The 144179-nt window shown below is 39.2% G+C and overlaps 5 protein-coding genes across 9 annotated transcripts in view; 2 read left to right on the forward strand and 3 right to left on the reverse strand.

The window, feature by feature from the left end:
* La (La autoantigen-like) overlaps positions 1-19880 on the reverse strand; it is a 28876-nt gene extending 8996 nt beyond the window's left edge. The window contains exons 1-3 of the mRNA XM_067089048.1: positions 19696-19880; positions 14614-14767; positions 13209-13334 (exon numbers count right to left, since the gene is read on the reverse strand). Coding sequence (XP_066945149.1) covers positions 13209-13334; positions 14614-14754 — 267 coding nt within the window. The 5' untranslated portion in view covers positions 14755-14767; positions 19696-19880. The remainder of the gene's footprint in view (positions 1-13208; positions 13335-14613; positions 14768-19695) is intronic.
* Positions 19881-27495: 7615 nt separating this feature from the next.
* ND-ASHI (NADH:ubiquinone oxidoreductase subunit ASHI) lies at positions 27496-42153 on the reverse strand. The gene is made up of 4 exons (XM_067089062.1): positions 41994-42153; positions 29410-29630; positions 29127-29285; positions 27496-27661 (listed from the first exon to the last, which is right to left on the reverse strand). Exons 1-4 carry the CDS (start codon positions 42082-42084, stop codon positions 27602-27604), a joined length of 531 nt encoding a protein of 176 aa, XP_066945163.1. The 5' UTR covers positions 42085-42153; the 3' UTR covers positions 27496-27601.
* Positions 42154-52374: 10221 nt separating this feature from the next.
* LOC136829914 (coiled-coil domain-containing protein 102A-like) lies at positions 52375-93511 on the reverse strand. 5 transcript variants are annotated; one of them, XM_067089066.1, is made up of 10 exons: positions 93397-93452; positions 89549-89695; positions 88450-88560; positions 87413-87610; positions 81146-82023; positions 72133-72336; positions 70180-70411; positions 68698-68894; positions 53225-53303; positions 52375-52684 (listed from the first exon to the last, which is right to left on the reverse strand). In XM_067089066.1, exons 1-9 carry the CDS (start codon positions 93397-93399, stop codon positions 53270-53272), a joined length of 2004 nt encoding a protein of 667 aa, XP_066945167.1. In that variant the 5' UTR covers positions 93400-93452; the 3' UTR covers positions 52375-52684; positions 53225-53269. The 5 variants fall into 5 exon arrangements, with proteins under 5 accessions (XP_066945167.1, XP_066945164.1, XP_066945169.1 ...); XM_067089063.1 differs by lacking the exon at positions 53225-53303 and having other exon boundaries at positions 93397-93511; XM_067089068.1 differs by lacking the exon at positions 72133-72336 and having other exon boundaries at positions 93397-93443.
* Positions 93512-97765: 4254 nt separating this feature from the next.
* Positions 97766-114431, forward strand: LOC136829915 (uncharacterized). The gene is made up of 9 exons (XM_067089069.1): positions 97766-98062; positions 102517-102680; positions 105634-105721; positions 107984-108182; positions 109361-109620; positions 110229-110363; positions 111021-111245; positions 112157-112265; positions 114031-114431. The coding sequence occupies exons 1-9, from the start codon at positions 97802-97804 to the stop codon at positions 114192-114194; spliced, it is 1605 nt and encodes a 534-aa protein (XP_066945170.1). The 5' UTR covers positions 97766-97801; the 3' UTR covers positions 114195-114431.
* A 2388-nt stretch (positions 114432-116819) lies between these two features.
* On the forward strand, positions 116820-130064 carry LOC136829916 (serine protease 1-like). The gene is made up of 7 exons (XM_067089072.1): positions 116820-117036; positions 120147-120252; positions 123497-123708; positions 124198-124332; positions 126926-127153; positions 127803-127911; positions 129824-130064. Exons 1-7 carry the CDS (start codon positions 116902-116904, stop codon positions 129985-129987), a joined length of 1089 nt encoding a protein of 362 aa, XP_066945173.1. The 5' UTR covers positions 116820-116901; the 3' UTR covers positions 129988-130064.
* The last annotated feature ends 14115 nt before the right edge of the window (positions 130065-144179 follow it).

A 144179-nucleotide genomic window follows, 5' to 3' on the forward strand; every position in this document is an offset into this window, starting at 1 on the left:
ACTCATAAAATTATGTTAATTTTACCAATTTATGCATGTTTTTTCTCATACTTTATTTTACTTCATTTTGTAAAATTATAATTACAGCTCACACAATATCATAACAGATAAGAACTAACATCAGTAACAAATTCCGAGTATATTTGTTGTAAAATATTTACGAGATTTACTGAGATGGGGACATGCAGTAACTTTTTGTGAGGTATACTTTTTTTTTAATATTTCTTTCCAAAATTACCATTATAGCTGACATACTACCGGAAAAGATAAGAACTATAACCAACAGCAATCCCTGGGTATATTTATGAGCAAATAAATAAAAAGATGCCCTGGAGCTCCAGGGAGGCAGTACTCTCTCCCCTCTGAAATCTCAAGGCATACTGACCGATGTCGCTCCCATGCTGGGCTATATAGTTGCCATAGGTCACTTATGGACCATTAAAGAGCCATGAACATCTTTCCTGCTAAATTCATCCAAACCGAATGGGCACGTAATATTAATACTCATGTGAGTCATCCTGTTCATCACCCAAACCTGTTACAGATGCTCACATGAGGATTCCCATCCATTACGGGTTAAGCCAAATTAAATGACCTTTGTGGGTTACAAGCACGATATCTAAACAAGTTAGGTAGCACACAATCCATACAAAGCACCAGGACATTACTACTTGCACAGAAACTGGCTGTAAAAGGCTCATACAATACTTAAGAAACAATTTCCTTCCACCAAGGGTCCACAATCTGTCTATGAGGTTCCATTACATTCATAAATATAAGATGCCTTATTCCATGGTACTGTCCAGAGTAGCAATGCCCAATGCAATGATATCTTGTGAATGTTTAAAAGACTATGCCGTTGCCACTGTTTGCGCCTTGGCGCACTTACTTGATGTATTGAAATTGGAACGCCCCTCATGGAAGACAACAATAAACATCAGCAAGCTTGAACAATGTCTACCTAAATCTCCATATATTACTTGGTGTCAGGTGTCAAGAACCTGCAGGAGAAGGCCTCTACAACTGATGTCTATGGAGGTAGAGAGCTTTTTTCCCTAAACTGAAGCTCAAATTGGCTTGTTTATGCCGACACTGTTGCCAGAATTGCTGCTGCTGTTGGACAAGGCTATGTAGCCTGGCCAAGCCTGAACCACTTGCTTAACCAGATGACTTCCCAAGAAGGATGACTTCCAGGGCCACTGGATTTATCTGGCAATAAAGCTGTCACCTGGAGGAGGTACCTGGAAGATTTCCAGCTTTATCTGGGAAGCTCAGAGAAAGAAGAAAAACAAACAAGACAGTGAAAATCACTCTCCTTTTGAACTGTGGAGGCAGGAGCTTAGTGGACATTTTTAATACATTATCCTTCGAGAGAGAATGAGGATGAGAAGAAACGTTATAATACTGTGGTTGAGAAGATAGGCACTTAGTATTTTGAGCCTAAGCAGCACATTACTTATAAAAGGTATATGTTTTTTACTAGAGTTCAGAAAGTAGATGAAAATATTGATGAGTATGTTACTGACTCAAAAGATTAAAGCTAAAAATTGCAGTTTTGGAGATCTGGAATAACTCGAGCAGCTTCATGGTAGGCTACTAAGACAAGGTGATGTATCACTGGATCAAGTTCTTGAGATATGTACGTCTCGTGAAGCAAGTGAAAGGCAACTGAAAGATCTAAATAGTATTACTAAGGGTAATGATATGTCAATTAATGTTATACATTCTAGGCCTGAGTATAAAAAAGGTAATTCTGTTTTAGGTGAATGTAAGTATTGTGGTTATAAACAAGTATTTGGAAAAAGTAATTGTCCAGCAGCTAATAAGCATTGTGCTATGTGTGGATCTCAAGGACATTTTAGAAAGAGGTGTCCAAATAAGCACAAAGGTGAGCAAATAAGATGTGCTCAGCATAGGCCATGCAGTTGTGGCAAAAATCCAGACTTCAGATGAGGATCAAGAAAAGTTAGCTGGCCACCTTCAGATTATGAAAATTAAGAAACCCGGATGTAGCCCTGACGAAGGAAGAGAAGTGTTTCTAGTGATGATGTGATCTTTAAGAGTTAAAAGGTAAAACTAAAATTTCAAATGGATACTGGAGCAGAAGTATTGCCAAAGAACAACCTTGATAAATTAAAGGTTAAGCCAGAATTAAGGCCTACTCAAAAGTATTTGGTTGCCTTTACTGGAATTAGAATAAAGCCCATTGGAGAGTGTTCTGTTTTAAAGGAGAAATACCAATTAATTTTTTTTATAGTGGATGCAAATTTTTGCCCAACATTGAGTAAGAATGTTTGTAAATTACTGGGTGTTATTAGGTTTTGGAATGAGATAAAGCAGGATTGTTCCCTAACACATATGCCTAAGCTTAATAGTGAAGGTGAACCTCTGGTATTGAATTATCCTGATGTGTTTGAGGGCCTGGGTTGCCTTGATGGTGAGATTAGGTTTGAAATTGGTAAGACTAAGTCCTGTAGCTCATCATCCCTGTAAGATACCAGTTGCTTTAAGAGAACACCATGCAAAAAAAAAAATGGAGTGATAGTTAGAGAAACAAGACCCACTGAGTGGGTCAATAGCATTGTAGTCATGGAAAAAGGTACTAAACTGGGGATTTGCTTAGATCCACAAGACCTTAACAAAGCACTAAAAAGACAGCACTATCCACTGCCTACTATAGAGGAAGTATCCACAAGATTGTCAGGTTCTAAGGTATAGCTTTTAGTCTTAGATGCAACTAAGGGATTCTGGTGGTTGAAATTACATACCTGTTGGTATCAGCCCTGCCTCTGAAATCTATCTAAGGAAAATGCATGAGATTTTTTATGATACTGAAGGGGTTGAAATTGCGATGGATGATATTCTTGTACATGGTCTTTTGAAATCTGTGCATGAGGCTAGATTAGAATGGGTGTTGCAGAGGTGTAAAGAGAAGACACTCAAACTGAATCCTAAAATGATTAAGCTTAAGACTCAAAAGGTCAAGTATATTGGTCATGTTCTAACAGAAAAAGGTCTGCAGCCAGACCCTAAGAAAGTAGAGGCCATTGTTAATTTTCCTTCCCCAGTTACAGCGCTTCTTGGGGATGGTAAACTACTTAGGTAAAGTTAGATGAACCTCTCTGTAGACTGCTTGAATGGAATGTTGAAATCAAATGGGACTTTACACAAGACTTTTTCAGGGACTTAAAAGATTTGATTATCCGAGTACCATTGTTGAAGTTTTATGATGTAAATAAACCTGTAGTACCGTCTGTTGATGGATCTAGTTTTGCTGTTGGTGCATGTTTATTTCAGGATGGACAACCTGTAGCTTCTGCTGCTAAGTCTATGTCAAAGTCAGATAAGATAAACTATGCACAAATGGAGTAAGAGTTATTGGCCATCTTTTTTGGTTTTGAAAGTTCATTCATATTTGTATGGCAGAGATAACATTACTGTAGAAACTGATCATAAGCCTTTAGAGGCCATATTTGAGAAGCCTCTCTCTTCTGCCCCCTTGGGGCTTCAGACATTGCTCTAAAGACTACAAAAGTATGATTTTAATATTAAGTATATAGGAGGCAGTGAAATGCATAGCAGATGCCTTCAGTAGAATAAAATGGTCTGAGGAATATCCTGGTAAAGGAAAAGAAGTCTGCATTAACATTTTTGTAGCAGGTAGTTTGGTGCATGATAGCTTACAGGAACTTGAAGAAATGAGTGAGAAGGACTTTGTTTTACAATTAATTATAGTTTACTAGGAGGGTTGGCTCCAACATTAAACAGATGCCCCATGGACATACAGTAGCGCATTGAGATAATGGACTGTGGTATATCGTACTTCCAGATATATCGGTGCGAAATGGAAATATCAATTTGAGGGTTTTCACCTCCGGATTGAGCCTAAACTAATTTCATTCATTTTTACTTAATATTTTACTCAATTATTTTCTATGTTTGTTGTACAGCTAGGTGAAATTTGTTACTGTCACTGTTTCTTTATTAATTTACATTGCTTTCAACTCTAAAAATTAGGCTTAAGCTTTTACTGTCCTGCAGTTTATATTACTAAAATAAGTTTTTCATCTTACTTTATGGGGACTCTTTGTTTATATAAATATACACTTGTATATACTTCATAGCAAAAAAGAAAACAGAACATTATTATGAGAGAAAACAACTATGCTTATGTATACAGGGGTAACTTGATTAGTTGTCACACTTCGGTAAGACATTTATTCAATTTGTATCATACTGTATACATATTTTGGTGTATATACTTAAGAGTAGCAGATGTAGGAGGGTAATGTAAGATGACTTTGGGTGTTTTGGGATGATGGTTTGGGGTGTATTTTTGTTTGAAATACTGTAATATTAAAATGTTTTAGTATGATAATTTATGGTATATTTTTGTTCGAACTATTAAACTATGCAGTGAACTGTTAAAATAGGCAGTTATGAGCATTCTATAGTAGTTTAAGGGGTCCTGGGTATAAATATACTTTATACCAAAAACACGCATTCACGTATATACACAACGATATATCGGAGTTTCTTTTATAGTGGTGTCGGCTCGGACCCTTTAATCCGCTATCTCAGTGAGCTACTGTACAAGCATTTTGGTCATTTAGAAATGAAATTAGTATTAAAGACAACTTGGTATTTAAAATGGAAAGTTATAATTCCTAGGGATTAACCAGTTTCTACACTAACCTAAGATATCTTGTGATCAATGTTCTAAAAATTTTGGGCTTACCAAGAGTGTTCTCGTAAAAGAGTTAAATGCTAATATAGGACTAATACGAGATGCCTCGTGATCTACAATGTTGTTTTAAGGCTTCTCTGAGATATCTCGTGCTATATCATATGTTTGGCATTGGTACTTACTGCTGGAAGTCATGAGTTATTGAGAATTACTTTTTTGTTTTTTTTTTACGCTGACTATGTCATTAGTTATCCTGGTCGTTTGTTTTTGCTTCTTTTCGCTGTTTTTAGGTAAGTTTGGTTGTTTTATTTGACATTTTAGACAAAATTACTAAAACTAAGCACAAGATATCTCGTGATAGACCACAATAGGTATACTTTGTAAAAGATAACTCACTAATGACCATAAAAAGGTCTCAAATTGAGTTTCTAAAAATCACAATTTTACATAAAATAATCAAAATTTCATATTGAAATTAAATAGTATAGTGTCTAAACAACTTATACTTTCAATTAAATAAATAAAATAACTAGAGTCTTTTTGACATTATTAAAAAATAGGTCCTTTAAGGGGTTAAGAGCAAAAGTGTTGAAAGAGTTACACAAGTCACATCAAGGTTTGGGAAAACCACTAAGTTAGCCAGAGATCTTGTGTTTTGGCCTGGTATGAGACCTCATATCAAGGATATGACTGCTTCCCGTGAAACATGTGATGCTTTTCAAAGGCAACAGACTAAAGAGCCACTCACTCCTCATGAAATTCCTGAATTACCTTGGACTGAGCTGGGTGCTGATCTGTTTGAGTGGAATGGCAAATCATACCTTATACTTGTTAATTATTAAAGGAAATACTTTGAGTTTAACTTACTGGAAAACACTGTGTAAAACAGTGATTGCATATTGTAAATATCAGTTTGCTGGCCATGGCACACCTATGATAATCCATAGTGATAATGGGCCCCAGTTTATAACCAGGAAGTTCAAAGAATTTTGCAAATCTCAGAACGAAGTATTCAGACAGAAAAAATTAATTAACAAGGCAAGTAAAGATGGCAGTGACCCTTACCTTAGTGTGTTGCACTCCAGAAATACACCAGTAATAGGGAATGATAGTCCTGCTCAATTACTCTTTGGGAGAACAAGTACAACACTCCCAACTGTTCCAAAACTCTTAACCTGTGAAGCTCAAGATCCAGTACGAGTTTCAGAAATGCTAAAGAATAATCAGGAGGTGCAAAAGAATCACCATGATAAGAATGCAAGGATTCTTCTTGAGTTAGAGGAAGGAAGTTTAGTTAGAATGCAGGATACAAATAATAAAAGGGAGTGGAAAAAGTAAAAACCCCTGAGAGAATGGAACCTCTAGCTGAAGGTAATTTGCTTGTTGATGATATTAATGTGTCTGAAGAAGGTGCACTTAATGAGCAAGAAACATGTTCTGAATTAAGGGTCTCCGTATCTCAGGATATTGCACCTACTGTTAAAGTACACAGAGATCAGAACATCGAGGGCAGAGTTGTAAGGAGACCTGAAAGACTGGATCTGTAGAGATTAATGGTGTACTGTACTGTACAGACTTGAGTTCGTTAGTACAGAGTTTCAATACAGTATAATGTACTGTAAAGAACAGTTTATTTGTAAGAGTTGTACTGAATGGAATTATGAATGTTAGAATATGATTTTAATACAGTATACTAAACTGTAAAGAACTGACTGTATTTGTCCGATCTGTCCTGAATGGAGTTACAGTACAGTACAGTAGAACCCCGGTCCTTGACCGTAACAGAACTCAACATAATCGGATTTTGATGCAAAATTTCGAGTAGATTTTGCTTTGGAGCTCAAATAAAAACCGGAATCCGGCGTTGTTCCCAGGCGTCGTTTAAAGCTCACTCAGCTGTATTTCAGTGTTTTGGTCCATTTCCTTAGTTTTTGTGGCTCTGTGTACTGTATTTTGATAAAAACATGGGTCCCAAGAAAGTCATTGCAGACAAGCAAAAAAGGAAAATGGTAAAAACCACAATTGAACTTAAAAAGATTATTGAAAAGTATGAAAGAGGCATTCCTGTGACTGATTCAGAGTCCCAGTTTAAGCTACTGAGATCCACCAAAATACACTGTTAAAACAAAGAGGCAATAAAAAGTGCTAGTGTTGCTAAGAGGGTTAAGCATTTGACAAAACAGAGGCCTCCATTAATAGATGAAATAGAAAAATTGTTGTTAGTAAGGATAAACGAAAAACAGATTACTGGTGATAGTGTTCTGGAGGCAGTACCTTACAGTGATTTTGTAGGGAAAAAATGTGTGATTCTTTGCATGAAATACAATAAGGTATACAATCCCAAGATTTTGTTGTCAGTCGTGTGTAAACAGGAAACGGAAATAGATTAACATTCCTCGAGAGATTAGAGACTCTCTCTCTCTCTCTCTCTCTCTCTCTCTCTCTCTCTCTCTCTCTCTCTCTCTCTCTCTCTCTCTCTCTCTCTCTCTCTCTCTCTCTCTCTCTCTCTCTCTCTCTCTCTCTCTCTCTCTCTCTCTCTCTCTCTCTCTCTCTCTCTCTCTCTCTCTCTCTCTCTCTCTCTCTCTCTCTCTCTCTCTCTCTCTCTCTCTCTCTCTCTCTCTCTCTCTCTCAGGAAAAAATACCGCTAATTTAAATCTCTAACCAACAGATATTAGTACATATGCACAAACTGTGTGAACCAACAATTTTGCACTCACAGTAATGAGAGGGAATTCACTCTATTCTTCATGCAATCAGTAAAACACATATACTATTACAAACTACGTTGTATTTAAAAAACAGCCACTTGTGTCATCGACAGCTTTACATGTGTAAAACATTCTTTCTCAGAATACAGCTAAAACCTAATTGCCTGGCTTGTTGCCATGGTGAGCTGTTAGCCAATGACAGCCCTCTACTTCTGTTCTATTTATAGACATTTTGATCACAAATTGTGCATACAGCACTAAGTTTGAACGTTGCCATGATAGTGATTATTTGACTGCTGATATAAAAAATTACTCAAAAATTTGCTTTATATAATCATTTTTTCGTGAAAACAAGAATTTAACAATTTTTAACTTTACAAGTGGTATGAAAAATTCCATATATTCTGTCATAATGATGTGTCATCACTTGCGAATCCTCTTCCTGGACTATCCTCAGATTTACAACTGCAAAATGATGATGTTAAGTGACAATAAAGAATGAGCCTCTCCAAGATCAATATGATGAAATGTATTTTATAGTCTTACCATTCGTTAAAATTTACAAGCTGCATTACACTTATTTTGATCATGTATATATATTTTTAAGTTTTACAGAATGTTTTTGTTGAAAAAATATATTATTGAACATATGGTTTTAATTGCCCCACTATTTTATTATTGATGAGCTTAATTATCTCACATTCATTTAATAGTATATTAATATAAATAATAATGATAATGAATAAATAACAATTATGAAAAAACATGAAAAGAAAAATATGTTTTTAATGCAGTAAAGATGTTTGACTTGCTCCTGACCCCACAGTTCCAAAATCCTAACAATTCCAAAAACAGAAACACCTCTGGCCCCGAGGATTTTGAATAAAGGATTGTGTACCTTATTGTGAGGGTAATATACATACAGTATTCCAATAGACTCTGTTGAAATTTACCATAAATACGCAAACATCGTTTATGTTACTGCGACAGGCTACTGGGGCAGCGTAATGGTGTTTACATCCACTCATGGCAAATGGCTGAAAGGCAAACTGCTGACGTATCTAAACAATTTTTCCCAAGTTGGTGATAAGACATAATTCAGCTTTTTTTCAATATTTTATTAATTTACTTGTAATAATTAGGCTTGTTTTTGAATGTTTTATTATTTGCAACTTTAGTTACTACCCAGTGTAATACAGTACCTAGCGTAGCCTAGGCTATGGCGCTCTGTCTCCCATCGGTAGCCTAATGCGGCTGCATTGGATGTACAGCAGTTTTTTATACAGTATACATTTAAAAATAAAAAAATATGTCTAATACAGTATGTTATTTAGCTCTGAACTGCTTTAATTGTAAGTTGTGTAATGTTTAGTATAAAAAGGCAAGGTTAGGGTAATAACTGGGTCAAGAACACATTAATCCATTTTCACATTTCTTGTGGAAAAAATCAATTTGGATCTCGACTAAATCACATCTCGACGTTTCTTCTGGAACGGATTAGCATTGAGGTCTGGGTTTTACTGTATATGATTTATTTCATGAAGTGGTATGTTGTTTGATATTTAACTTTCAAAAGAAAAAGGGAATGTAACAATATCTTGTGAATGTTTAAAAAACTGATGTTGCCACTGTTTTGTCCCTTGGTGCACTTACTTGATGTATTATAATTGGAACGCCCTCATGGAGATAACAATAAACACCGGCCAGCTTGAACCATGTCTACCTAAACCTCCATATATTACACCCAACACCCTGGTAGTGCTACTTACTATCACTACAGAGGCATTCATTTACAATTTTTACTTTCTCAGATACATCAGGTAGAGATGGAAATCAATGGATATCTCTTTGAAAGATGTCTCAAAATATGCCAAAACTAAAAATATTTAGGCTACCTACAAGAGAATGAGAGGGAAAATCTTTCTGTGCTGCAATGTGAGACCTTCAAATATTCAAAATTATTTCATGCACTCATAAAACCTTATTTCATTTGAAAGGCAAAGAACCACCTTTCAAAGGCTTCTTTATCATCATTTACTTTCGTGTATAAGACAACCTTTAGATAAGACAAGGTAAAAAAATTATGACCAATTTTCATGAATTTATCTCATATCTGCAGTATAAGACGACTGCTAAATTGCAAAACCATATGTGTATAGGCTAGTTTTTGCAACAACAGTTATCTTAGGAAATACTGGTTATGTAAAGATGATGTTATAACAAATGCTGTTTTACTTACTGTATCCTTAGAAATTCAAAATACTGTACTGTATATACTCGTGTGTCATGCAACTTTTCAAGATCTCATTTTGAAGTTAATTTTAAGGGGGTCACATCATACACGAAATATAAAATTAGCCTATGTAATATTCACATATCGCATTACAAAATACAAACATAGTGAATATGCATCTTTTCCATGGATCTTTTAACAAGTTATGCCTTACTCCACTGTATCCAGTAATACTGTATGTATTTGCATATTACTATTTGCATTATAAAATACAAACATAGCAATCATGTGCCATTTGCATTGTTTAGGTTTTCATGAACTTGGACGATACCTTCTGGGAATTTCTGTTTCAGCACCAATTCAATTTCCATTTAAGATTACCATGGGGAAAGTTTCGTCCCATTTGCCTTATACTTTAAAACAGTAAAATGTGTTCTTTCATGCCCAGTGGTTTTGATTAAAATACTTTTCTCTCCAATATTATTTACAGTTGAGTTTGATGGCATACTGAAGTTTAGGAGTTTCATCCATGTTGCCAATGCACAATAATTTATTGTCATTAATGCTTGAACATTTGCTCAGCTTCAGCTACAACTTGCACCTTAAATTTGGCAGTATATTTCCTTGCGATCTTTTCTCCATAGCAAATAAGGGTATACAGTAATACCCCGAACTCGTACAATTTTGAGTTGCGCGAATTCACAGACACGTGAACTTTTCATTGAAACCTAACTAATTGTCATAAAGAAGTTTTTCCAGACACGTGAACATTTGAGAATACTGAGAAACCCTGCAAAATTGTTTATGTTTAATTTTTTATGTAATTTATAAGTTTTCAAGCTTTTATTTGTAAATTAAATAACATTAAATAATAAAAGTAATAATCTCTCTCTCTCTCTCTTTTACTGAGATGAGAGAATTTTTATGGTACATGTATATGTTTATTTGTTTTGTATGATAAATATATTTTTTACCTAATAATAAGTACTAATTTTCAAAATTCATAAGATTAAATAATAATAATAATAATAATAATAATGTAACTGTAATTACAAAATTCGCATGTGATATTAAACAAATATCTTTCCCTCATCTTGTGTAAGAAGCTCAAAGGCAAAAAGCTGTCAGATGGGGGGAAGAGTTGCTGATTAGGGGGTCAAAGGTTTCTCATGTAATTCTCTCTCTCTCTCTCTGTCCGTAATAATTCATAAAAAATTTCTCTCTCTCAAGTAAGGTCAACTGTTATATATCTCTCTCTCTCTCTCTCTCTCTCTCTCTCTCTCTCTCTCTCTCTCTCTCTCTCTCTCTCGTTAAGTAGTTAGCGCAACCTGACGTATTACTGTTTCTCTATATGTCTTTAACTGTACAGTAGACAATTTTAAATTGATCTAATTTTACCTGTACCGTCTACAAACTGTAAATGCACCGTTCTAAAACATAGAGACATAGAGCATTTCAGAACAAAGAAAAAGAGACAGAATAAAGAAGTTTTTAAAAATGAGGTTGAGAAGACCTCTAAGAATAGATCGGTGGAATGGTGAGACAGATAAATAGGATACTAATCTTCATATTCTCGTCAACCATTTATTTATTAAGGTAATATATTAGCTAACTTTTAAATGAAATTACAGTAACTTTAATTTTATTTAAAAGTTAGTTTAATAGTGAATATCCATCGTTTGATATCTAACGTAACAACAACTCTCTCTCTCTCTCTCATGTTATTCTCTGTCTCTGTAATAGTTCATAAATATTTTAACTTGATATTTCAAATAGGACAATATCTCTCTCTCTTTCTCTCTCGTGTTATTGTGTGTGTCTCTGTAATGACTGATAAATAATTTCACTCTCTTAAGTAAGGACAACCCTTCTCTCTCTCTCTCTCTCTCTCTCATACATTTATACAACTTATTATTTCTCTGTACTGTATGTCTTTACCTGTACAGTAGATAGTTTCAATTGATCTAATTTTACCTGTACCATCTACAAAGTGTAAATGTGCTAGTGTGGCAAATATGTTCTAAAACATAGAGACATAATAACTAAGAGTTGTATTAGTCAAAATAAAAAACACTGTTCGTGCCAAAGCATTTCAGAAGAGAGAGAAAGAGACGTAGAATAAAGAAGTTATTAAAAAAAGGCTGAGAAGACTTCTAAAAATTGATCGGTTGGAAGTGGAGAGACAGAAAGTCTCTTCCAACTCTCTATTTTTATGTCAACCATTTACTTCTTTTTCTAAGGGTAATGTATTAAGCTGACTTTTAAATGAAATTACAGTAACTTAAAACTCATTTAAAAGTTAGCTTAATAATTTGGGAGCATGATTAGGGTCATATTTAGTGTTTAACCTTTAAAAAGCATTTATTAGCAGTTTTAAAGACCATGCCAAACTTATGCAAGGGGTTCTGGAACCTAACCTCGTGTAAGTTCGGGGGATGACTGTAATGTAAAATATATATCAGTCCCATTCTATTTAACGTCATTTGTAACATAACAACAGGAATTGTTTACTATTGTACAATGGTTGAAATGCAAGCAAAACAGCTGTTGTTATCCGATTCGATTGTTATTAGCCATGGCCTAGACCGTGTTCATGGCAAAACAGTTGTTTCTTGTCTGGTTGTTTATGGCTGTACTCATTTACTCAACGAGTATAATTATTCACTTTTACTTTCTCAACATACCTAACTAGAAGATGGATAAAGAGATGGAGTAAAAGAGGTTAGTCCGTACTAATCTGGTCTCTCAAAAATGGAACTTGCATGTTACAAGAGATACAAGATAAAATAATTTTTTATGGGAGAAAATTTGGGGGTCGCACGATGCGCAAGATTGAGCGTTAACGAGTATATACAGTAAACGAAATATCAAAGTCGATTCTATGCCATGTTTTTCAACACGTCACCTAAAAGAAAAACATTGTTTTGTTTACGTTTCATCACAAGCAACCCCAAACAACAATACGATAAATTATGTTTATTATTGTTCGTATGACTGAATTGTTCTAAACAGTTACCAACAGCCTGACTTTTTATTGAAAAGTGAATATTATGTTATCTTAAATATTATTACTACCGTAATTACACTACGTTACCAAAAGATACATTTTGTTTACATTTTGTCAGCTGGCCTCGCATAGATCGAAGTTGATTTCATTGATATGGAATTATTCCTCAAATGGGCTATTTACAGTATTATGAAGATATGCCAATAATATATAAGGTAAATATGGTTTTATTATTATCAGTTTATTTCATAATGTGAATTTTTTCATGTAACGTCTGTGGTTATTGCACCAAGGCTAGCCTACCAATTATCAATTAAAATTCAAGGTTTGATTTTTAGAATGGTAGTATAAAACAACCCCCAGTTTTTTGGGGTGAATTTTATGATTTCAAGGTTGTCTTATAAGCGGAAATATATGGTAAATATATTGCAGAAAAACATAGCAGTAAACTAAATCTATTAACATAAAACCTAAACAATATTAGACCATGATTCTAAGCCAACTCTGTTAAGTTAATGAATTTAGTGCCACAATAAAGGTAAAATTAAAACTTTATAAAAGCATTTCACTTACTTCTATGATATTATTCTTTGACTTCTTGAGAGCACCTGAGATGACAGCAGAATCTGTTGAGAGCGCTGCAAGGCGCTTGAATTTTGTCATGGTTTCTAGAGCAATCCACCCATCATCTTTCTTAATCTGTAAAAAATACAATAAAAAGATGCAAACAAACAAAATCTCGCACAACAATTTTTTTTTTTTTTTATCTTACTCACTCTTTCCCTCATCCAATTTGTAAGCTCAATAAATTATAAAGCACACAGGACATTAATCCACCACGCACAGCATCGATAATGCAGCGTCTTCCAGCTCATCTGAGGAACATAACAGGGTGAGCGTAGATGTGTTTAAGAATAAGCTCGACAAATTCTTGCATCCCAGACCATAAGACTTTTCATGCATTTCCACTGTTGCACACTGAGGGACCTGGGGCAACCCGAGCTTTCTGTAAGGTCTGGGGCGACCATATTTCTTTTCATGCATTTACCATTTTTCATCCATCACACACCTTGAATTAAATATGTACTGCAACTGAAGTAAGTCACTGATGATGACTTTGAAAAAGTCTGAGAGATCACTTGACATAGGGAATAAAGGAAGAAATTGTGGTCTATATAGGATCTAAAAACTGGGTGAAATGTTTGGCAAAGCATGGGTTAAATGGAAGCATAGTATCTGGGTCAAAACATTCAGTCATAAAAAGCTCCTCATTGCTGTAATGAAAAACTAAGAACAGATCAAGAGTTAGTGGTTGACATGGGACCAGTCTTAACACATTTTACATGTGAGTAAAGGGAAAAACAATGAGAAAAAATTAAGACACGAGATAAAAGTTGCAATGCCAAGCTATCCACAAGCTTCTGAAAGACTTGCGAAGAATAGGAGCCAAGCCATATACCTACAGGATACTTAAGGATGTGAGAATCATACAGAATTTAAAGTAGATAATACTGGAAGCCTACAAAATAGACTAAAATGGTCTGAGCAAGGGGCACTTTTCACACGCACACCATCAAAACCAGTTTCCTTGTGGCCACATGCACTCAAGATTTCTAGTAGGCTTTTGCCAATAAAAATGCCCCTATAATGTTATCAAGCTCAAATCATAATGCATTTTGGCCTAAAGAAATAAGTGGGATAGTTTGGACAACTATTTGTGCAAAACCATATCTCACCATTGCTGCTGCAACTGTAATTATAACCTCACTTCTAAAGTATAATGTACCTCTTTTATAAGTTTGTAGTGTTCCTTTTGCAGTGTACTACAGACAATATTTCCAGTTTTTCCATTTCATTCATTACTCACTTAAACCCAACCTGTTAACTCACATGATGCAACTCTGTTTTCATTCTCAAAAGCTTGCACCTCTTTCACCTAACATACTGTTATACTAAGCAATTACAATCCAACCCTTACCTCTTCCTGCAAAAACTTGTCCCTGGGCAAATTGTAATCACCAAAATAATATTCAACCTGACGGATAATCTTCTCATCTACATCCTGGGATTGGTTTGCGGCAGCAGTCTGGCCATTGGCTGTAACTTCTCCTTCAGTCATCTTGGTAAAATATCTGGGGAAGTCACGATAGCTCATTAATATTCTTACTGACGATTACAAAAAAAAGTTGGCAATAAAAACTATAATTTAACAGTAAATTATAGCAAAGACCAGCCTTTTCCCACTGGTACCAGCCATGCCCACTTCCTTGGTATGTTTTTTTTTTTATTTGACCAACTCTCAAATCATTTGTTGGACATGAGGAGAAACTATTTCTTACTTCAAGATCCATTCTCAATATTGGAGTTTGCTTGGTTACTAAGTTTCCTCAAGTACTTAACATGAAAACCATGCTAAAATCTATCAAAGTTTACAGTGACTTGGATATTTACAGGGTAATGTCTTTATCCATTTATACTTTTCTAGTGTCTTGTATGTTTCAACAGTCATGCAAGTATGACTCCTGGTCAGATGTGTTTTGTCCCAGTGTACTGGAAGGAAGGCGAGTATATCTAGATTGATTCTTTCAAGTTTCACTTACTAAGTGGGGTTTTGGAATTCAGGCACTGCTTCGGAAACCCAGTTTGAATTTTGTGTTTTAGTCGGTGGGGGAAACTACATAACAGCAAAATACAAGGATGTATGCTAATCACCCCACATTTTTGCAAGGTCTGAATCTGATTACAGTATGGTTTACTGGAAGTTTTTAAAGCCCCCTCCCCCACACATCCTAGGTTATATTAGGGTGCACCCATATTAACTGTAATTTATGTCCCAGGTTAAGGAAAGGACAAGTGCCCTAGGTTAAGTTAGGCTACAAACATCCTTGTATTTCATCTGTTTCAGAGTAAAATTATTAGACATTAACCTACTGGATTCCACACTTTGCAAATAAGCCAATTTTGTGGGTTGCAAGAAAACACTACAAACGGTCTGCACCAATAAAAACAGCGAAATATACATAAAAAAGATGACAAGTTGGAAAAATATATGGTTCATGAATTTGAGTAGAAACTTAATATTGTAAGACAGGCATAATAAATTAGATACAAATTAAAGGTCAACTTAAACCTCAAACTTAATCTAAGGGTATTGCCTAATTCAAATTATTCAGGTCCAGATACTCTGTTACAATATCACAATTTTTGAAAGTAAATTGTATTTTTCCTAACTATACAAACCTGAGGTCCTTTACATTAGGAATTACTTATGGTGAAGCTGGACATAGCCGTTAAACTCTTAAACAAGGTGGTTAGGCAGTAACTACCACCAGGTAGGCAGGAATACCCGCCTGCCTGATGTAAACATTCCAGTTTGACTTTCGGTCCAGGTTCAGATTGAGGGGTAGCATGAGGTAAGGACCTCAGGTTTGTATACTTAAGAAAAATACAATTTACTTTCAAAAACTGTGATTTGTTCCAACACGATATACAAACCACCAGTCCTTTACAGTAGGAAGACTCACTGGTTGGAGGGAGGAATCTGAGTGAGTCTCTTGAACTGACTGGAGTTCCGTGCCTTTGACATATTGATCGGAGTGTAGGAACTGCAAGATCAAATGTCAGATACTGGACCTTTTCACGAGTGAGGAAACGTAACTCAAATGAAATAGGCTGGAAGAATCTTAGAGTTGGAGGCAGTAAGGAAACCCCAAGATAGGGTTTCCCTTATTGCCAGCCTCTCCTTCCTCCCCTTGCTACAGTCGGAATGATCCCAACGTGGAACTATGCCATTCCAACCTGGTACAGTTGTTGATCCCGTAGCAACACTGAATGAATGTCGAGACTCCTTCATGCAAGATATCCCCTGAGATATCCAGCCAACTACTGCTGTCCCTGCGATGCTCACTGTCAAACTGAAAGAAAAAGCAAAGATGATTAGGTGGGAGACTCCTCTCGCTACAAGGGGAACTACCCTACGCAGCGACGAGCGAAGAGGGCGAAGGAGAGAGATCTCTACTGAAGGAGAGATAAGGAAGAACCTACAAGGAGAGAGAAGGAGGGGAGGCCATCAAGGACATGGTGGAAGCGGAACTTACCGACAATGACCACAACCTCCCCCCCAACTCTCTACAGCGCAGGCAGCAAAAACAACACGCAGCACAAGTAGAAAGGAAATAGTCATGCCCTTGTACGTGGAGAAAAGGGACACCAAGAAGGGGAGCAAACTCTTACGTCTCGATCAATGTAAGGGAGCGAAAATATTACGTCCCAATCTAATATCTCCAAACGTACAGGGGAACGCCTTCAGTATCTAAATAAAGGGCTACTGGAAGAAAAGCATTACCACTCGGTTATGCTCCCCTACATACGCCCTTGGCCGTCAAACCCAAGACACAGACGCAGGGGAACAATGGCTTATGCAAGGCTATCACAAATCATGGGTTTGTATTAATAAATATCAAACACACGCAATATATACACACAAATACAGAAAGATCCCACAGGGATAATAAAGAGCGTAAAGACAGTCAGGCAAAGAGATCCGAAAACATGTCTGCAACGCATGACGGCCGAAAGCAGCCTGGAATGTATACACCTGGGCAGGCGGTTATTCCCGCCTACTTGACGGAAGTTACAGCCTAACAACCTTGTTCAAGAGTTAAACGGCCATGTCCAGCTTTGCCGTAAGTAATTCCTAATGTAATGGACCAATGGTTTGTATATCATGTCGGAACAAATAATTTTTCTGTGGCTGTCCATCTACAGCAAACGCCAAGGTCTAACAAGAGGTAGGTCCGAAGATAAAATATCACTAATTAATAGCATAAACTACGAATTGAAGTAACTTATTCATACCTATATTAAGGCAGCCAACTTTAGCCTAGGCCTAAGTTACTGTTGGCTATTCAAGGTTCAGGCCGCTTTCATTAGCTTTAGACCTAATTACAGGCCAGCTGTTTGGCAAGAAATGACATTTTCAATACTGAATCAAGATTACACTGTTTTAATGGCCAGCTAGGATATGATTCCATACTACTAGTGGATATAGAGTAGCCAGTACACTACTGGATGACAGTAGTAGGATGAGCCGGCCTACTTGTCATTTAGGCAACAGGCTATGCTGACTAGAGACAGGAGTAGTCAGTAATCCTGCTTCCTAGAAAAAACCTTCCATAGAATAAAAGTCACTCTGCATGATCTAAACCACCCAATCCTGGTAGTGTAGGCCAGTTCATGTGCTCGATGTTCCAGAGATACTTGGGGGGGGGGGTGTCCAGGGCTGGTGAAACCCACCCAGCCAGGTCTGGGTATAGCACCTTAAGTGAGGTTAGGAAGGTAATTTCTGGTTAGGTCAGGATACCGCATGGGTAGTGTGGACCACTGAGGGACACGCCCATAACTCATTAACGACAACTAAATGAAATATTGCATAGAATAAATGTTGCTCAGCGTGCCAGATTCTACCCAAAAAGTAACTCACTTGACCAATTTGCTTGATTTTCCCAAACGACAATTTTTTCAGCGGAGAGTAACTTTTTCTAAAGACCAAGTTGACGTGAACGGTGTCACGCGGCACTGCTCTCCCATGGTTCTTAAGATGGCCGAAGTGCGGCGCTCCTCTCACCCCGTAGTTCCTAAGGCTGCTGCCGTATGTCACCTCGACCTGACAGCGGGAACTTTAATTCTGTCCAATTGTATCTCAGGCTGACCCAGGTCATTCCCTAGGGCTTACGGATTAAATACTTCGAACCAATCACAATATGTTCTATCGATATGACTCTCAGGCCTAGGCCAACACCAGACTCGTGTTCTATCTTTCTCGAACCGGCTCAATGGAAAGTCACGACCTGATTTTGTTCCCAAAAGCGATACCTAGAAGGTGTTCCGTGTCCATTTCAGGCGTTTTTGGATTTAGTTAAGAGTGTCTATCTGCTCAAGAGCCACCCGACATCCCCTATCTCTGATTTACTTTCCAGACTGTCTACAATAAGACCCAGACCGAGTAATTCCCACTAACCTGTTCGGCAGCTAGCAGTTGCAAAGAAGCCCAGGATAGTAGGACCTACGAAGCTAATACTGTTACCTACATGGTCGGACAGCAGTAACACTGAATAAGGTAAGCAGAGCATTTACCTGTCTTTTTACATTTCTTTTGTTGCTAGGTTAGGTTTTGGAATGGACCCTAGAGTGCAGTTTGTTGTTTTTTGTAACCTGTGGCTACACTGAATACAGAGCATACGAGCTTGCCAAGAATCTTTCAAAATGCGGATAAGGCGCAAAGCGCCGTTCCGCTACCCTGAAATGAGAGCAGGTATGTTAAAAAAAATCAGTTACAAAATTAATGCCCGTTCTAATGTAGGCTGGGAGGTAGGGAATAGCCTAACCGATGTTTCTTACGTAGACTACAAGTACCATAAGCTAGCGGTTTCTGTAGGTTTATCAGGGCCTGCTGTGAGGAGAGTGGTGGGACAATATTTTGTGTGCAGAGTACCGGGTCAGCCTCACGTATGTGGTTTAGCTGGTCAAGCCTTACGTATGTAGCCTAGCGGGACAACCTATTGCTTTCCCCCACCTAAACCCACGGCTCCCAACAGGGTCCCCCCTACCGTTTATTATTTTCCAGTTGCTTTTTCTTTTGGCAACACCGACAAAAGCAGGCTTTTCATTACCATTATGAAACACTTCCACTTCAGGATTTAAAAAGAGCCTTTAATTAATTACCCTTCAGCCTTGGATCATTTCCCGTCGGGTGTCGTAGCCTGGGCAGGCCTGCCTATTGTAGCCCAGCCTACGGCAGGCTGTCCAATGTAAACACAAGCCTGTCACATTGACCGTTATACTTGGCATGGAATGGCTGAATGAGTGTTACCTTAACTTAATGATTCTTTGGATTAAATATAATCATTTTCGCAGCCGGGCCACTGTTAGACTTCCAAGCGTCGAAACGTAGCAAAAGAATCCAGAGGCCGAATGTGGCGTCTATAGGGAGCCCAAATCTTCCCCGAAGGTGAATATAACCCGTCGAAGGGCGCTTTCACGCATCGGTAACATTACTTACTTGGTAAATGCTCCTAAAATTCGTCTCGGTAGTTAAAGAGAAGCTTCGGTTCCTCAAATCCAGCAGAGAAGACGAAATGACAAGCGGGTTAAGCGTTTGCGATTTGCTTCACGTGGTGTCACGGCAACAACACCGAGGAAGAGTACGAGTGAGTAGCGGCATTACGATGTGCAGTTGCCAGTTTTGTATTTTAAATATTTTATTTTTTTGTTATTTTCATAATTGGAGGCGAATTTTATTCTTAGTAATGCAAATTAAAAATTTTTCAACATTTTAAATTTGATTGTCGTTGAATTAACGACGCTAAACTTGTAATAAATTACTTTATAAATCATTATACGTAACTCTAGTCTAGCTTCTTCTTCTTCTTCTTCCTGATCTTCTTCTCATTCAACGTGTGGACTCGCTGTAGGGGGGAGAAGTATATTAAAAGAGGAAGGAGGACACGCAATATCGTATAAAATTACATCGTCGCCTCGATTTCCTCGGAAATTAATTTTTCGTCTTTGTTAGTGCTTTCAAAATTACATTTCGCTAGAGCTTGGTTGTTGTTTCTAATAGAAATAAGTTTTTTCCTTGTTGCTAAACCATTGCGCCAGGAAAGCATGCCGATTGTTCGACATTTTAAAACAGTTATTCAATAGGAATTTTCACTATGTGGCAGTGTTCACGTAGACATTTGATACCAAACTGCCTCAGTAGTTTATATTTTTCATATATAAAATACAATGTCAGCACTAACTGTTGAGCGATCACTGTCATTCTAAATTGGCTTTCGGGTGTTAAAATTGCCCTCTGGTACTAGCAAATGTTGTTAAAGGATCTTTCCTAGACTGACCCCCAAGGGTTTCAACCCTGTATGTATCCACCTTTGTGGCGTGTTTAGTATAAGCCCGTTGGGGATGACGTAAAAACGTAACAAAAGACTGTAAATATCATAAGGATAATGACCCCAAAGAAATATTAGTCCTCGATAACGGCCCCGGAACATTGCTGAGAGTCTCTATCTAGGAAAGATCTGCTGTTAGCAACTGCTGCTTTAAACAGATTAAATTGTTATTCTTATTTGGTTAATTATAGATAATACATAAAATCCTTTTTCTGTTGCTTGTAATTTTTCACGGCTACATTATAAAGAAGGTTATTTAACTTTCTGCTGTTTGCAAACCGTACTTCTTGCATTAAGATTTTAATTAGATATCATGAATGAATGACTGAATCGTGGAATTTAGGCTGCAGGGCCAAGCACTTAAGCACTTTCGGCCAATCAGCGCTTGAGACAGGGAAAAGAGGGAGTTGGATAATTGGTATCCAAGACAGAGCTAGTGGAGAAATGGGATGAAGTACAAGGACCTCATGGTGATACTGATACTGGGAGAAACCCGTAAAGTTGTAATAAGAACTAATAGTTAGAACTTGGGCAACAAGATGGAAGGAAGAAAGCTAGAATGCATGCAAAGTCAAAAGCTAAGAGGTGGGTGCAGCAGCTAAGAGCCAAAGGAGTGCCTACAGTAGACCACATGAAATAGACATTTAGTGAAAATGATCATGATAGGGCTTTTTTCACTGATGTTTTAATTTGTAAGAAATTTTCGTATATCATGTAAAACGGTCACAATTGCTGTTGTGTGCTTTTATCCGTGTTATGAATCATGACATCTTGTTACGACCTCAATTACTGGTAATCGGTTAAATTTTCCCTCCTGTAAGCTTATGTAGTTTACAATGGTGCACAAGTTTACTCTGATTTTTGTGTTTTGCCAGTGTTTTCATTGTGATGGTTACTACAGTAATGTACTGGGTGTTTCGAAATTAGAGCCCCCCCCCCCTTCCGCAGAATAAATGGAAAGTTATGAAGTTTTCCGCTGTAGCCTATCTCCAAGTACCTTATTTTAAGTTTCTATTTAGCTATTTTTTCATTTTACATTTTTTGTATTTTCAGACTGCGTGATGGAGTTAGATACAGCCATGGCTAACGACTCAGAGGAAATCAGGGATTGACTGAATCTGGGCTATAACCTTCAGAGAGGCCAGGGATGCTGGCGTATCCTTCATTTCACGTTCCTGGATAGCTAAATACATTAAAAGAGAGGAATCCTTTGTTAAAAGAAACTGGAACAAAAATCCATATGACTGTCATCGCGAAAAGAGTGGGAACCTTGGAAGGCCTGAAGTCCTTTCTCAGGAGTCAAAAGACATCATAGCTGAGGCAGTGGGTAGACCAAGAAAGTCTTTACGTAAATTGGCGCTTGAACTAGAAACAAAAAGGGGAAAGATGAGAAGTTATAGTGCTGTATATCGTGAGTTGAAAAAATCTGGTATCAAGCCATTTCATGTTATCAGCAAGCCCAACATCACTCAGCAACAGAGAGAAGACCGTGCATGGTTTTGTGGTTCATTTCTTAAAGATTGGGATGAAGCTGACTTTCTACATGTTGCTGCATCAGATGAATTCTTCATTTACACAGTCAGGAAGCTAAATCATAAAATGAAATCATTTGGGCTGCCAAGTTGGATGATATCAGCGATGACGTGCGCTATCACCAAGTTGTGAAATTTCCTGAATGTTTGGGAATTTTTCTCTGTTTCACAGCCAAATGGTTAATGTGGATCATCAGAGAAAAAGGACAGTCATGGAATAGCGAATACTTCAGAGAAACTGTGCTTACTGGTGGAGTATTTCCTTTCCTCAAAGATCCTGAAAATGTGTTATCTGTTGAAGAAGTCGCATTTTTGCATGATAAGGCACCATGTTTCAAGGCTCTTCAGACACAGGAGCTGCTTCGAAACAGTGGTATCGACTTCTTCTCATCAAGTGAATTTCCAGGTTGCTCCCCTGACCTTAATGTGTGTGAAAACATTGGTAGTATCTTAAATGATCATGTTGAAGCGTGCACAGTGAACTAAGATGGTATACCAAGCCTCGACGACCTGCGAAGAGAGGTGACCGAAGTGCTCAGGGAAATGAAGTTTGAGTCTCAGCTTTTTTGTGATTTCCTGAAATCATACCCCTCAAGAATGCAGGCTGTGGTACAGGCAGATGGAAGCCACACAAAATATTAAATACTCAGAGAGAAACTTAAATAAATACCTGTTCTGAATTACTTTTGTTTTTGTCCATATCAATTTTAGTTTATGCTGTAGAGGAGCGGGGGGCTCTAATTTCGAAACACCCTGTACAGTACGTACACAGTTTTCTTTTGCAAAGTCGCAATTGCAAATAATAATGTCTTTCATCCTAATTCTTATAATGATGATGATGTTTTGACTGTCACCTTAATCATAAATATTTCAAATGTCTTTTAGTTACTTATGTTCTTTGAAAATTTAATAGTTTCCTTGACTGATTTATTACCAGAAATAGACATTCGCTGTTAGTTAAAGTTTGGTCGTTTTATGCTTGATCTGAATCCTCCGCATTCAAGGTTTAGGTGCATGTAAGCTATTCACAAACTATTCCTGGATCCAACGAGTGTGACTAATTAAAAATCGACATGACATTGACATGGTTTTCCCTTATGTTTGAAGAATGCCACAACGCAATGATGATGAGTTTGATACTTTAATTTTCTCATGATATTCCCTTGTAAAATGTATAAAGCATGATTTTTCCAGAATATTATGATATGCTTTGTAATTGTCATATGATTTCTCTTTATATAAGAGATGTTGTGTATTGCACTCTGTATATTACTAATAATAATTGTGTAAGAATGTCTTTGTAATGTCAGATCTCACAAATATTAGTGATTTGGATAACTTACGAGTGTAATTTAAAATAATTTAGATAATGTAATATATAATCGCACATTTTGTCTCCAAGCAACACATTCTCTACTTGTGACTTCGATCGTTGTGTTTTGATTCAGGTGTCATCAGTCAAGATAAGCATGGTGACAGTAGGAAGACCAGCACTCTTCGACCGATTATAAACTTCCCAATCAAATGATTAGCCACCTGCTGGTTGTATTGATCCCGTTGAGATCTAATCTAAAACTTTTTTCCTTAGAGTTACGTATTGTTCTGATCTTGTCTCGTGACTGAAAGTCTAAATATTCTGTGGATCTCGGCCCCAACACGTTTTATCTTAATAATGTCATCTAGTTGTTTTGCTTCTAGCTGGAAGCCTAAAAATTTTTTCATTCTGATGTTAGAGACCAGTTGCGCTGGTTCCCCCCTTCTCTCTTCAAGAAAGAGAAGTTTGTAACGTAAAGTAAATTTATTGTGGTCATTGATATTAATCTTAGCTTTTGAGAATTGATAACCGTAGTAATTAGTGTATAGAGTCGTAACGCCACCTACCAGAAAAGTGAATTTCAAGCTGCAGCACTTGGGGTAATCTTGTGAAAGTTTTCACAAGTTTGTATAAGGTAAAGTGAATTTTTGCAACTTTTGACCATGGTTAAAAGCATATTTTGAAGCCTGAAGAGGTATTATTCAAAATGAATTGATTTTTGTTGAAATTATTTTTGGTGAATTTGATTTTTTACACATTTCATTTTTGTATGTTCTTGTACAGTATTTGCAAATTAATCAATTAGCATCTTAAGTGCTTCTTAATGGTTTAACATTGCATACTTGATTTAATTTTCATTTACTTTGGTTTTCTTTTCAGATCTTAAGCATTTCTTATTGGTTTAAATTTTGCTTAATTTAATTTCTTGATAAATTAAAATTTTTGCGATTTGATTTCGTTTAATAATTCAAGAATTAATTAAATTTTGTGTTGATTTCAAGTATTAGTTCAAAATTAAGAATGTGAATGCTGATTATAAATTTTGAATAAAAAATCAATTTTTTATATTTAAAATATTTATAAGTGTTTCATTTGTTGACCACCAGTGGTAGGATTACTTGTGTGCATAAGACACAGTGATAAACATGTTTTGTTCCTTTGATTTTGCTGAAGTGAATCTGTAAAGTCACCGCTCAACTCATTCTCTATAGTGAACATCCCGTTTTCTGCAGTGGCTTCACATCGACCTAGGGTCGACCAGAACATATGTTTATCACCACAACTGTAAATTGTATATTTATTGTCTTTCTAAATAATCATGCTTTATGTACAAGTAACGAAGTACAGATATTTATGTTATGGACATTATTGATCACTATGTTTTCTGTATGAACCTGTCCTGTTTTTGTAAAGAATTAGTTTGACCTCAGGTCACCTGTAAATCTTTGTATCTGCGGTCTCTGCGAAGTACACAGACGTCTGCATCCCGCTTTATAAGCAGCTCGCTTCACCAATAAACTAGCAGTACTTGTCTTTCTGCTCATTATTTCGCACCTCTCACAAATCCTTACCAGGAAGAAAGTTAAAGTTGTCTGATAAAGTGATGCCTTTTACTTTAGTATATTTCTTGTTTAAATGTTGATACCTCACAATAGTTTTGATAAACTTGTTTGATTTCTCACGTGATAAGTAGTTTTTTAAGGGATCACTGGTGCCTTCAGAGTACTCGGTCATAAGTTTACAGTATTGTTATGAGAGTTCAGGTATTTGCCTGAAGTGAGGTAAATTTTTTTATTCTTTTTTAATTCTATGATTAGTAGTGTAATAACCAGGTACTTGGAACACTTTGTGACAATTTGTTATGCGATTCATTCTTCCACAGAGTTTGCTACTTAATTATAAAGATGGGATTTAGAGCTGTCACATAATCACTAACAGGAATTGGTACTTCATGAACTTGGCATAGTAGTTACAGTTGGCTGCATTATTGGCATTTTTTATTTCACTATATGCACCCATGGCCAGGGATTCAACATATTCAATCTTTACTTTAAAGGACAATTGTTCTGTAAGGTTTCTATAGCACTCCTAGGCACTGAAACTATGTTCCTGTATTGAATTTGATCTGATTTACAAAAGTTTGGTCTGATGACCTGGCACTGGATCAGTTTGGTTATGCAGTGCAGTGTTGAAATGACTGTACACAGTTAAGTGAATAGTGTGCAATATATAGAATTTATGACAAAGGCCTAGTGCTGGGACCTATGAGATCATTCAGAACTGAAGGGGAAATTGAGAGTAGAAAGGTTTGAAAAGTGTAACAGGAGGAAAACCTTACAGTTGCACTATGAAACAATTGTTAGGAGTGAGTGGATAGCAAGATGGAAGAGGAGAATATCAATGGAGGTACATTAAAAGGAATGAAAGGGGCTGAAGCTAAGGACCAAAGGGAAGCTGCAAAGAACCTTAAGTAATGCCTATAGTGCACTGCTTGAGGTGCACTGATGGCATAACCCCCCTACGGGAGAAAGTTAAGTGAAAACATATGTATTATCTGGTGAAGTGAAATTACTTATTTGGCAATATACCAGCAAATTTCGTTGTCAATAACAGTCTCAAATGCTCTGTTTATGGATTCTAGAAGTATACTTGAGAAAAGCAGTCATCTTCTTGATTGTTATGCTGTACAGTTGTTTCTTGGGCTAAATGAGCACTTATTTTAGCTACAGTAATCTTTCCAATATTGCATATGTCATTCAGTCTGTTTGAAAACCATGAAATATCAACAAGTCCTCCAACTCTTATTCCATACATATCAGCTTCAACACCTTCCTTTGGTACCTCTGTTCATATTCTCTTTTATCCACCTTATTTATTCCAGCCTCTCCTAACAATTGTTTCATGGTACAACTGCCAGGTTTTCCTCCTGTTACACCTTTCAAACCATTTCATTCTCAATTTTCTTTTCAGCACTAACTGACCTCATAGATCTCAACAATTAGCATTTGACTTAAATTTTACACTACAATTTCAACACTTTCCTTTGTCTAGTATTCTCTTGTTTGCATTGTTTCAGTGATGATATTTTAAATTCGTTTGCAATGTTCAAAAGTTACATCCACAATTACAGGTAAAGTAATCGCAGCTTACTCTGTAACTCATTACCTACATGTTAACAATTTGTTCACAAAGGACTCTAGCCCTCTGAAGGGGCTTTACCAGTGAAGGGACAACACTGATGTACGGTAATTCATGTACAGCTTGTTTTATGCAACACCAGTCCATCAAAAACAAGTTCAGCCTAGGGTGCCCAGTTCAGCTGATGAAGAAGCCTCACTTGGCCACACCAGTTACTGAAATATTTTACATTTTAAAGCAATGAAGCACAACTAGTCCACAAATTATAGAACAACAGCATGGCAAGAAGAGAAGGCTGCTTGCTAATGGTTCCCCACCCACAAGAGGAAAGAGTATTGCAAGAACCAATTACAAAATATAAAGCAATCTGCTGTGGAATTATTTAAAATTTGATACCTCATACTGTTTTGGGATTTTTAACTCAATTTTCCACTCATTTTCAGGCAAGGATTTCTGTCAAAGAAACTCATTAATTAAACAACTGATATTCTGAGATGGTCCCCTTCACAACAATCTGAGGTAACAGGAATTCAACTTGCCAGCTTTTAGCTTTTCATTTTTATCAAGGTATATAATATATGCTTTACAGCAACCACTGGGTATGTCAGCAATTTCAGTGTACTGTACTGTACTTTGCAACAATCTTTATGTGATGACTCAATCATTCTGACATAACTCCATTTAGACTTCAGCATAAAATATATTACAGTTCATCTAAACAGTGAGTAAACTACTATTGTCAGGTACAAAGTAGAAGCATGTTCTATTCACCAAGTATTCACCAATGCATTTTACTGAAAATGGCTTCGGAAAAATTCTAGCATCATCTAACATGACAACAGCTTTGCACATTGTTCTTCAAAATATATTTTCATTACTGACATTTTCTGCTGATAAAAAAACCAAAGGAAGAGAAAACAAACAGCCTGGAAAGACTTACATTATTTCAAATCATTCTGTCCAAGTGGTAATATTTTACATATATCGGTAACTCTCTCATATCTACAACAATATTACAAACAGACACTCCGACTACTCTGCTGGCTCAAAAGTGTAGTGCACTTGTTCTTGCCCTGGGAACTGCTTTGCCAGCTGTCAAAGAAATAAAGAACATTAGACAACAGAAAAACTGGTGATCTAGATTAAGAGATTACAAATAATGTGTATTACTTTTCCCATGGGCAAGAAGGTTATATAGTATAGGATTAGTAACTTTCATAATATTACATGAAAATTTTAGTCTTTCTGCTGAAGACTGAATTCTAACTTTTAGGTTATATATATAATGCCTAAAAACATGAAAATGGCAGACACAAATATGGAAGATTTCTCTGTAATGTCAAGTACTTTTAGGTAAAAGTTAAAAAGCACACATAAACTGGTATTACAATTAAGGAAATTACTGTAATTTCCTCCGCAGGTGGTAGATTAAGCTGTGTGTACAGTATACTAAAGCTGCTTAGATGAAGAAGAATGATGAATACTGTATTTATACTTTACTTAACTTTATATTACAATACACACCAACCAACTGAGAATGTCACATGTACTAATTAAACAAGAGTTGTAGCTCAATGTATGTATCTGGCTAAGCAAGGAAATACCTTAACCTTGTAAAAATAAAAACAGACATGGTAATTACAAACTATTAGAGAGCATTCATCATCAAATCCAATCGAATGGCCCCATCAAACATCACTCCTCACACTGTGCATGCAACTAGGTTGCATTGCAGAACTGAATGGTCATTGTTATCACTATGCCAAATCAATGACCATCTAAGGCTACTGGTGCAAACATATCAAGTCAGATTCACCTAAGAAGCATCAGGTTATTCTTCCTTGTAATCCCCATTCACAATTCTATACTGGATTTTCTCTGCAACGCATGAGATGTCTGATGTTCTTCCCATTTTCTCCTCATGTATGACCCACCCAAATTCCCACCTGGTCCCAGTCTCTTTCTCCTAGATTTTCTGGACCTTCCAACCTATCAGTTAGCATCTTGCCACTTCCAAATGTATCCCTTCTCCAATTGCTATTCTCACCTCTCCACAATATGCCCAAAACTTTCCAAAATCTTAGGTCACAATCTATCTTCCAGGATCTGAATAGCACAGCTTCTTGTTACCTTCCTATTTTGTGATAAAATCTTCCCAGCAACCTCCAACCATGAACCTACCCCCTCACTCACTTATCACTGGTCAACTATCATGCTATCAAGCTTCAACCACTGGACCTTCTTTCACTAAAGGTATACCAATATAAAAGAAGAGGGTTTGTACCCTCAGGAGCGATGAAGCATTTAAAATGACCAACAAGGACACAATACACAAAATAATTTATAAGCAACAGAACCACATCTTCTATCCTGTGCATGGTGGAAGAGGAGGTACTGCAATCCCTTTTGGTGTGAGAAAAACCCAATTCAAAGCTATACTGGGCACGGTTTGTCCTGACTAGTGATTGGAACGCCTATGTGTTGTACGGCAATTGACTACACCAAGGTTTAAGGTGACATTCAATAACTGCTTATATCTTTTAGCTTAATAGCTTACCACAGGCCAATGCATCTTCTTGTCATCTAAATAAAAGTATACGACAAAGAAGGCAGTCATGACGCCAAGGAATGCCATTGCTTGCTGACCCAAAGAGTAACGAAGTTTGGAGGTAACATCCAGCCGATCTAATCCGTGCATATCATAGTCCACTTGTATCTGAAAGGGAAACCATCATTTAAAATAGTGAAGCCAAACCTGGTGACCTATTTAGTTGCAAAATTATTGAATTCAGCACTGCAGAGCAACACACAAATAACCTCATCATTCTCGAGTCCCATACCGGCTCTCCAAAGTCACGTCGGTGTTCTGGAAAATCCCAATCACGGTAAGGGTCTCGGGCATCGGCTGAAATAAGTGGAAGCTTTGGGTAATCACCCTTTCCCAAGCCATCATCAGGATAGGGTTCGTACTCATCAGGGCGCAATCCGTACTTGCGTGCTGCTGCTTCTCGTTCTTCAGGAGTCACTGGGTATGGACCAGGCTTCCAATCCTTATTCCAATCTGCACAGAAATGACATTTTTATAATAAAAAGTTTTATATATACTTACCAAATAATTACATAGCTATTAGTTTCTACTTTAAGCAGCAGCTCAAAATCTAAAATTCGCAGTGGCGCTCTTTTGCTTTTGGTGTGGTTACACTGCCCCCCCCACTTTCGGGGAAGGATAGGTACAACATAGCTAAAGAGCTCAATTTGTTTATGCTCTATGTCCATGAGTGGGGAGGAGGGAGGGCTCTGATCATGTAATTATTTGGTAAGTATATATAAAACTTTATTTTATTATAAAAATGTCATTTTTATATAAGTAACTTACCAAATAATTACATAGCTGACTCCCACACTGACAGGAGGTGGGATACATGGACAAAACTAATCAAAACACTCAGAGATGGAGATGAATTTGAAATAGAAAATTTAACTGGCATCGTGAAATGCTTGTTGTAACCTTACCTGGTGAGGGAGCTACGGCAAGTAGGTACTGCTCCGGTCAGAGCTCCTCTCGACCTGTAGTGGCGTGGCAGTAGAGCCAAGAGTCGCCTCTACTTTAGTGGGTGCTTTGCAACACAGGAGTTAATCGCAGGTTGCTAAAGCTAACAATCCAAAAAGACACATTGAAATGTGTGCCCCCTTGTCCTGGGCACAGTACAAAATATGACCAGAAAACTAAAACCTTCACCACAAACTTGTTAAAATTCAAACCAACTGATGCACTCATGACACGGTGCCAATCAGGCTTCCCAAGAAAAACACCAACCCTTATTCAAGGAGAGTGGATAGAGGAGAAACCAAGAAAATCTTCCTATCCCTCTTTACCCAACACCATGCCAGCTGTGAAATATGAGCCTAGAGTACTGCGACTTTCACAGACTGTTTTTACATCATGCAGGTAGAACACTGCAAAAACCGATTTGCATCTCCAATACGTGGATTGCAGGAGAGAAGACAGTGACAGATTACGTTTGAAGGCCAACGAAGTCACCATTGCCCTAATTTCATAATCTTTGACCTTGCATTAAGGAAGGACATCTTCCTGGATCCTAGAGTGTGATTCAGAAATCACAGTTCTTAAAAAGAATGTTAAGGCAGTCTTGGATAAAGGACAACTGGGGTTTTTAACCGAGCACCACAGGTTCGGAGAAGGGCCTCTAACTTCCTTGGTTCTTTGTAAATACTCGCGAAGAGAACAAACTGGCAGAGGACTCTCTCCTGATCCGCTTGACCTAGAATGTTAAGACAGGCTCTTGACTGGGAAGGAACGTGGCCAGGGACTAGAAGGGTCTTCGTTCATTGCCATGAATCCTAAGGTCAAGGAGCAGGCAGCGTCACCTTGAGAGAAGCCTACTCTCTTATCAAGGGCATGTAGCTTGCTAAAGCCATCAGAAAAAGCGCCTTCCTTGTCAGGTCTCTAAGAGAAGAGGATTCTAGAGGCTCAACAGGTGGGCCCGCGAGCCATTTGAGGACAATATCCAAATTCCACTCAAGTTCAGAACTTCTATCTTGCTTACAAGTATTCAGAAGCTTTATCAAGTCACTTAACCCCTGGTTTGATGAAAGGCCTATTCCTCTTTGTTTGAAGACAGAATTCAACATGGCTCTGTATCCCTTGATGGTTGAAGTAGCTAAACCTATCGAGGATCTGATGAAGAGCAATAAATCTGCAATCTGAGCTACAGTCATTTGAGAAGGGGATATGCTTCTGTCTCGACACCACGAAAGACTGTCCTTTTCAACTGGTAGACTACAGCAGGAGATCGTCGCCTACATTTTGCAATAGCTTCTGCAGCCTTCCTTGAAAACTCGTTTGCTCTGACAAGCTCCCGGACAGTCTGAAGCCTGTCAGAGTGAGAGTGGATAAGCCCAGGTGAAAATGATGAAAATGTGGCTGTCTGAGAAGATTTCTATTCTGAGGTAAAAGCCTCGGACAGTCTACCAGTAGACTCAGAAAGGTCCAGGAACCACTCCTTGCGTGGCCAAAAGGGAGACACTAGGGTCATTGAAGTGTTGCTGTGGGTGCTGAACTTCAACACTTCTCTTACCATGCTAAAGAGAGGAAAGGTGTAGACGTCAAGATCCGACCAATCTTGCAACATGGCATCAGGCACCCAAGCTTGAGGATCTGGTGTCGGAGAACAGTACAGAGGGAGACGATGGTTTCTTGACATTGCAAACAGGTCTACTGACGGCTTTCCCCACCACTTCCACGGGTCGGTGCACACCTGTGGAATGAGTGTCCACTCTGTCGGTAGAACCTGTTTGCCACGACTCAATTCATACGCAAGAACATTCATTCTGCCCTGGACAAAGTGGGTCATAACAGTAGTCCTGGTGTTCTGTGCCCATAGAAGAAAGCCTTTGGCTGCTTCGCACAGCAAAAGAGAGTGGGTTCCTCCCTGGTTCCTGATGTAGGCCAGCGTGGTCATGCTGTCTGAATTAACCACAACTGTCCTTCCGAAGGTCTCTGTCGCAAAGAACTGAAGAGCCAGGTGTATCACCTTCAATTCTTTTACATTTATATGAAGATCTCTTTCCGTCGGGGACCATAAACCTAACACTTCTAAGCTGTTAAGAAGGGTTCCTCAACCCAAAACCGATGCATCAGAGTACAACATTAGGGTGGGGTTCACAGGAGACAGTGACATCCCTGTCACGAATCTGTCCTCTGCCAGCCACCACCAAAGGTCCTCCTTGATCCTGGGGGTGATTTTGAAGACGAACAAATCCGGAAATATTTTCCTCTGCCAGTTGGCTCTGAGGTAGAACTGTAGCAGTCTGATATGTAACCTGCCCAAAAGTACAAACTTCTCTATTGATGACAGTTCCTACAAGGCTCATCCAAGCGTTGGCTGAGCAGGACGGAAGAAAAATTAATTTTAGGACTTTCGAGATGCAACTGAGAATCCTTTGTTGGGACAGGAAAGACCAAAAATTCAGAGAATCTATCACTGTCCCCAAGTATAGAATCGACTGTGGTGGGGACTAACTGCGATTTCTTGAAGTTTATCAGTAACCCAAACTCTTGCGCAAGTTGAAGGGTCTTCTGAAGGTCCTCCTTGCATTGGGCTTCTGATGGGAAGCAAAGGAGCCAATCGTCCAGGTATAAGGACAGTTGATTCCTATGAGGTGTAGCCACCTCGCTAATGGAATGGGAACCCAGGTGAAAACTTGAGGGGCCGTGGAGAGGCCGAAGCACAGGGCCGTCTCTCACTGCTTGATCTGCACAGGCCAGAACCCCCAACCAACCCCAGGCAAAATTCTCATGAAGTGATGAGCAGTCCTCGATCATCTTAGCTAGAACACCCACAGTCCAATCGAGGAAACTCAGAACCTCAAAGACCTTAAAAATATCCTTCAGTAAATGGTCCTACTCTGGTGAAGTAAACAAAATCCTGGCGGACGAGAAGGCTGGCTGATGAGTAGCATCAATGAAACTGGAGAAGTCCCCTTGAGAGGAGGCAAAAACTCCCAAGCACAGAGCTTCCCCAGTAGAATGTGACAGATACTTCTGCTGTATCAGACGAGAAGGAGGCGAACAAAATACTGCTTTACCTACGACCCTCCTCTCTGACAACCATACACGGTAACCTAGTTGTTCCTGTGGGTTGTCGCATCATAAACACTGAACCTGGAGAAGAAGGGGCAGCTGGAGAGAAGAAGTCCTGATAGCACACCAGGAAGAACCACAAAAGAAACAAATAGTTTGACGTGGGAACGTCGTCCTTCACAGGTTCCTCCTCAGAGGAAATCGGGGACATCGGAGGATCTGAGGGAACCTGAGTTGCTGCAGATAGCTTCTGTAACAAGTTCAACATATTATCTAAGCGGCGCTGAATAGGGACTAAGGAAGGATCCTGAACCATAAGAGGATGGGCATGAGATACACTGGAAACAGCAAGTCCCACCTATAGCGCTGGACAAATGCTGGTAAGTGAACAAACATCAACACTGGCGAGTGCTAACACTGGACGGTCGGTCCACCATGCACCCAAACGGAGGACGATCAGGTGCTGGGTGCCCATAAGGTGGACACTCGGACACTTGATGTCCATGAGCTAAACGCTCCGACAACACACGATCACTCTCAGGATGCACAAACCCTGGGCACCCACTTGCTGGAAGCACGGACAACGGATGCTCCAACAAATGTCGCTCGGACACTGATCTCTCACAATCAGGCACTAAACTCTTGGACTCTGGGCGTTCGGACACTTTATGTCCATACACTGGACTAACTAGCACTTTTTTGGACACTTTGTGGTGCTTGGTGGACATCGAAAGGGAGCGAGAAGCTTGAGGAGACTTCCAAACACTACAGGATGGAAGAGGGCTACGAGCCCTATCCAAAGCTTGCTTACAAGCCGGGGGAACGTCTTCGTCCACAGGGGCGCCAGACCTTTTCAATGGTCTCAAATCATTGGCAAAGCGCCAACTGCGTTTATGAGCGCCGGAGTCCGAGTCACTGGAAGATACAGCATGCACAGCCAAGCTGATGCCTTTCCAACGGTGATCCTCTGAGTCTTGGGATAAATGGACAACAGGCTCGGATGATGCGACGACTCCTCGTGGGCAAACCCCACCGACCTCCCTTGGACTGCCAGTTTGCTTCCTCCCAGGTGAGCAAGGGGAGTTTAGCAGGGACCTTGGTCTAGGAGCATTGGTGGGACAAGTAGCCGCCCCCTCCACTGACACTGCACTAACACTGTTGAATCTGTCCATGAGGACACGCACTGAGTTCCCAAGCTGAGAAACGGTGTTCACTAATAAATCAAATTTCTTGTCAGCACAAGCTTCTAAGCTGGCAATGGCTTTGGGATCAGAGGAATGAGAGCCAGGGATCGGAGTTGCAGGGAAAGTCAGAGGACTTGAGATAGGGGAAAAAGTGGTCCCAGGTGTTGCAGGAACAGGTACATCAGTCACATCAACCCCCGGAGACAAAACCTGGCTAGCAAAAGCCCTTGCTTCAGCCCTAGCAGTAGCTTTCCTAAGTCTGTCACGCTGTAACTTATCTAAATGTGCATTTAGAGTCTTCCACTTCCCCTTATCCCAATCTTTACATTCATCACAGCAAAGTTCAGGAGAGCAAACTCCCTCCCTGCATGAACTACAAACAGTATGATTGTCATATTTGGCTGAAGTCAACCTATTCTCACAGCCTTTACTACAAAGTACCTGATACTAGAACCATCCGGTGAAAAACGTCAAATTCAGAATACCAGACATGACTAGTCCAATCGAGACATCAAAACAAAAGAGGGAAGTCATAAAAGAGAAAACTTCTGAATTAGCTACAGTATAATTAACAGAGTTTAAAGCACGCTACTTTCAAAAAGAACAAAGTAAAATAAGTTCATCAAATGAAGAACAGCAGCAACCATCTGGTGAAAAAATTTTGTTACTGATGTAAACAAATTCAGTGCTGCCAAAATTTGTAGGACGACCAAGAGTTCAGTCACTGACCGTTGCAGAAACAATAAACCCCCTGTATTCACATTCTCACGATTCGAGCTGTATTTAGCTGTTCCACTGAGAAATATTCAGTAATACCATATCCTTCCCTGAAAGTGGGCGATTTTTCATGGGCAGTATAACTACACCCAAAACAAAAGAGCGCTACCGTGAGTCTTAAATTTTGAGCTGCTGCATAAAGTAGAAACTAATAGCTATGTAATTATTGGTAAGTTACATACAGTATATAAAAATACGTCAATGAAAATGTCAGAACATGAGTTTAAAGAAGAATCAGTGTCCAGAACTGACTTTCAAACAGAAAAAAGAATTAGTAAAAAATAAGTTCATCCCTAACTGGATGTACTTTTTTTTTCTTCTTCCCCACGCAAAATACATGACCATGAAATGGAAACATATATAATTTTGTTACTGATGTAAACAGTTAACTTTGACAGTGTACAGACATATTCTTCCCCAAATATTTAATAAATACAAATTTGTAGGACAGCACACACTAAAGGTAAAGTACACAGAGCCTGTATTCTTTTATGTATATAGTTGCAAATGCTAATACAATAAACCCCCTGTATTCACATTCTCACGATTCGTGGATTTCTCTATGGAACATGTATACACATTACTCGCAGGAAAATTTGCCCATTCGCAGTATCTTCCACTGAGAAATATTCAGTAATCACTGTATTTTCATATAATTTTCATGACTAAATGCACTTTTTATATACTCAGGTACCCAAGTAGTGCTTGAGTCATGGTAATTCGATTTTTTGCGATATAACTACAATAAAACATAAAATGTTTTTAAATTTTGAGCTGCTGGGTCCAGCCAGCAGTGTTACAATCAGGCAGAGAGAACATGAGTTTAAAGAAAATCAGTGTCCACAAATAGACCAACTTCTTTTCCTCCATCTTTTATCCTTCTTCTAGTTAAAAACTGATGTAAATGTTAACTTTGACAGTGATAGACATATTCTTCCCCAAATATTTAATAAATAAAATTTACACTCTTCCGTAAATGCATACAGCCATAAACAATAAACCCCCTGTATTCAATTCTCACGATTCGTGAAACTGTTGTTTTGCTTCATAATCACTGTAGTTTCATATAATTTTCATGGTTATCGGCGGGTTCTGTTCCTCACAGCAATGTTTTAAATTTTGCGTGGGTCCACCAGAAAATCAGGCAGAGAGTGAAATTACAATAGACCATCCCTCCATCTCTTTATCCCGGTTGTAAATGGTGGTATTGGATCAGCACCGATAACAACCCGGGAGTTGTTTTTAAAAATTCCCGGTTATCGCGTTGATAACTAGGCAAGCGCCAGCAAAACCGGGATGGCCGATAACCAGGGATTGCCTGTAATTGAATCGGATAACAACAGCCATTTTGCTTGTATTCCAACCACCGTACAGAAGTAAACAATTACCGTAGTTACGTTACAAATATCGTTAAGTAGAATAGGACCAATATATTTTGACATTACACCCTTAATCACTATAGATAAAAGATTGGCAAGGAAATATACTGCTAAATTTAAGCTGCAAGTTGTAGCTGAAGCTGAGAAAATGTTCAAGCTGCTAATGACTATAAATTATCGTGCATCGACAACATGGATGGAACTCGACCGTAAATAAAATTGGAGAGGAAGTCTTTTAATCAAAACTACTGGGCATGAATGAACACATATTACTGCTGTTTTCACGCCGATAAAAGATAAATATGTAAAGCCTGTGTTATGATGAAATCAAGTGAAAATAACGAACAGAATCTTGATTTTCTTCTTACACAACAAACATGCCCCCCAATTGGCCAACGTCATCTATTACCGAAAAAAATTGCTAAATTAATTTCACAATGAGACGGATTTAAGTTCTATTTCGACTTAAAAACACTTCGTATAAGGAAAAATAACCTTGCCCCATATAAATACAGTATCTAGAGATTCATTTACGTCAACTAAATTTGGAAGCAAGAAAAGTGCTCTGAACTGAGTCAAATACGATGAAATAAACTTACCACGTAATCGATTTCCAAACCAAAACACTGGTCGCTATGATGGCAATTTATAATACAAAATCAATGTAAGAATATATACAATATTATTGGATACAGTGAAGTAAAGCATAACATTTTAAAAGATCCATGGAAAAGACGCATATTCATTATGGTGATGTTTGTATAATACGACATTAATATGTGAATATAGAGTACAGTACAGTATAATGTAGGCTATGCTACCGTGTATGTACACAATATACCATAGTGAAGGCTAAGCTAATTCTTGTTTGTTATTCAATTTCTCTTTGTATTGAATTATCACAAGTCAATCTGCATGAACCTCCAGAATTAGTCGATATTAATAATCACTACACCGTATATGTATAGAGTATACTTTATAGTGTAGGCTAGCAACCATATATATACACATGGTACTGAATACCTTACTATTTCAAGGCCCATAACACCCTCCTTTTTTAATATAACTAATGAACTAGGCTTCTGATTAATGTGAAACCGAAACCACCAGAGTTTGAGACACCGACCTAATTAAGAAAAATGGATTCAAGCATCTACTCCGCATTATTGTCTTACTTTATATCGAGAAATGTCATCTCAATTTGGTGGGCATGGTGAGAGCGGAAATTAAGACCTGGCAGCTAGGCGCAGAATGACGTGTGTCGACCATGATGTGGGGCCCCATGACGTTTACACCTGCCATACCCCCATTTCTGTATGGTTATCAAATAATATATACGTTGTAGTGAATTATACTGCTCTTTGATGGAATCTAAAGATACTGACTAGTTATTATGTTTGAATAAACTCATTTTTAGCCTCACTTGTGTTTATTATTTAATTAATAGGTAATTCTTACGAAAAAGAAGACAAAAAATCAAAATCTCGAATGGCAGTCAGAGAGGTGATCGTGCTGGGGAAGGTACACGTCTGTTAGATACAGGCATTGACAGGGGCTCCTGCTGACACCTTGCTTACTGCTTACTATTGACATTTTATATCATGTCTACAATGCTTCACCATTGTCCATTAGGTTGTCGTACTGCTTTTGTGTTGCGACTCTTAACATACTACAAGAGAGAACAAGACAACAATAAACTGAAGATTGGATTAAGTATACCTTAGTTTTACCAGACCACTGAGCTGATTAACAGCTCTCCTAGGGCTGGCCCGAGGGATTAGACTTATTTTACGTGGCTAAGAACCAATTGGTTACTTAGCAACGGGACCTACAGCTTATTGTGGAATCCAAACCACATTATAGCGAGAAATGAATTTCTATCACCAGAAATAAATTCCTCTAACTATTCATCAGCCGATTGAATAGGTTGGTATCATGTTGTCATGTTTAATGGCATACCATCACAGACATGTATAGTTGAATATTATTCATCATCAGATCAGATTCTCTCTCTCTCTCTCTCTCTCTCTCTCTCTCTCTCTCTCTCTCTCTCTCTCTTCTATATATATATATATATATATATATATATATATATATATATATATATATATATATATATATATATATATATATATATATATATATATATATATATATATATATATATATATATATATATATATATATATATATATATATATATATTTATATATATATATATATATAGATAAAGAGAGAGGTTATTCGATAGATAATTACACGAGAACAAATATCTTTTTACCCAAACAGACCGTATGACCGAGTTGCTGATGTCATGGATATGACAAGGAATGCCGTTCGTCAGATGGTCAGGCGCACCACACATTACGGCCAATTGTAGGACAACCAACTCCACCACCATCACCAGTCCCATCACCATCACCATCACCACCCTCATTGCCAGCACTATCAATAGCTCCATCGCCATCACCATTATCACCGCCCTCATCAGATTCAGTACAGTCTCATTCCACACAGCCAGCTGAAGATGTGTTCGACTCTTTTACCATCGGTACAATTCGTCGATATGTTCACAACAAGTTCTTGTCAAAGGATACCATTACAATTACTACTCTGACAAGGGAACTCAAGAAGGAAGGAATATTACCTGAAGGCACATCGGAAACTTTGTTTTGGAGAGTACTTCACAAGATGGGATTTTGATATAAGACGACACAGCGAAAAATGTATGCTAGGAAAGAGTCCTTAGACATAGTATGTAAAAGGATCCGTGCTCTCAGGGCTCTCAAACAGTCTCATAAGGAAGGAAGACAGGTGGTCTATTTAGGCGAGACATGGTTCACTACAAGGATGAGCCACAACAAAGAATGGGTGGACACAACTCAACCATCCACAACTACAACATATAGCCCACAGGTTCTGCCAGGAGATGGTGAATGCTTAGTCGTGGTAGCAGCTGGTACCAACAAGGGCTCTATTGAAGAGTCATTCCTTTGCTATACAGCAAAGAATAATAGTGGGGACTACCATGGCGAAATGAATGTCGAACTCTTCGAGCGATGGCTGACAACCAAATTACTACCATCATTAGAAGAGCCATCAGTTCTCGTCATCGACAACGCTCCATACGACAGTCACCTTACAGAGGAGAGCCACTGTCCAACTACTGGCACCAAAAAAGGCAATCTAATAAATTGGTTGCAGCAGTGCAATATCACATACCCACCACACGCTCTGCAACCTGAACTGCTCAAAATATGCAAGGAAAATCGACCACCTCCCAGACTCACAGTGGACAATACCATTCGCCTGTGGGGTCATGAAGTAGTGCAGCTACCACCAGCAACCCCACAGCTAAATGCTATTGAGCAAGTATGGGGTGTCATGAAGAAGTAAGTTCAATCATCCCTTCACTATTTTACACAAATGGACCTCAATGCAAGACTGAATGAAGCAAAGTTGTGTGTGACAGAGGACGTGTGGGCAAATGCTGTTCGGCGCTCTGAATACTTTGAGAGAGAGTACTGGTCATTAGATAACATCCATGACAGTGTGGATCCCATCATCATAAGTCTCGCCAGTGACGACGAAGAGGAAGATTTTATTTTAGAAAGTTTTGAGGGTAATAAAAAGTGAATATTTATTTAATTATTTATATCTATATATATATCTATATATATATATATATATATATATATATATATATATATATATATATATATATATATATATATATATATATATATTCTACTTCAGTCTTGTAACTTTATTTATTAAAATGTTAGTGGCTATACTACTATCTATGTACAATACACTTATTGTTAATAAAGTATTACTATCCTTTCATCTCCATCCAATCCTCGGCCATATTAAATATTTATAATGATCATATTATGTGCGCACCCTCAACAATCATATTCACCAATAATCAATTCACATATAGCACGATTAAACTCATCTAAAATTACTTTTGTGACGTTATTGAAATCAGGGAATAATAAAATAATATGACCAATTTAAACTTTGCCAGACCGAACATTTTTTCATTCCATAACTTCAACCTACTAATGACTGCATACCTGTATTGAAAAATAAAAACACCTTATCTCTATCAAAGGTATATATATATATATAATTTCTCGTACTGATATAATGATAACCATACAGAAAGGGGGGCGTGGCAGGTGTAAACGTCACGGGGCCACACGTCATGGTCGACACACGTCATTCTGCGCCTAGTTGCCAGGTCTTAATTTCCGTTCTCACCATGCCCACCAAATTGAGATGACATTTCTCGATATAAAGTAAGACAATAATGCGGAGTAGATGCTAGATTCCATTTTTCTTAATTAGGTTGGTGCCTCAAACTCTGGCGGTTTCGGTTTCACATGAATCAGAAGCCTAGTTCATTAGTTATATTAACAAAGGAGGGTGTTATGGGCCTTGAAATTGTTAGTAGGTAATTCCAAGTATTAGCTCCGCGTCTGTTTTTACCTTTGAAATCGGTTTTTTCTACACTTTTAGGGCTTCTGATACTGGCGGTGCATTTGTTTGTTGTTGGCCAAGTGGAATGTCCCTTTGCTGTGTTTAGTACTGGGGGGGTGGGAGAGGTACCCATACATTAACAAGTTACTGCACTTGCTGGACGGGATATGAACCGTTCCAAAGCGACATATATACCCGCGCTCTGTCTTGTGAAGATTGTGTATGGAAACCCCTTGTTGGATGGACTTAGGGGTTAATTACATTGGGCGACAAAAACTGAAGGCAAATCCATAATTAGCGACCAAAAAACTGTATTAGTCAAGTTAGAAGGAAATTGCTGCCACGGAGCTACTACTTCGATCTACGAAGCCAATTCAGTGGAACTATAGGGTAGCTCCGCGTCGCCGACGGCACTATAACTTGACTTCTTCTACAGTTTTTTGGTTGCTAATTACGATTTTACCTTTCATTTTTGGCGCTCGAGTCTAATTAACCTGTAATTAACCCCCGAAGGCCATCCAACAAGGGGTTTCCATACGCGATCTTCACAAGACAGAGCACTTGTTAATGTATGGGTAACCCCCACCCCGGGCCAGTACTAAACACGGCGAGGGGACATTCCATTTGGCCGACAACAAACTGATGCACCGCCAGTATCAGGACCCCTAAAAGTGTAGAACAAAACCTGTTGAAAAGAAGGACAGCTGATTTACGATACCGAAAAATCGACATTTTACTTCATCATTGCACGCCCGCACCCAGCCTGAGACGGTAATTACTGGGTTTAAATTAATGTTTAGAAGATTCTTCATGCGTGGCTATTTATTTCTGGGTTGTAACCTAATTATAATAACCTAAATTGTTTTTAGCCAGTTGACCTAGGATTCCATAATCCCGTGGGATACGGTAATAACCTGGTTTTCTATTTCATAAATACTACTCTATTCTCTCAATACTAATAAAAATCTCTACATAAGAACACTCTACTGACTTACTTCCTCCATATCTCACTGACTGGGTCCCAGTTAAACTCTGCAGTCTACTTAAAGACGAAAGCCGGAGGACGGACTTGGTAACGTTCGCCATGTTGTTGCCGATCAGCTGTGAAGAACAACAACATCAAGCGTAATGTCTCCCGAGAGTTCGGAAACAACTGATGGGCAGCGATTTCCATTTGAATTATGGAAATTTTACTGGAAAACAGCCTTAACCGCAAAGTAAGAACACTGCCTATATACACAAATATGTCACAGACGAAACAACATGGATACGATAATATTACTTCAAGTTTTTCGACTGTTATCTTAATTTTAGGAAATACTTGAGGACCAGGAAATTTCAATTTATATGTTTGATTTAAATTAACTTCACTTTAATGCAATCTTAAACACAAAATAATAACACTGTCTATTGTAAAATACAATTAAACACAAAACAAACGTGTCACAGAAAAGTGAAGCATGTGGAAAATATTTCGTCTTTGGGTCGGAATCTTTATTTCAGGAACAATTATTGAGGACCAACAAATGTTTATTTCTAATTAAATTCACACGAATACATGAAAACAAAATAAGAACCATTTAAAATACATATTAATCATAAATCAAATAAGTCACAGGCAAAGAGAAACATAGAAAATGTAATGATTTCGTCTTTGGACCGGAATCTTAATACCAGGAAATTATTGAGGTCCAGCAATTGATCTGTTTATATAAATTTTACTTGAATACAGTCTTAATCACAAAATAAAACACTGTCTATCGCAAAATACAAATTAATCGCAAATCAAATGTGTCACAGACAAAACATAACATGTGGAAAATGTTATTACGAGTCAGTATTGCAAAAAGACTCTTTTTATAGATTCGTTTATTCATTAGCGTTATATATATACAGTATACACACACACATATATATATATATATATATATATATATATGAGAAGGTAAAACTTTCAGTAGGCTTGACATGAACCACTAAATCATTTTAAATGAATGTGACAGGAACATAACGATACAATAGCCCAGTGCACTTAGATTAGGCTTTAGCAATGTAAAAATGGCTTAGTGGGCCACAGTAGACAGTGCTAGTTGTTAGAGGTTGGTGAGGTAATAAAGAAAAGGAGGACTATCGTGTAACTGCATAGGTCTAATGTAGATGGAGACACATACTAAGAAATTTTGAAATGATGCATGATATCGCGCAAGGACTGAGAAAGCCAGAATAATCGAATTGACAGAACGAACGCAAGAAGAGGAAATCATGTGCATTAATCACACGACTCAGAAAGCAAGTCATTATTCCCAGCTGGTATTAGTTTTGCAGACTTCAAAAGAGACGTAAGACTGAAGAAACTGGAATTACCACATAAAGGCATTCGGTTAATAGACTATAATCTTTAAAAAAAATGTATGTCAATTGACGACATTGTAAGGAGTAAGAAAATTATTATTTGCTTATATAAAGTCAAGGGAAAAATCACAAACCTGCTTCTGATTGTACTAGGGAACTTAAATAGACATTTAGGATTTGCAAGGAGCTGAGATTTGGATCGAAATGGAAAATATGTAAGGGAAAAATATAGAATGGAGAGCTCAGTTGTAAAGGTGTGATCAACCAAGGAATGTATGAAATCAATGACTATATAGAAACTGACGAGGTAGAGAATCTAAATGACTTATATCACCAGTTAATAAAAGCCCAATCTTAAATTTAAAACAAAGGCAAGAAAGAGCGATACGGAGAAAGTAAATAGAAAACGAGTGCATAGAAAACGATAAAAGGGGGACGACTTAATCTAGTTGAAAGAATCGATAAAAGAAGCAAAAAAGGGACTTCCATGGAAAAAACAATAATGAGGAGGATAATTCAAGGAAAAACATTATGGGAGAGCATTTATGGGTCATTAAGGAAATGTAAAATGAGATAAGCCAAAGAACATCTGGTAAACTAAAGAAGACCTCAAACATACAGAAACAGAAAGCACAGGGACTAGCAAAAAGGTAAGTATGTAAAGTCACCAATTCGGCGCCAGGATAGTGTTTCGGCGGCGCCATTAATTAAGTCTCCGCTGAGCTTGTTTTCTTTGGTGACTTCCCGTTTTCTTCAAGCTCAATTAGTCACGCCTAAAACGTGCCAGGTCACGCATTTTAATCATTTTTACTTTATGGTATTTATACGAATGTCACACATTGTGTATCACATGTTTCTTCATTCACAGGCATCAAGACTGTATCTATATTGTAGCTCTGTATGTTTTGTATTGTAATTTGTACTCGTTCACTGCATATTATTGTTTATTGTTTCGACCTCAGGTCACAGTCAATTCCATTGTCTCTCACGGCCCGGCGTCAGTCGGCCGCAATATAAACTGCCTGGATCTGTAATAAATTAGCAGTAACCTTTACCTGCTCGTTTCTTTGACACCTTACAGTGGTGACCCCGGAGTATCCCGGGCCATTAGCGGACTCACACGGCGACTCAGTCTTGGCTCCAGGATTTCTCCAAAAACGCTCTTAGCGGCCTAAACACGGCGCTGTAACCAGCGTTTGGCGTGCTGACTCTCGTCGGCGTACCCCACCAGCGTCACTAGCGGAACCACACGGCGCCGCGAGTGCGTACTGACGCATACCCCACTCCAGTAAGGGGTCAAGGAGCGAGCATGGGCGCGGATATCCCCTCCTTCATGCAGTTAAACGCGACCCAGCGGACTCCGAGTTTACCTACCTCCCATCACAGCCGCGCCCGCCCCGCGCCGAGGCCCTCCCGCAACTCCACACCAGCGCCCCGAACACCGGCGGCCGGGCAACACAATCGCGGGCCGCCCTCACCGTAAAGCTGCCGCCGTTTACGCAGGGAACCCATCGATGTGGCTGCGCGCAGGGTGGAGAGCCACTTCAGAATCGCGGACCTCACGGACCCGAAATCCTACAGGCCGACACAGTGCTCAACGCCCTTCCGGAGGGACGTGTACAACAAACTCATCTCGCGAGTACCGAAACACACACCCTCACATACAGCACCACAAAAAGTTCCTCCTCGAAGCTTGCTCCCTGCCCATCGCCGAGCGGGCCGCCCGTGCTATCGACCTTGCCAATAATCCACGCCCACGACCTCAATCCAAGAGGCGCTTGGGCATGGTCGTAGATCTCTGTCAATACCAGTCTTGGGTGGCACAAACAAGCGGCAGGAGATAAGCTTCATCGGGAAATCTTCCTTCGCTAACTCCTCCCGGAAGTACGCAACCAGATCGCTCACCCCTACACCATGCCTGTCGAGGACCTCATAGAGGCGGCACAACACCTCACAGACTCCGTCAAGGCTTCACAGCAGCTAAAACCGGCCACACAGCGGTCAGCTCCGTCCAGCCTGAAGAGGGCGTGAGCAGCCCGTCAACGCCATCGCCAACAGACGTCCACCAACCACAGCAGACGGAGGTCCCGGGCTTCTGTCGCTACCACAAGTGGTTCGGAAAGGACGCCCGAAACTGCCTGCTGCCCTGCTCGTTCAGCCGTTCAAAAAGCGGGGGTGGTGGCGGCCAGCAGGACAGGCCGCCATGGCAGCCGAAGAAACCCAGGGCCTCAAAAACAGTAGGTTTCGTCCGCGACACCGTCTCGGCGGGATGATGCTGGTCGACACAGGAGCCTTTGTGTCGGTCTTCCCAGCATCCAGAGAGGACCGCAACCAGACACCAGACCCGGCCGCCTTCCTGGCGGCCACCAACGGAACCCCCATCCTCCCTACGGCACCAGGCTCCTGTCGATCTCCATCCTTGGCCAGAGTTACTCCTGGGACTTCATCGTCGCCAGAGAGCGTAGGAACCCCACTCCTGGGGGCCGATTTTCTGGCGCACTTCGGCCTGCTAGTCGGCGTGGGGCGCAGCGCCTCCTCGATACCGACTCCTGCGGTCTCTCCCGTTAACAGCGGGACCCAGACCCACCATCAGCGCCGTCGCCCCCCACCAGTATGCACACCTTCTGTCGGAGTTCCCTGAGGTGTTTAAGCCCGAGCTTCGCCAAGTCCCGGGGCCCCAGCCAAGCACGGCATATACCACCATATAGTGACTAAAGGCCCCCGACACATGCAGTTCCGCAGGCTTCCCCCTCAGCGCCTTCAGGAGGCGAAAAAGCATTCAGCGGAGATGGAACAGATGGGCATCTGCAGGAAAGCCTCCAGTCCATGGGCCTCCCCCCCACATGGTGCAGAAACCGGACGGCTCCTGGAGACCCTGCGGCGACTACAGGCGGCTCAACATTGCAACGGAGCCCGACCACTACCCTCTGCCCAATATGCAAGACCTCACGGCCTCCTTTCACGGGGCCAAAATATTCACTAAATTGGACCTTCTTAAATCTTATTTCCAGGTACCTGTTGCGCCAGAGGACATACCAAAGACAGCCATCATCACGCCCTTCGGGTCCTATGTGTTCGCCTTCTCCACCTTCGGGCTGAGGAACGCCGGGCCACCTTCCAGCGGCTCATGGACAGCATCCTGGGGACCTAAAATTCTGCGTCTGCTAAATGCCGGCGACATTCTCATATTTTCCAGGTCTCTGGCGAACACCAGAGGCACATCAAAGCAGTCCTCCAGCGCCTCCAAGAAAACGGACCTCGTCGTCCGTTTTGACAAGTGTACCTTCGGCGTCCAGAAAGCAGAATTCCTGGGTCACGAGGTGTCTCCGACAGGCGTCCCGCCCTCTTACATCGAAAGTGGCAGCCGTAGCCAAGTTCCCGACACCCACCTCCATCAAGGCCGTCCAGGAGTTCCTTGGGATGGTAAACTTCTACAGGCGGTTCATCCCGGGATCGCGCACACCACCCCTGACGGAAGTCCTAAAAGGTCAACCGAAGTCCCTGTCTTGGGGACCCAGCCAGCAGCAGGCCTTTTCCTGACGAAGCCCTCACCAAGGCAACCGCCTTGGCACACCAGATCCCAAGGCTCCCCTCCAGCTGACGACAGACGCCAGTAACGTTGCCTGCGGTGCTGTTCTGGAGCAAATCATCAACGGCGCCCGCAGCCCATCGCCTTCTTCAGCAAGAAGTTCAGTCCCGCAGAGTCCGCTACAGCACCTTCGACGGGAACTCTGCGCGATGTACCGCAGTTCGGCACTTCAAGTTCCTCCTGGAGGGGACGCCCTTCACAATCTTCACAGACCACCAGCCACTGGTTCACGCCTTCCACGAAGCAGGGGGCGCATGGTCTTCAGACAGCAGCGCCACCTCTCAGCCATAGCCGAATTTACCTGTTCCGTCAGGTACCTCCCGGCAAGAAAAATCCCGTAGCAGACGCCCTCTCCAGAGTCGAGTTGAGCGCAGTGCAGGGTGTAGATTACCAGGACCTTGCCAGAGAACAGGCCGCTGACCCAGAAACCCCAGCATACCGCACCGCCATCACATCCCTCAGAGTGGCGGGGCGTGACCCCTCGCCCCGGAGGCCCAGCCTGCTCTGTGACATCAGCACAGGCCAGCCCGCCCTTGGTTCCAGCCTCACGCCGCCGCCAGGTATTCGACATCATTCACGGCCTCTCACACCCCTCCGGCAGGACCACGGCCAAACTGCTTTCAAAAAGTTCGTCTGGCACGGGTGCAAAAGGACGCCACAGCCTGGGCAAAACAGTGCCTGCAGTGCCAGACCAGTAAAGTGGGTCGTCACACGCAGTCGGGGTAGGCGAGTTCCCACAGCCAGGCGCCGCTTGGCCACATCCACATCGACGTCGTTGGGCCCCTTCCCCATCAGGCGGATCCAGATACCTCCTCACGGTGGTAGACCGTTCGACGAGGTGGCCCGGCCACGCCCATGCAAGAAGCCACCGCCAGCGGCGTGCGCTGAGCCCCTGCTCTCCAGTTGGGTTAGCCGCCGGCGTCCTGGACCACATCACAACCGACAGGCCCCGCTTTCCTCTCCGAGTTGTGGTCTGCCCTGGCTCAACTGCTGGGAACCACGCACCACACCACCACAGCGTACAACCCAGCGACCAACGGCCTGGTTGAACGGTTCCACAGGTCCCAAAGTCATCCCTCATGGCCCGCTGCACCGCCGAGGACTGGAAACATCAGCTGCCGTGGGTCCTCCTCGGGTTGAGGACCGCCCCAGAGCCGGCGGCACCCCATCCGCAGCTGAACAAACCTATGGGAACCCCTCGTGGTGCCGGGAGCTCGTGACGGATGATCGCCACTCCCCATCTCTGCAGAGGCTCCGCGACGTGGCCGGCAAGTTCGCCCCCTGCAGGCGCTCATACATCGACAAAGCAACCACCTTCATGCCGCCACAGCTGTCATCCGCCACCCACGTCTTCGTCCAGAGTCGGCGCCGTCCGTCCACCACTAACTAAGCCCTACAGGGGACCCTTCCGCGTGCTGGAGCGGAACAGCAAAGCGTTCGGCTGGCACTCCCAGGCAAGAACGACTGGGTTTCCATGAGACCGGCTAAAGCCCGCCTTCCTGTCGGAGAGTCCCGGCAGCGACGCAGCACCCTTCCGCCCAAACGCACTCCAGCACGCCCTCACCCCCCCGGCGCGGCCGCCCCAGGAAGGACCGCCCAAACAGCAGCCTCACAGGCGGGAGGCCCCTCAGTTATCTTCAAGGAGCCGCGGCACCCTTCAGCGTCCCACCAGGTACAGGGGATTAATCAGACGCGTCCCTCGTCTTGGGAGTATTTGTAAAGTCACCACCTCGGCGCCAGGATAGTGTTTATTGGCGCCATTAATTAAGTCTCCGCTGAGCTTGTTTTCTTTGGTGACTTCCCGTTTTCTTCAAGCTCAATTAGTCACGCCTAAAACGTGCCAGGTCACGCATTTTAATCATTTTTACTTTATGGTATTTATACGAATGTCACACATTGTGTATCACATGTTTCTTCATTCACAGGCATCAAGACTGTATCTATATTGTAGCTCTGTATGTTTTGTATTGTAATTTGTACTGCGTTCACTGCATATTATTGTTTATTGTTTCGACCTCAGGTCACAGTCAATTCCATTGTCTCTCACGGCGTCAGTCGGCCGCAATATAAGCTGCCTGGATCTGTAATAAATTAGCAGTAACCTTTACCTGCTCGTTTCTTTGACACCTTACAAGTACTTGCAAAATATGATGAAGAAAAAGAATGCAGAGATAATGAATGACAGAAACAGACACTGAATTACACCAATAGCAATAACAATTGTTCCGTATAAAATATTTATATGGTTATGAAGACAAGACTAGAAAACATTAAACCTACAGGGAAATTGCATAAGCTACAATCAGGCTCCACCACACAAACAAAATGTTTTGATAACTTGTATATTCCGTTGTATACAAGACACATGATAAGAAAGATTCCTTATCTTTAGTATCAACAAATTTCCAGAAGGCTTTCGACTTTGTGGATAGCAGAAAACTTACTGAGGTCCTGATTAAGTATAAATTACATGTAGACGAAATAAAGGCAGCTCCTGAGATACAGGAAAGGATGACGCTTGTTCATTTAGTTAGAACAACATAGATCGGTATTAAAATTCAATTGTTCCTACGGAAATACAAATCACTGCATTCAAAGACCATGTGAGGGGCCACTAAATATTGGTGATGAGCAACAAGAAGGCTGTGGTGGCATACACCAGTAAACTGGGGGGACAGTCTCCCCTTACCTTTGTCAGTTGATGATGCAGATGCATGTGTTGGCAGCTCACCAGCTGGCAAGGTATCAGCAAGATATATTCCAGACAAGAGGAAGGCTCTTCCATTCCAGACCCTGCAGTGACCTGAAAGATGAGTTCCAGCACCCCCTGCACGTTTATGTCTTTCTATCTTCAGTCTGATTCTCTGAGTGAACAATCATTGTTGGTCATCCAGGATTTCAGTATGACCATGGTTGCTTCTTGCTGGTCCCACACCAAGTGGTATCCCTATCTGCTATATTTTCTGGTGGAGCTTCCCAGACAAAATCCCCTGTGACCCACTCTTCTTTGTCAGCCACACATGTTAAGGTACCATCAGTCCATGCAGCCTTTCATCCTACATTGTTGGAGGTTATCCAGCCTCTTGCAAATGGGTGAGTAAGAGTTTTTCTCACAGATTTGTGCAGTATAGGTCTCGATGCCTTTTGAAGTTCTTAGTAGCTATGTACCATAGAAAGTGGGCCATTTTCTACAATTGGTCTCTCCAGCCAGAGGTTCTCTTCAGTAGGTCACAGATTTCCTCACTCATTGCATTCAAGATAAGCTCCTTTGTCCCTGTGGTGAAGGGTTATTGCTCTGCCTCAAGCCACTTCATCTGAATGAAGGTCATGGATCGATAGAGTTACCAATGCTCATAAGGAGCTTTGAACAGTTGTACCCATGTAAGGTGCATTGGCCTCCAGCATGGATGTCTCTCAACACCAACCTCCCAGACTAACTTGCATGATGTATGAGTCCTTGAGAGGCCTCAGATTAAACATCACTTGTAAGACTGTCTTTCTGGTAATCTTAGCCTCAGTGAAGCATGTTGGCAGGCTAAACAGCCAGTCATATCTTTTCCAATATTTAGAGGGTTGGAAATATCTCCCATTCCAATTAATTCTCTGAATTTACGGTTAAAACTCACAACCTAACAATTTCTTATGAAAGATTCAAGATTTTTTAAGTTCCTTCCCTCCAGGACTCTGCAGATCTGTCTAAAAACGGGCCACCTTCTCAGGCTAGAAAGTCTGCATTTTTTGTTAGTACTGGCAGGCACAACATGGAAGAACCACTCAGATATACAGGAAATGAGGGCATGTGTCTGGTGTCAGCAAACCACCTTCAGCTCAATTTATTAAAGGGATGTCACTTACGAGTTGTTGGACACCCCCTTAGGACCTGAGGTAGGTGCTCAAGAGGGTTGTTTAACTATCTAAGCTATTCATGAACAGGATCTATAGCTGGAAGTTGATTGAATAGGCAACTGGCTTCTCTCTCTCCCTCTTCTTCTACCTATTTGAGACAGCAGTCAAACAGAGTGCCTACTAGAATGTGCTACAGTCAAGAATCTTATCCTTATCATAGGGAGTGACTCCCTCCTACCATCTGAATCCATTTTTTATAATTGACTTGGATGTTAGCTACCTCCTGACCTTTTATTCTGAAATACTTGGGAAGTATAAGATACAAAAATACAGATACAATTTGCTATGGCTTGGGGTCCTTTAGCCTTGCATCCTTATGGCAGACTGTATAAGAGGTTACAAGTGTCATTGGTCCCCCAACATTCTCACAACTAAGCACGACATTTACAGTTGGAGATTCAATTTGCAGGTCACTTATGACTATCCTGCCACCTTGGGAATAAGTCTCCTGCTAAGACATGATTTGTTGGAAAAAATCCCATTTTTTAAAAGTAATGACTACTTTTCATAGGTACACAGATCAGAGCCTATTATCATAATTCCTCATTAACTGCTGTGTATAATCCCTGATGCCATGCCAAAGGAATAAGTGCTGCCTTATGGGAGGTGAGCGGTTCCCTCCACTCCATTCAACCACTTCCTACCTAATAAACCTTATTAGGAAACTTTAACATCCACTTCCTGTTGGGGATGAAGAATACACCAACATAAAGGGCACTGGTTTGTATGCCAAAGAAAAATACAAATTATTTTTTAAGCCGGACATATTTAGGTGCTTGTTCGCTGAAAACTGCAAATCTGCATGAAGGGGCTACCTACCAGTTTGGGATCACCACTCACATTTTATCCAGTAGAGAAAAAAGACGAGAAAAATAAATTGGCACTGTCGTTTAACTGCCCATTCTATATGACAGCCAAACTGATGATATTTAAACTATGACAGTACTGAGACTGGTAAATCCTTTTAGCAGTAGGGAAATGACAAAAGAGGATGACCCCACAATTTTCTTACCTGTCTTAGTAACTTGGCACTTGTCAACTACATCTTTCTGGGTTTTAAACATAAAACTGAGGCTAAGCATTTTAGACTGGCCTTTGATTCAAATTAGTAAGATTTACCATCCATAGCCTTGATTATTATAAAAACAAGCTTTCGGATTCATGAACTTAAGACCTGGTGAGCAGATACAAATTACTGTGTGAAGTACAGTGCTGTATTCAGAAAATTCATTGCAGTTAGGAAATGTAAGAAAAAATAGCATTAAAAACAAGCTGAAGTCAAGTCTTCCTTCAGAGTGTGGAAATACAGGAACAATTTGTGAAATTAGGTTATTCACAACAACATTAACTAGTTGTTACAATATTCAACCATTTTAGTATCTTTGGCAACCTCATTATGCACAGGTTAAAAAATACAAAACACTCACAAGTAGGTTTTTGTATCTTTGCATAACTATCTATTTTTACTTGCCAAAAAATAACCATAACCTTTCAGAACTTATGCGAGGAAGGTAAAAGAAAAGAATATAAAAAACGTTTGGTATAATTCATGAATTACAATTAATTAAGGCTTCCATTTCAATCTGATGAATACTGAAATAATATGCTATATAATTAATGTTTAACATTAGACTTTTTAAACATACTCTCCATGGCAATTACATTAAAGGCCATCGCTAAAACTGTGCATGATCATCGTCTGAGTCTTGTAAAAGATTGGCAGTACGGAGTGGTAGGGAGGATGCTTGTGATGATCTTAACCGGGATTGGAGGTGCTCTACTTGAACTTCTAAGTTCTCCACAGTCTCCTGCATTTCATCATTGGCACGCTGCAATTTTCTGCAATAGAAAAAATGAATAGGTATTGGACAGTGCACTGACAACAAGTACACTATCATTAATATTATAAAGCTATTTAATATCACCTCTGAGTCTGAGTACTAGATTCTCAGATGGTGTTTTAGTAAATGAGAGGCGGCCATTCGAATGCACAATGCGTTATGTATGGAGTGCAGTCAGACCTCTCAAATCCAGAATCCTGGACAGTACAAGCAAAAAATGGATTAAGGGAATATTTTTCAAGGTTCTACCTAATATTTACAAAATAATTGGAACTGGAAAAAAGTTGTGAGAAAAATCATATGCATACCACTAGCTTAAAACATACTAAAATATATTAAAAACCATTTTATATTAATATACAATAAAACAATCTGAATAAACGGTGTAAAAAAACTTATGGATAATGTAATGGCTTAAAAAAATAGGCAGCATTGCACTGGAAAATAAGCACCGAAGCTAAAAAAAGATGTTTGTAGATTTCAAATATGAACAAGAAGTGGAAAACATCAAGAAGAACAATATCATACACGCACATACCCACAAATATCATAAAATACCACTTTCCTTTCAATACATTGCTTATCATCGTTGCGGTGTTGAAGAGGTCTCATGAGAGCTAGGGTGACAGAGAGAGAGGAATGTAAACAAAACAAGCCTTAGTTAGGGATTCATAAAGAATGGTTACAATATTTATTCAGTGTTTGCACAGAATAACTTTTTATTAATACTGATCATTTTCTCATTAAGTAGATATTAATTAATAAATAGTTTAAAAGGTAATTATTAATAATAAAAGGTTTAACCACACCAACAAGCCAATATTCTTAACTGTTCCTAGAGCTTCCCCCAAGGATACAAGATTAATAAACAAGACCAAATGAGCTAGTTCTGTTTTGTACGATACCTTCTGCCTGTTACTGCCTTGAAGTAATGATGGTATGTAAATGAAACAAATCTTCCATCATATCATGTAACAACACACTGGTTGGAGTGTATGCGAATGCCAGTTAAATAAGAAATATAAATACCAGTATACCAGTATTGTACATTAGTTGTATTGCTAAAAATAGGAGACCAACCTTATCACTAAGTGTATGATGAAAACCAAAGCATATAAGCACACACTATTCTCAAAGCACGATTTTTGAACAATTCTTATTGAGTTATAAGAACTTGAATGTTTTTTTTAAGATATGATAGAACTTGCTTCCTATACATATTATTTCCTGCTTTAAGCTTCATATACAACAGGTCAGCCTCAGCAGTCCAACTGATTGCTTAACTGCACAACATCATCATACATACCTAATGGTGATCACCACTGGCATTTCCTACCCTCACCAACATTCACACCAAGATTCTCTCTCTCTCTCTCTCTCTCTCTCTCTCTCTCTCTCTCTCTCTCTCTCTCTCTCTCTCTCTCTCTCTCTCTCTCATATCCACACAGTTGGCCATTTAAAATATTACATTTTTAAACCTAAAATGGTCAACTTGGATTTGCAAATTGTTGATGGGGAAAACACTTTTAAATACTAATTATTTGAATTGCCCATTTCCTTTTTTCTATCTGTTCTGCTGTTTCACTGCATTTTTCATGTATAAATGACAATTAAGACCTAGGACAAAGCTTTTGAACCTCAAGAACATCATTCAAACATTGTTTTTTTTTTTTAAGAGAATTGCTTTTAATTATCTACCAGCAAATTAAGTAATAGTTTTACTCCTAAAAAAACAAATATATTAAATAAAGTTCATAATATACTAAAGCACTGGAGCACGCCAAGTCAGCACGATAAAATACTGGAAGAAAAAGGTGACATAAAGAGTGCCAACCAAACACTTACGTCCTAAATATACCTCTGTAAAAACTATTGTTTCACTTTTTCCTCCCCACCCACTGTCATACTCAAGTATGGAGAGTATTTGCAAGTGGGAATCATATGTATGATGTGTCTCCAAACAAACACTGTTACCTATACTGTATAACTCCTACCCTTCACATAAAAACTTGCTACCCACATTTACAGAAACTTATTCAGATTCAGTAGGATCAGTTTTCTTGTTCAATAATTACAGCCTCTTCACTGTACACTGAAGACCAATGCAGTCCATAATTTTCATAAATGATGGGAAAAAGCTAAATTTATTTAGTGACACGATGAGTCTGATTTTTCCATATTTATGGTAAGTTCACCTGGAAATTCAATATCATCTTTTACAGTGAATTTACAAAAACTGAAAACCTGTAGTATGAATCAATATATGTACTGCTTAGCTAAATGTAAAGTGCTATGTACAATATTTATCTACGGCTGTGTTTTGCATTCACTTGTATTCGAGCTATCAAATCAGTTTACAGTGTCATCACATTTACTTTCCCCTGACATCACCTGTCTGTCAGATATAAAAACTGATATGTACACCTCATTTTATGATCTTTGACTAGCCAAGACAGTAATGTTTAGGCTTTTGCTTGAAAATGGTAATATTTAGTAGGATAAAAAAGTTCATCTTTACTTGTACAGCATGACATTTACAGTGATCCCTTAGCTATAATTTTGAAGCAACCCCAGTTCTCATTCTCTTTCATCTACTGGACTATTTTCAAGTCAGGGAAATATTTATGAAAATAGTCATGCTGCTTACTTTGTATATATCCACAAATTCATATATGGTTACTAAATTTTTAAAAATATCTTTTCAATGGCATCACGCCTCTGCAGAAAAGACAAACCATACTCTAGGGGCAACTGTGCAAAACAGGCAACAAGGTAAGCAGATTCCTATGAAACCTGTTTACAACACACAAGTGAATGTTACACCAGGCCCACATTATGTACATCACTCTTATCTGGAGAACAGCAGCAGATCTTTGACAGCTGGTTTTCCTTTGAAAGGCCAGTCCAAGAAGATGGAATGGGTTATAAAATTCATGCCGATGACCAAGCACCGTGACCTAAGAGGTTATTCAGCGCAAAAAGGGAAATTGGGAGTAAAAAGGTTTTAAAAGTGTAACAGGAGGAAAACCTCGCAGCTGCACTATGGAACAATTGTTAGGAGAGGGTGGAAAGTAAGATGGAAGAAAGAATAAAAGGGGTTGCAGCTAGGGCCAAAGGGATGCTGCAAAGAACCTTAAGTAATGCCTACAGTGCACCATGTGAGGTGCATTGACAGCACTACCCCCTACAGATCCAAGAAGATGATAAGAAAGAAGGGAAGATGATGAAAATTCATAACATTCTGCAGCTGTTCTTGTGTGACCAATATTAACTACAGAGATGAGGTTTCCGGAGCTTCTTCCACTTGCATTTCAACTTTATCTTTATATAGTATAAGCCAGTTTTGGACAGAGTCCATATGATAAATCTTTCAAGTAATAACATAGCTTCAAGGTATGGCGTTGATAACTCCATCTCTAATTCACACCACCTGCCTGTATTATATTTTAACACGTTATTTTTATTATTACGAGCTTGCTGGTGCGCGCTACGCACACTGGGACCCAGGGCTGCTGCCTCCCATACCCTCCCTATCCCCTACCTTGCCCCCACCTGAGGTGGACAAACAGGTTTGCAAGAGGAGGGTGGATGTCTTCCCTACTGTCCTGTTCCCCTACCTATCCCACCCCCACCTGGGGCAGACAAACTGGACTGCAGGGGGTGGGTGGCTGTGTCATGTCTCCCCTACTGTTACCCGGGGGAGGACAAACAAGGTCAGATCCTCTTGGATTTTATTAATGTACATTATTTAGGAGGCGGTATTTAAACCTAGCCTACATATAAAAACAGGCTATGCATGCACTGTTACAAGTACTTGAAGTTACTTATATCAATAATATTATAAGTACCTCTGTTATAATAACGTTATTTAAAAGAGCTGCATGCACAGCCAAGCCTAGTTTTGAATTACAATAAACTATTCATAATTTTTCATACATTTAATTGCTCATTAGTACTACTTCCAACATTTATCCCAATACACTACATTTCTTGTATCCCAGCCCAATCAATCATATTGTTCCCTCTTTTGTGGCCTCAAGTACAAACAATCCTCCTCGTAGTTTGTCTGTTGTGCTGTCAACACAACTCTTCAACAATCTCTTAAATTTTATTGCTTACAGCAACCTCTAATAGTGTTTAATTGTCATACTCATTAATATTTGTAAATCATCATCTTTTCATATTTAATCACATCTTCAATTTTCCCCTCTTATTTTAGGAAGTGCAAGCATAACAATTGCTCCTGACATACAGAGTTACTGGTTTTTTTTTTATGCTGCTATGGTGAATTTCACCTTTGAGGATTTCACTGTCATTCAGGTGTTCCATTTGTATGTGACTTTTATGGCATGATTAGTTCCTAATTATTTATTTCTACAATTCTAGTTCTAAAACACTCAATATATCTTAAAACTACAAGCCTATTCAAAATTACTACCACTTATCTTCTTAGATGATCTCTTAGGCAAAACCTTGCCTAGAATTTATTGCACACTACTCATGCAATACTCACATAATAAAAGTTTCAAGTGTAGACAAAAATGTTATTATTTAACTTTAAACGATGAATGAGCTACAGAAGCAGAGATCTAAAAATACTGATATTGTGAATCATACATAAATAAATTAGTCACACAAGTTTGGTATTAGTACAGTATTTCTAATCATTCACAAGCAACATTCATAAAAAGGTCATAGTTCTACAACGAAACTTGAAGAGACAACTTAGCTCTCATTACTATTAAGAGTCTAATGATGAGAGCTGACAATCTATCTAAAGCCATGAATTAAATGTACTCCAACAAAAAAATTCAGTCATTTAGTCTCAGTGTGTAGAAAGACATCACAGGAAGGCATTTGTGTTATACGGTAAGATACTTTTTATTACAATGTTCAAGCAATCATAAATAACATCTGAAGCATTTAGCATGGATCCAATTACTGTATCAATGTATATCTAAAAAGCCTTATGAATAATAACAAATTTACTGGCAATAGTAAACACTGTTTTCAGGTGTTGCAAAAAGAGAATGTTGGGAGCACAGTACAAGATCAGGTAATCCATAAGGTTATAGTTTTGCAACACTATAACTGGTCCTTTCCAAGCCTCTACTAAGGCTAGCAATCTCTTCAATATACATTTTGGAAGACAGAAAATAACCAAAAAAGCAAAAAAGGTTACATTGTCTGCATTCGGTATTCCTCTGTTTTTTGGGTCAACAATCTTGTCATTGCTTAACCCCCTGGACATTTGGAGAGGGGAGTTGGAGGATCCCTAAACTTGTCCGTGGTAAAACATACAATGTTCTGGCTTAAAGCTAATGCTGTAAGCCTGAGAACTCATTTTCTCTTATCACTTGCTGAAAATTTCCTTTCCATGGCAAAATGCTGGTTTTGGTCACATTTAGAAGCTAAAGACTTTTACATTACTGTAGTACCTTTGAAAGTTAAAAGTAAAAACAATCACAAGATTCATTTTTGTTTTAATTTTCTACATATGATGTCATCTGAATTGCAAAGGGTTAAGGATAAAAACAACAAAGAACCAAAAACATTACCCTATGGAACACAACATGTGTCAGAGCTTGGCACACTTGGAAACACCATAATCAACATATGTACTGCTGGTGATCTAAAAAAAAAAAACTGTGAATGAGATGAGTACACAGCCTCTAACACAAAAATTACTTGGTTAAAGGGCTATATGGCTATCAAGCTGATGGTGGCACTAAGTCAATTAAAATATGTCTAGACTCATATTCACTGTCAAGATTGACTTGGATACCCACATAATTAAATACTGTACATCTAAAAGGGTATCATATGTAACCAACTGCTCTCTGTAGGCATACTGTTTAAAAGACTAGAATTAAGCTACTTATAAGAAGTTCAAAGATGAATATTTTGCCATTCTTAGATAACTATATCATAGTGATAACTCATCTAAAATGATAGTAATCAACCCCTGTACAGTTCTTTGAAAAGTGCAATCAATATAACATACTTAATTCATCAAAAGTCTTAAAAAAATGAAAAACCTATCAGGCTCTTCACAAACCCAAGTGTTCCTTAAACAAAATATGAATGGCAAGAAGTGGTTCAGGATAGGAGATACCAGGTGAAAGAATTTCAACTAATCATACATAACTGATCATGCACACTACTTGAGGAGAGATGATAAAATCTACTGTAAATATAACCTTTCCAATATTAAGTGCAATGGTTCAACTCTTCATTTAAAAAAATAGCACTTCCAATCATTTTTTTAGTGGCCTGGTTTTTAAATTAAACAAATTAGTTTACAGATTTGCATCAGCCTGAAAAAATTAATTTATCTGACTAGTCAAGAGCATGTCCAGTTTCTTACAGTAAGTTGCTAGGGCATGATAGTCAATCCTTCTGATATGCCTGCAGCTGTAATCAGTGTATTTTTTTGGAAATCAGCCATTATACTTGAGTAAAATTTGTTTTGGTTCATAACTGTATGGCTTCAAAACTGACCAATAACTCTATACAGTACAGTATAATGAAAAATGAGGGAAAAGAAGGTCAATAAGTGACAGGCTCCAGTAATGATTTAGTGAGTATAATGATCTAGCGAGTATAAGTCCAGTTCCAGCATGTGTGATGTCACAGCTGGTGCATGTCTCCACAACCTGTGTTGGCCGACCTGTTTTACATGGACCAAGTTCTCCAATAAAATTGTGAAAAGTCGTCAGTTGAGTCACCAAGCACAAGCCCAGTGCAACCACATGCAGCTGCACATACACACACACACACACACACTCTTGACCCGCTCACTCTGCTTTGTTTATACTTTACTATATGCCTGTATTTAGTTTTGGACTAATGTATTTACTCTTTACAAATCTTACAATATAAATTCCCACATGCAATCACTGTTTCAAAATCACAGTTTGTGTGCATTTTCTTGCTCTTATGGCTCTACACATCTAAATTTCCAAACTTCATATAGTATACTGTAGTGTCATATTAAGTATATTTTCTAGAGACCTCTGTTAACTTTTCAAAAATTTTAAAGTTTTAGTTAAAAGATTTAACTGAGCATAATGAATAAAGAAGCACTGTAAGGATGTTTAAAAATAAAAGAACTTTTTAATAAAACAACAGTATACAGATTCAGTTACAGTATGCAAAAAAGTACACATACTGTATATTGCTTTTGGACTTTTGTAACCTTTTTACACTGCTGTCTTTACTTACACTTTTAGTTTTCCTTAATTCAACTGAACTTGAAACTATATAAAAGTAAATAAGAAATCCAAAAAGAAAATTGAATAGCAACAAGAGAAAAATTCTAAATGTGTCTAGTTGTGCAAATAGTGGTTGGGGGAAGTCATACTTGGTATTCACAGTGTTTTTCACATATTTCATATTCTTTGCTAAAGTATAAAACAGGTTTTGATGTAGGGAAAACCTATTTTTGGTAGCTGCTGTTCGTCCTCAATGGAGGTACTCTCTCATGGTCCATAGAGGCTCCATAAGATAAACCAACTAATATCAAAGAATTCTCTTTTAGTTGGTCTCAGCCAGTATAGTGCACGTTGACACTGATAGAATATAGGACTCAAGATGAGAGGGCTCTTTCTCTCTGTCTACAGTGGTTACATCGGTTCCACTCCTATAGTCAACCTGCAAGATGTGGCAACCACGCATCTTAAGTAGGTCTCCATTTTGTCAACCAAGTATTGGTGCGAAGACCCGGACTTCATTACTCCATTTTAGGTCTATGCATGATAATTATTCACCAAATCCCATGCCTTTTCATCATGTATACAATATTATTGTATACAGTGAAGTAAAGCATAACATTTTAAAAGATCCATGGAAAAGATGCATATTCGTTATGCTGATGTTTGTATAATACGATATTAATATGTGAATATAGAGTACAGTACAGTATAATGTAGGCTATGCTACCGTATATGTATACAATATACATAGTGTAGGCTAAGCTAATTCTTGTTTTTTTGTTATTCATTTCTCTTTGTACTGAATTGTCATGAATCAATCTGCATGAACCTCCAGAATTAGCTGACATTACTAATTACTATACTGTATATGTATAGAGTATACTTTATAGTGTAGGCTAGGCTACCATATGTATACATGGTACTGAATACCCTAGCGTAGGCTAGGCTATATTCGAGATACTTTTTTTCCAAGAAACGATGGGTTTTTTGGAACCTAACCCCATCGTAAGTAGGACAATACCTGTATAAACATTTTTAGAGTTTATTTTTTTGTGTTTGAGCTATCAAAATAGGCAGTTCTAAGTGTTTTTAGAAGGGTTTTAAGCATTGACAGATTTTAGCTATTCGCGGGGGGGGTACGCATCCCTGCAAATACGGGGGTTTACTGTAATATCTAAGCGCTCTTACTGGTCACAGACTTCTCTCCTCTCCCTCTGGACCCAGGATGTTCAATAAACTTTTAACAGCAAAAGAACGAGGCCATGGTTGTGAAGGATTCTCATTTTTAGCTAAGAACCTGAGAGTAAGGGAACAGATAGCATCACCCTGAGATAAACCTATCCTTCTGTCTATTGTGTGGTTCACTCTTGCAGTGGCTAGAGCAACCAGAAAAATAGCCTTGTTAGTAAGATTCCTCAATGATGTTGAATGCATGGGTTTGAATCGTGAGTCAGACAGCCTCTTAAGGACTATGTCTATGGACCAAGGGCATACCTCCTCCTTGTTAACCTTGGTCGTGTCAGAAGACCTCATAAGATCTGAGAGATCCTGGTTGGAAGAAATGTCTAACCCTCTGTGTCTAAAGACTGAGCTAAGCATAGCTCTATATCCTTTTATCATAGAAGAAGGCCCCTGGCAGACCTCATGTAGAGAAGAAAGTCTGCCACTTGAGTTATAGTGGTTTCAGAAGAAGAGACACTACTCTTCTTACACCAAAGTCTAAACACTGCCCACGTTGCCTGGTAGACTTTGTTAGTAGAATGTTGTCTACATTTAGATATAGCATCTGCTAATTAACACTGTGTTGCTGTTAAGCCAGCAGATACAAAAGTGAAGCTTTTGGCTAAGTTGTTCCTCTCTCTCACCCCGAAAGTGGGCGGGGGTTAGTCACCTACATAACCAAAAGACTATCGCTACCGCGAATTTCAAAACTGAAGCTGCTGTCGAGTTAGAAACTCTTAGCTAACTAATTACTGGGTAAGTTACTTATATAAAAAAAGGTATATAAGAAAATGTAAGTGTTTCAACAGAAATCTCAACTGGGCACTCAGCATGGATATAATTGAACCATACTTTCCATATGGACTGGTACTGCCGAACAGATGATGTCCGTAGTTTCTGCACTATGTACCTAGCATGTTAGGTAAGTAATTTTCACGGTAGACAAGATTTAAAAACCCCACACATGAAGGTCTCGGCTCAGAAAGGAGGATGCCGAGATGACTTTCCCTCCTACTGTCTGGGATATGACAAAGGAAGGTAATAGAACTGAGTTCTTCACCTACTGTTGAAGTAATAGGAACCAATAGCTTTTTGGCCAATTGGGGGTTAAGTAAGCGGTTTCACTGAAGGTTAAAAGTTTGTTCAAAGCCTTCAAAATCTGAGACAACGGAGGAAAAAGGTATATTACCCTCCATTTGCTCCAGTCATGTAGGAATACATCTCCCATCTCCTGCTATTACTTGATTGTCCAAGTCTGGAGACACATACTACACAGGAAGTTGGTGGTTCTCGCATGTGGCAAACAGGTTCACTTCTGGTTGTGGAATCATTTTGGCAATTAATTGAAAGGAGTGCTTGTCTTACATCGACTCTGTCGAGACTGTATTTTCATTCGATAGTCTGCTATTGCACTGAGACCCTGTGAGGTAAATTGCGGACAAGTGCCACGTCTTTGCTTGCACCATCTGAAGGATGGATAGCATTAATGTATTGAGAGGAGGTGAATGCGAGCCCAACCTCTTGATGCAGGACACTGCAGTTATGTTGTCTAGGACCAACAAAATGTGTCCCTCTTGGAGGTTTCAACTTTTTGGGAGACAAAAAGACAGCCATCAGCTCCAGGAAGTTGCTATGACATTTCCTCTGAGCAGGTGACCACCTACCTGCTACCTGATGGTCGCCCCAATGACCTCCCCAACCTGTCAAGGATGCATCTGTGAGTATTATCACTTGTACAGACGAAGGAGTCAGGGTGACCTGTTTTGCCAGAGACCCCCTCCAAGTCCATGGCCTGAGTATCTCCCAACCCTTTTGATTCCTTTGATGAGGCCGATCATGAATCTTTTTCCTTGTATACGATAGTCAAAATTTGTTTACATTTTTTAGTTGCAGTCTGAGGATTGGATCTATGAACAGTAAAAGGCCCATCATACGTTCCAACTACCGTCTGGAAACACTGTGCTGTGCAAGGAACCTTTTAAGGTCCTTCCTTATTCTGTTTTGAGTTTTGGTGAGGAGAGATTACTGGCTGTGAAGAGAACCCCAACAAAGTTCCAGCCATTGAAAATGTCTGCTGGGTGTAAGGCGGGATTTTTTCCAATTTATTAGAAAAACTTCCGACTGGAGTCTGTCGACTACCGCTCTGTTTCGTAAGCACTCTTTTCTAGTGGGCCTCCAGATTAGTCAATCATCTAGGTAAGCTACCAGTTGAATTCCTTCTTTCTTGAGTTCTCAGACAATTATTGCTGTTAATTTTGTAAAAACTTTTGGGGCAATGTTTAGCCCAAAGGGCATGACTTTGAACCTGTACATTTCCTTCCTTATCCTAAACCCTAGGAAGGGATGGAAGGGAAAGGCGATAGAGACATGCCAGTATACGTCTTTCAGATCTATAGAAACTGTCCAGGTCCCTTGTGGAATGACTACAAGTCCTCAGGCAAGAAGTCATCTGAAACTTGTGGCAAACAATGTGCTTGTTCAATTCTGATAGGTCAATGATCACCCCCTGTTCGGAGGAATCCTTCATGGGGACACTGAAGAGATGCGCCTGGTGGCGAATATACATGTTTCTCTATGGCTCCCTTTAAAAGGGCCTTCTGGACATAATCTTCCATAGAGGGGTCTGGTTTTCAAAAAACCTCTTTAAAGGGGGTAGGGTGAGACCATTTCCACCCTGGCCCGTTGAAGATAATACTGTGTCCCCAAGGGGGAAGACTTCCATTTTGACTTCCATTGCATGTGATGCTGTACTGTAGAAGCCAACCTCCAACCATATGATTCCTATTGGACTTCACCTCTTCCTTTGCCTTTCCTTTTCCCCAATAAGAGTGTTTTTGGACAATTTGAAAGGGATGTTTCTGCTGCTGTTGTCACTTCTGTTTTTGAGAGAATCCTTTAGGATTGACTGGAGACTTATATAACTCAGAGTCACAATGAACCTTCTTTGGTTTGGGAAAAGAGAAAGCTCAGGTTTTTTGTTTCCTGGATTCCCCTTTTCCAAGAAGAGCATATACTGTACAATTCTGTTGACGGGCTTGTTCACTGAGTTGAACCACACCATACTCCTCAAAAAGGTCCTTACAGAAGGGGTTAGAATGTAAGAAGGAGGTTACACTGGGAAGAGACATATCAGAGCCCCCCAATGCTTCCATACAATCCCTTGCGCAACACTCTAAAAAATCATAGTGTCCTCATAGGGTCCACATAAGTGATTTGGCCGCAACAGAAAAAATTGTTCTGGAAGCCTTCTGGTGGCTGCTTCCAACAAGGTAGTAGAGGTTATAATATTAAGGAGGTAGACCCTCGCCTGAAATTCAGCCTAGGCAGTCCCCTCCAAGATTTTTCTTATAAGGGTATAAAATTGTTGAGTAGCTATGCCCAGAGGGAGCTTTTTCCTTTCACAAGAAAGGACAAGCGTTGCCCATTCCTTGGTAGAATTATCAGAGACCAGCATGATAGAGGCAAATGGCTTTAGTTCTGCCATTAGCCCTCATTTCCCACCTACTACAAAATTTTGAAAATCTGCCTTCACAATTGATTATTTTAAAGGTGAAGGGACAAGGCTAGGGCTACCTAGTGAGCAACTTGGGTCTTATCCAAAATAGCTGTATAGCTCCATCTTCCATCAATCTGGTAAAGTGTTTCTTCTATAGTTTTCAATGCTATATTCGTCGGGAGGATAACTTTTTCTTTCTGTGGTTTCTACACGCCTACCGAAGGAGGGACCAGGGCGCCATTCCATATTAGGTAACGCTGCTCTGCCTCAAAATTCTACGTGTTCAACTTCAATCATGGTTTTCCTTTCATTAATAAGATATCTACCATCAAATGAACTGGCTATACTCTTACTACCAGTTGGAGCTCTAACATCAAATTCTGCCTGGGCGACTGTGCAGCCACTTTACCCTTTCAGTTAAGGGCTGAGATATTCTCACACCTTGCATCTAATTCGGTATCCAGGACTGACCTGATTTCTGTTTTGGAATCATGGATAATATCCCTGAGATATTGCCATTCTGTAGCAAGGACACCTTTGATACTACTAATAATTTCCTTAATGAATTCAGCATATGCAGCAAATGGTATTTCCCTGTTGGGGGAGCTTGCACAATCTGAATGTGTCTCAGCAGCTGTAATACAACTGCCCGGCAACCAAGGGACAGAAGTACTGGGTGAATTACTATACCCCTCAGAGGATATAGGTACAGGTACTTCAGTCGGGGTTAGGTGGATCCTACTAAGGTCCCCTTCAGTATCTGATAGCTACATGAGAGATAGATTTCCTTTTGGGGTCTCTCTTCCATGTATAGCTGAAAGTTGTCCCTGGTCCTTCTGGGTTCACCAAGGCAGTTTCAGTGGCTATGTACACTTCATGTCCGACAACAGGGACATCTCTCCCAAGTATGGACTCAACCACTTCACCAGTGGGGTTAACCTGGGAGGAACTAGGAACCGATGCTTTCAGGTTTTGGCCTAAAAATAGGTCTTGCTTGGAAAAAAGAGGGAAATATACTTTGCTGGAGTTTTGCCGCAAAGATGTAACCTCCTCCTTCCATACCCCTGCTGAAACCCAGGACCCAACGAGACAGCTTAAATTGGGCTGTTTCATTCTTAAAACTTGTTGCCAGGAGAGTGCTACTAATCTTACACATATCTGGTGACCAACCATATTCTCCTTTATACCTACAAGGACTGTTCATGGCAGGTGGTATGGACTGTACCCACTGGTGAAAAGTAAACCGAGCAATTTGCTGCAGCACACTTAATCTGTGGGTCTTGCATAATAGCAGCCCTGTAGTGGTGTAAAGAACAAGTTTTTATTAGAAACTGCTTGATCCTAACTATCTATAATTGTTATATAGATAGTAAACTCAATACTACAGTCTCACTTGGTCACAAGTGTGTAGCTATAATATATTGGTTTATTTTCGCAAAATGTTACACGTGCTAAATATCTGTATCGCAACTAACAAATTAGGTTGCTTTTTGCACAAGTATGTAACCTTATCACTGTATACTGTTAGCCCTGCGAGTAAATTCCTGAATGTTATGCCACTCAAGCATTCTGTATGCTGTAAAACTAATTTGTTTATCTATCCTAGGCTATGCTATATCTAGTCTAAGCTACTGCTTCATCTAGCCTAGGGTACTGCTTTACTAGCCCAGGGCACTTAAGCTAACTGGATACTGTAAACTAATTTGTTTATCTAGCTTAGGCTATTGCTTTATCTAGCCTAGACTACTACAAATCACTCTTAAGGCTACAGGCTACATAAGAAAGTAGTAGTAGCCATCACTTATTAAATTATATAATTACTACATAAGTTTTGACTTATAAGTATATTCTTGAATGTTATGCCACCCAAGCTAACTGTATGCTGTAAACTAATTTGTTTATTGAGCCTGGGTTACTACAAATCACATTTAAGGCTATAGGCTACATAAGGAAGTACTTCAATGAAAAATTTTACCGAAGGAAAATTTTCAATAACCTAGGTACATAAATTAAGTACTACAATTTCGATGTCTGTTATATGAAAATGTAAAAGTTTAATAATTACACAGGCAAACAGACATAGCAAGCGTTTTCCTGGAGATACCGCCATTGGCAGAACAATATCTACTGGAAGTATGTCTGTGAAGGAAAACACTGTAAAATCTGATACAAATTCCCTAATGTTAGTGACAACTGGGGAACATTTTCGCAAAATCCAATCAGTTCAGCAATTAAATACTATAGCCAAACAAATGGCTCAACTTAACCCCAGGTTTGGACATTAAAAGCAGTTAACAGCCGGTTACAGCCAGCATAGCCTACCTGAATGGTCAACTACTAGGCTATTAATGAAAATGGAGTAGCCTAGCCTATTAAATAGCCTAAGATAACTGCTAAGATAAAATGGGCATATACCAATGACCTTCAAGAACAGCACTGTTGCAAAATTATTATTTCAACATAATATAATTAAGCTTTGTTTACCGACTAACAATCACCACCTAATTTTTGTATTTATGAGGGAAGCAGGATTCCAACTTTACACAAAATAAACTTCCAGCTAAAAGTTTCTAAACTAAACTTTCACTGGGACTTAAAACTATGCACTTAATTTGCTTCTTTGTTTGGTACATCCATAATATATTACCAAAGCGATTTCAGAGCACTGGCAAGAGGATGAAATGTAGTATGTCCACTCCATGAATAGACCAATGGAGTAATGAAGTCCAGTCTCCACACCAATATGTGGTTGACAAAATGGCGACCTACGTAAGATTCGCAGTTGCCCCATCTTGCAGGTTGACTATAAGAATGGGACCGAGGTAACCACTGTAGACAGAGAGAAAGAGCCCTCTCATCTTGAGTCCTATTTTCTATCAGTGTCAATGAGCACTATAATGGCCAAGACCAACTACAAAAGAATTCTTTGATACTAGTTGGTCTATCTTATGGAGCCTCTATGGACCATGAGAGAGTAGCTCCTTTGAGGACGAACAGCAGCTATGCTATCAAAATAATATTTCTCGCAAATTTCACATTCAGGTTTGCCTAAGAAGGGACTCAAACGTTGATTGTGGCAGTAAGTCAATTAAAATGTATCTGAGTACATATCCATCACCAACACTAGTTGGACATAATTAATCACCAACTGTTTTCTGTAGGCATACTGCTAAGATACTAGAATACTGTACAGGTACTTGTAAGAAAGTTAATTGATGAATTTTCCCCCAATCTTAGAAAACAATATAATACTGGAAATTGGTCTAGAATTATAGCAATCAACAGTACAATTTGTATGATTGGACATGGCTCCTTCCCAATTAATCTATTCACAAAGACTTTGAATTTTTGGTCTTTGGCTTTCATACCCATGGTTCTACCACTGAGCTACTAAGAACCGAAAGCTGAAGAACTAGGTACTTAAACATTACAACCTAAGCATACACAGACAACTTTCCATTCCTACACAATATGCAAATATAAAATGCTAATGAAAATCCACCTCGATTAAAAAGGGTTGAGTTGCTCTGATATGTGTATCAGTCTTTGGGGTGGAAAAGTTGAGGTCTCTCCTTTGTCTCCTCCTGACACAATACGCACTCAACTTTGTGAAATGTAATTTGTTCTACAGGACTTGTTTCTTGCACGGCCTCCAATTTGGTGAAAGTTGATTTTACAAATTAATGGACTTCTGGACTTGCTTTATAAGACTGTTTCCTCAGTTCATATAATAATATGTAAACCAGTCTTGAATATTATTCAGTATTTCAACCCAACCACATAGGTTTAAAATTCTTTGTTCTCATAGGGGGTGGCCTTAACACTCCTAAGCATAGCATGTTAGTAAAATTATAAAAATTACAAACATTTACTTACCTAATAAGGATCTTGTAGCTTCATAAGAATTTCAATGCCTATTTACTTTTTTCATTGTGAGTAATGTCATAAAAACATTTATGTACCCAAGCCCACCGACTTACACAGAAAACATGTAAAGCAATTATAAGCAATCAAAGTGGTAACAAGACATTAAGAGCTATAAATTCGTTTCAAATCTTCACATATACGTAAAAACCTTACCTTATATTATTCGAAGCTGCATCTACCTCATCTTCTGAAGCAGCCAATTCTTTCTTTAACTCGTCAACTCTCGCTCTCAAGCGCTTTACCTCGCTCTCGTACTGATCAGCACGTCGAGAGCAGTGCTGCAGCTCAACTGATTTGTCAGCCAACACTTTCTTTAGTTTTGCGTGTGCATGCTTCAGCTCAGAAAGTTCCTAAAGAGACAAGAATCAAGTGCTGTATTCATTATGCATCTTGCATCCTGACACACATGCATATTCATGCAGTTCTGCTTGTTAATTTGCACTCAGAACCAATCTACTACTTTACACTGTATTAACATTTCCATGTTTATTATATATATATATTTTTTATTATTAATAAAGCTTGTTATAACAGTTTATCATGACATGGAAAAAATATAAATCTAACTAAATTGTTTACTGCCTAAAAACATTTACAGTAGGTAATATTATTAAGCAATTTTACTAGATAAAACCTAAGATCTGACATCATGCTATGAAATCAAGCAGCTTAAACTTGATGATAATTGCAAATGACTAATCCAAAGGAACCATTTTGTGCAAAATCGCTTTTAAAACCTTCTGCATTATTAAAGCTCTCCTGACATTTAATGAGTGAAATTCAGAAGTCTTTGTAAACATTTTTATTAAAAAGACACTCTTCAAATGATTGTAGTTTTCTTTTGGTTCAAATTAGCATATCACCTGAAATTTTCTTCTCCTAAATGATGTGCTGTGCTGCCTTACCAGATGCCCCAAATTTTGAATTAGATTCTTATGAAACAAATTCTGTAAATCACACTTGAAGAGGAATATACTAAAATTTTACTTCTAATACTAAATGCCATAATGCTAACATGAGTTCAACTTTAATTCACAAGTATCATATTCCCCTGAGTATAAACTCTATCATATATTTTCTATAACCATAGCTACTTCATCAAACTAATAGGCTTAGGTTTTAAAAAAAGGAGAAGCTATGTTCAAAATTCTTTATATCAATTTTCTTAATCCCTTTATTTCCTTTATCATGCAAAATCAGTATGACCTTTATCGACGTCATTCACTAGTAACTGTTTTTACATCCTACTTTTCCTCTGTGAAGTTAAACATAAAGTGTTTTCTCCAGAATATTCTGCCTGTGTGCTGCCTCTGAAATCCTGGACTAGGCAGGCTACTGCTGCAAACAATGTCATTTTCTAGGATAAGGTTTGATGCTACTCAGTTCGCTAGGAGTTTTATTCTTTATTTCCTCTGTTTATATTCATCACCTTTTGGTAAAATTTGTTTCTCTCTGGAGACTAATTTCCCTTTGGAGCCATCCTGAGTTTATTATAGTTTGTAGACTTTGTCCTTGAGGGGTTTCAGCTGAACATTCAAAGAAAGGTCTTTATTCATAACGTGTTTTTGGGCCTTCTGATCTTGGAACCTCTCCATCCACGTCTCCTCTCTCACAACTAAAATGTCTATTGCGTACCTTAAATTTATCAGCAATTTCTTGTTTAAGCTGAGCTACATCGGAATCTGGAGTTGACGCTGTCATTTTGGTTCTCTTATCCAGCCTCTCTTCCAAATCCCTCACTTGAGCGCGCAACTTCTTGTTTTCTCTTTCCATCGCTAGTTTCTCACTCTCTAGCCTCTCTCTGCGGCCCCACTCGGCGGCATTTTCCTCTTGTAAACGTTCAAGTTCGGCTCTCAAGTCTGCCAATCTGCTCAGAAGAAAAAAATTGATAAAAATAAAAATAAAACAGTTACCAAGAGAAATTCTATCATAAACTACAAACCTTTGCTTCATACCCATAAATTGCAGCAGCTTCGATATAAACAATCAACTAACATAAAAATGAAGCCAGCTTCTCTTCATACATGAAAAGACTATACAATTTACATGTTTGCACAGCAGTTCTCAATAGGCCAAAAAACTCAAATTCATTACTATCTTCACATGAAAATGTTCTCTCACTGTACCTTATGGAATACAAAATGCTGAAATGTTCCTAGATAAATCATTTCATCTTGAGAAGTCCAAGAAAGACCTAAATGTATTTGCTGTAACAAGGTCATTTATTAATTTTATACATAAATAACATGGGAACAGTGATTTTTTCATGGGTATAGCGTACCTCTGGTCCAAGTAGCTTACAGACTGTTACAAATACAATCATTTAAGACTATTACAAACAAAGTCAAGTTACATAAAATGCAGTTCTTTACAGACTGTTACAAATGCAATCATTTAAGACAGTTACAGTCAGCTGCATAAAATGCAGTTTTTTTTTAACAAAAATTCACAAACTAAACACATTTTCCATCACAAATGCACCATTCATAATAACAATGATAATTATTATGGAAGAGACCTTCTCTGCAGGCAGTAGCATTAAAAATAATCTGTTTCTATGGCATTCAATTTGTATAGAGTCTTCTTTATTCGTCTTACAATCTTCCTTTCATCAGCGTGTGGGTGGTATATTAAGTTTATCTGTTGTCTTAGTTTTATTTCCTCTAACATTTCAACACACACTCTGGTGGTCATTTACAAAGAGTAACTGAACTGACATACATTTGGCAGTTCCCAGGTGCCTTCTTTTTTGCATTACTTTGTAGATTCCTCTGTTACTATAACAAAGAACTCAAGAGCTGATCCCTGATGGACAAAATTTACACCAACATTTACCTCACATTCTTCTGATACACCTACCACTGTCATCACTCTTGACCTTGTGTTATGGTAAAGAAACATCAACAACTCAATGGGTCCTTCCAGTGCCAGCTGCTTCAGTAATGCCCATCTAACTGCTAGTCTTGGCAAATCAATTGCCTTTTATAAATTCTACAAATAAGAGGTAGAATAGCTCCTTTTTACTTGGTACTTTTCTTGTGGTTGCTTCAATATAAAGACTGCCTCTGATGTGAACTCTCTGGCATGAAGTCAAACTGATAATTATCAATTCCAGCAATTCACTGTAGCTTTCCTCCAGTACCTTCTCCAATAATATATTTTATAGTAAGTTCAAACAATCTTACTTTTATATAATTTTCAAAATGTTTATCCATTACTTAACTAAGTACACTCTTAAATGTACTCCATTTTTGTTTACAAAGTTACCAAACACTTTACCAAACACTAGAAATTCATATAACTTAAGCCACTAAATTCAATAATAGTGCAGCAATCATACTCCTGTTTCAAATGATTACACAAAGACTATTAAAAAATTACAGAACACAACAGTGAACAATTGGGGACACATGTGTTCCTATACTTCATGAGGTGTACATACTAACTTATTAGGTTATTTTTGACAAAGCTCAAATCTAAATCTGTTTATGCCAACCATTTTTACACTTTAAAGTATCTTCCATAAAAATCTGTGGACGAACTATAAAATATAAAAATCAATCGCCCACAAATTCTTCAGTTGCTAACCTGCGGTCTACGCATTCTCGTGAAGAAGCCTCATCTAACATTTCTAGCTGCAAACTCTGCACTTCCTTCTGATGCTGTGACCTGAGTGAAACAAGCTCCTTTACTGCTTCCTGACGAGAAGCTCTGATGTCATCGAGACGGGAACGTAGCTCATTTGCTTCGGCTTGCCATTTCGAAGACTCGCGGTGCAGGACTAATTTCTCGCTGCAACAAATTGTCATGAATGAAAGCCCACTTTGTTACAATAATTTTAAACATGATATGATTGTGTTTGGAACAATGATTTGTAAAAACTTGATTTTGTACAATATATCTGCACTGCTTAAACTAGTACCAAACAACACATGTATATACCTCTATGAAAAAGTAGTGTATCATGAAAATTACGAAACCATACTTCATGTGAGAACAAAAATTCTTTAGTAAATCAAGCAATCACACTTAAGCATTATCTGCAAGCATTCTATAACAAAAAGCTCAGTTAGCCTACAGTAGGTTGAATAAATATGTATAATGCAATAATAGCTTGCTTGGGCACTATCATAGCAAAATAAATTTACTTCATTAACCTTAGCAGCTGAATTTCAGGTTAGCCAAATACACACTAAGCCATACTCATGAGTTAGTAGGAAAAGAAAGCCTCAGTAAGACTGCAAAAGACAGGCTCTCACCATAATATATATAAGTACCTTGTATAAGTCAACAGGTCACCAAAAGACATGCTAAATGAGAGAATTTAACACCATGTAAAAATGCCAAACATTCAGAGCCACTCTGCAAAACATATTAATATCAGTAAGGGTTAAAAGTAAAATTTCAAACAGGGCAAATTATTCTTGTAAGAGAAGCTGGAATAAAAATACTACAAAAATAAAATCTGATGTAAAATTTAAAAACATTCTGTCAAATAAATTTTGTTTCATAGAATACAAAGCATTGCCTTACTATAGCTGGTAAGTTGGTATTTTGAGGAACAGATTGATTAAAGGTGTATTTAATAAAAGATCTCAAAATTTCACAAGGATGATGAATGCCTTGAAGTTGGGTATACACCAACTCCATTTTGTGCCTCACTCTCGTGAATAGTCTTGAATAGTCATGAATAGTCTTGCTCTCAATCACGGGAGGGAAGGAGGTGGAACCTTCATGAGAAGCAACAACTTGTATTTTGTGCACTAAAACAGTTTTCTTCCAAAGCATCCTCACTTGCCCACATTAAACTATACAGGCAGTCCTCGGTTATCAGCAGGGGTTCTGTTCTCGATGGTGTGACAATAACTGAAAACTGCTGATAATTGGAAACTGACAAATGTCAGCACAGATAAGCATGTTAGGTGGGTATCCGCACCAATCTTTGGTTATCAGCGCCGATATGCAGATATCGGCGCCGGAAATCCAGCTATTGCCGTCGCTAGACAAGTGCAGTAAAACTCGATCACAGATAACCAAGGCCGCCGATAACCGGGAACTGCCTGTAGAGCATTTCTTTGCTAAAGTGAAATTCCACTTACATAAGAAGGCAACAGGAGTAGAAAGAAGTAACATCAAAATGGGATAACATATGAACAAGCATAATACACCTGAATCCACACTTATATCCACCAACCTGTGGATGTAAGAATGTTTAGCCTCTCTTGTTGGTTATTATTACTAACGTCCACTTTGCTGCCTATCTGAAACTGTGAATATGGCAAGTCTGCCCAAGAAGTGACAAGCAAGACTAATGTGAAGATGAGAACAATCACATGAAGGGCTATCAAGTACAGCACAGCACTCTGACTGGGATGATGGCATCAGGAGAGCAATTTTCTGTACCTGAATACTTCATATGAGTAACTAAGCAGAACCATACTTATTGCAAAGAGCTTTGTGAGTTAACTACCATGAGTGCTGAAGCTGGTCTAGGTCCATAACTGGATTATTATCATTATTATTCAGAAGATGAACTCTATTCATATGGAATAAGCCCAACACAGGTGCCACTGACTTGAAATTCAAGCGAACAAAGAATATGGTGTTCATTTGAAAGAAGTAACAGCAGGTAAAAGGAAATACTGAAAAGGCAGATCAGTTATTAAGAAAAGATAAAATAAATTAATAAATAGACAAAAATGTAAGTAAAATAATAAAATACATGGGGAACTGTTTTAGCGTAGCAATACACTGCATCTTCACTTGAACTTTGAAGTTATGGTTAAGAACGATGAGTGGAATTAGAGTGAAGATCTATATACCCATCTAGAGGACTGCTGAATGTTATTCTTATTATTATTATTATTATTATTATTATTATTATTATATTATTATTATTATTATTATTATTATTATTAGGGAGGAGACCTTCCCTGAGAGCAGTTGCATTAAAAATTTTAGCGTTTCCACGGCATTTAATTTATACAGTCTTCTCTATTCTTCTCATATTTTTTTCCTCGGCCTGTAGCTGGTAGATCAGGTTTCCCAAGGACATACAAAGATTTCCGTTTTCTTAGGTTTATTTTCTTTGACGCTTTAAATGCGCTCTGGCATTTATTTTCAAAGAGTAAATGAAATGGCATGCAGGTTACAAGGATATATATAGCAAGTGGAGGTGGGGTGGTGGGAGTGCAGTTGCCAGGTTGGTTATTCAACTGCGTTTTGGTTGGTCCTAGGTTGGTGACGAAGTAGGTTCCAGAGGTGTTGAGACCTTCTGGGCCTAATCACTATTGGAATTTGGGAGTGGCTGTTATCCAGGATTATAAGTCTTTCAGGTAATCTGCCTTCTGTGTCCGGTGTTGGCTCTCTTTCTCTTTCTTCTTCTCTTTCTCTTTCTATCACACCTCCTCTTTCTCTTTCTCTCTCTTTCATTGTGTCTCTCTCTCTCTCTCTCTCTCTATATATATATATATATATATATATATTAATTACAACATCGCAAAGAGACTCAACAATCTCCTCACTCCATATATCCCTGACAGGTATTGTGTGCAGTTGTTTACCGACTTTCTACAGAAACTCCGAGACTCTTCTTCTACAGGTATCATCACCTCCCTGGACGTTGAACGTGCCAGTTGACTAGACGATTCAACATATCCTGAATAGGGTATATAGATGTGAGGACACACAGACCATGACCATCCCAAAGAAGCCCTAAAACCCCTTCTCGAAACATGCACTAAGAAGGCCCCTTCACCACCCACAGAGGACATCTTCACTGCCAGATCGACGGTGTGGCAATGGGATCCCTTTTAGAAGTCTTATTTGCCAATTTCTACATAAGTGTCGTAGAAGAGAGGGTCTTCAGTAAGATCCCCTGCCCTCCTCAATACTACAGGTATATAGACGACACCTTTGTGAGAGTGAATAACGAAGAAGACCTAGAAAATTTGAGGACTACTTTTGAAGAATGTTCCATCCTCCGTTTCATGTGTGAACGTAGTGTTGATGGTGCTCTTCCCTTCCTGGACATTTGAGTACAGCAGACCCCAAAGGGTTATACCACCACAGTATACAAGAAACCCACGAACCCGGGTCCATGACTTAATGGGTCCAGTGAGTGCCCGGACAGGGATAAAAAGTCCTTGGTTGAAGCCTTTGTCCATCACGCCCTCTCACACTGTTCCATGTGGAAAGGATCTACGGAAGAGATAGAAAATTCAGCACAAATACTCATTAACAACAACTTCTCTAATCACATGGTTGAACAACAAACCCGAGTCTCTATAAATAACTGGCACCAGGAAAGCATGACGGACACTGAAAACAACCATAGTAAGTCCATAAAACTATATTACAGGAGTTACTTCCACCAAAAATATGCAGAAGATGAGAAGACCCTCAGAAAAATAATTTAGGAAAATGTAACCCCTACTGCAGAAGATGACAAAATAATCCTGATAATATACTATAAAAATATGAAAACAAGCCAGTTATTGCTTAAAAACAACCCTGCGCCCCCAGAAACATCTTTGAAGAGAAGCAGTATCATCTACAAATTTACGTACCTGGTGGAAAGATGCCACCACTCTTATATCGGGGTGACTAGTACCAAACTCTCCAAGCATCTCTCCTGTCACCTCCAAGATGGGGCTATTTTTAATCATTACACTCAAAAACATCACAGAAGGCCTGAAAGAGAACTTGTAAAGAGCACCAAAATCATTGACCAGGCACCGGACCGCCGACGGCTTCTCAAAGCACTACATATTTTAGAAAAAAGCCGAACATCAAAAAGGGTGAAGGAAACCGAATTTCTCCCTACCATCATACAGAGAAACTTAAGAAACCAGCCGACATCGGACACCAATGAGAGAGAGAGGGCCAACACTGGACACAAAAGGCAGATTACCTGAAAGACTTATAATCCCGGATAACAGCCACTCCCAAATTCCAATAGTGATTAGGCCCAGAAGGTCTCAACACCTCTGGGACCGACTTCGTCACCAACCTAGGACCAACCAAAACGCAGCTCAATTACTGACCTGGCAACTGTACACCCACCGCCCCACCCCTGTAACCTGCATGCCATTTCATTCACTCTTTTTAAAATAAACACCAGAGCAAGTTTGAAATGTCAGAGGAAATAAACCTAAGAAAACAGAAATCTTTGTATGTCCTTGGGAAGCCTGATCTATCAGCTACAAGCTGTGGAAATAAAGATAATAAGAATAGAGAAGACTGTATAAATTAAATGCTGTGGAAACAGCTATAATATTATTATTACAGTATTATTATTATTATTATTATTATTGATGGAAATAATCAACACACAATCACATGTGTAACAGCAATAAATTTCTGACTTACATTGGGATCAAATCCAGGACTCCAGAAGGGTGCTACCAAGTGGAATTCAACTATGAAACCATCTGGAAGCCTACTACAATCACCCCTACACTGCTACTTTCAATAGCACACATTTTCCTGTGCTCTTTTTCCAATCGCCACAAGCATAATTTAGTTGTTAATCCTCTCTTCTACATTTCTCTATTTTAAGCCTTTTAAAGATTTCCAAGACCCTACCCGTTGACTTTGCTATCAACAGCAAATCCCCTGCAAACAGGAGCTCCAAGTGATTGCCCTTTCTGTATTCCTTTGTAATTTCTTTCCATAAACAGCTTGGTACTGACCTTAGACAGAAACCAACATTGCCACAGTCTTCATTATAATTCTTGTGATATGACACGGTGCCATCACTTGATCAATGAGGCAGTTTGATATCTGTATTTGCAGTTTCCATCTAGTAATCACTTATCTTGGTACACTATTGTGTCAAATTTTTTTTAAAGTCAAATAATTGCTCAAGATCTTTTTGCAGATCACTCCTGCTGTAACTGACCAGTCATCAAGAATGCCAGTTGCTGACTTTCTTGGCATGCAGCCAAACTGGCGAATGATGATTTTAAGTCACTCACAACCTTCCCTCTTGCACCTTCTCAAATTCTTTCATAGGAAGTTCCAGCAACCTTAACCCTTAACACTTCCCAAACTGCAGAGCACTGCCTTTTTTTTTCGATGTGTATTATTATTGTAATACTCTTTTCCCACTCTGCTCTTCCAGCCCCTCTTTTATCATGCTCTTATACATTCTGGTTAGCTCATCAGTGACTGCTTTTAACAGTTTGCAATATTATTCCTGACAGTACCATTTTTTCATTTTCTTCAGGGTCTAAAACTTTCTTAGATGTTATGGTCTCTATTGAATATAAAGATAACTGACTTATGTAAACATAAGTCAATAAATATATGTATATCATATATACATATATAAACATTTGAAAAAACAATAGGATTTGTAAAACTATATCAAGTATGTGTTGAGGGTCTCCATACTTTGTTGGAACATGAAAATCTCCTGTGAGGGCAACAAAATTGTTTTTAATACAAACACATCAGTTTACAAGAGCCTATTTGTGCAGTCAGCCCTCCAAACAGACACACTGCATATAAAGAAGAAAATTCCATCATAGGCCACACACCCAGGAATCCCAGCACCAACTCCAGTTGCCAGTCATTCCCTGTGTTGTCTGGACTTGCACTAGACTAGAGGGGTTGGGAGGAGGGGTCTCTGTGTTAACTGATGGGTTTGTTTAGAAACATCAATTTCATTTTCTTTGCAAAAAAATTAACTTGTTTTACCACACATCCCAACAGTTTACACGAGCCTGATTAAGTATTTACAAGGGTAGGATCTTGTGGATCAAGAATTTCTGCAATTAACTGGAGAGGCAAGCTCCTGTTTCAGTAACAGATATATAGCATGTCTGTCTCTGATAAGTGTGACCACTGGCAATTCTTCATTTCAATCACTGACAAAATACTTCTCAATGTGCTGCTGTTGGGTTCAACTTGCCTTCCTAATAAAAACTGATCTTGACATACAGTAATTATACACATGAATAAGCTAAAACACTGTGGACTCTAACCATTCTAGGTGGCTGATTGGTTTTAAGATGGAAATCAGTTTTTATCTGTGGGTGATGTTGCTGGATTGATGCCAATTTCTACCCTGGCTATAATAAAAAAGGTCAGGCAACTACCAGCTGCTGGTTAGAAGACGATCATTAACACTAGTCTGGAGATTTTGAATGTGTACAAATGGTGAAATCAAAGTCTCATGAAGGGGGACAAGGAGACTGTCTGAGGTGCAGCTGCACGATAAAGAGTATAAACGATAAAGAGTATAAAAGAGTTCAGGTATAAAAGAGGATAAATGAGGTAGCCCAGCAGAACATGAGCAAAAAAGAGAGGGAAAGAAATAAAATTCAGTAGTTGGCCTGAGTTAGTGCTTTAGGGATAAAAAAAAAAAAAGCTTCATGAGTGTATGAACCAGAATGGAATGGAATATAAAATTTAAGCAAAGGCCTAAGAGATCATTCAGTGCTGAAAGGGAAATTGAGAGTAAAAAAGTTTGAAAAGGTGTAACAGAAGGAAAACCCCCAGTTGCACTATGAAACAGTTGTTAGGAGAGGGTGGTAAAAAGTAAAATGGAAGAAGGACAATATGAACAGAAGTACAGTAAAAGGAAAGAAAGGATTGTGGCTAGGGGCTGAAGGGATGCTGCAAAAACCTTAAGTGATGCCTACAGTGCACAACATGAGGTGTACTGTACTTATGGCACTGGCCCCCTACAGGATAATGAGCATGTGGGTGTTAGAATGAACAATTCAAATGGAAAGATGTCTTTTGAAGAGAACGCATCCATCCCAAAATATGTGAGTAGGCCTGTTCCAAAGTTACTGAATGTCAAGGGTAGAATTACAGTATAATTATTGTACAGTAGTTTAACAAGAACACTGCATTCCATTTCTAAACTCATCAGAGTTGCTCAAGAGGATTTTTCCTTAAATGAAAGGTTAAATGAAAAGCAAAGCAAAGCTATGGAAGTTGGATACTGGGTGACAAGAGAGAGAAGTAAATAGATGAAAGCAGAGGCAAGCAGAGAGCACAAAGTAGGGAGCTAAAGGATACTGAAAAGAGCCAGTAGTACTATCTACAGTTTACCACATACATCACACTGTAGGTAGCTCTTGCTACTGGGTTAGTGGACAGAAAAAAGGCAGATTTGATGGATGCATCAGTGAAAGAAGCCGAATTGAAAATAAGTGGAAGGTACTGCTAACGAAGAAAAGAAGACCATTATGAGGTTGATGGGAAGAAACAAACCAGGAGTTTGTGGGATTACAAGCAAGATGCTGCAGTATGATAACTTTGTTAATGAGAGGCTGACCAAGGTATAAATGGTATGCCTGGAAGATGGATAGAGGAAGAGGGTGCTGATCGCATGTATCTTTTGAAATCGTAGTTGGAGACGTTCAAGATTATGGGAAAAAAGCTACATGTAGATGTGGACTATAGCAAACTGAGCAAATGATGATACTGCCAAGTGCAATGCAGAGGATACTTGGAAATTTGCTGAGAGCTTCTTGAAATTTTTATAAAGAAAGTGAAGCTTGTGAGAACAACTGCTTAGGTGTAAAAGTGAGTCTGAGATATGGGTATTTTATGCCTTTTATGAATGTAGTGATTCAAGAAGTCAGGCAAAGGAAAGCAGATGTAGGTAGATGTAAACCTGATGGATAAGGGAAGGGGTCATGAATGGAGTGTGGAGTGGCCCATGTTTGCCGATGATACATTGTTTGATGAAGACGATGAAGAAGAACTACAGGCACTTCAGAGTGCAATGAAGAAGAACTACAGGCACTTCAGAGTGCAATGAGGACAGATGGAAACCAGTATGGACTGGTATTTGGGAGTAAATGAAACAGATGATCGTGAGATGAAAATTGTCACAGAATTAGAGAAGAATGTCAAAGTTAGAATGTGTGAATGAACTATTGGGCCAATTCTCATTTATACTGGTAAATTGTGGATGTTACATGCAAAAGAAAAAAAAGTGGAAACTGTTGAGATGAATAACTTGTCAGTCTATGTGGAATAAAGACTTCACAGGTGAGAAAAATGGAGTTAAAAAGTAGTGGCAAAGAAAGGTTACCAAAAAGAAGAATCAAAAGTGTTTTGAGATGACTTGGTGTTGGGGAAAAAAATGGGAGACAATGGGATGGTGAAGAATGAATGGAAGGAAGGACTGCAAGACCTACAAAATGGTTTGACAGGGTGGAGGAAGCACTAGAACAAGACTTACTGCCCTAACTGCTAACAAAACTATTACACAAATTTACATCACCATCAACGAAGTGCACTGTTGTTATCATGGTACATCTAGCAACTTCAAAACATGCACTAATTTCTGTTCTTAACAATTAAAACAAGAAGATATTCAGTATCTAACACAACATGATTACAACAAGAACAAAGTCCTTATGCACATACATTTTTATCTAGAAGCCTTGAATATTTCCAGTAACTACCTCTGATGCTGAATCTAGTTTTTACACTAATTTACACTAATTTCTGTCTCACTTGAATATTAAGAAACTTCAACACCATTTCAAATATACTTGGCACAACAAAACAAATCATATAATACTTCAGACATGGGAATCAATAAAAAAACAAATTCATATCTGATACTTACTCTCTTTCAGCCTGTATAGTTTTTGTTGCTTCATCAAGCCTTAACTTGAGCATTGTAACTTGCTGTTCTAAGCTTTCCTGCTCAGGGGTGATACCAGTATCATCCATCACAGACCCACTAACCATACTATTAATGCCATTTCCACTACAACCACTGCTAGTTCTCCAGCCTCTTCTACTCGCATCACGACCACTGGTAATTCTGTCATTCCTCACGGAGTCTTCATATCCTCCCTCACTGCACTCACTTCCTCCACAAACCTCACTCATGGGATCCGACACGGCCGATATTCTAGGATTTACGTGGCATGTGTCTGGTAACGGGTCAGACATAACAGAGATTCTGTGAGATGGGGACGGCTGACTGCTGCTATTGGAACTTCCAGCAGGTGGCAAAACACTACTTTCTTTGAAAATTTCACTTTGTTCGTGCAGCTGCTGATCATTCAGCTTTTCTTCCACGTCATTTTCTCTCTGCGGCTGATGCGAGTTATCCGGGAACTCCTTTACGGAATTCTCTTTCAGATATTCGTCGCATATCAAGTCTTTCACCTCTCGACCGGCACAACACTTCTCTCTTAGACGTGAAGCTTCACTCGCCTTGTGAACATACACGCACACATTTTCTACGGCTCTCTGCACGAGTTCTTCTCGGTCAGGGCCGTCCTCTTCAATGTTCCTGACAATGCCATCGTCACCTGGCTGGACTCCTACTCCGTGAGAACCGAACATTTCCTCAAGAAGGCTAAAATTTGTGTTTTTAGCATCCCGAATGAACTGTAATTCGTCACTGGATAACTTCTCCATTTCAGTTTGTGGAGCAGTTGGTCGGACTGGCGTACTGCCGTCACGTTCAGGCGATTCCTCTTTATTATTGGTCTGAAACAAAACATGTTATTTCAAACATGGAAGAGCTACCTTGAGAACATGACTTCCAACACAAGAACTGTCTAAATCAGTGGTTCCCAACTTTTTTGGACGAAGACATATTTCTAATACTCTAAAACCCTGCAACTCCTTGCCACTTTTCCATAATATAAAATGTCAGAGTAAATTTTAAAAAATCATTAAGTTTTTATATTCTTTGAAAACTGAAATTTTCAAAATTTTGGGAGAAATACACTAATAAAAACCATCAATGTAAGAATTTAGGTTCTGCAACCCTCCCATCCCCCCCCACTTATGTGCCAATAGGCTGGGAACCATAGATTTAATTACTTTAGATAAATAAGAGCAGTAAATAAGTAATATTACACTTTTACTGTATTCTTTACTTATCTACCAACGTTACATAAACTGGATACTGTAATAGGTTTCTTATATGGGCCAATCAGTACTGTCATGAAATGAGGCTATATCTCATATAGCTTTATAGTATACTGTATTTTGTTGTGCTTTCTGAAAAACTAACGTAAGGGAGATTTATTTAGTTCAATACTTTTACAAAGACAAACCCTCAAACAAAAGGACCATCCTGCTTGTACAGTTCCGTATGTCAGGGCATAAAACACGACACAGAAGTAGGTAAAAACTGTACAAGCAATCAACTTCATACAATAGTAGTTCAAGTACATGTATCATTACTCCATTTAAACAAAGAAATTACTAAGCTACTCAAGGGATTTTTACTCAAAACAAAATCAACAACTTACCCACAATAAGTGACTTTTCAAGGCAAACAAATCTGACTGATTTATTCAAAGGTTTTGAACTTCAAACATTGAATCTGTAGGCAACATATGGTCAATTTTTTGTCGCTTCCTGCACTCCAGGTGATACAGGTACAGTACTTCCAATTCACATAAAGAATTATGTAAACAATCAACCATTACCTGTGTGGCTTTCATCACTTCTCTGTGATTGATGCCACCAACATAAGATGACAATGGGCTTACGAATCATAATTGAATTTACCTCCATAAAATTATACAAGACAGTAAAAGGAGGTAGTTTTGCAACTGAATGTAAAATTTAGGCCGAAGGCCAAGTGCTGGGAACTATGGGGTCATTCAGTGCTGAAAAGGAAATTGAGAGTCAAAAGGTTTCAGTGGTATAACCGGAGGAAAACCTCGCAGCTGCACTATGAAACAACTGTTAGCAGAGGATGGAATGAAGATGAAAGAAAGAGAATATGAATGGAGTTACAGTAAAAGGAACAGAAGGGGTTGCAGCTAGGGGCCAAAGGGATGCTGCAATGAACCTTAAGTAATGCCTACAGTGCGTGTGAGGTGCACTACCACCCTACAGGGAAGGGGGTGGTTTAAGTTTTCCTTTCCTCATATTTGAAAGTGTTGCTTTTTTTGGTCTCTGCTGGCATGTGGCAAGCCCTCTGAAATCGCTATGGACCCTAGGTGAAGACAGGTGTTAGTATCAATGATACTGCTCCCAAAAGTAGGAAGTTTTATCCTGTTGGGGTGAGATGACATGACTTTGACATACTGAAATATAAGAAGTTGGTTGTAGCTTTTGATGGTGAATTCTGCATAAATTTCAAGTCAACTGTTCACTTCTCCTAAACCAAATATAAGACAGTCTCACAGTCCATCCTATGGCTCTCTCATACCCATGAGAATGACAGCAACTGGGCAAATATTGCCAAAGAATATACATTATTGAGAAAAATTTAAACTGCTAATAAGTGAAATTATTCTGAGAAATGAGCAGTTGATAGTTGTGCTTTGGACCAGCAAAACCCAGCATGAGCTTTCACTGGCTTACAATCTAAAATATACTACACACTTGACACTGGTGAAGAGGCCAGTTCTGGTGATTTGCATTTTTCCTAAGTATACAAACTGTAGCTTTTCATATGCGGAGAATCTTTCTGCACATCTGCCAGACTGGTCATGCAATGACTAAACATGGGTGGTAACCAGGTGGAAACAGGAGAGAAGATGCCTCAATCTTGCCAACTGACGCTACCCATTGTTTTTTCCGTCCCATAATAGGGTGCATAAGCATTAGAAGAGAGAAGCACGAAAGTAAACAAATGTGATGGTATTGCACAGTACAGCACAAACAAAGTACAGTAGTGCTGGGAAAATACAGGTGTAGTACTAGGAACAGTCAACAGGTTAATGTCTTTGCTACTATCAGGTTCAAGGTAGTACATCCAGTAATATGGGTTCCTCTCATGTTAGCTTAAGATCCTACTTAGCTGCCTCTTGTTATTTTGTGCAATCTGGTGGTAGTTAGGGATGACTGTTATCCACTTGTGAAAATGAAGGCAAGGAGACTGTAGTTACAAGATGAGTTTCATACCTGTCCTTAACCCCTAAGACCCATAAACTTTCATAGCACTTTGTGCACATTTCTCCTGAAGAGGCAAACTGCAGTTAAACAAAGGAGTAAGCTGATGCTAAATATTACTGTACTCTGTCAATTGACATCCCTAATAAAACATCTCTTTTTTGTGAAAGTTTAGTGACATTCTGGTTTGTTTAAGCTGTCCTCAGATGGTGGAATTTTACTCTTTATTCTATGGAGTTCATTCACATCTACATATGCTCCAAAGTTTATCCAGTCAAGAAGGTGTTTTCTAGGGTTATATGGATAGGTGTCAAGAGTTATAGTCCTTTTTGTCTAGTCATTCACCCAACCTCAGTCTGAGAGCTCACTATCGCTACTGGCTGGGGCAAGGTTACACATATTCCAGGACAAAAAACCAGAAGGATTTGGCTATAATTTTAGATAAAAATCAATAAGGGTCAAATTTCCTTACAACAAGACCACTTTCAGATCAGGAAAGACACCTTGTTTTCCCTTTCGTTGGCCAGAGGCTTTGTAGTTGGAACAAATAGTGGATTTTGGCGACTCCAGCTTGTGTGCAATTGCTGACATATTCCCTCCCTCTCATAATGATGGCTCATCATGATTTCCATATTCTGATCTACTTTCCTCCTTTTCCATAATGCAGCAAGAGATGAGGGTCACCTACTGTTAGGTTCACTTAAGGAATTTCCACTTGACCCCCTTGGGACATACTCTTTGCTTGACAACACCTGGCTACAGAGACAAAGCCAAAAGAAAGCAAGGTTTGGGAATTACTAATGTTATAATGTGCCTCAGCACTTAACAGTCATCTTGCAAATATTACAATCATATTTCTTGTATGTATTTTGGCAAGGGTGAATGGACATATGTCAAGAAGGATTTACAGAAGTCATGAACAGCCTCCACCAACAAAAAACTATTATAACTGACTTAAAATGAAAAATGTTAGCACAAAAAACATTAACATTATAATTTTAAATGATTACTGTAAACCTGGATTAGGCACAAGAACAAATACTTTGTGAATAGGACATTTTATCTTTTGATATCTCATGAATTACAATGTAAAAAAAAAAAAAAGTCTTCAGGGCAGCTTACTACAAACTTACAAAGAAGTTTAACTAAACCAAACGCCTTAATTCTTTTCTTTCTACAATATATAATAAAAAGACTATCAACAATAAGAATACAGAGTGATTATCTATCAGTTTTATAAATTCAATAATTATTTTCATTTTCTGGGTTAGTGAAGTAGGTATGGGCATTAAACATTCAAGAAATGTAGACAAAGTGAGCTGCTAATTTTAGTGTGTGTTTGTAAAGCCAGTCCTCTCATTATGTTTGGAATGGCGCAATGGTGATTGCTGTGACGTCATAAGACTTACAGAATACAGGGGTTAGGAAAATGGTGATGTGGAGGGAATGACGGGTTAGTGGGGGTGGCAGAAGGTCGTGAGAGCTCCCATTTGTGGTTTTTTGGTCGGTTTGTAAGTCTTTCTTTTGTTTGTTGTGGTCGTGAGCTCACTTGAGCGAGAACAGGTGTGTATACTGTGTAACTGTTGCATATTGGTTGGGCTGGGTGTTTTTTCACAAAGAACTATGCCAACTTAATCCAGAAAAGGAGTAAAGTTTGGCTGATAGCTGAAGCAAGAATGACATGTGACACAGGAAGGGGACTCCCTCTAATGATGGCTAATTGCTTAGGAGGAAGACTCTCTAATTTCTTCAGCAGATACAGTAACTATTCTCAGCTAACACTGCATAGTACAGTACCATGAAGTAGTTTACAAAAATAAAGGGGCTTGTGCATTGTATTAACAGAGTTTTTACTTGATATCAATCTGATGACCAACATCTGTTTTTATTTTTTGTATAACAATAGTGTGGAACCTTGTAACTTCACAAGCACACACATACACATGATGAGAGAGAGAGAGAGAGAGAGAGAGAGATTATATAAACAAAATCTGAAGGGATGACACTGTAGGTTATCATCAAGTTGCCTATTCATTAATGTATACAACAAAATGGTTCTGCATACAGTACTTGGCAAGGACGATTCTCATGACTGAATGACAAAATTGGCAGGATCCCTATTTTTCTGCAAAGAATTAAATGAATAGTAATCGTAAAGATGGCATGGTGAAACTGTTCTGTAGTCTGTTAAGAAGAGGCAAGATTATCAATCATTACAGTGTTATTCTCCTTCTGGGGTGGGGATCATTTGCAGAGTTATACTGTATATTCAACTGGGATGAAGAACTCTTAATCTACTGCGTTGAACGGTGGAAAATTAAACTACCCCTCAGCCAAAAGAGAAATATAAAAACCTTACATGCTAATATCATTATTATTATTTGAAATGTACAAACACTACTTCAGGATAAATCAGACAACCATTCAGCATCCTATCAAGTTTTCACTGAATACAATGATAATGAATACTAGTTCAACGAAACCTTCTGAGTAACAGTTGGTCTCACAAGATGTGTTCATAAATGAAGATTAAAAACCTGAGCAAGACTAAGAGAAGTTGGACACTGATTTGTGAAGACCACAGTTCAAGTAAATTAAAAATAAGTTGTGAATGCTGAAAAGAACCTACATGAACATTTACTTATGTAAGAAGACCCTCTTTACCTTCAGTACTTACACACTGCGAATCAGCATCAACTCTTGCCTTGTTTCATCTGTCTTTTCTACTAAAAAGAGCCTACTAAAGCAATCACTTTCAGTTCAGCTCAGGGAGCATATCACTATATACAAGTTTTCTCAATAGCAAACATCATTTCTTGGTGAAATGTCATGATGACGAAAGTTATCACAAGATTCTCTTGTAAAGGTAATTGTTCTCACCTTAATTTAAGTAAAATATCATAATGGTCCTTAGGCTGACAGACATCATCCTACAAATTGTAATAAATACAAGATATAAAAAATAAGAATCTACGTTCTCTCCACATTTTAAAGCAACAAACAACAGATGAGAACTTACTTGGTCCCTTATGTCCGTAGGTTTATTAATCATATCATCTTTCCTTGCCCGTATCCCGTGTGGCTCTGATAAGTGAGCTACTTGTGCCTCTAAATCATTCTTTTCTCTTCGTAAAACGCTGGTTTCTCTCTGAGATGCTTCCAGACGTCCTCGAAGAATTCTCACTTCTTCCCGAGCTTTATTTCGTTCACTTCTGACCTAAAGAAGGAAAGTAAAGTTTGATTCAATCTTTAATATTCTATGGCAATACAGTAAACCCCCCGTATTCGCGTTCTCATGAGTCGCGGGCTCAAGCATTTGCGGGTTTCTCTGTGGAACATAATTACCCATTATTTACGGAAAATTCGCCCATTCGTGGTATTTTCCACTGATAATTTTCATGACTAAATAAATGCACTTTTTGTGATAAAACTATTAAAATACTCAGGTATAAGCATTTTTACAGGGGTTTTTCTTGTGTTGAAACTATCAAAATGGGCAGTTGTTCTAAGTGTTTTTAGAGAGGTTTTAAGTATTCACAGATTTTAGCTATTCGCGGGGGGTGTGGTACGCAGCCCCAACGAATACGGGGGGGTTCACTGTACAAGACTTACTACACATGAACTTGCAATAAAATTCACAAAGCAATATTTTCCATCAAACTAAGCTTGCATTTCCTGTTAAATCTGCACAGCAGATTGATACTGGGATCTACAATCAAATGACATTCTAAAATACTTTACTGCATCAACTGAGGTCTGCAAATACACAGGAGGGAGTTATAGTAGGTGAAAACTACGATTGGTTTGAAATTTCTATATACAACTGCAATCCAAGGATGTGAGAAGACAGCCATAAAGCCATAAAGAACTTCCTTGGGAAGAAGGATAACATGAATGGAGGTACAGTCAAAGGAACAAAAGGGGTTGTAGCTAGGGGTCAAAAGGATGCTGCAAAAAACCTAAAGTAATGCCTACAGTACACCACCATGAGAGGTGCACTGACAGTACCATTCCTCTTTGGGAAATTGGAGATAAGGAGGGACATAAAATGATTACCTTGCTCCACTTTTCTCGCCAATTTGCTGTGCAGTCAGACCACCATCTCATGGTCTTCTCCATCTGAGTTGCACGAGCACGGGCCTCCTCCAACTCTCGCTGAATGAGTTCCTGTAAAATAATAAAGTAAAACACAAGTTCTTTTCAAAACATGACAGTTGAACAGTGAATTCTTAAAGAAACAATACTATATGGAAAGGTTTCACGCTGCAAATTTATTGTCAAAAACATTAAAAAGTAAACAGAGAATTTGCTTTATTCTGATCACCCAAGTGGCTTCTGTAGCTTCCTTTATTTACACTCAAATGTTCTCTAAAGCGCATTAACTTATGACTGCTGGTGCTACCTTCTTGTCAAGTCTTGTTTACTGTTATAAATCTTTTTCAAGCATTAAAACACAAGTTTCCTATATTTTCTCAGAACACATGGAAAAAATACCACCACATATTCATCAAATAATAATAAATAAAAAGAACAAGTCTGACTAGCTTTGCATATCAAAAGCTGTTTGTGTTACATCTTCTTTGGCCAATGCTATGCAAAAATAACAACAGGCTGTAAAAATATGCAAAGAGCAGTTCTTCCATCTTCATGTACAGGCAGTCTCTGGTTATCGGCCAGCTTGGTTATTGGTGATCCGGTTTTAAGGTGCTTGTCTAGCGGTGAAAATTGGCGATTTTTGGGGCCAATATGCACCGATTTCCGCTTATCGGCACCGATACATACCTAACAGAGGCGCCAATTAGCGCCGAAAATCGCCAACTTTTGGTCATCAGCGATTTTCGCTTATTGTCATGCATCGGAACGGAACCCCCACCAATAACAGGGACTGTCTGTACTTGCTGGCTCATTAAACACAACAAAGTGAATTCTAACAGTTACCAGTTTGTCACACCAGTGGTTTGGAAACAAATGACCATGAAAAAATGGCTGTTCTTTAAATTCTACGGACTTCCTGGCTAATAAGACATAAAGTGAATTTAATAGTCACCTGTTTGTCAGGCCAATGATATGGAAATAAATGAATGAAAAAATGACTGCACTTTAAATTCTTAGGACTTGCTGGCTCATTAAACATAAAGTGAATCCTAAGAGTTACCTGTTTGTCATGCCAGTGGTACGGAAGTGACACTGACTCATGAGAGTGTGGAGGGGTGGAGTGGGGGTGTGCTCCAGGTACAGGAACTTGCGCAGCACTCCTCCGAGAAGAGCTTCCACTTCCAGACTGTGCCATCTTTCCGTTTTCCTGTCGAGGAAGAACTTACAGAAATTGTTCTCATTGGGTTTAGCATAAGTGAAGGTCGATGTGTGTCCATAAAAGTGAGAGATTCACGAGAAGGTCATGTGTGTGTCAATAAATGTGCAAGGATATATGTGAAGGTCATTTATATTTAATGTCAGTTAGAAATTAAATTTTCCTGTAAAGATGACATATAATGTGGAAAAGAGAGAGAGAGAGAGAGAGAGAGAGAGAGAGAGAGAGAGAGAGAGAGAGAGAGAGAGAGAGAGAGAGAGAGAGAGAGAGAGTAAATTTCAAATGCACTTTACAATATTGCAATACAGTAGTTAAATATACTGTACTTAAACTTGGTAAACACTAAACTCCTGAGAACTTAAATCTAAATAAAAAATTTTGCAGATACAAAATTATATAAACGAATGCAGTATGTCATTTTCTGTGATGCTAATTAAGCCCTACTTCATTTCAGGTCTGAAAAAAAGTAACAACACTGAGGCTAAACTTTCCAGACCATAAAAAACGAAGGCAATCTTTTGCATCATGTAGACCTTACTGTCTTACAAGCTGTGACTTAACAATAAGTGCTGATTTAATGATTATTATTGTGTACTGTTGAAAATAAACTGCAATTCTGACCCAAAGTTAAAAGATACCTAACTAATGGCTACACAAATCTTCATACTACCTGAAGCTTCCCAAGATTAAAAGCAATTTCAATTGCGAAGGAAAACTGGTCAAAGTCAGCAATATTAGATATAACATTTGAATTCTCGAAGATTATAAGTATCAATGACTTTCTCAATGTAACACATTTTAAAGGCTTAACTAAAAATGTTATTTCTCCCTTTCTTTTGGTGATAGAAACATGACTACCTTACCTGACCTAAAGGGAGGAACCAGCCCAACCAATTCTATGGGAAGATACTTTATTAAGAGGGCAGGCAATCTTTGTTGTGAAAACTTAAAAGCTCCCCTGATGTCTAAATAAGAATATGATTTCATATTCAGTACACGAAACAAAACAGAACATACTAGCCAAGCAAAACCAGTAATATCAGTCTAATGAAATTGCTATCAAATACTGTACTGTTATACAGTACAGGGAATATTCGTGAATTTCAAGGGAAGGAAAATAAAAATAATTTACTTTTGGTACAACCATATCCTTTTTAAAAGAAGACTGACTGATTTTACATGTATGTATAAGCTGGTGTTGCAACTGTCATGGCTATAGAAACTGGCTGAATGCAAGAGGAAATAAGGGAAGTTTAACATGGGATCACAACGTTACAGCTATTGCATTACTTGCTAAACTGCACTTCGAACAAATGAAAGACTGAAACTGTACATTCCATGAAAACGAACTACAGGTTTTTCCAAAAGAAAATCATTCACTTGCCATCCTCATGTTTCATGCATATTTAGCACTTACATTCCACACACAAATTAAAAGTGTGTCACCCACAATATATCAGCAATATATGAACAAAATAAGATTTGAATTATGCAGTGAGAAAATATTATATAAATCAGCAAGTTCATTTAGCCATTTATTTCACTATGCAGAAGATGGTTCTTTTAATCACATGTAAAAAGTAACAAATACACTCCATCTCCTTCTTTATCTTACAATGAGAAACATCTGAATGATAGTGGTTAAAATTTAAGAGATAAAAATTGCCAAAAAACTTTTTAGAAGACAACATTCAAACACTGATCATACTACCCAGACATGTGGGCCTACAAATGTGAAATACTCTGATCCTTCTGTTACTGCAGACCCAGCATACAAAACTACATTTTTCTTACAACAAAATCAATTTTTCCTAGATGTACATACAAAACCTTCAGTCTCAATCCACAGAATCTTTGCCAACCACTGGTTTTGGTCGCTGAAGCTTTAACAGGGTAGATAAGGAGCAGTGAGTGAGGGGGCAGGGGGTAAGGCCCAACCCACTTACCTAAATGTGTTTTTCCTTTGGCTACAAGGACAAGTGCAGCAATCGTTAGAGGTGGGACTGACATTTAGGGCATAGGTTTGTATATCCAGGAAAGTCAAACCTAAGAAAAATACCAATTTGCTCTGTGATGTATACAAATTCTCATCACATTGAGAATCTATCATGAGGTAGGAGGTCTCTCCTCACTTGACTTGACTGGCATTCTTCTTAGAGAACTGTTTCTGTTTCTAATCTGCTCAATTTTGCCCAGTCATGTTTTACATAATTTCTCATTGCAACATATTTCACTACAGACTTACAAAACCTTTGTGTTTTATGCACTTTTTTTACAGTTGTAACAGTGACTAGTTCTATGACTTACTGAACATCTGCTATGGCATGGTTCACCGGAGTCATCTCTCTCTCTTCTTCAGGGCATTTCGTCCTCCAACTCTAGTTTTATCTCACGATATTTAAGAGTTCTCTCATAACTGGACCATATTTCTGTATGCAATGCTTAGCATTCCCAAAGAAAGATTACCAAAAATACTCAAAATATTGCCCTCAATATCCTAGACATTCTTCACATTACACAATTCTTGCAATCAATTTGTTTATGAGATCTTCATTACACTCCTAACTCAATACATTCCTAATAAAAAATTAAATATACTACTTATTTCTAATTTCAAAGATGAATAGCAAATATTACATATATACATGCCAAGGCCACGAGACTCTCACTTAAGCTACAAAGAAGTTAAGCATATCTGAGTTTAACCAGACCACTGAGCTGATTAACAGCTCTCCTAGAGAGGGCTGGCCCGAAAGATTAGACTTATTTTATGTGGCTAAGAACCAACTGGTTACCTAACAACAGGACCTACAGCTTATTGTGGAATCTGAACCACATTATGACGAGAAATGAATTTCTATCAAAAATAAATTGCTCTAATTCTTCATTGGCCAGTCGGTGAGTCGAACGCTGGGCCAATAGCGTGCTAGCCTGGACTCTACCTGTCCGTCCAATGAAGAACTATGAAGCATTTTCAGCCATTCAGCACTTAAAACTGAAATGGGGATTAGAGTGGTTGGACAGTAAGACTGATGAAAGATATACATGGAGGTAAAGTAAAAGGGTAAAGAGCGGGTGCAGCTAGGGGCCAAAAGGACGTTGCAAGCACCCTTCCATATTGCCTACAGTGCATCATGTAAGGTGCACTAAAGATACTGATTTAACATTTATGCAATGTTTAGCCTAGCTCACCTAGTCAGACTGGGCAGTGTTAATACGAAGTGAAATCTACAAGTTACAGGTCTCTACCAATTAATCTCAAAGGGCCAAGCCCGGACTGGGGGTACCGTAGCTCGTCCATTGCACTGTTTTATTAAGTAACAAGAAATGCCCGAGGCTAGAGCAGCCTAGCCCACTGGCAAACTCGCTTGATTGGTTCTGTCACCTCTCCAGGACGATGCGATTTGACTTGCTCTACCATGAGCTTCGAAAAGCTCCTTCGGGTCCCATCGAAAATCTTAAGACTTCCATTTGAAATTAGGGTTAATTTCGGGTAAACTAAATTCGGTTCCCACAAGCTCCCAGGACAGGTAACACGCACTGTGCACTTCCATTCGCTTGTTCTTCCTAAATTACACCTGGATCTGGTCGAATTCCGACAGAATCTGGATTATATATGTTTTACACGTTTCCAGAATTGGTTTACTAACTTAATACAAACGTAAATGTAAAAAAATACACTCAGAACTCACCATTCCCTGTCATCGCATCTTATTCACAACAATCACACCTGTGCCACGTCTCCTTCAATTTGTCAAAAGTTCATTTCGTAATTGTTTTTTGGTGAAGAAAACACGTCAACATCTTATACATATTTTAATTTTGAAAAAATTTTCGTCTTCTGTCACATCTGAATAAACAGTTTACCTAAATTTATTCCCATTTCCATTATGTGGTGAATTGGCATCGTTGCAGTACCCTGCCATCTATTGGTGGTGTCGACAGTATGTGGGCATTTTCGGCTCTAATTTCGCAGTGCCTGAGGGAAAAGAACACTATGTTTCATAAATATACTTGCAAAATACACACTCTTTAATCATAATCATCATAAAATAGGTATACGCCCGGGAGATCCGCCGAAATAGGGCGAATTTCCTGCCCGGTCACAACTTAGTATATCCTCAGGGTTACGAGAGGCCAGGTAAATCAAGTTTTCGGCTCGTCGTAATTCCTGTCTGACTGAAGGATTACCGAAGTCGTAGTAAATCGTATTCCATTCATTGTTTCTCTCTTCCTCTTCTTCGATAAATCATGAATGAAAGCGGAAACAACAATGTGGAGTCACGGGAGCTTTCTGTTAATCACTGCATTCCGCACCTGTGGAAGGGGGGCTTCCCCGTGGGTCTCCTCCCGGGGTGTTGGTGGTGGGTTAGGGGTGGGATAATTAGGAGGGATACACCAGGAATGTGAAGGGCCCAGGTATCCGCAGCAGCGGGAGTAATGTTCTCAACATTACTTCAACGTTGAATGTTGCCTGGATGTTTTCATATTGGAATACGGCGAGCGTTTCGATGTTAGCGTATTATATGATCATAATAAGAATCATACTATCGTAACAACGGCCGTATGTTAGAATTAGGTAAATGCAAAGGAATTACCAGCTAGAATTATCTTGAGGCTACTGTATACATGGTTGGGTGTATGTTACACGCAACTTAACTGCAATTTAACTTCATTTGCTGTATTTCTTGCTTTCAAATCTTTGTTTATAAACAAAAACAACAACAATCTCTATTTATTTTTTGAAACTACGTGAAAAAATCAATTAGATTTAGGCAGTTTTTTGCAGAACAATTCGCTTATCCGTTAAATTATTGAAAAACTATTTTGGAATTAAGGTCTAGTTAAAGATGAATGGAAAACTAAAATTAACGTTCCTTCCTTGTGTGAGGGTGGGGGCTGAATTCAGAACTGTTTATACTTTTGTTCCCCCATCCTGGTCCTATTTTGTAGTCTATTCCAATTGTTATTTTTTTGTTAACAGGATAACACAAAAGGCTATGTCTTGATTTTTATGATGATTATAGGAAAGGCTTGGTAAGTGGCTGTGTTTTGAATAGAGGAACTTTTGTGGGAAAGTTGATAGTTTAGCCTTGGCGGAGGTTTGCGGCCTCTGGACGCTCTCTCGTTTTAGTTAGGTATCGAATCTTCTTAAGAGTCATTCTAAAAGTGGTAAACGGGAAAACTACGAAATTCCACATAGAAACACGAAATTTAATTGATATAGAATATAATAATTTTGATATACATGACTGAGAAAATGAAAAGCAGACAAAAAGTTACAAGCAAATCACTTAATAAAAATAAAGAATATAAAATTCAGGCCAAAGGCCAAGCGCTGGGGCTTAGGAGGCCATTCAGCTCTGAAAGGGAAATATAGTAAAAAAGGCTTGAAAAAAGGTAACAGGAGGAAAACCTCGCAGTTCCACCATGAATAAATTGTTAGGAGAGGGTGGAAAGTCACAGGGGAGAAAGAACATATGAATGGAGGTACAGTAAAAGTAATGAAAGGGGTTGCAGCTATGAGGGCCAAAGGGATTACGGCATTAAGATCTTTGGGAACTAAGGACAACAGGTCCTTTAGATTAAGGACAACAGATCTTTTTAGACCTAATGACAGCAAATCCTTAACAGCTAACATTAGTAGACCTTAAAGGATTAACGACGGCAGATCCTTTGGAACTGTAGATAACAGATCCTGGAGAAAAAGGTTAACAATTGGGATGTCCCAAAAAGTAAAAAGAATAAATAAAAATATATGTAGATAAATAAATAAAAAGCTGTCTAGTCCAGAAAAAGCCTTGGAATGAAGATTTTACATCACAAACCCTACTATTATCACTCTTATTTTTACTACAATACAAATATACACACACACACACACATATATATATATATATATATATATATATATATATATATATATATATTTTATTATTATTAAAAGCTGGGATCTTGCTAGATTAATGGGGTATACTAGGATGATACACAACTTACCTTAATTACCACAAAAATCTGGACTCTGGCCTTGAGGTCAGCTAAAATTATAAACAACAAAATATGGCTGAAGGCCTACTTCAAGATGGGAGTGATTAGATAAACTCTGGGGTTTAACTTAATTCATTATATTTACAAAAGAAAATACATCAGAAAAAATGGTAGCGTAATTCTGGTGTAATAAGGTGAGAGCAAATGACGGGGAATTTCCTGAAGGGTGTACAATGGGTTGCCCACTTCAAAGGGCATTGAAAACGAAGTAGCGGGGGCCACTACGCACACAAGATGATACGCAGATCCACGGCTGACTACTCCTAATCTGTAATCAAAACACTTATGGTTACTCAACTGAAACTAGCACTGTAATGAAGGAATCGGGGAATTGCATAGAAGATGCCTAAACTGAACTCGATCCCAGTGACTCAAATATTATACAGTTACGTTACACTTCTCGTAAATGCTTTGCAAATTAAACAGCACAAAATATAAGAAGCATTACAGGTCTCACTGTAGGGCCTGCATATCACACTAGCAGTATGAAATTTTGCAAAAATTACATTAGTTGAAGGCAGAATAGGGGAACATGGATGATCAAACACCTTAAATCCTGATACTTTACCTTATTTAGGAGCTGAAGTTCTCTTCTTGTGAGGGCCAGTGACTTAAGTCACAACAAAAGTTACTTTGGTTACTGCCAGCCACGTGTTGGAAATAGACAGTTTAATGGAGCAAGAGGATAGAGTTCTGTCCTCTGTGGCCTCCCAACAATTCTAAGATCGAGCGTCTCTCTCCAAGGCCCTTTATAGCTTCGGGGATTACATTTTCTCTTCTTCCTAGGTGGCGTTGTGATCACTCTGCCCACATGGAAATGTGGGCAACATGGCTGCAATTTCAAGATGGCAGAACACACATGTTCAGCCCATCAGCTGACCCACCTCGGGAAATGATTAGCTCTGATGGGGTTCGCACCTGGAATTAAAGAATTTCCGACAGCCCTTTGGACAAGAAAGAGATTAAAGTGGTTTTCCCCTCAAAGACAGTGGTGACAGAGGTTTTAGAGGCAAATTTGCCTACAGTGAATTATACTAAAGTGAATTGATTAATTGCTTAGTCATTTTCCCCTTTAACTTATTGTATGTAAGATGGTGCATGAGAGGATACTCTTACTCTTGATATATATATATATATATATATATATATATATATATATATATTGTCACTTTTTAACAGATATGTATATATGTAACTAAATAACCACAATGCCCTCTCAACTTCTCGAAATTTTTACACTTTTTGGACAAACTTTTCACTACAAAGCCTCAGATCCAAATGCACGAATATGAAGTAATTCCGATGTCAGCTGCAGGATTCGAACTTGCTTCCAAGCCAGGTGGCGGTAGTTAAGCAACGTGACCTCGTTCTGATACTCTCGATGCGGGTTCGAATCCCGCTTCGGACATAAGAATGACTTTGCTTTCTTGCATTTGTCTTTATATAATTTAGGCCAAAGGCCAAGTGCTGGGTCTTATGTTGTCATTCGGCGCTAAAAGGAAAATTGAGAGTAAGAGGTTTAAAAGGTGTTACAGGAGGAAAACCTCGCAGTTACATTATGAAACAATTGTTAGAAGAAGATGGAAAGTAAAATGGAAGAAAGAATATGAATGGAGGTACAGTCAAAGGAATGAAAGGGGTTGCAGCTAGGGGCCGAAGGGACGCTGCAAAGAACCTTAAGTAATGCCTACGTAATCTTGCATTTGGATCTAAGGCTTTTTTATAGTGACATTAAGCGTGTCCAAAAAGCGTGAAGAATTCGAGAAGTTAAGAGGGCATTGTGGTTATTACAATGTAGTTACCATGCAAATACTTAAAGATGACGTGTTTCTAATTGCATTTAAATAAATAAGCTCATATTCAAGACGGCCATAAAAAACGTGCCTTCACAATCATAGAAAACAAGAGCTTTCCTCCCGTCTTAAACTTTTGACCCGCAGCTGATAAGCAACGACGGCTCGTGATAAGTCAACTGGAGCAGATCTAGCCATCCTGATGATACCCTTCCTCGCCCACAATACCCACTTCAGTCGATAGCCACCATTCGAGATGTCCGCTCGGGTATTTGTGTTCGTTTCCCTCCTGTTTTTCCTATTCCTTCTGCCTTGTTGCTTCTCCATGCCCAAACAAGTGAAACGAGCTAAGCGCTACGTCGAGTACATATACGAGGGAGATGACGTCTTTGGTGGCGCTTCTGAGGATGATTTTATGGACGTTGGACTCCTGCCAGGGGAGATAGACGCCATCAGGGACTTCATGGTGGACTTCATGGATATTCTGGACGATGGGCTTGGTGGTGATGGCGATCAGGTAGAGGATTCGGGCTGTCTTTCCTTCTTCTTCTTCTTCTTCCTGTGAGTGTCGATGGGAAAGCAACAACGCGCGTTTGATGGAAAAGATTTATTTTTATTTGTTTGTTTAAGCGGTTGCCAATTGTACTTGTTTGTTGTTTATCTGGTGTTTTTGTCTCTGTTTCCTCTTATTTCTCGAAAATGGGCAGACTCTGAGTTCGGTCTAGAAACCTTCACTCTGAAGTCGGTTTCTTAGCTAATTTGTGAATAATTTGATTTGTTTCTTATAAATAATAATAATAATAATAATAATAATAATAATAATAATAATAATAATAATAATAATAATTAAACACATTTTTGCAGGTTTTTTGTTTGTTTCCGATAGTTGGGCAAATATACGAAATTGACGCAGGAATTGAAAAAAAAAAGACATCGAGTTATCGAAACATATGACCCAGCTCCTGACAAAGCAATTTCATTTCACTTTCTTCATTTTCTATCTTTTTTTAATTTTCAATTCTTCCTCGTATCTCAACAGCATTGGAAAGAGAACAACCTCCCTTTCCTCTCTTTCCTTTCCTTTCTCGTCGTCAATTTTGTCTGTTCAGTCAAAGGAATGAGGCAAACAAGAAGAAGAATCACAAATGTAGTTGGTTTGCGAGAACTCATGATCATTTCAACGGAACGACGAGATTCCTGGGCCCTGAATCACAAAAATATTACGACAGAGAAAAACTATAATGAATTTCTCTCATTACTGAGTAATGACTATCATTACACACTGATCATAATTATCATTAAGCGCTGATCATACTTAGCAACTGATAGGCGTTCGAGTATGCTTTTATCAGGAAGTTAAGATGAGGTGAGAGATAACAGCAAACGATAAGAGTGGAATCGTTTGATTTGCTTGTTAAGGTTCGACATCGACAATTTAGGGAAATTATCGTACATCTGCATGGATTTGTAAACAGACTTAATTATTTGTTGTGTTTTATTTATTTATTTTTTTGTGAAAAGTGGTGGTTATATAACCAGTTTTCTAATTTTTTAAATTTTGTTTTCGTTTTATTTTGAAGAATAAAGTGATGGTTATTTAACCAGTGCCTCAGATTTTAAGTACATTTTAGAACCAGCTAATGTGCCTTAACAATTAATCAATGGAGTGTCTGCTAGTCATTATTGTACAAGAAATTTCTAACCTTTTCAAATGGATTGACCCGCGACCTTCAAAATTAGGTCAAGGACATCAGCATTAAGGGTCTGTCTGTAAAAAAATGGGTTTATTTTCAGTGTGACTAGTGGATCTGTAATGTGATGTAATCTAAAACAGTAAAATATCATCTAAACAATGACTACTTAAACGTAAATTTAGGCAAAGGACTGAAAATTAAAGTTTGATGAAAATATTATAATCCCAAAACGAACATCCCTTGAATCTCATGGGATTTCACCAGTGTTTTTGTTACACGGTGGGAGAATATATAATATATATATATATATATATATATATATATATATATATATATATATATATATATATATATATATATATATATATATATATATTTAGGGCACAATTTTTCACGGATACAGCATTCACTAAATAGAATGGCTTTCTCATTGTTAACCAGCTTTTTTGTTATTGCTTTTATTTTCTTCACTTCATTGTTTGGGTTACTGATAGAGACGCTCAGGTAATGGGGTTCTTCCATTTACTTCAGTGATTATACACGCGACAGCTGTTTCGTCAACCTATACGTAATGACGTTATCAAGCGTACTAATACAAAAGTTGTTGTTGTTGTTGTTTCAGATTTAGCTGGCCTTGTGCCAGCACGGGCTCTTGCTCCTAGAGCAGCCCGTGAAAGATACAAAAGTGGAAATGCATGCGTTTTGTGCCGTCATGAGGACGGAAAGGTAGTACAGGTATCTAAAGACTTAGGTTTAAGTATTGACAAGAGATTGTGGTGAAATAATGACAAAAATTAAGTGTTGTACAATGAAAATAATGTACAGATTATACATGAATATATACTAGTTACACATATGTTCAGTTTCTATATACTTATTATGTGTTCCTATCCACGTGCTCGCGGTCTTGTCCCACGTGGTTGAAGGGCTGTCTCCTGCATGAGGGCAAGGATCTTTCTGCCTCGCGTTCGATGTTAAGGCTGGGGCGTTGTGTGGTGATGCTGACTGCTTCTGCTATCAATAAACAGTTGTATATTCCCTGTGTACGAGTTTGGTGTTCAGGAGTAGTTCTTGCAGGGATAGTTTCTTATTGTGGGTGTCTACAAGAGCTGATGAATTGCGCCTTGATTTCTGTGGGCCTGCATACGTCGTTTCAGTGTTGTGGTTGTGTCCGATATATATACAGTACAGACAAACTTGTATACTTTATCAAACTGAACCTCTTTTTCCGTTGACGGGGCGTACTGTTTTTCATTATTAATGAGGCCGTGAGATTCGGCTCACAGTAAATTCTTGTGGTTATTTTATTATATGGTGCTACGGGTGTGGTCCCTCTTCGCAGTATACTAAGGATGGCTTTCTTTTCATCTCCGTGGTGTTTGTTGTGTGTTGTCTGGTGGTATATTATTATTTCCTCGTCTTTTTCTTGCGTGTCGTCCCTCTGCGCTGGGCTATGGAACTCCTGTAGTCCCTTTTTGATCACTTGCTGGATCATATTATCTGGGTAGCCATTATTTGTGAGCAGCTGTTGAACTCTGTTCATCATTTCCTCGTTTGTCGCCTTCCATATATATATATATATATATATATATATATATATATATATATATATATATATATATATATATATATATATATATATATATATATATATATATATATATATATATGGATTTATAATGAGAATAATCATGAAGTATTTTAAAAGTGCAGAATAATGCACCAGCCTTTGAACAGTTCTATTCTACTCAAAAACAATTCTTGTATTTCAATAACTTACATTTTTACCTATGGACTTATTAATTTGTAATTTTTTTCTCTTCTGATAACGATCTCCTCTACCTTTATTTCCTTTCTAATGCACCAAATTTTTTTGGAAGCTTGAATTTCAAGTCAATGGCACCTGAGGTGGGCTTGTTCCATATGAGTAGGGTTCATCTTTTGAATAATAATAATAATAATAATAATAATAATAATAATAATAATAATAATAATAATAAGTGACATCTATATATTTTTGCAGTGTTGCAATTACACAAAAAATATAGCTGATATAAAGAATAAAGTTACCATGATGTTAACTTCCATTTTTTCAGTGATCCCTGGTACGGTTTAGACTGATGGTTGCCACTCCCCAGATGTACAGTTGTGTGTAAAAGTCAGTGAAAACCCCCTAGATTCATGGAACATTTGTTTGGGTTGCCAATTACCACTTTTCTTTTGTTAATTTGTGAAGAATGAACTGAATGATTTGATGGATGTATGATAAAAATATCCAGTAATTACATCATACCTATTTTCATGTTATATCATTTATCATTTTGTTTATCATGTATTGAAATAAGATTTTCTAGTAATAGTCATGATATAGATTAAATAATTTTAATATTTAATAACCTTTTAGGGGTATATGGTACCTTGATATCCAGATATTTATTTTGGCAATTCCAGATCGCCAACTATAATTATTTTCCTTTCTTACATTTTTTATTTCTTCTATAGATCCCAATATACCTCATTCCTCAAACCCATTTTGAATAACCCTGACCTGTTTTCCAAGGTCACATACCCGTTTCTGCGCCAAAATACCCAGATTTCAGCATCAACAATCTTTTTTTCGAATAAGACTGACGGGTAGATCACTACGGGAGGCAGGAAACATAACGAAACTGCATTTTGTTGCGGATCAGAAACTGCGTTTCTGATACATAACAAAACAATCTTCTTCTTCCTATCAGGATGCCATATCTCAGGGATGCGAAATACGAACCAAAACAGTAGTCTTCTTCTTCTTTGTCACCCTGGTGCTTCTCATTCTTAGAACTCGATATCTCAGGTTTACGTCCATTCACACAACAACAACCTTTGGCTTATTAGACCTTCATCTCAGAGATGAGCCAATGCAAGCCTTAACAACACTTTTTTTCCTCTTTCTTCTCCTCTTCTTCTTCCTGGGATGCCGATACGAACCATAACAATCTTCGTCTTGCTAAACCTATATCTCAGGGATGAGCCGATACAAAACTACTACTCCTCCTCCCCTCCCCCCCTCCTATAGTGCTTCGTCTTATGAGAACTCGATATCTCAGGAATGGGCCTATACAAACCATGCCAATTTTCTTCTTTTATGAGAACTCCGTATCTCAGAGACGCTCCTGTGCAGACCAAAACAATACTCTCCGTCTTCTTACGAGAACTTTATATCTCAGGGATGCAAAATACGAACCAAAACAAAACAACACTTTTATTCCGTTTCTCCCTTTTCTGCCATAAAAAGGCCGAGAATTCGCGGAGCGTGAACGCTGAGGGCGAGCCAGTTGTGATCATCACGGTGGAAGACGAGAGCCTCGATCCCACGGACCTGATGTTGGCGGATCTTCTCTACAAAGAAGACGAACCTTGGGGCAGGTGTACCAGGAGTTGCAAGACCTCTCGGCACAGGTAAGTCAGAGAGAGAGAGAGAGAGAGAGAGAGAGAGAGAGAGAGTTATGATTCTTAAATAGGAGACGAGTGCAAAAGTGGTCGAATTTTTATACAAAAAATAAAAGTACCTGAACATAATATTAGAATGATTTTAAGAATGAGAGAGAGAGAGAGAGAGAGAGAGAGAGAGAGAGAGAGAGAGAGAGAGAGAGAGAGAGAGAGAGAGGGGGGGGGAGTCTCCTCTAATCATCTTGAAGACGACTTTATTTAAGGAAAATAAAAGATGAAGTAGATACAAGGAAAGTAAGGAACAATGTAGTGTGCGCGCAACTGTGTTGATAATAATCATAATGGCGCCAACTTCGGCTAAGATTGTTACACAACAATTTCAGAACAGTCATTTGAATCTCAATTCTTCCCGTCTTATACCATGCTGCACTTATTATGTCTTCGTTTTTCAGTTAAAACTCTTCCATTAATGTTACCTGTACCGTCTGTTTCATCATAATAAGAGGTAATTATAGGGGAGAGCGGTGATGGTTCGGACATTTTTTCTTAATTTCTCTCTAGGAGTCAGAGTTTAAGGAGCAGTGATATCCTTGGCATGTCAATGTGTAGCCTCATCATCCTACATTTACCAGTGAGCGTAGCAAGTCGTATACTTTACTATACTTGAAGCTATTTATCTTCAAGTACAAGTTTCCAAAATGTCCGAATCTTCCCTACCCATGGTGATGATTCGGACAAGAGCATGGGATGATTCGGACAATTATTATAATTGATTGACATTTACCTTCAAGTCAGATGATAAATGAAACAGAAATACCATACGAAGTGTTTTATTGAAATACTTGAAATTTGTTGTGCCTATATATTAAAGTTGGCCTAACGAATATTGTATCCTGCAAAAGAAAAACAAAATTTGAAATACCCCTGCTTTCTTTTCATACTCTGCTGAACTGGGTTTGGAAGCACTCCAGTTACTGCCTCTTTACCAATAGTTGCTTCAACCTCAATTTCTGGAAATTTAAAACTATTAGCAGCAAATTTCTGTGATTTTCTTAAATAAGAAACCTGAAATTCATCACCCTGGTCTAAATTGCTGATTAATTTGCCTACATAACAGACTTTGCTACTTTTTACTGGATCTATCCCAACAAGAACAAAATCTCCCTCCTCTGGGACTTTATCAATAAAACCCACTTCTGTGTCTTCTGTCTCCTCCTCTGAGATGTCAGAAGAATTATTGTTAAGATCGGCTGTCAAGAGATCTTCAAGATGATGCTTCTTCACTGGTCTGGCCCTCTGTATCTAACTTTTTTGTATTTTTCTTGCTTTTTAATGTTCTTGAGGTACTCATGTGAGGTTGTTGTGCTTTTAGGTGGTGTAGTTGGCTTTGGCCTATCAGTCACAAAAGCCCTGGCAAAGTGACTTTCTTGAAAAGCATCAGTGTAATATGGGTGAATGCCAATGGAATGGAATCCAGATTTGATATTCAAATTTTAATTTGTAATTAGGGGGTTCTATGATGGGTTTATGAAGTGCTTTATAAGGTAAAGGTAATGAGGGGCTAATGAATGCATATATAAAAAATATAACTTAAATAATGTTAATGAAAAAAAAAATTTTTTTTGTTGGAATTCATAATTAGTAAAGGTTTGCTAGGAGGGATGATTCGGACACGTCCGAATCATCCCAACCCTAGAATGTCCGAATCACCCCCCACATATCATAACCATTTGATGACACCCTCAATTTCAAATCCTTGCAGATTACAGGCGGGTAATAGCTACAACATCGTCATATAGTACAAATTCACACCCAAAACTCATGATCTGCTCCCTTATCATATTCACTACACCAAAGCTTATGATTCAAAAGCAAAAAATTACATAGGGAATGAGAAAAACCACAAAAATTACCCTCAATACTAAAGTAAACGACCCTTCGCAACCAAAGTTCATGTGTCAATGGCAAACAAACTCGTGATTTCACGTGATTTCTCAGAGCTGAGGGCCCCTTACATTTTCCAGGAAATGTACTGTCCTGACCATCCCACTGTCCGGATCATCACCGCTCTCCCCTAATTCCTCTTCCCGTTCTCTTAGGAACCTGTCCCTCATCTAATCATCCATACAAACCATAGCAATCTTCCTTTATCTTTAGACCTACATCTCAGAGATGAGCCGAAGCCGATACGAATCTTCTGAACAATATTCGTTTTCTTCCTCCCCCTCCCCCTCCCCGACTTTTCTTCTTCTTCAAAGGTGAATGCTTACCACTACAAGTACTACTGGCAGTAGTAGGATGGAGTCCTCTTTAAAACGGCTCCCAGCCACTCTGTTACGTCACCACCGCCATATTGCACATCAGTAAAGCCTCAACAACTCCTTAGTGTCCTTTTACTATACGATCGCAAGTCTCACTTGATAACTGTATCCTCCTGATGAAGAAAAGAACCCAGTTTCGAGAATCCACAATGGCATAAAAGATAATAAACATATTGTTCTGCTTGTTAAGAAGCTTAGATGTCAAGTGGAAAATAAAGTTACATTGAGAAACAGAAGCTCTCGGTAGGGTCCATCAGAAACTACAATATTTTTCCAGTTTCGTGCATGAATACTATTATTCAGCATCAAGCTTGCTTAATTCTACAATTTAACGGAAACAAGAATTCATGAAAATAAGTCAAAATAATCACAAAGTTCAAAAGAAGAGAGAGAAATCTGGAGATTTATTCATAGATCCAAAGTATGACTGAAAAATGTATTCAATAGGTCTAAAGAATGATTGAAAAATGTATTCATAGGTCTAAAGAATGACTGAAAAAATGTCTTTACAGGTTTAAAGAGTAATTAAAACCTTTGTTTATTTTGGAATGCTGTGTCCTGTTTGCCATATTAGTTCTTTGGGACGTTTAAGACGAATTTCTGTTCCTAGACTCAATTTTTCCTTCTGCGTTCCTTCCAAGGGAGTGTGTCTATAGGAGCCTGTGCGGCACTGAGTTGCTTGTGGAGGAAGCCTTTTGCTATGCGCCCGGTTCGAAATGTGAAAAAGAGGTAAGACCTGTGATTGTTCTTCACAATGGGAGAATTGCACGTGATTGTACGTGTTTGTTTGTAGGTGTATTTGTGTTTGGGTGTGTGTGTGTATTTGTTTGGATGTGGGCCCTGTGGTATGATCGGTTGCGTTCTCTCTGCCAGTTGAAAAGGTGTCGGGTTCGACCCTTAGGTGATGACAGGTGGATGGGGGCGTGGGGGAATTGCACGTGATAGTGTGTGGGTTTGTATGTGCGTTCGTGTGTGTATGTGTTTGTGTATGTGTGCGTACAGGGCCCTGTGGTCTGACTGGTTGCGTTCTCTCTGCCAAGTGAAAAGTTCTCAGATTCTCCCAGGTGAAGACAGGTAGATAGGTATACTGTATTAATAACCCACAGTACCTTCGTTAACCCAGTCAATGAACTATGTACCTGGTAGTTAGATGTCTATGGTGGCCACACTTATTTATTTAAAAGGGCGTAGGACTTACAGCCTCATACAAAAACACTTGCTGAGAATTTTTCCACCCTTTGCATATTTGCATAGGTGTCTTGTAACTTGCACTAAGGAAAAAAAATTATCTTATGTTATCGTGATGAGCTGTCACCCAATCGGCGAGTTCTCTATTATATGTTTGTTCTCTATGCTTAACATGTGGTTGTTAGCTGTGTCTATGCCTATTCTGTTCATAATCTGAGAAAGAGAGAATGAGGAACTGTGAGATAAGTGGAGTTGCTTTGGGTCTAAAAGCTCTTTCCATTGTTTGCTCAGCTGCGTAAGGCTCCCAAGAATTTGGTAAAATATGTTTTTCTGCTTAGCCCTGAACAGGAAATGTCCATCATGTAGATAAGGGTCCGGCGCTCTCAGCCGTGTGTATTAATATACGTGTATTCTGTAGAATAAGGAATTAGGTGTTCTGTGAATATCCTATGTGTATTCTTGAGTATTCTGAAAGGGCCTGTTGGAGAGTTAAAAGTGCAGTGCTTTTCCAAAGACCGGTAGTCTGCCAGAAACGTCCCTGAGAGAAGCATCTCTCTCTCTCTCTCTCTCTCTCTCTCTTTCGATAATCCCATTACATATAAGGGAAATAACAGAAGAGTTTCTGGTTGTAAAAGCTCTGTTAAACTCACCCCAGGAGTGTGTTAATTTTGTAGAAGGTGATCAGGAATGTTATTTTGTGCAAGTGTTGAGGAGATGTGTAATAGTGTAATAATTACAAAAGGTAATGTGGTGATTACTGAGTTTTGTATTGTTAAGAGTTAAAGTGATATTCTTGGTAAAAGAGAATTATTATTTTTAATAAGTCTTAGTGCCTTAGCAATGTTTTCTAAAGACTGATATAGTCTTTAGGCACATTTTTGGTTGATTGGTACATTTCCATTTTTGCATATCGCATTCTTATATGTCTGTACTACTACATTATTATAATTTTATTATTACTGTGTTTTGCTAGTGATTTCTTAGCATTTTGTTAGTGCCTACCTGTTATTGAGATTTTGGAGAATGTGTATGTGGATTCCAGTCAGTAATATTTTGGTGACTGTTTGTAATGGTTAATCAGGTATATACTTGGCACTTGAGTGATAGTTAATAGTCGATTCTTACCTAACCAAATTGCTTTCTTAATAAATTAAAGTTTTTGTGAATTAAACTTGATTAAGAAATACTTAAAACTTACACTGTTGTCAATTAATGGTAAATCATTTGAGATTGTGAACTTTACATATAACTTTTGAACTTAGAAATAAACCTGTTTGTTTAAAGTTTTTAAAACATAGCGTTTCATTTCGATCACCAGTAATTAGAGACATTAATGAGTGTGTACAAGGTAAGTGATGTATCTGTTTGTTCACCTGAGACTTATCTAGGGAAAATAGAACCAGAGGGACAGTTACAGTGCTGGTTGAAGTGGAACCCATATTCCACTAGTCTGGATATAACTTAACAATTGTTGCCTCATCCATAACTTGATAAAGTTACATCGATTTTCTCAAGTGATAAGTAAGTTTATGGGATCATTATACCTTTAGAGATTCAGTAAATCTTTGTTATGAGGTTTCAAGTATCTGGTCGATGTGAGGTAACTTTTGGTATTATTATTTGCGTAATAACCAGGTGCTTGATCACTTCAGTGACAATATATATATATATATATATATATATATATATATATATATATATATATATATATATATATATATATATATATATATATATATATATATATATATATTTATATATATATATATATAGTGCATGAAGATCGTTTGAATTTCTCCTAAGGTCAACAACTTCCTAGAAAGCGAAGGCTACATCATTGTGGACTCCACTTCGGAAGACGTTGACGAAGAGGATGATGGCGACGCCGGGGCCGAGGATCACGCATACATTCCCGAGTACGACTTCGCTGAGGGAGAAGGTGACGAGTCCGTCCTTTATCCTGACGCTGAGGAGAATACCTACGGCGATTATTACGATTACGGTGAGATGAAATGAAGAGGTTACTGGGTTAACAGTTTTTTTTTTTTTTTTTTTTTTTACTGAAGTTGCTCCAGACTTAGAATGGGGATGTTTCACGTCACGAATGTCTGGGAGGTGTTGGAGAGTATTGCTTCTTCTTCTCAGGCTCTGATAGGAACGGTCATCTTCACTCGGACTAGGTCAAGATGTGTGCAGAAGTATTTTTCCTTGGTCTAGGTCACAACGTGTACAGTACAGTAGTATTTTCCCTTGGTCTAGGTCACAACGTGTACAGTACAGTAGTATTTTTCCATACAACATCATGATAACTTTCTGCAGAGCCGTCACAAGTACCGGCGACGTGGACTCATGGTGCGTAGGCATAATGTCGTAAGTGCCAGGATAAGGTTGGGATATCGTCCTGTGTGGCAGGTTGGACAGACACTAGATATACCACACTACACCTCATGTAAACTGTGTAACCTTGCTAATGCCAATAACCTTGAACACTACTGCCTTCAATGCCCCACTGTCAGGAATCTGTTACCTCAAGGACAAAATTTACTTCAAACCTGCCAATATTTACTCAAAGATGACCACCTAGACTTAATTTTGACTCGTCATCCACACTTTGGTGGCTGCTAAACTGTCTGTTGCAGTTGTTGTGATAATGGAATACGATCTCATATATGTTATTTTTGTAACTGATATACTGATAATTCAATGCTGTAATTTTTTTCTGTTGATTTCTGATGTACTGTAAGTAACTGCTAATATGTAACTTTGTTTGACGTCTTTGGGCGTAATAAATTTATTAAATAATAATAGGTCACAATGTGTGCATAAGTATTTTCCCTTGGTCTAGGTCATGGTGTGCATAAGCATTTTCCCTTGGTCTAGGTCATGTGTGCATGAGCATTTTCCCTTGGTCTAGGTCATGTGGGCATAAGCATTTTCCCTTGGTCTAGGTCATGTGGGCATAAGCATTTTCCCTTGGTCTAGGTCATGTGTGCATAAGCATTAAGCATTTTCCCTTGGTCTAGGTCATGTGTGCATAAGCATTTTCCCTTGGTCTAGGTCATGTGTGCATAAGCATTTTCCCTTGGTCTAGGTCACAATGTGCGCATAAGTATTTTCCCTTGGTCTAGGTCACAATAAATGAAAAGATTGGCATAATCTCCTCGTTTGTTTTCAATGGAGGCTGGGCGGATTACCTACTCGGCAACGCTGGCGACGCAGACGGAGGAGGCCAACCGGAAGCTGACGCCGATGACTATGAATATGAAGAGGAGGAGGAGGACGATGAGGACCATTCTCCAGGAGGTGCAGCAGACGACGTGCCCTTCGAAGGATGTGGCATCAGGCGAGTCAAGACCTCGGACAAACTCAGAATCCTGGGCGGTCGAGTGGCGCCTAAAGGCGCCTGGCCGTGGCAAGTGGCTGTCATGAACAGGTTCAAGGTATGAGATGAGAAGTGTCATATTCTCTCTCTCTCTCTCTCTCTCTCTCTCTCTCTCTCTCTCTCTCTCTCTCTCTCAAAAGTAGGAATCAGTTCCTCCAAGGAATGTGTAACAGGAAACCAAAAGCTTCCATATTTTATTAAATATTTTTATCATTCATTGATGAGAAATATCTTTCTAGACAGGTTGCTTAGTTTAGGTTAAGTTTTGAAGGGCCAAGAAGCCAGACTTGGACCTCTGAACTCTGCATAACCAAACAGAGATGCCTCATCATTTAACAGCATAGCCTCAAGTTTAGCTGCACCTTTGAGATCATTCTTTATCATATCACAAAACCTCAGCCCTTTACCTTAATCAATTTTCAAGGTCAACTGGACTTCTGACAGATTTGTAACAGATTTTCTCAGTCCAAGAAGCTTTATGGACTTCTGGAAGATTTGCAACACAGACTTCATCAGTCCAGGAGACCTGAACTGTCCACAGATTTGTAATGGATTTTCTCAATTCAGAAAACCTTCTGGACTTCTGACAGAGATTTGTAACAGACTTTATCAGTCCAGGAAACCTTCTGAACTTCTGACAGATTAGTAACAGATTTTTCGATCCAGGAAACCTTCTGTGGAGGAACGCTCATCGCTCCGCAGTGGGTGATGACTGCAGCCCACTGCCTGAAGAAACGGCTCTACGTCAGACTGGGGGAACACCACCTTTACGCCAAGGACAAGGCTGAAGTCGAGATGAGGGTGAGGAGTAAGATGGCATCACTATCTTGCCTCTTGAATTATCTAGAAATGTCTCTGGTTCTTTTCCTTCTATTTTTCCTGATTCTTGTCGTTTTTCTTTTCTTCTTGGCTCAAGCCTACCACTCTAATCTCTATCATTTTTCTCGTATCCTTCTGTTATCCTTGGAGAAACCTAAACGGCGGGTGATATCTTTATTTCTTAGGAATGAGACAACAATAAAAAATGATGAAATCTCATTTATTCTTGGATAATGTTCCAAACCTCTTTTCCACAAAAAGGAACAAAATATCATCGTATGTCATTGTCTGATAAAAATGGGGTGACGGAGAAGATATAAAAATAGCAATACAAAAATGAGAATAAATTAATTGAAAACTAGCGTTATAAAACAACATTTAATATTTAAATGACAAGACTGATGACAAAGTTCTTACACTTCAGTATAACGTCAGAGCAAGAATACCTATAATGGTTGGGAAGAAACCACTGTATTATTTTATACGATCAAGTTCAAGTAAATAAATATAACGCAGGTGCTTTGGACCTTTATTAAGGTCTTCTTCAGTTGCACTAAACAAAAATGACAAAGTTTATAAAGAAATAAAAAGAAATAGCTATGATCTAAGTTAAACTGATTCTTCCTTCTACTCCCAAAGGTCGAGAGGTCTTTCGGCCACCCAGACTTCGACGAGGAAACCTTCGAACACGACATCGCTCTGTTGAGGTTACCTCGACCAGTCACTTACAACAAGTACATCCTGCCAGTTTGTTTGCCCGGACCGAACACTGAGCCCCCTGTGCGCAGTAAGTGCGCAGTCACGGGGTGGGGGAAAGAGAAGGAGACTCATATTTTCGGTACCGATGTGCTCAATTATGTCAGGGTGAGTACGAGCGCAGCCTGAGGCCCAAAGTACAGGACGAGCGAGGGAGCCGCTTTAAAGACAAATCCCCACTCGCCTCCCTTGAGAGGATACCGTGCAAATGGAACTTCAGAACTTCAAGGAAAGATGCAATGCATTACTACCCTAATACTAGTCTCCTTGCATATTAATACATTTTTATCTATTTATTAATTTATCAATTTCTTTTTTTAGTAAGTGAGATCTCTTCTTACTTCTTCTTTGAGTTTCAAGTCAGTGGTCCCTAGGTGGGCTTGTTCCATATGAATAGGGTTCATCTTCTGAATAATAATAATAATAATAATAATAATAATAATAATAATAATAATAATAATAATAATAATAATAATAATAATAATAATAATAATAATACAGGTTACATCAGAAGTGCCAAAATATAAAGTTCTTGCTTTATGCCTATACATAGTATTAAAAATATATGTAGAGGGTGTGAAGTTTGTAGGGGATACAAGTTGACCTGTAGGAATCTGTAGAGTGCAGCTAAAAGTTGTTTATAATGAAATAAATATGACTTGAGAAGTCCAGAAAAGTGAGAGATTTATATGTAAAATTGTATAGTAAGAGAAGAAGCTGTAAAGGGATTGTGGGAAACCTGATCCTTGTCGATGACACAGCTCTAGTTTGTGATGGTGAAGAGAAGCCGCAGAGACTGGCAAAAGGTCCTTGAAAGTTTTTGTAAGAATGTTCAATTAAATGTAATAAAACTGAATGCGATGAAATGCTTTCAAAGAATATGTTAAGTGAGAAAGATTTAAAAGGCAGGAAATGCAGGCTAACACATACAAAAGATGGGCCAATTTGTTTTGAGATGGTCTGGTCTCATGGAGAGAATGGAAGGTGGAAAGACTCCAATATTCGTGGTTCCTTTTCAGGTCCCCATCGTGACAAAGACCGCCTGTGTGAATGCATACCCTGATCACCCAATCACCAAAAATCAGTTATGCGCCGGATTCAAGAAAGGAAACGCTGACACCTGCGCTGGTAAGTATGTAAATATGGGTCACACTTGCTTTTCTGAGAAAGGTTATTGAATCTTTTGCTAGGTTGATACACACACACACACACACACACACACACACACACACACACACACACACACACACATATATATATATATATATATATATATATATATATATATATATATATATATATATCTGCATCAGATATATATTTATCAATTTCAGGCATTATCCAAAAAAGGTTAATCTTTCATGCAAATCTTTATCACCCTCACTGGGATAGATAGAATGAGTTAAAAGTGTTTACAGCTATTTTGAATTTGAACAGTATTCTAACAAGACAGGGCACTGTTTGAAATAGAAGTAGAATACACACATATATATATATGTATATACATATATATATATATATATATATATATATATATATATATATATATATATATATATATATATATATATATATATATATATATAATGTTAATGTTTCAAACACAGTCGTGTTAGAATATCGTTCAAATTCAAAACAGAATAGAAAGGAGTTCTACAAACTTTCACTCAGAGAACAATCAAAATCTGCATGAATGATTAAAATTGTTTCGGTAATGCTTGAAATTATTAATTATGATATATCTGGCGCAGATTGACAAAGGGCAGTCCACGGAAACCTTTTATAGGATTTTAATGGCAAATTAAGTTGAGTGGCGATCAAGAATACCCTGTAATTACCTAAAAAGTTGGTCTAGAATATTTCCAGACGACTTTAAAGATGGACTAACGTAGAACCTTCCAAGTAACAATAATTTGAGGTGTGGTCTGTCCGTCAGTTATAACTCAACTCATCACAGAACAAAAATAAACTCCTATAAGGGGGTGATGCAGTCAGTGCACCTCGCGTGGTGCAATGTAGGCATTACTAAAGGGTGTTTGCAGCGTCCTGCCTGCCCCTAAATGGACCCACTTTTTAACTTTGCTTGGCCTCTATTCCCACTTCATTTCTCCAGTCTGCTATGATCCAGCCTCTCTCAGCTATGACATCTTGAAGTAATTTGTCTGTTTTGACGAAGTGGCATATCCCATTTTTAGAAAATTTTTGAGTTTTCCAGCAGAACTGTCTAAGTTTTGGATACCCTAGAACATATCAAAGCTTCAGCTGTCTGTGTTGTCACGTTTTCAAACCGAATTGCCTCAAAAGATGAGCTAATTAGAAGCTCTGAATAATGTCAAAATCTTTGACGCCAATTTTCTCAGAATGAGGAAAAAATGGCTCATGCCAGTTCGTCAAAGTAGCGACGAATCGTTGTGTTTTATCCCAGTTTCACTTTTAGCTCCAACTACCTTATATATTTCCTTTGTCTTCTGGATCTCTTTGTTTCGTGCTTTCCAACCGCTCTACACTATATATAGGCATTACTTTAGGTTCATTGCAGCGTCCCTTCGGCCCCTAGCTGCAACCCCTTCCATTCCCTTCTCTATACCTCCGTTCATATTCTCTCTCTTCCAGCTTTCTTTTAAGTCTCTCCTAATAATCGATTTATAGTGCAATTGCGAGGTTTTCTTCCTGTTACACCTTTCAGACCTACTTTCTGTCAATTTCCCTTCCAGCGCTGAATGACCTCATAGGCCCCAGAACTTGGCCTTTGACCTAAATTCTAAATTCTAATTCTTTCCAACCACTCCACCTCATTCTTTTCACTGTCTTAAGACCCGAATGGCTGAAATTGCCTCTAGAGCTTGGCTTAACAGACCAGACTTCACGAAATCAACTAAACCTTCCTTCGCAGGTGACTCCGGAGGGCCCCTGGTCTGCGATGACAAGGGCGCTTGGACCATCCACGGCGTCACTAGCTTCGGGGATGGGTGTGGAGAACACGGCAAATTCGGCGTCTACACCAAGGTCAGGAATTACCTGAAATGGATTAAGAAAGTCATGAGAGAACATTCTTAGTTTCCCTTCTAGTAAGAAGAAGAAGAAGAAGAAGAAGAAGAGGAAGAGGAGGATAATTGACTTCCGTTAATTCCTCCCCTATTTTGTTGACATCTTGAGCTCACGAATTATTACTGATATACCTAACAGATTTGAATCATGTATTGATGATTGTGCCATTCAGCTGAATGCTGCTGAAATAACCACTGACCATCAAGCCTTACCAGCCATTTGCCAAATAAAACATATAAAATTTAAGGTGATTATTATTATCGGTTCTGTATAAAATCTCGGGATCGTTTTTGGCTAAAGTGAAGACAATGCAGCCATAAAGATACACTGAAAAAGAGTGACAGGAAGATGTTTGCCCGCTGATATCCATACCTGGGTTATCTACATGATACAAGACCCTAAATTAAGCCTACTAGAATAAGAAGAAGAATATCGTGTTTACTTTTCTTCCGAAATTGGTAAGTGGTCGTTTGGACACGCCAACGTGACTGAGGAACTTAATTTTGGCTTACAGTTAAGCGTTAGGTAAGTACAAAGCTCAGAAACGCATACAAAGGTAAAACTACAACTTTCAGTTTTAAATCTGAAGGACTAAACACGATGTAAGGTTCAGATGACGCGAGAGAGGGAAGGATTTTGGGGTGAAACTGAAGACTACAACCTCGCCCCATAGATTTGCAGCGTGCCTTCGGCCCCTAGCTCCAACCCCTTTCATTCCTTTTGCTGTACCTCCTTTCATATTCTCTTTCTTCCATCTTACTTTCCACCCTCTCTTAACATTTGATTCATAGCGCAACTGCGAGGCTTTCCTCCTGTTACACCTTTCAAACCTTTCACTGTTAATTTCCGTTTCAGCGTTGAATGACCCCATAGGTCCCAGTGCTCTGCCTTTGGCCTAAATTTTATATTCAGCTCAATTCAACCCTGGTTTTGGTAACTACCATTTTACGTGCAAAATGGGCGCCGTATTTAGTACCAGCCCCTTAGGGATGAACGTAAATGCATAAGCAAAAGATGGAAGCACTCACAAAATACGAAAGTATAAACAAAATCATAAAGAAAAGACGGTAAATATTCCGTTCGGCGAGACTAGCAGGAACGAGGCCGCGGTAGCAATTTTCAGTTTCACCGGTGTTTGGTAAACATCCATTATTTCTGGATACAGCGATCATTAACCCCAAAAGAGTAAAGTCTTTTAAAAATACAAAATAAATTTTTAAAAATATAATAAATGACGCAGTTTTGGCACTGTTTCATTCTCACTCTTTCCACAAAAATGAAAATCCAGCGGAGGGGATAGTGCCGACAGTGCACCTCACGCGATGCACTGTAGGCATTACTAAATGTTCTTTGCAGCGTCCCTTCGGCCCCTAGCTGCAACCCCTTTCATTCCTGTTACTGTGCCTCCATTCATATGTTTCTTCCATCCTGCTATCCACCCTCTCCTAACGATTTTTTCATAGTGCCTCAACTGCTTTGAGGTTTTCCTTCTGTTACACCTTTCAGACCTTTTTACTGCCAATTTTCCTTTCCAGCGCTGAATGACCTCACTGGTCCCCGTGCTTGGCCTTTGGCCTAAACTCTATATTCCATTCCATTCCACAAACAATTAAATATCTTTAAACGCGCACTTTGAATAGCTATAATGACCTATTAACCTAATTATTTCCTCGCACTTATTTTGGGATACGCTTATCAGGTCACCCAGAAAGGACAGGTAGATATATCACAGCTAACTTAGCAACTCAGAAGAGTGCCATGACAATGCTGGAACAATTCTACGTTTAGCTGGAAACGAGTACTACTAGAATAGAATAGAATGTAGGATTTAGGCCAAAGGCCAAGCGCTGGGACCTATGAGGCCATTCAGCGCTGAAAAGGAAATCCACGGTAAAAAGGTTATAAGGGTGTTGCAGGATGAAAACCTCTCATTTGCACTATTCGTTAATTCTTAGCAGAGGGTGGAAAGGAGGATGGAAGAAAGAATATGAATGGAGGTGTAGTTAAAGAAATGAAAGGGGCTGCAGCTAGGGGCCGAAGGGACGCTGCAAAGAACCTTTAGTAATGTCTACAGTGCACTGACGGCGCTATCCCCCAATAGGGAAACCAATGATATGGCCAAAATGATTCGTTTCTACCTTTGGAAAGATAAATAGCTAGATGAACCTAGTAAATATGAAGAATGTTTCTTGAGCTTATTATCTAGCAACCGAAATGAAAAACAATCAATGTATCTATGCCCCATGGAGCCACGCCCCCCACCCAAATCTTAGCCGTCGGCCTAGATCGGAAGGGCCAAGTGCCCTAGATCTAGGGGTGATGACGTAGAGTTTTTCTATGGGGAGATTCCACCACTGGTTACCAGTTATACTTTTGGTTCTAGGCCTAATTTGTTCATAAAAAGGGGCATAGGGTCAGCAGGGCCACACCACAGAAGGTAATTCAGTTTACGTTTATCTGTAAGAATCCGTTTGTGTTGGCTGGTGTAGCGTCCATTAAATATGAAAATTTTAAATTAAGGAATTTCTTGAAACAGCGTTTCGCAAAGCCTAGATCTACGCATCCTTAAAAGGTTAGGCCCTTAAGACCAAAAGTATATGGCACGTGATATCCTTTTAAGGCTATTTCACAGCGCAGGACGGTAAGAGATAAGGCGGTGTAGTCATCTTCTTGTGGAAGTGTGAAGATTCAAGACAGTAATTCTTCGTCCCCCGAGATGGAAACGCCGGCGCCGCTTCAGCTGCTTCTTCTTCTTCTCATTCTCCTGACGCAGAGCCACGACGGCCTCTCCCTGCCAAGCGATGGGAGGCTCCAGCGTCGCTCCGTTAACAACTTCGCGGGTCCACAGCAAGTACGAATGACTGTCATTTATTTGCATTATTTCATTATCGAATAGAACCACGGTTAATCATAAATAGACGAGAAAAAGATCTTTTAAGAACTGTCTAAAAACACGCGAGGCATTTATGGACCATAAAATTAAAATGAAATCTTAATATCTCAGACTCATAAGTTCCCATAACCACTTATTGTAGCAGATGTTTGAGTCTCTAAATAAATATGACGATGTTGGAAGATAACTATAAATTGCAAAGGCTTTTCAAGTACTAAAAACAATTTTTTTTTTAGTTCATGTCGTAAAGTAGGTCTGTTATTCACCGCAGAGTTATACATAATTTAAATCGAGTTTTACATTAACCATCAGTTTGTGTAAGTTTTTTTTTCACTTTCATAATAAGTCATATAGTCTAGGCGTTTTTCCTTCAGTTAAGATGATATAATCTGTTAGTGGGTCCTGTACTAAGTGAAATAGGTTTTGCCCTGTGACCTCAGCGTGGTCCATGGCCGTATCTTATTAAGCTTAATTAATAATAATATAAAACAAATCAAGCTTAACTTATAGGCCAGTAGTAAGTAAGGTACCTAATTATACTTTCAGCCATAATCCATCTGAAAAAAAAAATTTGTACTTTTTCAAATTTTTTTACGTGATTTTAACGATTTTGATAAACACTTCCGTCGGAAATGAGAGTTTGAAGTTTTAACCCCCCTTCCCCTCCCTTTCCCCCGACCATGGGAATATCCTAACTGACAGATATCTTCATTAACGACAAAAATGACTTAAAATTAACACACCACATGAAATCAATGATTAAAACCGTATTGCGGTCTTCAAAGGATTTTTTGTAAATTATTATGGAGGACCACAGTGGGGAACAAAGGTTTCTGAGTGAGAGAGGAACGCAAACTTTAAGAAAATATAGTAAAATACAGCAAAAATCTAACCTAACCTAAGCACAGCGTCCCTATGCTGTTACGGGGCACTGTCCCACCTAACCCATCCAAGTGTGGGACATTGCCTCTGTGGCGTCTCTATGGGGGCCGCCCAGGGGCCCCCCTCAGATGATTGGCCCCACCAGTTGAAATACCCTTTGTAGCAAGCTAAACTTTAACCCTTTGGTGGTCAAAAGCAGATGATATTATGATTCTGATTGGATCTGATCCGTTCAGATGGTATTAAAATTCTCTACTGATCGGATCAGCAGAGAATATTAATACCATTAGAATGGATTTGATCCATTTACATACCACTGGAACGTTTTAGCTGAGAAAGCATTTTAAATATTTTTAGTTTATTTTCAGTTGTGCTCTTTATCGAATGACATTATTTTGGCTCTTGTTATCTTTACAACTTATATGGAGCTGAGAATGAGTGGATATAGTTATAGGTTGTTAACACAAATGACATGTTTGTTCATGATACTTTGATCCAACTTAATATTATCAACTTAGGTATGAAGTGATTGAAATTACAGTTACAGTTTTGAATAAGTGCAATGCAATTTGCTACTGCTACTGCTCCTTTAGAGTAAATTTCCAGGGAGAGGAAGAAGAGGGAATGGCATAGGTTGAAATTTTGAAAAGATTTTGGAGTCACGAGTCTTTTGTGTTATTGATGATATGCGCTGTTTTCATATATTTACATGACAATGATATTATACTATACAGTAGTTAAACTTTAAAACTTGATAATAGAAATTAGGCTAGTGTTGAATATAAGGTTGTGAGGAAATTGACATGACAGTATTATGTATATATTTGCATATAGTAAGAGTTGAAAATCAACTAAAAATTGAGCTCTGTCATTTCAAATACAGGTTTACTAATTGCTAATACTATCATTTTTCTTCATTCACATGGATATACACATTCGAGAATAGTATATTTTACTAATTACAGAATTGGTACTTAAGTTTAGTGTAATTTTCTTTGGACCCCCCAAAAAATATCTTGGCCCCACTTAGGACCCCCCACTGATAGAGTGCCAGCTACGCCACTGTGCATGATTGCCTAGGCCTATTTGCCAAGCTTTTATGAAATCACCCGCCCCCCCTTTTTTAAGGCATGTCTACGGAGTCCGTAAAAAAAAAAGTTATTGAACTCCAGAAAGTTTGTCAAGATGATCAATTTTAACCATTCTTGTGTAATTTTTAAGTTATTTTTCCCAAAGGTGACCAATGGGACCAAGTGTAGTGATGTCACTATACCCTGAATCTGAATATTAGTGGTACAGTTAATGGGGTTTGCCTTAATATAATCGAAATTTACGCAACGTAATATTGGCGAGTTCTCTGCTAAATGTAGGTTACTGACGATAATCGTAATAATATATACTTATAATAATCGTAATGTTATGGGTGTAATTAACGGCAATTATGTTCGTGATATTAATGATAATGGCAGGATTTTGTTTTTGTTAGTTTTGTTCTTTAATTTTTTCTAAAAAAATAAAACCGTTAGAACCAGGTGCCGATCTTTTGAAATTAGTCTATTTTGTGTGTCCATGTAATGTATGTGTGTTTGTCTGTTTATTAATTTCGTAGGTATATTAATTGCTCTAGGTGTTTGTATATAACAATCTTATAGAAATGAAAAAAATACATAAAAATGAAAAAATAAAGAACATAAAACGGTATCGTACTTAACGGAAATCAAGTTTAAGATTAGACTCAACACTGAATTATCCGGTTCAGTTTCGACGAAACCTTTCTCTCTCTCTCTCTCTCTCTCTCTCTCTCTCTCTCTCTCTCTCTCTCTCTCTCTTTTCTATATATATATATATATATATATATATATATATATATATATATATATATATATATATATATATATATATATATATATATATATATATATACATATATGTATATATATACTGTATATATATGTATATATATACTATATATATGTATATATCAGAATACTTCTGACTGACAATAATCCCCAACCCCAAAGGTTCATAATAATGAAAGGTCATCAAAATCAGCGACAAACCTTTGAAATAGTGACCTTCAAACTGACATGTGACCTTGAAAAATAAGCCAAGGTAAAAAATAATATTTAAAATCATATAAAAATGTTGATAGTCTTATAATAATCAGTAATGTCTTTCTTATTCAGGCGAAGGACTGGATAAGGGACTTCTCAGATCTCTTGGAGAAGGTCAGGGCCAAGAAGAACCATCTGGAGGACGAATACACCGTGGTCGAGTACAAGGAAGACGACGGTAATGCTGCATCTCTCGCTCTGTGTGTGTGTGTGTGTGTGTGTGTGTGTCCGTCAGTCTGTCTGTCTCTCTCTTTGTGCCTGTCTCTCCTCTCTCTTTCTTTCGCTTTTCCCAGTTCCACCTTAAGATCCTCGTACTTCATTTCGTTTATTTCCTGGATCTTTTCATTTCGCTGTCCAACCACTCGAACTCCCTATTTGCCCGTTGTCACTCTCTTAAAGTGCTCGACTTGACATCCTAGAATCCACGAAAATGAGATTATACCCAGCAATGAGGTCATCTTGGTATACCCAGACCTCGGTGAGGCAAGATGCTCAGCTGCTGAAGCATCATCTGTCAAAACATCCTACGGTTGACCAAATCTCGATGACAAAAACTTTATATTTGTTTACTGTTATCCTTTGCGTTAGCTTTTTCTGATAAGCTTTTATTTTAAGTGTTTGCGCCTCCCGTAATGTCCCTTAATGCCACATTCGTGTCTGTTGACAGGCAAAGGAGAAAGATAAATAATTACGTAAACATCCGGAGACGTAGATAAACTATTACGTGAACTTAAACTGAAGATAATATCAGAGACCTTCTTCTTCATAAGATCTTTCACATTCATAATTGATCCCTAATCCCCTTTTGCTGCCGAGAGAGAGCGAGCAGATTTGCTGCACAGCAGCACCAATAAGCAGTAAATGTGTCTCGTTGTTGAACTTCTCAGTTCCAGAGGTCCTTTATTCCTCACAACTTGGACTGTGGAACAGTCTCCCTTCAGAGGATGTCCTGCAGCTGGAGCTCCAGAAGTTCAAGGGAAGATGCAATGCATTAAGTTAAGTATACCTTAGTTTAACCAGACCACTGAGCTGATTAACAGCTCTCCTAGAGAGGGCTGGCCCGAAGGATTAGATTTATTTTTACGTGGCTAAGAACCAACCGGTTACCTAGCAATGCATCACTACCCTAATACGTTCGTTTTGCATTTTGATCCTTTTTTATCTATTTATTATTTTTTTTCCTCTTTTGATTAGTGAGATCTCTTCTTTCTGTATCTCATTTTGCTTCCTCTTACTTCTTCCTAATGAATACCTTAATATTCTTTGGAAGTTTGAATTTCAAGTGAATGGGCTCTGTGGTGGGCTCGTTCCATATGAATAGGTTTCTTCATTATCTGAATATTAATAATGATAATCTTCTTCTTTAGTCAGTGTCTTAAGGCTTTAGGGCATTTTGTCCTATCTAATGTTTAAAACTGACTTCAAAGGCTTTTAAAATCGATTTTTCATTCGGGGAAATGTTTGTACACTGTTGAACACTGACTGTAACTGTTCATTTGTACAGTCTCTATCTTGACGCGCTCAAAGGAAAAATAATCACAACCGGTTTAATAAAATTATTGTAACTTGATATGCAGAACTTTAAAAACAAGTTGAAAATGCCCTGAAGTTTCTTCGGCGCAATCGAGTTTTCTGTACACCGTGTAATGCTGTATGAAACTCTCAGCCACGGCCCATGAAACTTTCAGCCACGGTACGGTGGTGGCCTGCACTATAGATTTGCCAGACGTGCGATCATGGCTAACTTTAACCTTAAATAAAATAAAAACTACTGAGGCTAGAGGGCTGCAATTTGAATGTTTGATGATTGGAGGGTGGATGATCAACATAGCAATTTGCAGCCCTCTAGCCTCAAGAGTTTTTAAGATCTGAGGGCGGACAGAAGAGGTGCGGACGGACAAACAAATAGCCATCTATTCATAGTTGTTTTCTTTTACAGAAAACGAAAAAGGCGATATGCGATTTTATGAACCAGACTCACAACAGAATCCGTTTTAAGATTAAAGACATTTAAAAATAATTATTTTACTATTGGTATTTCACAATAGTATGATGAAGAGTTAATTTTATATGATTTCAATTTTTGTTCTGTCAAATGAATTGCCTGTCAAGAATGAATATTAATGTTTAATCAGTTAGAATCTGGTGTTAAATTAGAGTTTAACAATGTCATTTGTATCTTTCTTTATGTAGAATAGCTTTATTTTATGCAGTAATATATACATATATCTGTTAATGAATTTTGTAGTTTTTCTGTAGTCATATTTTCTGTTCATATTAAGGATTATTTTATAATTATAAACTGGCCGAAGAAATATTTTCCTTTTCAGGCGATTTCATAAAAATCCTCTCATGTTCGACCCTTAAAGTATCAGAGATTTGAAGCCTTTCGTTGGCGGAGTCGGTTGAGCTTCGGACTGTCACTCGATGGGCCGGAGTTCAATTTCCCCGGCCGGCTGATGAAGAGTTAGAGGAATTTATTTCTGGTGATAGAAATTCATTTCTCGCTATAATGTGGTTCGGATTCCACAATAAGCTGTAGGTCCCGTTGCTAAGTAACCAAAATAAGTCTAATCCTTGGGGCCAGCCCTCTCTAGGAGAGCTGTTAATCAGCTCCTCAGTGGTCTGGTAAAACTAAGGTATACTTAACTTAAAGTATCAGAGGATACAGTACTGATATTTCCCCAAGTCACCTCACGTGGTGCACTGTAGGCAGTACCAAAGATGCACCAGCTTTTTAGCCCTTTACTTTGCCTCCATTCCCGTTTACTTTCTTCATTGTTGCTGTCCAGCTTCTCAGACCATTAGATTTTAGTACAATTATGGCTTTTTCTCCCAGTTACACCTTTAGATCCCTGGACTTCATCTTGTTTACCCCGTAGTGGGTAGCGCCGTCAGTGCACCTCACGTGGTGCACTGCAGGCATTACTTGAGGTTCTTTGCAGCGTCCCTTCGTCCCCTAGTTTTACTCTGTTAGCCTTTAAATAAATCTTTTCACACTCAGTTTCTCTTTCAGAGCTGAATGACCTCGTAGGTCTCAGCGCGTGGCCTTTGGCCTAAATCCTATTCATCTCATTTAGTTCCTGGTTCTCTTTATTTTGCTGTTCAACTTAATTTATCAATTTATATTAATTTATTTTTTTCTTTTTTAATAAGAGAGATCCCGTCTTTGTGTATTTCCCTTACCTCGTCTTACTTCTTCCTAATGAACACCACAAAATTCTTTGGAAGCTTGAATTTCAAGTCAATGGCCCCTGTGGTGGGCTTGTTCCACATGAATAGGGTTCATCTTCTGAATAATAATAATAATAATAATAATAATAATAATAATAATAATAATAATAATAATATCCCCTGAAATAAAATCGTAATAATAAACATCTCCCTAAATGCCACAAAATCAGACAAACATCTGATTCCAGATCTCGCTGGTCTGAGCGACTACGGTGCAGGAGGAGATTACGCCGAAGAAAGCGAAGACCAAGTCCCCACCCCTTCTCCTGATCTGGGCAAAGCGAGCGTCTGCGGGATAAGGCCTGTGAAGACTGGAAGTCCCCTCATGAAGATTTTGGGCGGCAGCGTGTCCGAAAAAGGGTTCTGGCCCTGGCAGGTGGCTCTTCTTGATGAAGACATGGTAAGGCAATGTGACTGGATGTTTCGCGTGAATTTACTAAACTAGCAAAAATATTCTTTTTCTCTCTCTCTCTCTCTCTCTCAACGCTCAGATGTTACGTGGGGTTGGCTCTAGAGAGAACGCAACAGCATTGTCTGTGTCACATTCTTACTGCAACTGCTAAATCGTGGATGAAACACCTATATAGAGAGCTTCCATATTATTGAATGCTTCTATTTATACAATTGTTAGCATTACTGAAACTGAAGTTTACACGGGGGGAGAGAGAGAGAGAGAGAGAGAGAGAGAGAGAGAGAGAGAGAGAGAGAGAGAGAGAGAGAGAGAGAGAGAGAGAGAGCGCGCGAGGTTTAAAAAGTATCAACTCCTAAGGAAGTGTGCAAGTTTAAAATAGCTTTGGTATACGTTCTCGATTTTATGTTCCAAGTGCCCACTTCTTTAGTATTACGCTAAACAAACAACCCATGTTTCATTTTCTTCCGTGTTTCGTAGGACCACAAGTGTGGGGGGACCTTGATTGCCCCACAGTGGGTATTGACAGCAGCACACTGCGTGGAAGGCAGCCTCACAGTCGTGCTAGGGGAGCATCACCTGGAACACGATGACGACATGGAGGTCAGAAAGAAGGTAATGTTTACAGATTTATACAACTGAACCGAAACCCTAGGTTTTGAAGAAACCTGGTCTATGCTGACCTGGACAATCCCTTTAACCTACCCCAGCCCTGTGAGGGTTGAAAATCAGCTCAGTGGTCTGGTTAAACTATTTTAATAGTAGTAATAACCTGTAACCTACCCGCAAAAAAGTGGAACAATGACAGTTCAAGGGATACGGCACAACCTGTCCTAACCTACAGTGCAGTGTCTGGCGCTTTCTTGCGCTTCTCAAATATATTAATATGTGAATATTGATTCAACTAGCCATGTTTAGAACAGCCAAATTCGTATCTACCCTGGTTTGTGCCATGCCCTTTTGATTGGATGACATCATTAGAATCTGTGACCTAGTCACACAAATTGGACATGACTGTTTCTTTACAAGGAAATCATAAAATGTACTGATTTTGTTACTTTTTGTGGCGAAACGTAAAGCAGTTTTTTCCCATTGTTTTTCTTGCAATTTCTGTGTATTTTCACACTGTTTTTCTTGCACTTTGAGCATATTCTCCCACTGCTTTTCTTTCCCTTTGATTATATTTTCCCACTGCTTTTCTTGCACTATATTCCCCCCATTTTTCTTACACTTTGAATATATTTTCCCACTGCTTTTTTAAACTTTGAGTATATTTCCCATCCTCTGGTTTTTTTGCATTTTGATTATATTTTCCCACTGATTCTCTTGCACTTTGAATATATTTTCCCACTGCTTTTCTTGCACTTTATATTTCCCCCTTGCTTTTTTGCACTTTGATTATATTTTTCCACTGCTTTTCTTTCACCTTGAGTGTATTTTCCCTACTACTTTTCTTGCACTTTGAGCATATTTCCCCCCCTTGCTTTTTTGCACTTTGATTATATTTTTCCACTGCTGTTCTTTCACCTTGAGTATATTTTCCCTACTACTTTTCTTGCACTTAGAGTATACTTTCCCACTACTTTTCTTACACCTTGAGTATATATGTTTTCCACTGCTTTTCTTACACTTTGAGAATATTTTTCCACTTCTTTTCTTGCACTTTGAGTATATTTTCCACTGCTTTTTTGCTCCGGGAGTATTTTTCCACTGCTTTTCTTGCGCTTTGAGTGTATTTATTTTTCAACTGCCTATCTTGCACTTTGAGTATATTTTTCTATTCCCACTCAAGTTGATTGTTAAGGGCTTTGTCAACAGTCAGTTTGATGAGTTACTTAATATAGACAGCTTTTTTCGTGGCATTCCACTCAAAATATGGTCTATGGTTGTTTACATGAATATGTGGAAAAGTACACCTCAGGAAAGCTATGAAGTCCGTTATATCATCTCTTAATGTCTCTACAAAATGAAGAAAGTTGTTAGATGCTCATGCAGAGCTGGAAACAAGAAAATCGAAGTACAGTGTAGTTGAATTGCTTTTGGGCACTCTGTATGCTGTGTAGGTCTTTCAGACAACCAGTGTTGCCATAAGACACTGAGGAGAAGTTTGAAGTCATTTCATAAAGAGATCAGTAACAAGGTTGTCAAAGTTATAACAAGTTAGATCGTTTGAAAAACTGAATAGAAACATTTTGCTTTACAGAATGCTATGGTTGTTAAACCTGATCATATCATCAACAGCCACACTATGGCAACTGATTCTGTTTCGGTCTATAGTGTTGTGAATCTTCGAGAGATTTTGACTCGTAGATAAAGAAATTTGTAAATTAGAAATGACCAAGAGAAACAGTACTGTAAATGGTGTATCTTTAACTGTTTGGTAATTGGTCCTGCACCATTCAAGAGCAATTTGTTAGTTCAGATGACAGTTCAGAAGAGCAGACTGAAAGTACCTACAGTACACAGAGCAACAGCCAGAGTTTTCTGAGCCCATGCAACAACAGCAGGGTGCTTGGCATCACCTCAGCAACAGGAGAAGCTCAAGTGATATCAACTTTTCCCAGGTGGTAGGTTTCTTAATCCCATGACAATTTACATGAGGGATTTGTCACTTAAACCCCTCTTCCACATTCAGTTACTACAAAATAATTCCGGTTATTACAATAGTGTCAATGTGATAGATAATAGTAGAGTGAGATAAGAGGTTAGTCACAACAGGTGATGGATGGAAGGCAGCTGGTTCATGCAATAGGCTTGGAAGGGAAGATTAGGTGTCTCTGGATGCAAACTGAAGAGCAGACCTTGAATGTGGATGAAAGAAATAAGGTTAAAGCTATGGGGAAAAATTGGCTGCATAGCATATGAGGAGTGAGAAGCCAGTTTAAAAAGGAGGAACCTAGTAGTAGCAAATAGTTTAATGTTGTGTAAAAATGGAGAAGTGTCTCTGAGATGGTTTGATTGTTTGGAGAGAACACAGGACGACTGATTTGTGGGAAGAGTGTTATTTGGAAGTGTTGGGAGTAAGGAGGAGCCAATACTCGTACGTCATGAAAGGTTTGGGTGGACTGAGTAGAAGATAGAACAGAAAGAAATTAACAGAAGTGTCTCAGTGTCCTTAGGTACTCATGACCGACCCACTGCTGAGCCTATGTACACGACTTTGTGGATGCCTGATTCATGTTGAGCAGAGAAGATAATTTCTTTACAGGTCGATAAGTACATCAACTACAATGACTTCGACCTTACGACCCTGGAACACGACATTTCTCTCCTGAAACTGTCAGAGAGTGTCAACTTCAACGAGCACATTCTTCCTGCCTGTCTGCCCACCCCAAAGACAGTGTTACCCAAGTCCAACAAGAACTGCGTCGTCAGTGGGTGGGGCAAGGAGAAGGGGTCACACTTCTACGGGTCGTCACTTCTGAAGCACGTGGAGGTACGGAAGTTTTCCTTGAAGAAAAATATTATTATTGGAATAAAGAAGGAGACTGGAAGTAGCGCTTTCTGCAGACAGTCTTATCAGTTGTGATCTGGAAAACTAGAACTTTAAATTTCATGGGACAAAAGGTTTCATGACATATCCTGAAATTCATTAATATTACAGTAGTACACTCCTTAAAATTCATGCACATTTGGCATTATTCTATCTGAAATAAATTGATCAAATATATATATTATATATATATATATATATATATATATATATATATATATATATATATATATATATATATATATATATATATATATATATATATATATATATATATTCCTAGGGTGATATTCATATTCTTACAAAAGCATTGTTTGATATTGCTCTGTTATTTTATAAATACATTATGCATTTTTTTTTATGCTGTTCTATTCTCGTTTCTCATAATTTCCAAATACTGAAACAAATCCCCGCATTGTATCTTAAGTATATAATTCCCTTTGGGGACAAACAATTCCCATGGTACAGCAAATTCGATATTAATGGGCTATATAAAAACCTCCCTTCTTTGGAAAGACACTTGCCTGATCAAGAGTCTCTCTTCTTCTTCTTCTTCTTCTTCAGGCAGTTTCTTATTCTTCTTCTTTTTCAGGTACCGATCGTTGCAAAAAAATCTTGCAAGCACGCCTACCCAGACCATGTAATTTCGCCCAATACTTTCTGTGCAGGATCAACGAAACAGAAAAGTGACACTTGCCAAGGTGGATCTTTAAAGATTTTAGATTTTGTTTCTTCGTCACTTCAATCTACCCGTGTGCTTCTGAAACACGTACTGTATACTGAACATACTAATTAGGAGATATGATTCTGATTCACATACCAGTTAGGAGATAAGATTCTGAAACATGTACACTTCACATACTAGGTACGAGATAGGATTCTGAAACACATGTACTTCACATACCAATCAGGAGGTATGATTCTGAAACATGTATACTTTGCATACTAGTTGGGAGATGTGATTCTGAAAGGCGTACACTTCGAGTACCAATTAGGAGATACAATGATGAAACATACTTCATGCACTAGTTACGAGATATGATGATGAAACACGTATGCTTTATATGCCAGTTAGGAGATACGATAATGAAACATGTATACTTTGCATGCTAGTTAGGAGATATGATGATGAAACATATACTTTATGTGCCAGTTAGGAGATACGATGATGAAAACATATATTTTATGCGCCAGTTAGGAGATATGATGATGAACACGTATACTTTACATGCCAGTTAGGAGATATGATGAGGAAACAAGTATATTTACATGCTAGTTAGGAGATATGATGATGAAACATATATCTTACGTACCACTTAGGAGATACGATGATGAAACATGTACTCTACATGCCAGTTATGAGATACGATGATGAAACATATATTTTACGTACCAGTTAAGAGATACAATGATGAAACACGTATACTTTACATGCCAGTTAGGAGATATGATGAGGAAACATATATTTTATGTACCACTTAGGAGATACAATGATGAAACATGTATACTTTACATGCCAGTTAGGAGACACGATGATGAAACAAGTATACTTTACATGCCAGTTAGGAGATACAATGATGAAACATATACTTTACATGCTAGTTAGGAGATACGATGATGGAACATATACTTTACATGCTAGTTAGGAGATACAATGATGAAACAAGTATACTTTACATGCTAGTTAGGAGATACGATGATGAAACATATATTTTACGCATCAGTTAGGAGATACGATGATGAAACATATACTTTACATGCCGGTTAGGAGATACGATGATGAAACAAGTATGCTTTATGTGCCAGTTAGGAGATACAATGATGAAACATATACTTTACTTGCTTGTTAGGAGATACGATGATGAAACATATACTTTACGTGGTAGTTAGGAGATATGATGATGAAACATATGCTTTATGTGCTAGTTAGGAGATATGATGGTGAAACATATACTTTATGTGCTAGTTAGGAGAGACGATGATGAAACATATACTTTACGTGCTAGTTAGGAGATACAATGATGAAACATATACGTTACGTGCTAGTTAGGAGATACAATGATGAAACATATACTTTACATGCTAGTTAGGAGACACGATGATGAAACATATACTTTACGTGCTAGTTAGTAGAAACGATGATGAGACATACTTTATGTGCTAGTTAGGAGATACAATGATGAAACATATACTTTACGTGCTAGTTAGGAGAGATGATGATGAAACATATATTTTACGTGCTAGTTAAGAGATACGATGATGAAACATATACTTTACATGCTAGTTAGGAGAGATGATGATGAAACATATATTTTACGTGCTAGTTAGGAGATACGATGATGAAACATATACTTTACATGCTAGTTAGGAGATACGATGATGAAACATATACTTTATGTGCTAGTTAGGAGAGACGTTGATGAAACATATACTTTACGTGCTTGTTAGGAGATACGATGATAAAACGTAAACTTTATGTGCTAGTTAGGAGATACAATGATGAAACATATACTTTATGTGCAATGAAACATGTATGCTTCATGTATCAATTAAACCATACCAATTATACAATTTAGCCAGTTTTTTTTTACCTGGATTTTCTTTATTTCCCAGGTGACTCTGGTGGACCCCTGGTGTGCAGCAACGACAAAACTTGGACGGTCTATGGAGTCACGAGCTATGGCGATGGCTGCGGCCGAAAGATGAACTACGGAGTGTACACCGAGGTCGCAAACTACATGGGTTGGATTACAGATGTCATGAACCGTTATTCCTAGGGTCACTGAACATGGAGGAGATTCACCATGATTTTGATGATGATGATACTATTAAGGAATAAATGTTAATGTCATTATAGTCATTATTAAGACCTGTTGTTACGGGTATTAACACTACTGTATACCTCTTATTAATACTGTTATTTGTCATAATGATTTTGATGATGATACTAATGATGCTATATAGGAGTAACTATATATATTATTATAGTCATTAACAAGACCTGTTGTCACAAGTATTAGTACTATACCTTTTATTATTATTATTACTATTTGTCATGATAAAATGTGTGTATTTTTACTGATATTATTGTTCTTAGTCTCTTTACTTGCCTTTTTTACTCAGCTTTTGATCAAACTTGATAACTAGTTTCACTGCAGGTTGGAGATTTTTTCCCCCAAATTATTTTGACCTTCACTTATCTCTCAAGGTTAAAGGTCAATTTGGAGATCAAAACATGAAAAATATTTGTTCATGTATATCACAGAAACAATAGTAGTTAAAAGCCTACTGTCTTCAAAATTCGACAAAGTGGTGAAGTTATGCATTAGGTAATTTTAACCTTGACTTGTTTGTTCCCAAGGTCACAGGTACTTTTTAAATGTTGACATTTGATGTTTTCTCTGATTTCTTTCAAACTTAATAGCTAGGTACCTTAGGGCTCTAAAATTAGGGAAATATTGTTTACACAGAATGCTCTATGCATTGACCTTTTTCTCTCCTTTCCCACAGTAACTTTATCCTGGCCTTTTTTCAGGGTCACCGGTCAGTTCTTCCAAGCCTAAGAGTTCTATTTTTCTTTGATTTACAGCATCTGTTTAACAAAACAGATACAGTTGAAATTAATTATTATATTATTATTAATATTATTATTAACATGACAAATAGTCTAGCATTAAAGATATATATATATATATATATATATATATATATATATATATATATATATATATATATATATATATATATATATATATATATATATATATATATATATATATATATATATATATATATATATATATATATATATATATATATACATATATATATATATATATATATATATATATATATATATATATATATATATATATATATATATATATATATATATATATATATATATATATATATATATATATATATATATATGTGGTTTTTCATTGTTAATAGCATATCATGTCAAGTCTTAGCATTATAAAGGGATTTTCAGGTACACTGTAAAACGGATGTTTTTGATAAACAAGTAAAGAACTAAAACTAAACATTGTTTTTGAGTATCTGATCCTAACACTTGGTTAATATATATATATATATATATATATATATATATATATATATATATATATATATATATATATATATATATATATATATATAGCTATGTAGTAAAAAATGCGGAGGTCTAACACACATGAGCCAGATTGGAGTAAACAGAGTTTAAAATGTTTCTGCTTACTGTTTAAAGGTGCTAAATAATGAGCAGGAGAAAAGTTACTGCTGATTTATTCAGGACACAGGCAGTTTATATAGCGGCGGACTGACGTCACGCCAAGGAATACAATGAGAATCAGGGTGACCTGAGGTCAATTACTCTTGACAATAATTACAATGAATAAATACAATTTGAGTTACAAAAATGAACAATGATCAAGCTAACAACAATCTGATAAATGTGAAAAAGAAACATATGCAATATAAGTTAGTAACAGGTATAAATTTACATAGATCAGTTTGGTTGATTCAGCATGACTGCTCCCTCTTGACCTGCTACTATGGGAGCGGTATAGAAAATGGGTCGTCATCATAGAAGACCCACTTAGTGGGGACTTTACAAATACTGCCCCCCCAAGACGTGGGTAATGTCTGATCAATCAGTGTATCTGCTGGGGCGTTGAAGAGTGCCGTGGCTCCGCGAAGTGAGCTGGGGGGTGCAGTGTGCGTGGGAACGGCTGGCTATGGGTGTGGGCGGATGTTTCCGGGGGCGGCCCGTGGTCTCCTTTTGCAGCGGCCCGGCTGCAGGGGCGACTGCTCTGGAGGAAGGCGCAGCGTTATGACGTCTGCTGTTTCCTCCAGGAGGGCGGGCTTGAGTCGGTCGACCGACACCCAGTCATCCTTTCCGTGCAGGGCGAGGCGGAAAGCCTTGCCGTTCCTCTCAAGCACGCGGAAGGGCCCCCCCTGTAGGGCCTGGTTAGTTGGGGGCGGACGGCATCGTCCCCTGACGAAGACGTGGGTGGTGAAGAACCAGCCGGGAGGCGTGAAGGCGACTGACCTGTTGGTGTACATCTGCTTACAGGGGGCGAACTTGCCAACTATGTCGCGAAGCCTCTGGACTGATGGGTTGTGCCAATCTTCCGTGACTAGTTTGCCCGGGACGACGAAGGGCTCCCCGTAGATTTTCTCCGCTGAGGATGGGTCGCTGTTGGCTCTGGGGGCAGTTCTTAACCCAAGGAGGACCCAAGGCAGCTGGTACTTCCAATCTTTGGTGGTGCAGCGGGCCATGAGGGACACTCTCAGGGACCTGTGGAACCTCTCCACCAAACCGTTGGCTGCCGGGTTGTAAGCGGTGGTTGTGTGGTGAGATGTCCCCAGCAGGCATGCCAGGGCGGACCACATCTCGGACAGGAAGGCAGGGCCCCTGTCAGTGGTTATGTGGTCCGGGACACTGAACCGGCTGATCCAGCTGGAGAGGAGGGCCTCGGTGCACGCACTGGCGGTGGCTTCCTGCATGGGCGTCGCTTTAGGCCACCTGGTTGAGCGGTCGACGACTGTCAGGAGATATCTGGCCCTGCCTGACGGGGGAAGAGGGCCGACGACGTCGATGTGTGTGTGGCCAAACCGCCTTCCCGGCTGTGGAAACTCGCCTACCCCAGACTCAGTGTGACGCCCTATCTTGCTGGTTTGGCACCAGATACACTGTCTCGCCCAGGTCCTCGCGTCCTTCTGCATCCCGTGGCAGACGAACTTCTCTGTCAGCAGCTTGGCCATTGTCCTGCTGGAGGGGTGGGACAGCCCCTGGATGATGTCGAATACCAGATGGCAGCGTGAGGCGGGCACCAGGGGGCGAGACTGGCCGGTGCTGACGTCGCACAAGAGCTTTGGTCCCCCGGGGGTGAGAGCCACATCCTTCCACTTTAGGGACGTGATGGTGGTGCGGTAGGCTGGAGTCTCTGGGTCGGCGGCCTGCTCCCGGGCGAGGTCCCCATAGTTGATCCCGAGCTGCACTGTGTTGAGCTCGATTCTGGAGAGGACGTCTGCTACAGGGTTCTTCCTGCCGGGGAGGTACTTGATTGAGCAGGTGAACTCTGCAATGGCTGCGAGGTGTTGCTGCTGCCTGGAAGACCATGCGTTCCCCTCCTTGGTGAAGGCGTGGACCAGCGGCTGGTGGTCCGTCCAGATTGTGAAGGGTGTACCCTCCAGGAGGAACTTGAAGTGCCGTACCGCCCAATACACTGCACAGAATTCCCTGTCGAAGGTGCTGTAGCGGGCCTCTGCGGGGGTGAACTTTTTGCTGAAGAAGGCGATGGGCTGGGGGCGGTGTCGATGATCTGCTCCAGGATGGCTCCGCAGGCGACGCTGCTGGCATCAGTCGTCAGTTGGAGGGGAGCGCTGGGGTCCTGGTGGGCCAAGGCGGTTGCCTTGGCGAGGGCGGCCTTCTTCAGGGAGAAGGCCTGCTGCTAGCTGGGTCCCCACACTCAGGATTTCGGTTGGCCCTTCAGGATCTCCGTCAGGGGAAAAAAAAAAGTATACCTTAGTTTTACCAGACCACTGAGCTGATTAACAGCTCTCCTAGCGCTGGCCCGAAGGATTAGACTTATTTTACGTGGCTAAAAACCAATTGGTTACTTAGCAATGGGACCTACAGCTTATTGTGGAATCCGAACTACATTATAGCAAGAAATGAATTTCTGTCACCAGAAATAAATTCCTCTAACTCTTCATCAGCCGGCCGGGGGAATTGAACTCCGGCCCATCGGGTGACAGTCCGAAGCTCAACCGACTCAGCCAACGAAGGGCTTGGGGTCATGATGTGTGCGATCCCGGGGATGAACCTCCTGCAGTAATTTACCATCCCTAGGAACTCCTGGATGGCCTTGACGGAAGAGAGGTGGGGAACCTGGTGATGGCTGTGATCTTTGATGCAAGCGGGTGGATGCCATCCGGGGATATCTCATGGCCCAGGTGCTGCAGGACCGCCCGGATGTGCCTCTGGTGCTCTTTGTGGGACCTGGAAAATATGAGGATATCATCCACGTAATAGACGCAGAAGTTCAGGTCCCCCAGGATGCTATCCATCAGCCTTTGGAAAGTCGCCCCATGTTCCTCAGGCCGAAGGTGGAGAAGGCGAACACATAGGACCCAAAGGGCATGATGCTGGCGGTTTTTGGGATGTCCTCTGGAGCAACTGGAACCTGAAAGTAAGACTTTAAAAGGTCTAATTTAGAGAATACCTTGGCCCCATGAAAGGAGGCAGTGAGATCCTGCATGTTCGGCAGGGGGTGATGATCAGGTTCAGTTGCGAGGTTGAGCCACCTGTAGTTGCCGCAGGGTCTCCAGGAGCCATCCGGTTTCTGCACCATGTGGACAGGAGAGGCCCACGGGCTGGAGGCCTTCTTGCATATGCCCATCCGCTCCATCTCGGCAAAGGCATCCTTGGCCTCCTGAAGGCGCCGAGGGGGAAGCCTCCCGAACTTTGCATGCACAGGGGGCCCTTCGTCTTGATGTGATGGTAGATGCCATGTTTTGCTGGGGCCCTGGGTACCTGATGGAGCTCGAACACATCGGGAACTCCTTCAGCAGCTGGGCGTACTGGTAGGGGGCGACGGAGCAGATGGTAGGCACGCAAGGTCCTGGTGCCAGTGGGAGGGACTGGCAGGAGTCGGTGTCGAGGAGACGCTTGCGACCGACGTCGACTGCCAGCCCAAAGTGGGCGAGGAAATCCGCACCCAGGAGCAGGGTCCTTACGTCCGAGACGATGAATTTCCACAGATACCCCCAGCCACGGATGGAGATCGACAGGAGCCTGGTGCCATAGGAGAGGATGGGGACCGTTGGCAGCCATCAGGAAGGCAGCCGGGTCCAACGGGCGCTTGCGGTCCTCTCTGGATGGTGGAAATATTGAACGAACGGCCCCGGTGTCAACCAACATCATCCTGCCAAAGATGGTGTCGCTGACGTAGAAGCCTAGTGGTTTTGGGTTCCTGGGTTCCTCTGCTGCCATGGCGGCCTGTTCTGTTGGCCACCGCCTTCCCCGTTTTTTGGATGGGCGAATGAGCAAGGGGGCTGGCAGGGCCCGGTGGGTTCCTCTTGTGATGATATGCTGGCCCCCCTTTTGGTGATGACGCTTATCTCCTCCTCTGCACCCTCCTCCTGCTGAATGGAACTGATGGGGTGTGTGGGTGCCGATGCCCGCTTCGACCCTTGCGGAGTCAGTCAACTGCTGCGCCGTCCTAATCAGGTCCTCGAGCGGCATGGTGTAGGGATCAAGGATCTGTGTTTGGACCTCCGGGAGGAGCTGACGGAGGAGGCTCTCCCTCGACAGGCTGATCTCAGACTGCCTGCCGTTGCTGTCGGTGCCGGGGAGGGTGAGGAGGTCCTGGATCATGCCCCATGACTCCATGATGGTCTGGTCATGCTGCGGGCTGGTGACAAGGTCGAGGGCGCGGGCGGCCGTCTTGGTGGTCGGCAGGGAGCAGGTCTCGACAAGGGATGCTTTCAGGTGGTGGTAGGTGACAGGGCGTGCAGCAGACACCCACAGAATGAGTTTCCTGTAGACCTCCTCCGGCAGGTCGTTGATTATGGCGTCAGCTTGCAGCACCTCGTCCGTGAGTCCCGCTAACCTGAACTGACCCTCGACCCTGTAAAGCCATGATGATGGGTTTCCTTGTGTGAAGGGCGTCAGCTCTATGGCGAGGACGGCTTTTGTTTGTCCCGCCGGGCAGGGCAACGTGTGGGCATCAATATGCACTTGGGGCACGCCGTGCGAGTCCGTTAATGACGCTGGTGATTTGCTGACGAGAGTCAGCACGCCCAAACGCTGGTTACAGCGCCATGTTTAGTCCGTTAGGGGCGTGGGTAGTTCATGAAGCCAAGACTAAGTCTCTGTATGAGTCCGCTCATGGCTCCGGGAACCACTCCGGGAACCACTCCAGAGTCACCACTTTAAAGGTGCTAAATAATGAGCAGGAGAAAAGTTACTGCTGATTTATTCAGGACACAGGCGGTTTATATAGCGGCGGACTGACGTCACGCCGAGGAATACAATGAGATTCAGGGTGACCTGAGGCTCTGCTTGAGGTCAATTACTCTTGACAATAATTACAATGAATAAATACAATTTGAGTTACAAAAATGAACAATGCGCAGGATAATTAACTTCTTGGCGCAATTTAATTATTTGAAAACAATTGGCAATTTCACAATGATTGTATGTAACAGTCAGACTCAGTTGTACGCAAACCTTCACGCATAAAATTTACGCTATTCCCGAATGTAACTGTGGCGTTTGTCACATATACTTTGTTATGTTGTAAATATCCGTTAACAATAGACTGAGCCGTTAAACTGTTTCTAATGGCTGGTCTCTACGAAGTTTCCAGTTTTCGGTGAGTGAATTTAGTATTTTTCTCTTTTGTTTTAATTTGTAATTCCTCGGCTGATCTCCATTGGTTTTTTAAATTGTCCATGCTCTCTTCCGGTTGGACTCGAATTTAGTGTCATTAATGTATGTTCAGCTGTGACTGTCTTTACTCGGCTGCCAATTGCATTTTATGTGACTTAGCTTAAATAATATATACACACTTATGTATTGAAGTTAAAAGGTAGAAAGTGCAATTGCCCGGAACAAAAAAAAAAAAAAATGTTGAAACTTGGTTTGTTTTTGTGGCATATTTTCATGTATGAATGTAAATAGCGATTGTTTGTTTTCGTACAAGCAAAAAATTTTCTGGAAATTATTTTAAACAAACAAATGGAACTGCACCAGGAAAACCCAAGTGCCTAGTCCTAACCTAACTGGGACAGCGAGATAAATCCGATCAGCGCTCAGGACTCTTGTGCACACTTAAGGTCATGTAATTCCAAGGAAGATCTCTCACAGAGGTATTGCTTATTAATATGATGTTTTTGACTGAATGATAAAGAAAAATCTGTATATAATGCAGTACATGTGAAATTATTTGAGAAGTGTTCAGAGTTAAATAGAAATTGACCTTACCTTCTTATATTTATATTTTTACTGTCCTTCCCGAGGTGCTGGTACTAAAGACAGCGACCCGCAGAGCTTCCGCCATGTTTAGTACCAGCCCCTCTAAAAGAGAGTTTAGTATCAGCCCCCTCCTCCATAGGGGGATAGTGCCATCAGTGACCTCACGTGGTGCACTATAGGCATTGCTTAAGGTTCTTTGCAGCGTCCATTCGGTCCCTAACTGCAACCTCTTTCATTCCATTTACCGTACCTCCATTCATATTCTCTTTCTTCCAACTCACTTTCCACCCTCTCCTAATAATTGATTCATAGCATAGTGCAACTGCGAGGTTTCCCTCCTATTACACCTTTCAAACCCTTTTACTGTCAATTTCCCTTTCAGCACTGAATGACCTCTAAGGTCCCAGCACTTGGCCTTTGACCTAAATTCTATATTTTATCTATCTATCCTGTACCAGCCCCTCGGTGATGGAAGTAAAAACATAAGCAAAAGACAGGTAATTTCTCTTTATCTCAGCATGTTTTTCAAATTATCTCACCTGTACTGCATTCTTTAATATATCATTCAGTCAAATATTTCATTAATAAACATTATTTCCTTGCCGAGCTCGTCCTTAGAATTCCACAAGGTGATTCTACAGAACAGGCCCACAGGAAGTTTTGTTTAGTTGAGGTAGGAAATGCGTAAAGCACAGTAAAAAAAATATGTAGCTGATCCTTGTCAATAGTATCACCCCAAAATTAAAAAAAAAAAATGAAAATAAGGCAAGGATGCTTACTGGGATATAACCCCTTTCCCCACCAGAACAAATTTGCCAAATACAGGGCTACATCCCAGCCTAACCTAACATAGGGTGTCAGGTCCTTACCTGCCCAAAGGGGAGGGTGGGGGGCTTTGCTCCTTTGACCCCCACCTAACCTGACCAGGACTCAGAAGGTTGTAATTGGTCAAGCAACAGTTTTCCACAGAATTGGAGTCAGATTTGCCCCAACACTCAAAAACTATCAGAAAAACCCACTTCCAAGTTTAGAGTCACCAAATTCTTGTGTGATAGTCAGTTTCAGAACCAGTAAAAAAATCACTTAACCTGATATACCTCATTCTGAATTTAAAGTCACGTGTTCCCTGAGAAGCCTGGTCGTTATCAGCCTTTTCGATAAGTCAGTGTTGGTCAACAAATGTAAAACAAACAAAAACCAAAACTGATTTGTCATGGACCTGGTGACATCATATTAGAACTACAGTGTTGAGCAAAAAAAGGGGTAACACGTCTCATAACTCAATGGGCAGCAACTGTAAGAGGATGGTGTTTTATAAAAACGTTTGAGGTAATTATTAGAATTGAGTAACATATAGAATTTAGGCCAATGGCCAACCACTAGGACCTATGAGGTCATTCAGTGCTAAAACAGAAATTGACAGTAAAAAGGTTTGAAAGGTGTAGTAACAGGAGGAAAACCTTGCAACTGCGCTATGAAAAAATTGTTAGGAGAGGGTGGAAAGTATGATGGAAGAAAAGAGAATATGAATGGAGGTACAGTAAAAGGCATGAAAGGGGTTGCAGTTAGGGGCTGAAGAGATGCTGCAAAGAACCTTAAGTAATGCCTATATGCACTGCATGAGGTGCATGACCGCTCTACCCCACTACGGGAGTTAATTATGAGAGTTTAAGAAAGCAGTGTGGCCTACTCCAGCAATTTTGGGATTAGTAAAGTGAATTAAGAACTCATTCTATTCAGATAACCACAGTTGGTCATGATTAAACTTTCGTTGACTGTAGACAGCGGCATTAATTGCAACAGCAAGGCTGGATCCACTATTGGGTTTCTGGTTAATGAAGCAATAATTTGTCACCTCAGAAGAGAAAAATGCCAGTCCACTGAACTCTCAAGAGTAAAGAGTAAGTTTTCGTATGGGGATACAAACCATCACCTTTTATATATTAGTATTCATGTGTGCAAGCTGGAGTAGCCTTTGAAATGTGGTAGCAAGGTACGGTAGTTCAATCGAGGTGGCATGGGAGTTTTGGAAACCCCCACTCTTAATTTTTCTTTAGCCAGGGTCAAGTTAAGACATCTTCCTGACTGACTGTTGAGTTGAATTTCTTATATCTTTTTTTATTGTACATATGGTAACTGTATTTCGTTCAGCATGGGTTTGGAGAAGAAAACTGAACAACGGAAGGTGTGAAGGACATAAGTTGGTGTTTGGCTATTATGTCTCTGGTTTTGTTTTGTAACCAATTTTGTTGTTCTGTAATGGTAGGTCCTGCAAGGAGTTGCTGGCTGGTCTCCTTCACTGTGGAGAGGTTTGGCAATAAAGCTGCAGGAGTGGGTGTGCCATGCTGTTGAGCTGACAGCCACTGGCATTCTGGCTAGAATGAATGTTTTGGCAGAGCAGCTCAACCAACTGGGGGATTTAGTTGGGACAGATTGATCCCTCCTTTTTTTTTTTTTTGCATGGAGAGATAGGGTTTCTCACGTGTTAGAGCTACTTTGCTGCAGATCACAGACTCTGCCTCAGGGCCCTAGTGATCTTGCATTATGCCAAATTGTATAAGAGGTTTGAGGAGTCATTGGTCCCCTGTTCATGATGAGGACCAGGAGCATGGCATTTTCAGGTGGATATTCAACATGCCATTCAGTTGAAAGACTGTCCCCCACCTACTTAAGGAGTGAATTGAATTGAATTAATATCAATCAAGCACCATGCCTTGAAGACCATATGGTGCTGTGTTACGCTGATTATAGATATAGTATGGTCAGAATTACTGGTTGGTAGGTAATATTAGATGAAGAATATTTAATTGTTGCAGGAAGCAGATTACACGTTCAATGGAGAACTGTTCCGATTCGGTGAGAATATAAGGCGTCAAGTGTACAAGGAAGAGAGGTTAGGTTGGTAAAGGCTTTGTTGCGTGCGACTCTGTACTCGGGGCAGGAAAGGATTACAGCATATGTGACATGGAAAGAGGGATACGACATGTTGGACATAAGGTTGGAATGGATCCATTTGTCAGGTGGGAGTGCGTGAGGTTTGAATGGCCAATTCAGTGTCAGGCGAGAGCTGTTTCCCATCGTCTCTCCTTGTGACATGCGTTTAATCACGGTAGTATGGTAGGTTTAACTGTGCAGAGCTTGTTATTTGAGATACTGGACCAGAAAGACTGCCAGCTATTTAATAAATAGTTATGGAAGAATGGGAAGTAATCTGTACCTTCCAATGTTAAATCGGCCATATTTTCTGAAATACATTTTCTGTAAATAAATGCATAGAATTCCCATTATGAATGTCGAACTTTTTCACTCCAATATCATATATGTCTGTATGTCTGGACATATCTGATAAGAAAAAATTAATAATCAGATGGATGCATCTGGATGTGTTGGCTTCAATTTAGTCTATGTGAGAAATTTGCATACTGTATGCTACATGATGAATAACAGGCCTATATAATTGCCAAATGTAATGTGTATAAAGGATTGATTAAACATTCTGGTGTAAGAATAGCTCAAACAAATTCTGAAAAAGAATTTTATATTCGTTACATCGCCAATAGATTTTATGGTAAGCAATGAAAAGATGTACTTTTGTTCATTGCATGAACATACAAAAACCATAAGCTTTTGATGTTATTGACCAAAGGCATCAGGCAGTTGGAGGCTAGTACTGGACGTACGCGCCTTGAATTTTTTTTGTTGAAAAGGCAAAATTTAAGATTGAAACAAGTCACTCTGTCATGTCATCCATTCACTGGGGCGGCTGGATGACTACTATAGACTTGCAAGATGTCTATTTCCACATTCCTATACATCCAGAATCCAGGAAATATCTACTTTTTGTGTTTTGCAACAGTGTACCACTTTCGGGCCTTATGCTTCGGCCTTTTGACTGCTCCGCAAGTGTTCACCAGAGTCCTTGCTCCCTGGCCTTGTTTCTTCACTATTAAAAGCCTGATGGAAATATTAGACCCAGATGAGGAGGAGAGAGATCTGTGCCTAGTGAGAGCACTGGGGTACTACTTGCACAGAACGGAAAAGATTCGAGGTCCTACAAGTAATTTGTGGTGGTTGGTTAGGAATCCGTCTTGTGCTCTATCAAAGAACGGCTTGTCTTTCTTCTTGAAGGATCTGATCTCTGAGGCCCATTCTGAGATTGGAGAAGAGGCTTTAACGTCTGTCAAAGCTAAAGCTCATGAGATCAGAGCTGTCTCCACATCTTTAGCCTTAAGCACAATCATCAATTCTTCAAGCCACTTACTGGAGGTGCAAGTCTACCTTCGCGGCCCATTATCTTCGTGATGTGAAAACTACTTTTGAAAATTGTAGTACATTAGGACCGTTACCCGTGGCTGGCATGGTGTTGGGGGAGGAAGCATAGGAAGCCTTTCTTCCTTCCTTTTCCCTTCGCCTTGAACTAGGCTGTTGAGTCGTAAGGGGAGCCTGGGGGCACTGTGTACGTGGAAACCCACCAGTCCTAGCTTTAATGGGTGGGTGGTGTTTTTATATTTTGTGGTGTAGGTGATGCTCGTGTTCATTCATTATGGTCATTTGACTGGTCAGTATGTGCCCAGGGCAGGGGCAACTGGCTTCTTGTATACTTTGTTAGTCACCGGGTTCACTGTTTGCTGCAAAGTACCCACTTTTGTAGAGGTGCGTCTGGCCAACTCGCCACACCTGACATGGTTAAGGTGAGTGCCGATCAGAGGCAGTATCTACCTGCAGCAGCTATCTTACCAGGTAAGGAATGACAAGCATTGTACCAATGCTAATTTTGCTGTCCTCTGACTCATTATCATCCATAATGTTTTGGGGTAGTTAATCCACATATCCCACCTCCATGTCAATTTGGGATTCAGCAATGTAATTACTTGGTATGTTACATAAATAAAAATGAAATTTTTATGATAAAATAAAGTTTTATAAATACTTGCCAAGTAATTGCGAATCAAACCCTCCCTCCTCCCCTCAAATGGAAAGAAGGGCAAAAAACAACTGAATCACGCTGTTGAAGTCGCTCCTCTCGTACCGTACCCCGAAAGTGGGCGGGGACTAGTCACCTACACCAACACTAGTGCTACCACGAATTTGAAAATTTTAATTACTTGGTAAGTATATATAAAACTTTTTTATCAAAAAATGTCATTTTGTGATGAATTAAAACAGAAGAATCAGAGATAGGGTGAGGAGAATAATGGAAATGGTAATTGGGAATAGGTTTTGGTTGTTGGGTAAGGAAAGTTTCTTGGAGGCATATCACTTTAAGTTCGTATTGTGAGAGGAGATATCTGAAATTGTGTCTGTGGGATTGAAATCCTCGAATGCCCCACTGGAGTACAGACATTAAAGAGAATGAGATATATGATATGATATTATAGTCAGTGTGGTTGAGGTAGGGTTGTTAGATGGGGATGGACTGTCTTCAGTATGAGGTAGGGATGGGTGGGTGTCATGAATAACGGGTGAGTCATCTGTAGAAGGGAAGTCTAAAGGTGAGGAGGGATAGGAAGAGAGAGACTCGCGGGTATAACCTGGTGGTAAAGCAAGTTCAAGAATACTTCTCTGTACAGAGGTGTGAGTGGAAGGTTAGGTGGGAGAGGAGACGGGTAAGGGGAGAGGTGAGGCAGGTGGAGATTCTTTGGAAGTTGGCAGGGCAGTGGGTTGAAAGGATAGGAAGAGGGTTGTGGACCTCAGTAGTGGTATGATGGACAGTAGTGTATTTTGTGTGGAAGGAGATGGAGGATGAGGTTGGGTTTGGGGTCGTGATAAAGGGTTGATTTATGAAATCCTCGATGTCCTTGATGGTTTCCGGAGGAGACTTGGCTGTAAGGGTTTTCTTGGGTGGAGGGCAAATAGGTGATGACTTGGAAAACTTGGAAGGGGAGAATTTGTTATTGGTATTTGGAGTTGTTCCAAATCGGCTTTTATTTCTTTGTGTTGGGGTTGCATTAAGGAGATGAAGCTTTGGGAGTGAAGGATGGGAAAATAGGGATGTAGAAGTAGGGGTTTCTGAATTTAACACCTCAAAAGGGTTTGACAAAAATACACTTGAGAGAAGAAGAGGGGAAGAGTTGGTGGATGATGGTGCTTTAGATGTATGCAGTGGTTTGGGCAAAGAAAGGGATGAGAGTAAAGAAGTATTAGAGGTGGTGGTGGATTGGGGAATCAAAGAGGAGGGGGAGGGGTTGGTTGTGGCATGATATTGGCTATGGTTTTGCTTGCTTATGTTGTTGTTGTCATGATCTGAGCCAGGGTGACAGTGGTAAAGCCAAGGCAGTGAGCTCCTGTCTAGCTTCTTTCAGGGTCAATCCTTGCTTGAAGCGGACGGCAGTCACCTCTGATTCAAACTTGTAGACATGCCAATAATGGTAAAAAACATTATTTGGGATGAATCATACCTACTGTTAAAGTTAGCTTACATCTCCGGGCTGATGGGCAAGTCGGCATTCAAACAAAAGATCGAATGAGTACTCGTAAGTATCCAAATAATAAATTTTATTATGCAAATTTATAATTTTTGGGATGAATCTTACCTGCTGTTAAAGTTAGCTGATTTCCACATTGAGAAGAGGATGGTGGGTAGTGGGGTCCAAAGAGGGTTGACATAATGGCTGGGTGGGTACCGGGGGACATTTTAAGGTGGGTAGAAGAGGATGGATTTGAAGCCTTAAGAAAAATGTTTTGAGAAAGATGTGCTGTGGTGGCCTGTTGCTTCATGGTAGAATGCAGTGACTCATACGGTTGTAGAATAGTCTCCATAGATGAACTGGTGGACAAGGGGTGTGGGGCATCATGTACTGAGATAACAGATGACATGGTAAAAGAGAATAGGGATGAGGAGATTTCTGGGGAAGTAGTCCTGGCTTGTGGTCTCTGAACTAGCCAAGTCATAAAAGCCAAAAAAATCTGGGGACTGATTGTGAGCAGGGTCAGTTCCCAATCCCATAGGATTTGCTTGATTTTCAGAATAGTCCATATCCT

This window comes from Macrobrachium rosenbergii, chromosome 45, assembly GCF_040412425.1.
Source record: "Macrobrachium rosenbergii isolate ZJJX-2024 chromosome 45, ASM4041242v1, whole genome shotgun sequence".
Taxonomy (NCBI): domain Eukaryota; kingdom Metazoa; phylum Arthropoda; class Malacostraca; order Decapoda; family Palaemonidae; genus Macrobrachium; species Macrobrachium rosenbergii.

What these genes read in the sequence shown, in the direction of transcription:
- ND-ASHI (XM_067089062.1), bottom strand. Translation starts at nt 42,084, where the DNA reads ATGGCGAACGTTACCAAGTCCGTCCTCCGGCTTTCGTCTTTAAGTAGA. An exon ending in GTCAGTGAGATATGGAGGAA is followed by an intron (nt 29,631 to 41,993) that starts GTAAGTCAGTAG and finishes ATTTCTGTGCAG; the next exon opens with ATTGGAATAAGGATTGGAAG. An exon ending in AGAAGATGCATTGGCCTGTG is followed by an intron (nt 27,662 to 29,126) that starts GTAAGCTATTAA and finishes TTTCTTTGACAG; the next exon opens with CTGGCAAAGCAGTTCCCAGG.
- LOC136829914 (XM_067089063.1), bottom strand. An exon ending in ACCACTGGCATGACAAACAG is followed by an intron (nt 88,561 to 89,548) that starts GTAACTCTTAGG and finishes ATTATTTTACAG; the next exon opens with GAACTCATTCAGCGAGAGTT. An exon ending in GGCGAGAAAAGTGGAGCAAG is followed by an intron (nt 87,611 to 88,449) that starts GTAATCATTTTA and finishes TTCCTTCTTTAG; the next exon opens with GTCAGAAGTGAACGAAATAA.
- LOC136829915 (XM_067089069.1), top strand. Translation starts at nt 97,802, where the DNA reads ATGTCCGCTCGGGTATTTGTGTTCGTTTCCCTCCTGTTTTTCCTATTC. An exon ending in CTGTCATGAACAGGTTCAAG is followed by an intron (nt 109,621 to 110,228) that starts GTATGAGATGAG and finishes TTTTCGATCCAG; the next exon opens with GAAACCTTCTGTGGAGGAAC. An exon ending in ATGTGCTCAATTATGTCAGG is followed by an intron (nt 111,246 to 112,156) that starts GTGAGTACGAGC and finishes GTTCCTTTTCAG; the next exon opens with GTCCCCATCGTGACAAAGAC.
- LOC136829916 (XM_067089072.1), top strand. Translation starts at nt 116,902, where the DNA reads ATGGAAACGCCGGCGCCGCTTCAGCTGCTTCTTCTTCTTCTCATTCTC. An exon ending in CGAGTACAAGGAAGACGACG is followed by an intron (nt 120,253 to 123,496) that starts GTAATGCTGCAT and finishes ATCTGATTCCAG; the next exon opens with ATCTCGCTGGTCTGAGCGAC. An exon ending in GAAAAGTGACACTTGCCAAG is followed by an intron (nt 127,912 to 129,823) that starts GTGGATCTTTAA and finishes TTTATTTCCCAG; the next exon opens with GTGACTCTGGTGGACCCCTG.